The sequence below is a fragment of the Dasypus novemcinctus genome, chromosome 18, assembly GCF_030445035.2.
Source record: "Dasypus novemcinctus isolate mDasNov1 chromosome 18, mDasNov1.1.hap2, whole genome shotgun sequence".
NCBI lineage: Eukaryota > Metazoa > Chordata > Mammalia > Cingulata > Dasypodidae > Dasypus > Dasypus novemcinctus.
Window position 1 is genome coordinate 17,884,453 of NC_080690.1, and position 144,179 is coordinate 18,028,631.

Here is a 144,179-nt window from a genome sequence, read left to right on the forward strand (position 1 = left end):
ACTAGTGTTTCATGTTTAGAAAATGTTTAAATTGCTTCTTCGATTGGCTTTGCTTTTCATAGAATCCACATAATATCATATGCAAACTATCAGGACAAAACCAAAGTATTCTATTTTATCACATGGAAGATGGAGAACTATAACTATAAAAATCTTACATTTTAAGAGGAAGCTGAATAAATGGAAATGACTCTAAGACACTGTAAAACATTACACTTCTATATGTCCTATGGTTTTAATTACTTATATGTTTATGGATTAAAAAAAAACCCAAACTGCTAGCCCAACTGCTCTCCTGAGTTTCAGACTCATCCAACTCAGTAAACTCAGTGTGCTCTAAACAAAATCCATTATCTCCCTTTTCCCCATATTTCTCCAAACTTGCTCATTCTCTCACCTTCCTATCTCATTACCACACATAGTTACCTCAAATCAAAAACTTGGGGGTCATCTTCAACTCTTCCCTAATTTTCATATCCCACATCTAATTAGTCACAAATCTTGTTGTTCCAACATCTAAATATCTCCCAAGCTCATTACTTTTTCTTCATCATTCTTGCCACTATCCTGATCAGTCTCTCATTATTTCTTGTCTGGACTATGGCAGTTATTTCCCAGCTGATCTTCCTGATTCTGGTCTTTCTCCCTCCATTCCATCACTCAGATCCCTGACATAAGCATATAATCAATCTGGATGAAAAGCAACTGTACATGGCAATAGATACCAATGTCTTCAAATCATGTTCTTTAAAATATGTGATGTCATAGGTTAAGACATAATCAGTTAAACATAGTTCTGGAGACAGGTTGACTGCTCGGTACAAGAGTCAAATGAAATATAACAATGAATGATATATCAGTTCACTTGAAATAATACTCATGGAGAGATGACATTTATTGGATTGTGAAGAGACAATGTGAAGGAACACTGGAAAGGCGTTATAGATTACAATGAACTTCTCTAGTGTCTCAAGGACCACATGGTCTTTGTCTGGCAAGAAGAGGATCATTTACTAAAGCCTATAGCTGGACAATTCCAGGAGCCAAAGTCAAAACCAACAGGAATAAACCTTTCTATCCAAAAATGGGAAATAAGTTGTTAAAGTTGCTAAACGGAGGTTTCATCTACTTCAGACCACAGTGAACTCCTATCAGTGGCTTTAAATGAGGGCATTACTACTATGTCAAGTCTTTAACATACCTAATGCCTCCAGGATAAAGAGGGGAAGAAGGCCCAAGGGTAGCATGTCCAGGGAAAACAGCAGTGTGTATAAAACGCAATGAAGTCTGGAGACTGGAATGAAGCCAAATAAGACTAGAAAACAAGTAGATATGAAACATGGTATTTAAGAAGAGTATTTTAAACTACCTGTGTTAAAAAACCAGCTTTTAAAAATATTCCAAATATACTGAATTAATATTTTTATAAAACACAATGAAACTGAATACTAGAAAAATGAAATATAGCAGAAATACAAAATCCAAGGCCCATTTTTTTATGACTAGATTACCTAGACATAAAATTATTCTGTCAAGCTGCCATAACAGTTTCTATTTTTCTTTCTTATAATTTACTTTTTATTTAATTTTATTAGAGAAGTTATAGGTTTACAGAAAAATCATGCAGAAAATGCAGAATTTCCATATACCCCCCTCACATACACAGTTTGTCCAATTAGTAACAGTGATTTGCATTAGTATGGTACATTTCCATAACAGTTTCTAAATGCTCACTCTTAATTTTGTATATTTCTCATCATGAATCAGTAACAAACATTTCATAGACTGGCACTGGTTCAAGAGTCACACTTTGAGTAGCATTGGTTTAAACTTTGTATTCAAGAAAAATGCCAAGTATTTTCCCTCACAAAGATATATTCCTGGGCAAAAACCAAGTGGTTAATTAATGTTCATGTAGCTTTCTTTCAAATACTGAAAGGTTTTGGCTAGTTTGGTCCTTAGAAAACGTCCATCTCTGATCAGGCTAACTGGAGACTATCTTTGTGAGAAAACACCTATAAAACTGGTGTAGCTCAAGTCAACCTCCAGAAAAAGAATGGTTGTTTGGATTAGAAACTCACCAGAGAATATATAAACTGTGACTATAATGTTGCCTGTATTGTTTACTGATGGATTTTTCAGTCAATCAGCCATTAAGAATGTCCCCTTATCGCCACCAGATCTCAATCAATTATTACTATGTCTGATTTGATAGGCTGATAGACACGGTGATAGAAACATTAGTGATAGGACAGGCTCCTTTAGCTTCTATTGAACAATAAATATCCATCAGGCATGAGTTACATGCAGGCTACTTGCTGTCCTTATTCTAAATACAAGGGCAGCTGTCTCTCTTGGGAAAGGACATGCATAGTCTATATTTAAATAGTGGGTGGAGAGCTCAGCTTCTCACATTCACTATTGTTTTGGGTTAAAAGGGCTAGGAAATATAAGCAGGGATAACCAAAAGAATGGATGGCCAGAGATCTTTTTTTCTTACCTTTAAAATCTTATCTGCAGATAAATCTTATTCACAATTTCATAATTGTGGTTTGAAACTCCATGACAAGACACATTTAATGTGACTCTCATGGGTTGCTCCTTATTATGGCCAAAAGCAAAAGGATGGTTAGTGGTAACTTTAGAAATGAGGAAGTGGATATAATGCATGGAGAGGATAAGTATTAACTTACAGATCAAACCGTAATTTGATGGGACTGACATGAGGAACTTGGAGGAGAGAAGAGTTCAGGGTCATAGCCTGCAAGCATTAAAAAACAGAAATACTGTGGAAGTGGGAGTTGTGATTGGCAAATGTGCATCCAATATGTTCTAAGCACTGGGATGCAACGTTAATAAAATGCTGTCTCTGTTTTCATGGTCTGATGTCAGAGGCAAACATGGATACAAATAATTACAAAATGGTGGCAGATGTGCAGGAATAGGAATTTGTACAAGGCACAGATATACAGATGAGGAAGTGATTAACTCTGTCAGATTGAGTTGCAGTGAGAAAATAAAAAAGTAACAAGGCAATTTGTATTGGTATCGTGACACCCAATATGTTAATGTAAATCATTTTTAGAAGTTGCTAAAGAGAATTAAGGTCTAATTCACCTTGAGTCAAGTATGCATATAAACTTCCCACTGGTAAGGAAGGATCTTAGGGTAAAGACTTCACATCAGGATAATTACATTCTTTTTTTTTTTTTTTTTAAGATTTTATTTATTTCTCTCCCCTTCTCCCCTGTTGTCTGCTCTGTGTCCATTTGCTGTGTGTTCTTTTGCATCCATTTGCATTGTCAGGCAGCACTGGAAAACTATATCTCTTTTTGTTGCGTCATCTTGCTGCCTTAGCTCTCTGTGTGTGTGGCACCACTCCTGGGCAGGCTGCACTTTTTTCACATGGGGCAGCTCTCTTTGCGGGGTGCACTCCTTGTGTGTGGGGCACACCTATGCGGGGATGCCCCTGTGTGGCTTGGCACTCCTTGCGCGTGGCAGCACTGCTCATTGGTCAGGTCACCACACTGGTCAGGAGGCCCTGAGTATCAAACCCTGGACCCTCCATAGGGTAGGTGGATGATCTATCAGTTGAGCCACGTCCGCTTTCCAGGATAATTACTTTCCACCAAAAATTATACAAACACACACCAACATCCCTAACCCTGAACCAAAGCCACCCATCAAAACCTCTTATTCAAGTAGAACCAAGTTTCTAGGAGAGAACCATTTTGAGTGAGCACTGGAGGGATTCATAAAAACAAATGATGGCTGGAAAGAATGAGCTCTACTTGATTAAAAACTTCAGGATTTATTCAGTGGTTATTCTGCAGTCAACCTACATCATTGTTGGGTTCTGATACTTTTAGACTCTCTTACATATGCTTTGGATAGATTGGATGGAATATAGGATCTTTATGATCAGTTGGTTTCTAAAAAGAGTGAACACCAATACCCTTCATTATTTCTTGTTTCATTTTAATAACAGCTTTACTGAGATATAATTCATATACCCATCAAATTCACCTTTTTAAAGTGTACAATTAAAGGATTTTAGTATATTTACAGAATTATGTGACTATCACTACTATTTTTAGAATATTTTCATCACCTACAAAAGAAATCTCATACACAGTAGCAGTTACTCTCCATTTCCCTCTTTCCCCCAGCCTCTGGTAACGATGAATCTATTCTCTATCTTTATGGAATTGTCCATTTTGGACATTTAATATAAATGGAATCATACAATATGTGGTCTTATGTAATTGGCTTCTTTCATGTAGCAAAATGTTTTTAAGGTTCTTCCATGTTGTAGTAGGTATTAATACTTCATTCCTTTTTATTGCCAAACAGTATTTCATTGTATGGCTATAGCACATTTATTTATACATTCATCTCATGATGGATATTAGAGTTGTTCTACCTTTTGGCTATTATGAATAATGCTTTAACGAACATTCCTGTAAAAGTTTTTGTGTGGGCATATATTTTCAATTCTCTTGAGTATATACCTGTGAGTAGAACTGCTGGGTCATTAACCTGTGTTTAACATGTTTGAGGAACTGCCACACTGTTTTCCAAAGTGGCTAACCATTTTACAGTCCTACCAGCAATGTATGAGGGTTCTAATTTTTCCATATCATCACCAACATTTGTTAATTTCTGTCTTTTTAAATTGTAGTCATACTGTTGGGTATGAAGTGGGATATCACTGTAGTTATGATTTGCAGTTCACTAATGACATGATGCTGAGCAAATGCACTTCTTGGCCATTTGTATATCTTCATTGGAGAAATTTCTATTCAAATCCTTTAAACTTTTTTAATTGGGTTGTTTGTCTTTTTCATAGTTGGGTTCTAACAGTTTTTCATATATTTTTTGGATACAAGTCCCTTGGCAGTTACATGATTTGCAAATATTTTTTCCCAGTCTGTTGTAATTTTTTCACTTTCTAGATGGTGTCTTGAAGCACAAACACTTTAAATTTTGGTTAAGTTCAATTTGTCTAATTTTTTCTTTTATTACTTGTGCTTTTGGTGTCAAATCTGAGAAACCATTGTTTAACCCAAGGTCACAAAGATTTACTCTTATGTTTTCTTCTAAGAGTTTCATAGTTTTAGCTCTTACATTTAGGTTATGATCCATTATGAGTTAATTTTTGTATACGGTACATCTTCTGCATGTGGATATCCACTTGTTTCAGGACCATTTGTTGGTCCAACTGTCCTTTCCCCCATAAACTGTCTTGATGGCCTTGTTGAAAACCAATTGACCATAAACGTAAGGATATACTTCTGGACTTTCATTTCTATTCCATTTATTTATTCTTGTCTATCTTTATGCCAGTGTCACACTGCCTTGATTACTGTAGCTCAGAAATAGTTTTGAAATAGGGAAGTGTGAGTGTTTTAGCTTTCTTCTTTCTCAAGATTGTTTTGGCTATTCTGGGTCCCTTGCATTTCCATATGCATTTTAGGATCATTTGTCAATTTCTGCAAAAAAAGGCAGCTGGTATTTTGATAGGACTTGTGTTGAATCTGTAGATAAATTTGGGGAGTGTTGTCATCTTAACAATATTAAGTTTTTCAGTCTATGACCATGGGATATCTTTCCATTTATTTAGAACTTTACTTTCTTTTAAAATGTTTCACTGGACTCACAGTATATGAATCCATTTATATAAAATAAAAATATAAATCAATTTATAAAGAGGAAAGGAGATTAGTGGTTATGTAGGTCTAAGGAAGGAATGCTAAGGGGTGTGGAGTCTTTCTTTTTAAAGTAATGAAATTGCTTTAAGATTTTTGAGATTATGAATGTACAACATTGTGACTATACTAAAAGCCAGTGATTATACACTCTGGCTAGAATAGTCAGAAATAACAGCTATGTACAATGGGGAAGCATAGAGAGATTTAGAGATGAGGGATTTTGTTGTTGGTTTGTTTTTTGTTTATTATTATTATTACTGAAATAATGAAAATGCTCTAATGATTGAAGTGATGAACATACAACTCTGTGATTATACAAATGCCATTGATTGTACACTGGATGAATTGTATGCTTTATTAATATGCATCAATAAAATTGATTTGGTTAAAAAATATTTTGTTGGCATTATATCTCTTTCAAAAATGTATTTGGCTTTGTATCTCCTCTATCCTGGTCAACTCCATATGCCAATAATCAATTCCTCAAATCATTTTGAGACATTTCTCCCTTTAGACTTAATTACAGGTATCTTGAGCTCTCAGAATTCTGTGGGAGAGCCAGTCATTAGTCAATCCCTAGGCAACATTAGGAACTATGAAGTGCTTGCTATGTTTTGAACATATCCTTAGACACAAGGACTTTATTGTACAAATAGAGACTGTCTACACAACATGGACAATTTGAGCATGTTTTCTAAAATGAGAGCCAGTCCCTCAACCAGGAGTGACTGTTCTCCAGGCGACATTTAGGAATGTCTGGAGACATTCTGCTGGTCACAACTTTGGGACAGGGTTTGTATACTGGCATCTATCAGGTAGAGGCCAGGGATGCTACTAAACACTCCATAAACATCCCAGGAGAGGCCTCTTCCAACAAAGAATTATCCAGTCCAAAATGTTAATAGTGCTGAGGCTGAGAAACCCTATTTCTATCAGCGCCATTGGAATGGAAATCCTCTTAGCTCTCCTCATGTCACTCAAGGGCAAAAACAAAGATAACATGTGCCCATGTTTACTCCACAGACAGACCAATGTTCTCTAATTTCTTTTTCCCCAGAAAAAGAAAATCAGAGAGTTTGTAAAAGTCCACTCATTCTGATACTTGAAGTAATCACAATATGTTTTTTAAATGCTTCTGTTTTCTATTGAGCACCATGTTTCCATTGTCAATCTTATTTCTTAAGATTTCTTACACAATACCTTATCTTTTGATTCCTTCTTTTATCTACCAAAGAGTCTCTATCATGCTAAAACACACTCTCAATTTGTAGATTTTAATTTTCTTTTAATTCTTAGTGTGGGCCTTTCTTCAGATCCTTTTAGAAGGAAAAACAGAGTTCAGGGAGGCCCTGTTCTGGTTTATGATATTGTGTGGTTTATCATTATTATAATATTACTATCATCTAGTACCTATAAGAATGCTCCTATTGTCATTAAGTTTTTCTGAAGAAAATCCATGAGGTCTAACACTAAAATGGTTAGGGAACAAGGGTCTTAAGCCCAGGACCCTATGGTTCTCAAGTACCAGTGAGGTATTTTAATAAAAATATGCAGAACATTTCAGACAGATACTAGTCCAATAAGAAACAGAGCATAGCAAAAAGAAGCAAAAATTATAGATGCAAAAATACCTACCAGGTCCTGTCTGGTAGACCTTTCCTCAGAAAGCAAGACAGGCTCTACAATCTAAGGATCTAGATTCTAGAAGAAGAGAAGGAGATGCTAGTTTCAGTGGTGCCCCCAATTTATAGAGTCTAGGCAGTACCTTAGTAACTACACTGGGAATCCTTGGTTGAATATAACTGAATTATCCTAATATTTCAGATGACAATATATATAGAGAAAACATTGTGATTTTTACAGTTTTTGCTTTCTCCAAATGTTTCTACTACTTTCCTAAAAAAGGGATAATTCTGTCTTCTAATAGAATTTCCAACTAGGCAGATCATTTTGTCACATGGATGTGCTATTAAAATTTTGCTTTTCTTCATTGCATACCATTTTCTGTTTTATTCCTTTGTATCATGGCTGAAAATGTATATGATTCCCGTCTCTGCCTCTGTTTTTTTTTTTTTTTGTGTGACATCTGTGCTTTAATTACTGTTCGGCCAAGCTGCAGAGACCTGATTCATTTAATGGGAAAGAGAGCATGCCGTAGCAGAAAGCCTGCCAGTGTGGTGGTTAGAGGGCCTGGACGCCGGTCTGGGATCTGTCATTCTCTGGTTGAGTGTTCCAGGATGAGTCACTTCTCTGTTGGTCTCTAGATTTTGTAAATGAGAATATTCTACTAGAAGAACTCTAAGAGGCCACTTCTCTCTCTAATGTTCACTGTTTTCAAATCTTCTTTTATATACATGAAAACCGTAGCTGTATTTTTCTTCCCCTAATTATTTGAAATCGTACGTTAGCTATAGTTTTTGTATGTGTGTGTGATAGCGGTGAAGTTGGAGGCGTGGAATAGGGGAGAGAATGGACTGGTTAACCTTGGTAGACAATAACGAGGTGTAATAAACTATAGAGATAACTTGTGTTGAAGATGCACAGGTATTTAAATATCTCTGTGAGTGGAAATATATAAGCATTCATCATGGTTACAAAATAGCATGCTCATGGAAATGTCATTCTCCTCTCTTCCCCAGGACAGATAAAGCACTGAGGACTCTGACCCACCATTGAAACAGCCGTGAAAAGCCTCGTTCTTTTATAAAGCAGGTCAAAGCTTTGACGCTTCAGCTTTAAATCGCCCCAGCATCTTCCAGCTTGTAATGAGGACAGCATTTCCCTAGTCAAAACATCCTGGTTCTATTTATAGATGTTCACTTCTCGGAATAATAAACAGGAGGAGTAGGCTATTCTCATATCATTTTCCTTTACCCTATTATTTAATATGATATTAAATATAAATAATATTTAATGGAATATTAAGAAAATACTCTAGCACCATATTATATAACTGTGGGCTTAATCTATTACCTTAGAGAAGACAATGACCATCTAATATTTGAATAGTCAAAGCCTTTCCAGAATATTTGACCAGCCGTTGTTTACCTGGCTTTCCAAAATCTATATTTTCAATTCATGGGGTGGGGGTGGGGGGTTTCAGTCCTTTAAATGATTCCAGAAATTTCCAGTCTCCCTAGTTGAAGTGAGGTTGATTCATCCACTATGTAATATCCCTTAGCTGATGTTGCTTTAAATAAGGATTTCAGACAATACAGCATCTATGGAGACAGCCACAATCCACTTCTATTCTTTGTCAAACGTAAGTTTGCACTGGGTTATTTAATGGACCACAATATATTCAGCAGGTACAAAATCCATACCCCCAAATGACTGGTGCATAATTCCATCCCTCTAATCTGTTTTAACTAAGACGTTTTCTCCTGTGCATATACTCTCCATTATCATAGAAGTGATTTTTAATTTATAATTAACAGAGTCTCCTTCTCATTATGCATTCCTTGATCGACTTAGACCCTGTGGACACATCCGGCTCGGTGCTGGCTCTGCCCTGCAGTTCTCCAAATGCGCAGTAGGTGTCTATCTTTGCCTTTTCTTCCTCCTCCCTCCTCCTCTCGTCTCTGACACTGTGATATAGTGCATAATTCCAAAATGGCAGCTTTTTGAAAATTCACCTTGATTATCAGACATTAAAAGTGACTCATCCTGCAGTGACTGTCTGGCAGAAGGGATGGGATCAGACAGCAAGACAATGAGAGGACTGGGCGCATTAGCGCACTAGATTACAGAGCCCATCAAAAATACCTTTGTTCTGTCAAAGAGCCAATCATTTACTAGTTGTGTTCTGCGGAGGAGAAAGAATGAGAGAAAAATCCACCAAACAAACAAACAAAATCCACCCAAGAATTTAAAACCTCCTCAGATCTCTTTATTCTAAGAAGAGAGGGAAGTGTCTGATCAACCATCAAAAAGGGGAGGGAAGAATGGGGATTGTGGTGTTTTAGAATTGGGAATCTATAGACCCATTTCTTTCAGTGGCTATCAAATTTTCTACCCTCAATTCTGTTCTTTGGGGCTCGGTAATAGGGAAGTTGGCAAGTTAAACAGGGTTTGGTCTTGCCTACGACGGCACTCAGCCTTATGTACAGCAGAATATTTTGAAGACAAAGTATTTCATAATTAGGATATTCATTTTTTTATTAAAACCAAAGCTTCTGATTTCTATCTTGCAACATTATAACGGTAATCAAGGCATGTGTGTCAGGTGAAAGAGGAAACATGTGTACAGACTATGATTGATAAACACTTTGTAAGCATCTAAACTGACCCATATAAAAAGGCAGTAGGAATCTTTGAAAAGATGGAGCACATGAATTCTTGCATCGAGGGTGTGTGTGTGTATTTGTGTGCAAAGGAGGAGGGAATTGAAGCAGGGGGAGGAGGGAGGACTGGGGGCATTCAAACCGAGCCCCGTGGGGGGGTGTAATTGGGTGAGATGTGTGCTGAATCGTCAGCAGGACGGCAAGCCCGCCTCGCTTGTCTGATCCTCCAAGGAGAAAAAACACCCAAATGGGAGGTTGGTGCCTGGCTTTCTTCTTTCCTTTTTATTTATTTTTTATTTACTTTTTATCATTTCCATCATTTGCCTATGAACTCAGAGGAGCGGTTTATCAGTCATGGAAAATGCCCCAAAGGGGTCCGGATCAAAGGCAGGCTTTGAATTGTGTACTTAGGTGGAGCTCCCTGCCAAATACATTAATGCAATTAAAACACAAATTCCACAAACAATTATTTTTCCATCTGTTTAGCAATAATAAGGTGATGCTATGTGCCATCGATGGCCTCTTCCTCTTACAAAGATTAAATCATTCAGCAAGTGAATTCAAATGCCCTTCTGCACGTGCACGCTGCAGCAGTTTGGGAGGCCACGGAAAGTCTTATTTACCAGGAGGACAGGAGAGCGGCCGCTGTCACCATGCAGGGATCTCTTGATAAGCATGGCTGTATTTTAACTGACAGTCCTTTAGGAACTAGATGCATTAAAATAACATGGCATTTCACCAGTCGTGCAATATACTTGGGGGTTCGTCATTTCTCTACCCCGCCTCATATTTCCACTCGCAGGTCCAGAAAATGCATCCGTCTTTTGGACCCTCTTAATTACCCCAGAACCAGCGACCTCACTGCTTTGTTGATGGAGGAAGGCAAACGCGGCAGGCCTGCCTGGCCAGGGCGGCTCAGGAGCAGCTACACATTCAGAGACCCATTCCTTTTTGTTTGGATTCCCAGCATACACTCTGAGTAGGGAGAGAGAAAAACTATAATCTTTTAAAAAATCTCTGCCTAAACTTGACCAACAGATTAAAGGGGAGGGCAAAATTTCCACACACCAGCACTCCTAACAGGGGGATGGATTCATGAAAGAGAGACTGGCGTAAGAGTTTGCGTCAGTGGAATTTTAATAAGCCCTAAGGGTTAGCCTCCGACTTCTCTAACAAACAGCTCTAGAGATAATTTCTGATTTTCAGTGTTTATAGAATAGTGGTTTCTCGGTTATAATCAAATGTTGAGGCTGTCCAGAGCCTATTCTGCATGTCCAGCTGATGCTGAAACACAAACCACCAGAAATTATTTGTGGAAGAAATAAAAAGAGGAAGAAATTTTGCAAATTCAAGTGATCACATTAACCTCTTCTGGTGAAATCAGTTCAGTTCAGTGAAAAATACTTGTTAAAAAAAAACTACGCAGATATGTTAGCTATTAGGAGGATAATGATTAACCTAATATTGAAATGGACAGAGACATGAGAGAAAAGAGAAACAATAAACCAAGGAGGAAAGCTTCAGCTAGAGACTGCAGTCCCTGCTACATGTTTTAAAAGCGTAGGAAAGAACACAGAAGCAAATATTGCCAATAATAAAGGATAGTGTGGTTTGCTGGGAATTTGTCCTCTCTTCACCTTTCCTTCACCCTCTCTCTGCTATCCCACCCTTTTACTGAATGCTTGAAGAATTGCTATAATGTGCCAGAAAGGAAACAGATATGGCTGTGGTTACAGCCACATTAAACAAAGACAATAAGTCGTTAAAACAAAGGGCAACATCTGAAGATTTGGCTTCTTATTACACCAAAGCCTCAGGAAAGCAGACCGCTTGCCCTGAATGGTTTATCAATCTCTGTGATGGCACCAGGACCATCAGCAGATGCTTGAGCTAAATATGCTGGAATGAATATTCTTTAGCTTATTTAACAGGATGCCAGTTTTATTTCCTCCAGTGCCATGAATCCCCTTTCATTCCCCAGGCTTACCACTTCCCTTCTTGTTTTGCAGTAGGGGTGGAAGAATGCAAGGGGTTAATAATTGAACTGGTCTGAGGCTCTGTGGCTCCAAAAATGCAAGGAGGTGAAGGAGGGAGGGGGTCTGCTAGGCAGTGCCTTGGTCAGCTTTTAATACATCACAGGGCATGGGATTAGAGGCTGGCTGACCTGAGTTCTAATTCTAATTTTTAATTTTACTGCTTATTTCCTATGTACCCTGGGCTGAGTTAGCCAAATCCTGGAGTTGAGTCTCAGTTTCCTCATAAGAAAAGGGTCAGTAAATTTAGGGAATGGTAGAACTGGGAGGACATTTAGTCAATTTCCCCTATTTTAGAGGCAGAAAATTAAATAACAATAACAGTCACAGTAATGATACTCGTTAATATTTCAAAAGCTCTGAATATGTGCTGGGCACTATTTATAAACACTGTACAGATTTATTCTATTATCACAACAACCCTGTGTAGCAGACAGGATAGTTAATCCCATTTTACAGAGGAGGAAATAGAGGTGCAAGGAAGTTCCATACCCCAGGTACTACAGCTGGTAAACGGTGGAACTGGGTTTCAAGCCCAGATGGTTTGGCTCCAGAACCCATCCTTGCTCTTCAGCATTACACTCTAATAAGCTGGGAAGGACCCATTTCTCACTCCAGCCTAGGAGTGCACTCATTTCGGGGGTGTACCGCCTGAATTAGTGCTGTATGTGGTCTGGAAAACAAATCCTCTGGAGATATGTGTTCCCATCTCTCTCTGGCTGACAATGGCTCCTCTGTTCCCTCCAGCCAGCTTTCATAGTCGGGTGCACGGACCTCCCAGCATGCCCTGACGTACACGGTACCAACCCCAGAGTCAGAGTCCACTCTCTCTCTAGAGGTCTGTTGATCATGACTCCCTCTCTTCAACCATTTCCTTGAAGTTCACTTGAAATGCTATCGCACATGTATTTGAACAATCTGCGTGATACTACTTATTTATTCATTTTTGCATCAGAACCAGCACATGCATACCTTCTGCTAGTCGTTACTTACTAAAACTGCTCCTCAAACAAAAATAAACATCAGAAAGAGAGATCAAGACAGAATAAACAACACCACTGCAAAACACAACCTCTGCTCATGTGATGGAGGCTCATTGGCTATAACTGGTTGCAGAGTGGTACCCTGATGCGCATTGGCAAAGAGAGGAGACTATAGTTTGTCACATTAGCTGTCCTTGGCTAACAGCACTCTGAAAATGGAGACACTATATTACCAGTGTATGGCAATGGATTGTTGCTGAAAGGACAACAGCAGTAACAACAAATCAATAGTGTTTGGGGGAGTTAAATACACAGGTCTGTCCTAAGTCCTGAGGCTAGGTGCCTTGCCTAGAGTTGACAGGTGATAGGGTGGTAAAACCCCACTACAGTCTAGGTCCTCCATTTCTCAGGACATGGTTCCTCACTGGTCTGACACCTGCCTCTTAAGGCTACCATGAAGAACAACTGAGATGAAATAAGGGTGTCCTAAATGACAAATTCAAGACACCCGGGCAAGGCCATATGATCCTTTCTGAGCTGGCCTCACCTGCCATTTCAGCCACATATTCTCACCCTGATGTCTTCACACCTGCCATCCCTTCTGCCTAAGGTGACCACTTTTCCAGGGCCCTTCTATCACTTCTCCTTTTTCAGGTTTAAACACTTGCTCATCTTTCAAGATCTGGCCCCTAAGTTTCTTTTGTATGTGTAGAGTTTCTTGACTTCCCAGCATTTTCTATAGCCTGAGTACACAGGGTTAGTGTACTTATAATTGACTGGAATTAAACCTGATTGGTTATTCATTTGTATCTCCTTCTTAACAAGGGAGATCCTTGAGGGCAGGACTATATTTTATTTATCTTCATATTTTCAGTGCTCAACCCAGGGACCATTTATTTACTCAATGCATATGGAAGAAAGGAAGGGAGGGAAAGAGAGAAATTTAGACCCTTGAAAGTATAACTCATTATAGAAATACAAAGTATTACCAACAAGGGCAAAGATGTGCACTGTTTGATGCCCTGCTACTGTGCAGGAATGAGCTTACTGTTTTCATGGGCCACAACGCTCAGGCACAAAATGGAGGTCAATTTTAAGGTTGGAGGAAAGCAGAGTTCTTTCTCTTCATTTACCTACCTGATGAAGAGGTACACAATTTCTCCTGGATAGAAAGTATGCCCTTAACTAATACCATTGGCTAGCACTAATTTGGTTAGCTGGATAAACACAGAACAAAGAATTATAGAAACTTAAGGAACTTTGTTTAATTCATGGTAATAACATATTTTATCAAGTGGCATGTAGTTAAATGCGTTTAAACATAATCACATGGCATTTTGTTCAGCTGTCTTCATCTGGGGGTGTTAGAAGCACCAGGAGAGAAAATAAGCCTCCCCAAGGATTCTTCCTTACAGTACAATTTTAAAAAAAAGCTGAGTGTACAGCTTGCAAAATAATAAGCTTTGGTGATAATGCAAGCTTCAGCTACAATTATCGCAAAGAGTAAGTCTGCTGCTCAAGCTTCTAACTTATCCTTGTGACTATAGAACAGTCCAAAATGTCACGTTCAAGTTGGAGTGACTGTGGTCAATTAGGTAATTTCCACCAAATTGAGTCCATTAATACTTGGGCATTATCTTGAGGAAGAAATAGAAATCTGTGACAAGGTGCAATGTGGCTGGTGAAATATTAGTTTTGGACAATCACAAATCAAGATCCAAGGGTGCGTTAAATTATTCAGCATTCTTGACCTCATTATTAAATTACTTCATATGGGTTTTTGCTCATACTCATATAATCTTAGAGTCTAGGGAACTTGATTTTGTTTCTTTTCCTCAGCCATTTCCCTTTTTATCTTCTTTTCTCCTCCTCCATTCTTTGTTTCAGAGGTTTTGTGTATATCTATTTTTATTTTGTATCCCTTTTAATTTTATAATTTTAAAGGGCAGTGGCTATGGTTTTCTTGAAGAAGACACAAAGAGAACACATGATAAATACTGATACACCGACACATAATGGAAATACAAATATTAATTACAAATTTGGAACCCATGCCTTTCTTCACTAGCATACAACCTCAAAAAATACACAATCTTCCAACTTAACATCTGCCTTGGTCTACCACGTATAGAGCAGAAAGCTGCAATTTGTAACATATGGCCTTATAAGTGAGTCAGAACTTGTCTAGAAATATTCTAAAAGGATAGCAACAGTATTACCTTCCAAAATAATGAGAGAAAGCCACAAAAATACTCCAGAAAAATCACGTAACAAAGATGCTTAATTGATTCTGCCTTGTACCAAAGATGTTTGGAACAAAGTTGAGTTGATAGGGAAGGGATTTCTACAATTAGGAAATATGTTGGATATTTAAAACTTTAAACTGGTGTTTCCACAGGTTCTAAAGAACTTTAATCCTGGTTAAAGAGCATTACTAGCAAATATTTGAATTTGCAAGCTAAAATGGATCAGTTGGGCAAAGCAATGATGTGAACCTTGAATATAAACATCTACAGGTAACTTGACTGAATCAGTGAACATCTGTCAAAAAAATTTCCTATGCTGATGTTCTTTATGAGATTAACAAAAGAAATCAGGGAATATTAGCCATGTATGGGACAGTTCTTTTTTAGATATGTGTAATTTGTAACTTTGCTCATGATTCAAAACAAAACATAAACACGGTGAAAGCAGAGACAATGAATGCCATCTCATCATGCCCAGGTGGGAAGCAGGCTAGGCATAATCACTTTAAAGTGTTCTCTATATATCAACTCCTGCTTCATTCCAGAGTGGAGCTGTCTACTTTAGGGGCCCAGTGAAGCTGAACATTTTTAGCAAACTAAACATAGGCATTAAAATAATGTTTGAATTAGTTTTAATCACAGTGGCCTAGATTCTCAAGCTCTCCAGCGTCCCACTGTCTCTCTTCCATGTGTGAGATGCATGGCAGGGCTGCCCCTGCAGAAGCCTCGCCAGAGTGCAGAGCAGGAAGGAGAATTTAGGTCAATCACCTTTTGAAGTGTGAGCCCTTAAAACAGTTACTTAAGGTAGTATCTTGCTAACTGAGTTGTAGATAATAAAAGTGACCTGTGCTGTTTCCTGAAATACCATTTTTTGGTTGTAAGCAGTCAACGTATTAAATTTACACAAGGAAAAGAAAAAGAACAAGCAAAGTTTCATCCCTGCTCTTTCTGGAATTTATTAGGAAGGATTAGGGCTTACCTCTCTTAAAGCCTGGGCCTGAAGGTAGGTGCCTCCATTTCAATCTCTTCCAGCTGGGTCTTTGGGTTTTCCATCTGTCAATTGAGGAGAAAAGTAGCTTAGATGTCATCTCAGGACCTTTGGCGAATATGTTAAAAAATCATCAAATAGAAGAATGTATGAGGAGGTTGGGAATGGAGGTGGGAAGTCCTGTATTTGCTATGGACCCATTCCTCAGAGTTTAGAAAGATGCATTGTGTGCATGTGAGGGGCATGGGGCATGTGTTTTCATCAGCTCTTGGAGGAAAAAATAGGTCATGCTCTTTGTAAAACCAGAGAGGAAAACTCTCTCTCTCTCTGTATATATATACACACACAAATAAAACAATTTCTTTTAAACGTGAGATAAGACTATACAGGATTTGTAGATTTTTCTTTTACTTATTTCCATTTCAGCATATATATATATATATATATATTGATCTACCTCATTCTAACGGCTATAGAGTATTCCATTTGATGGATGTACCAAATTTAATCATGAATGATAATTTAGAATGGCATGGAGGTATTAACTAGACTAATTCTGCAATTTTTAAATTTGCTGGTTTTATAAACCTTATCCTGTCATGGATAGGGTCACCAACTTTTCCCAACAGTTCACTGAATAAGTGGTTTCATGATTTTTAAAAAATATTATTTTTTAGCATGGAAAAATCTAAAAATGTCTTTTAATTCGCGAACACATTTGTTGCTTTTAGTTTCATGGCAAGATTTAAGAAAAAAGCAAATAGAATCTAAACAACATAATGAATCTAGGGAAAATCTCCTTTATAACCAAAGAAAATGGTGTAATATTTTAAAAATTACTGATACAATTAATTGCATTTATGGCTTTAAAATAATATACAATTAATTATAGAAAATCTGAAAAAATATGCGGACAGATAAAGGAATAAAAACCACCCTAAATCCTACAATTCAACCAGCCCCATCTTGAAAACAAGGAGTATCTTTAATGGCAAGTAAAACAATTTCATTCCTCTGCCCCATAATATCCACATCCCTTCTCAGTCTGAAGCAGTCAGAGTGGACATTGTCCCAAATCTCTCAAGATTGAGGAATGAACAAAAATAAGGGGTGTGTGTAATCACTGACTGAAGCAGATTTATTCTTTTTTATATCTAAATCCTACAATTCATAAATAACAATTTACTGAATTTCCATCCAGTATATATATGCGTGCACACATATATACCGGAAAAAAAAAAAAAAAAAAAAACTGGAAAAGTATAGATGGATAAGACCTACTTTCAAAAATACATTTATTTATTATTTATTTATTTTACTATTTATAAAGTTTCATATCCAGGTGTTTTTCCTTATTATATAGTGATTTTTTTAAAAAAATGTGTATTTTCTAATAAAGTGGAAAAGGTGAGTTTATTTCAGACCTACAAAGAACTATACCAATGAGAAGATAAGTACCTGCTTCCTCTCATTGCCTTTCTTCCAACAGGATTACAAGTTCTTAGAAAATTTAAGATGACTTAAAGATTGATTAATTCCACACTGAATTTCAACAAATAGTCAACAGTGAGAGCAAGACACAAAATCCATTAAGCCTTGAAATTCTGAATTCACCTAGAAATGTAATCAGATTTTAGAATTTTGTTTTATCCCTCAAGACTGCAAACACCAAATTGAGCAGAGACCTCTTCCCGGGGCCTAGGAAGCTGCAAGAGGGCAGAGGAGGAAAAATCTCCTTTACTTCTCACGGCTCACTCATCCCACTTCGGGGGTTGTTAGCAGACAGAGTTATTGCTTCCCCTTCCTGGGGAATTAGAAAGACAGCAGAACTAGCCCCTTTTACACACAGAACCCCAGGCCATCATCTTTTCATAGCCCCACATAAAACAGAAATGGCCAAAGGTATGGGCCAAATAATTCCTGTTCCCTCTACCCCCAAACATGGAAGCACAAGCCAGGCAGTTATGGGGAGGATTCTGTCCCCACAATTTGGTACAATAGGGAAATTGGGGAGCAGATGGACAGTTTCATACTAAATTAAAAAGAAAATTTTTGGAAGCTCATTACTGGGGTCACTGAGTAAGACTCTGGGCTTTTGGGCCAGTCAAGTCATTTATTCAGTCAAAAAATACTATGTTCTAGGCACAATTCTAGTTGCTGAGAAGCATCAAAGAACAAAACAGAAAAAATCTATGTCTTAGTGGAGCATACATTCTAGCTAGGGGAGCAGACAATAAATAATATAGATAGCATTAGAAGGTGATAAATGCTGTAGGAAGCAAAACAAAGCAAAACACCAGAATATGGTAAGAAGGATTGGGAATGGGGAGTGGGCCACAATTTTAAATAGATCAGGAGAAGCCTCACTGAGGAGGTGATATTTGAGTCAAGATGTAAGAAGGTGAGGAAATGAGCTACGTGTTTCAGGATGAAGAAATAGCCAGTGCAAAGGCCCTGAGGTGGGAGCAGGCTTGCAGGGTTAGAAGAGAGTAAAAGAGAGGAAATAATAGTAAATGAAATCAGAGATGTAAGGGGTGGGGAGGAGTGTATGCAGGGCCTTGAGCAAGGTAAGGATTTTGGCTTTCTACTTGGGTTTGAATCTGTGCCATTATTTGCCAAAGGTCACAAATTGAGTAACTCTCAGAGATTCTACTTCCTTGTCTGTGAAATGGGAATCTTACTGACCAGTTATTTTGAGGATTAAAATGAGATCATGCCTATAAAATACAAAGCACAATGTCTGACATGTGGTATGCTTGCAACAAATGTTGGTTCTCTTATTCATCTGGAAATAGTTTTGTGTATTTTATATGAATTTTATAAATGGAAAAATAAACATAGAAAGGTGATGTAACTGACCAGGTGGGCCTCCAACTAGATTTAACTTTGAGGTGGTACCCCAACTAGATTTAACTTTGCAAGTAGATAACAATTTTTCCCACAAACTATAATAAAAATTGCACTATCACCAATACAAACTGAAAATTTCAAAAGGTAGGTTGGGGATGAAATTTGACAATGGAACTAAATCTTGGGTGTATTAGCCATTAAGGGCTAATATATTAGTAGAAATGTACAGGCAAATCTCATTATCTTCTATTTCCACTGAGTATCTATTTCAATGTTAGGAAAAAAAAAGCTATCTGTCCTTCTGGGGAACATCTGAACATTCAAACAATACCAGATAAAATGGTTGGCTTGCAAACTTTTGAAAACACCATTGCCTGCAGGGTTGAAAGGACTTCTCTTAGATATCAATCTGTTCTGCGTTAACTTTTTTTTATATGATGGTGGCAGTTTTTCCCTTATGTGGTGGTATCATTAGAGTTTCACTTGAGTTCACAGAAATCATTTTCTGGCTAAGTTTCTACTCGAACCCAGTTGCTATAGAAGTTGAAAATCAGTGGGGGAGGCAATTAGTTAGCTAGTTATTATGACTTAGTACATTTTAAGCCAAAGGAAAATGACAAAAACCTAAAATAATTCTATAGAAATATAGTGTCTCCTTTAACCCATAGATCATTAGCACAATGGACAGGATTACAAAGAAGCCACCAACACCTATCACACTCTCTCCTATTGTCTTATAATGCAGTTGTCATCAGTTGATAAGGCCATTTAAATAAAAGTTACAGCACAATTACTGTTGAAGGGCCAAAAACTATGGGAAGAACTGGGCATGGATTCCTCTCTGAACGGAAACAGCAACTATGCAAAGCTTACTGCCAAGACCATTAGTTATACCATCATTAGATGCTATGCTAGTTTAGGAGTTTAAAAACATTTGTCAAAGAATGTCTCCAGGGAACATATGTCTGTGTTGACTCTACTAAAAGAGTTTTCTCTGCTTTTAAGCACTAATGTAACATCTGATGTGTACTTCCTGGTGTGGATTCTGGACTTTCCAAAACTCTGGACTATATTTAACCTGATAAAGGTTTTCCTGACAAATGTGTCTTATGTTTTGTTCCCTATATTAGGAGGCCAATAAATGTTTTTGAAAGAATGAGTAGAACAAAAAAACATATCTATATCCTAATTGTCCTGGGATAAATCAGATTGTACACACACACAAATACACAACACATATTTACTTATTCCAAACTATCCATTTATACCAGTATAGAAATAGATATGTAAAGTGTGACTACTAAAAATAAAACACACAAGGATTTATAGCTCCACATCAGAGCAGTCCTTTTTGAAGTCATACAAAGAGATGTGAGTAAAAAATTTTTCGAATCCTTCTTTGGACATTTCTCTCATCACATCACCTGTTGTCATTATCTTGGGTATTATCCATGGTGACAAATGTTCATCACTTGAGAATAGATTTGATTTTTAAAATCAGCTAAAAGTCATTTGAAACAAACTTCTGAACTAAGTCAACATACTGGCTATTATTTTTTGTCTCAAAATATTAGGTAGGACCATAAAGAAAACTTTGATGTGGCTTTGATGTGGCTTACAACTTGCATTTGAAAGTAGGTCCAAAAGAGGAGACCCAAATATTTTGAGCAACAGCTCTACTGTTGGAACAAATCCATGACCTCCCGGGGTCACTAAGCTGAAGTGTAACACTTTTTTGACCATAAAAATAAAGAATCAGTTAATTCAATCACATTAGTTTAAGGTGATTCTTTGTCTTACATTTAATAGTACCGCATCCACTAGTTCATATAATAAATATTTACACATGGATATGCATTCCATAGACCATATGCTGCTTTGTAAGAGTAGGAACTCACTAAGTAGCTACAGTGGCTATAGAATTCTCACGAGGAAGTATAGAGGCAGCAATCTATTTGGAAGGGAGAATGCCGTGAAGCTGTTTTGGATAGCACTTATGTATGACTGAGAAAATATTAATAGTCTACAGCAAAAAATAAGGGATGACTGAAGGAGATTATGGGCACCTGTGTCTTTAACCAACTGAGAATATGAGAAGCCAATCTGAAAAGGAATCTTCCATTTCCAGGCATACCCATGGCAAGTTACACAAATATAGGCACAAAACTATATTTATGTTGCTCCAAGCTTGGATATATTCAAGCAAGTTGATGGACAGATATGTGAAAGAATGCATCGATTAGTGGTAAGAAGGGTCAGCAAGCAGGTAGGTGGATAGGAGACAGTAGCATCTTCCTGGAGAGAACACACTGATAAGTGGGTAAAAGTATGGGAGGGTAGCAGAGAGGGCTTCTCTTAGTGCCACAACTCAGACTGCTAGCAAATAGTAATCAAATATAAATCTTAATAGTCCAAGAGATTAGAGCTGAACTACAAACCCAGGTTCTGATGGAGTCTGTTCAAAAAACATTCAGTTTCACCCACTGACATTTCTGAAAGTTAAAAATTGCCTTACTGAGCCAAAGTGGCTCTGACTAATTTTCCCCACCCAGTTTTCTCCAGATCTTTGGTGTAGGCCAAGAGCTTGTGAGAAAAATGAGCAAGTGGGTTGCATGTGTTACTGGCAATCAATTACCCAAAGGCTTTAAACTGGGGACACAAAAAAGTGGCAGTTTTTCCCAGCACTGTCCTATGAAGAAATACCAATCTGTGAGAAGACTATAAAAACACATACTGAAAGAAGAGGCAATCTGTGAACCAGGTCAGGGATTTTCCCACTCTTCTCTGGAGTCTGCTGTTAGAAAACAAAATGAAAATTATGAAATACAATTCCTTCCACGTCTTTCTCTTGCTCGGAATTAAAAATCATCCACTGAAGACGTTCTCACTTCAAAATCCAGTCAGGTGCTTTCTACTATCAAGGAAGGTGCCTGAAGAATAAATTGCTCCTATCAGAAATAAAGCATTTCAGTTCTGCCACAAGCGGTGAGATCTGTGTTTATAAGTCTCTCCAAAGGCAGCTCCATTTTTGCTGCTGTCCTCTCATTTTCTTTTGATGCCTAAAACCTGTAGACTGGAGCACTGTGATTGCATTCGGCTCCGGAGCAGTGTAATTGTAAATATTCATTGGAATTCAAGCTAGCTTTCCCAGGTCTCTCCTAGGGCTGTGCAGCTATGCAAACAGCAGCGGTGCTGCCTTAGCTCACAGCCTGGAGGTGCCTATTTCCTCACAGCCCTAAGGACCCTTTCTTTATAGCGATCACATGCAGAGAAACTGGCCCTTAAACATCATTTCAATCTACCATTTCACTTGTTTTTCCCTTTCTCCCCATGACTGCCCATCCTTAGTGATTCTTTCTGTCAGCCCCAAGTGTGCATGAAAAAAGAGAACCATGTCCTTGACTAAAAGCCTATCTTCTGAATACTCTGTGTGCATGTGCTCAGTCTATTGAGGGGATTAATCAGATTCCAGCCAGCCCGTGTGTGTGTGTGTGTGTGTGTGTATATAAAAACTAGGATAGATGCCTACTCTAAGAAGCAAGAGCGTCAATGAGTTACTCCACTGTTTTTCAAGGTAAAACTTGGAGGAATTAAAAATCAATTAATATGGGATTGGGAGTACCATATTAGCTACAAAAATCCTGCAATGAAAATTACTCATGTATTTAACACAAACAAATTAGGCCAGAAGGAAAGTGTGTTTGACTTTGCTGATTCAATTCTCAATGTATTGCCTGTAAGGCTGAAGTTGAAGGTCAGAGTCAGACTCCCTGGACCACTCCCTGATATATCTTCTGAATGCCAGATGATTAGATTCCAACAGCATTCAAGGCAACTGCAATATTAACTTCAAAATAATCTGAGGAAGAAATCGATGCATAGAAAAATGACCTATAGAAAGCAATTTGTTGAGTTTCAAAAATAGATACGTTATTAATGTTGAAATATTTCGATGTAAAAGAAAGTCTAGATTGAAATTCTCTGGACTTGGCCAACATTTAGATTTAATGATGAAAATGAAAAATTACTTTAAGCAACAAAAAATATAGGAGTGATCAAAATTTTTTATCTATAAGAAAATTTATTCAATTTTATTTAATTAGGTGAGTTCACAAGCAAAAGGCACCCTTCCAGGCTTTTTGGGGGATACAAAGATGAATGATATGGTATTTTCTGCATGACTTTTCTATTAAACTTTAACTTCTCTAATAAAAATATTTAAAAATAGTAAAAAAAGATGAATGATATATGGTTTATGTCTTGAGGGCTAAGAATTTAGAAGCAGAGAAAAGATGTGCAGTAATAGCTATGCTATAAAAGGGGCAAAATTCTATGGTACTGTGGGGAGTTACTTCATGGCCAAGGTGAAAATCAATCAGACCCTGAAGCAGTATAAGGATTTTGGCAGATGGATTTGGATGGAGGGGGATGTTCATTTCTGCAAAAAAGGAAGAAGAAATGGTTTAGCAGTGTGATGAGCTGTTTTTGCTTTGAAAAACTGAAGTTTGGCTTGGTTGGAGAGTAGTGTGTGTAAACACCAATAGTGGAAAAATAAGAGGGCCCAGATTGTGGCATTGAGGCCTCTTCCTGTAGTATGAAAATAATCATTAGGAAAGGGAGTGATGGTAGATTCAGGATAAGTTGGAAGAAGAAAGACTACAAGAAATGGGAGCAGTTTGCAGCCTGTTGTGATATTTGAGTCAAGAGGTGTCAACCTGGGCAGTAGCAATGGTCATGCAAAGGAAGTGATGGATTTGACAGAGGTGGAGGTAACCCTGATGGAATCTGGAGACTATTTAAGTGAAGGAGACACAGAAATAATTCAAATTTTTGAGTCTAGTGGATAGGGTGGGAGGATAGAGATGTCATTATCAGAGAGACAGGAAACCTAGGAGGTCGAGTTAGTTTAGGAGAATGTGTTGGGGAAGAGTCTCCCTTTCAGTAAATGGAGTTGTCCAACAAAATGCTGGAAATGTGGAACTACAGTATGGGGGATTTGTTGGGCTAGGACTATAGACCTGGGGGTCATCTGTACTGAGGAGATAATCAAGGGTCTAGAAATGGATTAAGATCACCAAAAATGTGAGCATAAAGGAAAGAATTGAACATTGGGAGAACACCTCTGTTTAGGGGGTAGGAGAAAGAAACAAAAAGGCAAATTAGAGAGGCAAGATGGTAACCAAGATTAACGCAATTCAAGGGTCAACTCATATCAAGGAAGTCAAGGAAGGCATTTCATGGAGGAAAGGGTGATCAACAACATAAAATGCTGCAGAGAGATTGAGGGGGAAATGGACTAAGAAGATGTCACTAGTTATAGGAATTAGAGTGTCAATAGTAACTTACAAGAGGACAATTTCAAAGAGAAGTTACTTCAAAAGGGTTTAGAAATGATTAAGGGGTGAGAGAGGAATATATGTATAAATTATTTTTTGACAGGTTTGGTAAAGTCTAGAAAAAAGGTGAGAAGTTTTAAGTAGAAAAATCCATTTGCATATTAAAAAGTAAAAGAGAAGACAACTAGCAAGATGGTGGCAGAGTAAGGAGCTCCTAGAATCAGCTCATACTACAGGGCAGTTAGTAATCACTCTGAGCTATCTAAAGCACCCGTTTGGGGACTCTAGGACACCAGAAGAGCATCCTGCAACATCCTTGAAAGAATGGAAGTAGGATACTGCCCATCTGCAGAGACAATTTTGTAAGTAGAGCACTCCACGCCACAGAGGCCAGAAGACATTGGATGAGTACAAAGAAAAATTTGAAAGCATACATTGAAAACAGCAGATCTTAAGGGAATGAAAGGTGCAATAAATGAATTTAAAAATATACTGGAATCATATAATAGCAGATTTGAAGAGGCAGAAGAAAGGATTGGTGAGCTTGAAGACATGGCCTCTGAAAGTGAACATACAAAAGAACAGATGAAGAAAAGAAAGGAAAAAATTGAACAAGGTCTCAGGGAACTAAATGTCAGCAAGAGACATGAAAACATATATGTCATGGGTGTCCCAGAAGGAGAAGAGAAGGGAAAAGTGGGAGAAGGAATATTCAGATTGTCAAATGCCATGACAAAGAGAGAAATCTGAGAGCAGCAAGAGAAAAGCAATGCATAACATATAAGGGATACCAATAAGATTAAATGCATTTCTCATCAGAAGCCATGGAGGCAAGAAGAGTGGCATGACATGTTTAAGATACTGCAAGAGAAAAACTTCCAGCCAAGAATCTTGTTTCGGGCAAGATTGTCTTTCAAAAATGAGGGTGACTTTAGATTATTCACAGATAAATAGAAAATGAGGGAGTTTGTAAGCAAGAGACTGGCTTTGCAGGAAATACTAAAGGGTGCATTAAAGTCTGAAAAGAAAAGACAGGAAATAGAGTCTTGGAAGAGAGTCTAGAAATGAAGATTATGTAAAAAAAAGTAACTAAAACTGTTAAAAGAATGGTGAAAATAAAATATGATAGATAAAACAAAATATTCAGGAATAGATAACCAGTGATGTAAAGCACTTATATTCAGAAAACTATGACTCATTTTTAGAAGAAATAAAAAAAGACCTAAATATTTGGAAGAACATTCCATGCTTACAGATTGGAAGATTAAATATCATTTAGATGTCAATTCTACTCAAATTGATTTACATATTCCATGCAATCTTGATAAAAATTCTACTAACATTTTAAAAATAAATAGAAAATATGATTATAAAATTTATTTGGGAGGGTAAGGGGTTCTGAATAGCCAGAAACATCTTAAAAAGGAAAAGTGAAGTTGGAGGACTCTCATTTCTGGACTTTAAATCATATTACCTAGCTACAGTGGTAAAAACAGCAAGGTACTGGCTTAAAGACACATAGACCCAATGGAACTGAACTGATGGTTCAGAAACAGACCCTCATATCTATGGTCAAGTGATTTTTGACTAGCCTGTCAAACCCACCCAGCTCAGGCAAAACAGTCCATTCAACAAATGGTGCTGATAGAACTGCATATCCATAGCCAAAGAAAGAAAGAAGACCCCTATCTCACACCTTATACAAAAATTAAATCAAAATGGATCAAAAACCTAAATATTAAAGTAAGAACCATAAAGTTTCTAGAAGAAAATGTAGGAAAACATCTTCAAGACCTGGTGGTAGTTGTTGGATTCTTAAAGAAGATAAGAGGAAGCCTGAGATGGATTACTGATACTTAAGGTGTATAGAAGTTTTAAGTAACTGTACTGCAAAAGTGTGGAAATGTATAGAGTTGATGGCAACACATTATAGTGGGTAATACTGGTTTATAAATCAGAATGTAGGTGGAAGGGTAGTCTAGGGATGTAAATGTCAATTGAACAAAAGTTAGAGAATAATCTAGGGACTGAATAACACAGTAAATCCAGAGATGCATGAGAATTGTGGTTGATGGTACAGATGCAAGAGTGTCCTTTGTGACTAGAGCAGATGTATGCCACTTTTGTAGGGGGTGGGAATGTGGAGAAGCATGGGAAAAATACAACTGGAGTGACCTATGGCCTGTAGTTAACAGCAATACTGTAATATTCATGCATCTATGCCAAAGATGTACTGTGTTGCTAATAGGTGAGTATGGAAAAAGTGTTCCAAATGTACACTGTGGACCTGGTAATAATTGGACGATATTATCTCATAATCTGTAACAAATGTTTCACCACAGTGTGGTGCGTTGATAGAGGGGTGTTGTTTGGGAATTCTGCACATGTGCATGATTGTTTTGTAAGTTTACAACTTCTGTTATAAAAATATATTCAAAAATAATAATAGGGTGGGTTGGGGGAAAATACACCAAATGTAAGATAAGGACTATAATTATTAGTAAGATTTTGACAATATTCTTTCATAATTTGTAACAAACATCTCACAACAATGCAAGGTGTTGGTGAAGGGATGGGACCTCTGTATGAAGCTATGCATGTTTGCTTTGTAAGTTCACAACTTTTACTATACAATTTTTGTTTATGTATGTTCATATATAAATGATATAAAATTAATAATAATAGGGTGGGTTGGGGGAAAATACTTTGGTTAGTAGTAATATTTTGTGGATGCTCTTTAATCATTAGTTAATATGTTTCACAACAATGCAAGGTGTTGTAGTAGAGTGAGGTATGGGAGCCCTGTATGATGTTATATATGCTTGTTTTGTAAGTTTACAACTATTACTCTATACTTATTGTTTATGTATGAATGATACACTTCAACAAATTTTAAAAAAAGAAAAGAGAGATAATCAGGTTGGGGACAAAAGAGAGGGGATAACTGATGGAGCAGAGTTCTGGAAGAAAAGAGATGGTTTTGGATTAAGGCAGAGAGGGGAATTAGCTTTGGAAAGAAGACCTGGGCACTTTTCCTTCTGAGACAGGCAAGGAGAGAATAGAATGATTATAAATCATTTAGACGTGGAAGGAGGAAGATGAGGGAGTTCATGTCAATGAGTCTCATCTCAGAAGAGAAGAAAGCAAAGACAGCTTCTGAGAGAGAGGTGTGGGTGAGTGGGTTGTGCATTCCAGGGATGGGGAAAAATGATATCTTTGGGGAATATGATAGAGAGTGAATACAAAAATTGCTAACAAGTCTAGTTGAGGTGGGTAGTGCTAATTGACAAGATTATGTGACTCCCTCGCAAGGCCTAACAGGAGGGCAGGCAGCTGGGAAAGCAGATGATGAGAAGAGGCCAGTGTTGGTTACAGACCAGATAAGAGCAAGAGAAATTTAAAAAAAAATCATAGCTGGGTTAGAATAGGCATTTCAAAGACATTCTGACTGGTTGTCAGCATCCCTATGGTTTGAAATATCCAAAAAAAAAAAAAAATGGTGAAGAAATAATCAAGAAAAAAATGAAGGTAAAGGAAAAAATTAATGTGGTTTTCTTCCATTATTCGTTCCTTTGTTCTACCAATTCATTCAACAAATAGTTGCTGACTGACCCTCCATGCCAAGGCATGGGGAAAGAAGGCATCAGATCCTAAAATTAGGCTCCTTGCCCTTGAGATTATGACCCAACAAGAACGATGAACTGCTCTTCAGTATACAGTATCGATCAGGAACTGCTCTAATAGCCCATCCATATATTAACTTACTAAGTCCTCTCCCTAACCCTCGGAGGTAGAACCATTATTGTGCCCTATTTCGCTAGTGAGGATACTGAACCACAGCGAAGTTAAGTGACTTGTCAAGTTCACATAGCCAGGTACAAGCAGAGTCGGGATATGAATTTATTAAGTGTGGTTCCAGAGTCTGTCTTTGCTCTTAACTGCTATGTTATATGAACCAAAAGCATTTAGAAGTGGGTCATAAGTAGGGTGATTATGTATTCCAATCAGCCTGGAACAGTCCCAGGTTATGCCTGCTGTCCCAGAAAAAAATATTCAGTGTGTCCCCTTTCATTCAAAGATGTCCAGGTTTAGAAGACAAATTATATGGTCATCCTAATTATAAAAAAACCTAAACAATTGCTGGGCTTTTCAAACAATTAATTTTTGATTCATGTGATGAACAGAGACAAAGAACTGAAAGCCATTTAAGGACAATAAATGAAATGGCTCTCCCAGTTACGGTAAACAGCATGGAGACCCGTCTTCTTTCATTCCCTTGGTGAGATCACAGCCCTATCCTCATCTCCAGTGGCCTCTGTCCCCCTAATCACTTTAACCCTACTGGTTTCCAGTAAAGGAGAAACACAGAAAGGCACGTTCTCCAAGCTGTCATCAAATGCAGTTCTGCACAACTGTTCTTCATGAAGTAATGGAAATCGAATGCACAAAACCCTACAGCAAATCTGTCCTCTCATCTCTCCTATCCTCATCTCCACCCCAGGCCAGCACTCCACTGCTTACTTGAAACCTCAGGCAAAATAACCACATGTCATACAGAAATGCAGCCTTGGCCAGAGCTGGTATCAGGCTGACACCAGACCATTTGCAGCAATTTTGGCTGTTTTGTGGTTGTAGGTAATGTCTTAATTTCCTGAGCCTCCTCTCTCTATTGTCTTCTGCCTCCAGTGAGAATCAAGAAAATTGGTACCAGCCGACAGGATCTGGCACTCTAGGAAAAAATATTGTGCTCTTGTTGATGCCAAATTAGCTCCCTTGGAAGATTTAGAGCTGTACATTCAACTCCCTGTGGGTGATTTAAAAATATGTATCACTTAGTTTTCTAATGTGCACCGATGGCAGGAACATATACAACATTCGGCTCTTACTCCAGTAATACAATTTAAGATGCTGCAGCATGCAAAAATGATGGTAAAGCCTAGGCCAGGGCAAGCAGAGAACCAACTCAGCAAACTGAGCAGAAGACATCTATCCGAGGGTTTCAATATCTTGCTAAGCAACCATTTTAAATCTCTTGTAATAATCTTGAAGGTTAATATGCTGGTAAATGATGGCCCACAGGATTCTCTTATTTCTTTGATTGCTTTTTCTGTTGTCTTTCTAGTCTCCCCTTTCTGTCCTGGATCCTCTATTTTTCCTTCCCCTAAACTCACTCTTGCAGTGACTTTATGCATTCACAGTGATTTCAAACAGTTCCAATTATACATCTCTAGTTCAGCCCATCTCGTGGTGCCTGAAGGGCATCTTCTCTTTCTCCCTCTCATCCTTGGTAAGCTTGTCCTCTAATATGATCTCAATAATAGCTAACATTTATCATGTGTCAGGCAAAGCCTCAGTGCTTGGAACACTCACTACAACCCTATGAGGTAAGTACTATTATTACCTTTGTTCTGGAGAGAAGGATCTGGTAGTGGTGGAACTAAGATTTGGACCCAGGCAGTCTGGCTTCAGAGCCTGTGTTCTTAACCACAGCACTAAAGTGTCTCTTCACGTTCAACCACCTGGCCTCTCTACCTCATTGCCAGATGATGCCAATAGCTTCCTGATACTCTTTCTTGCATCAGATGAACTTAAAACGATTTATTTTCACATGGAAGGCTTAATGTGCTCTCTATTGATCAAATTTAAAGTCCTCTGTTGGACCGCCGAAGTCTTCCACTAATCTCTCTGTCTCCCGAGCCCACCTAGCCTCGCTGTTCCAGGTAAGGATAACCTCATTCCATGCAAGATGCTCTCCCCACTTCTTTAGGCTATTCTCTCTGCCTAAAACACAGTTCATAAATTCTGTCTGCATGCCTTTTACTTCCTTTTTCAGGATTTACCCCTTTTAGGAATTCTCCTCCAACTAATCCTAAATGTAAGGGTAAATTACATAAAGGTAGGGATACTATCTTCTGTTTTTTTATATGTCCTACAGAGTCTAGTTTAATGTTTATCACCCACTGGATATGTGACAAAGAGTGTTAACCTACTGACATAACTATGCTAACCAACAATGGAAAGAACTCAAGATGACAGCTGAAAAGCACAAATTAATAATTACTATAGACCAAGGCACAGGTCTTCATCTGTTTGGGGGCTTCTGTGCTCTGCTCTGAATGGCTGAGGGCTGGCCCCTACAGGCTGCATTCCTAGACTCCCAAGTCTAGTACTTCCTGCTAGGTTTAGCTAATGGGAGGAGCTGGAGAGAGAATGGAGCATGGGGGGTGGGAGGAGGAGAAACCAAGGCATTTCTCCCCTTCCTCCTCTGCTTCAGATATGACTCTGGCTGAAGTGGAATTTCCTTGTTGCTCTAGCTCCACTACATAGGCCCCTGTGATTCCAGCTTCCAGCAGGTGAGCTGAGCCCTTGGCTCTGGGAGCACTACCTCTTCCCTTCATTTCTACAGCCTAAGGAGGGTAATGGCTTCCTGCTGCTTTAACCTCACCATCCCCTCTGGCTTCTCAGCTCCTTCATGTAATTTCTTCCTTTGTAAATATTTGAAGTGCTCTATTTTCCATGTTATTTCCTGATAGAATAAGTGGCCTGCTTTTTTATTTATTATTATCCCAATAGAATCATAGAAAATCTCTGATAATGTGAAATTCCTGTCAAACTATGATTATTTTCTGTCCTTAGATTGTTTGACTAGGAGTTGAGCTCTGGCCACATGCAGTAGATGAGATGAAGATGACATGGCTGTAAGAATGGCATTAAGCCCTTAAGTTAATACTTATGCAATGTGGATTTTATTGCACCATATAGAAGTTTGGCTAAAATGCCAAAGGTTCTAAAATGCCCAGCTAATCTTAAGAAGGAGAGGGGGTCTTGTTTGGTAGAAGGAATGGTTATTGAGGCGATTAGAGTCTGCCGGCTAGAAGTCATTCCGTTTTCAGTGGGTGTTAGACTAAACCCAAGGTAGGTGATGGAAATTTGTGAGATTTGAGCTTTTTGCACTGATACACAGTATCCTCATTATGCTAGGTGGTTTAGAAGTTTGATAGTGTGTTATTGGGAGTAGGAAAAAGAGAGGTCATCCATAAATTGCAGAAGATGGGAGAGATGACCGTCACAGAGATTGCTGGCTAGGGCTTGTCTGAATAGGTGAGAGCTGTCTCAGAACCCTTGGGGGAGTATGGACCAGGTTAACTGTTGGGTGACATGGGTGTTAGGGTCTCTCCAGGTAAATGCAAATAAGTTCTGGGAGTAGGAGTATAGGGGAATGGTGAAGAAGGTATCTTTTAAGTCAAGTACAGAGTAGTGTGATGTTGTTTGGGATAAGAGAAAGAATAGTGTATGGGTTTGGGACTGAGAGCATTGGGGTAATAATTTGGTTGATGATGTATAAGTGTTGGACTAAGCAGTAGGTTCCATTGGGCTTTTTGACTGGTAAAATAGGGATGTTATAGGGGGATTTGAGGGTTTTTAAGAGGCTGTTTGTAACAGGTGAATAATTGTGGGTTTGATACTTTGCAGGGCACTCAGAGGGACAGGATATTGGGGTTTGAATGGAGTATATGGGTAGGATTTTTTAGTTGAACCATGATTGGTTTGGGGTGGGCAGCAATGATAGGAACTTCAGTGTTCCAGATTCCAGGACTGACAGAGCTTGGCGGGAAAAGGAGAGCAGAGGAGGGAGCTGGGGATAGGTTTGTTAAAGAGAGGAGGAAGATGCCATGAGGGCTTTGAGGAGAGGAATGAGTATTTGTGCTCTAAGCCTGGTTAAAATGTCTCTTCCAAGAATAGGAGTGGGACATCAGGGAAGAAAAATACTTATGCAATGTGTTTCAAACACAATTCTTGAGAATCCCTAATACAAGTAAAATTTGAAGATACACAGCTTTACAATACAATAGCTTTGTACATAGTTAAGTAAAAACACAGGAGAGGTTCCTTTATAATCTCAGGTAGATAAAACTAACTTAAACTAAAGATTATGATCCTATTTTATCAATTGCATTGTTATCTCTAAAGGGACTAGTTTAATATTTATCATCAAGTGGATATGTTCACATTGCTACAGGACATGGTACAAACTCTTTTAACCTTAACACAAATTTCAAGGTAAAGTCTCTCCCCAAGACAAGTCATAAATAAACCCAGTACTAATCCAATTAGAACCATGTGAGTGTGATTTTGAAAATCTTTTATGAATACCCAAAAGGGAAGGATTATGTTTTTTAACTAATCCATTCCTGTGGGTGTGGGGCCTTTTGATTGGACTATGTCAGTGAGGCATGAGTTGACTTGGCTCGCCACCCTTTTGCTGAATTCGATATAAATGGAGACATACAGAGAAGGGCACACACAGAAAAAGGAAGCCACCATAGTGATCCTGCCATGTGAGAGAGAGTACTGCAGGAAAACAGAAAAGCCCTGAGGGCTGAGAGAGGTCCTGGAGTCTGGAACCAGCAGAGCACAAGAGCATAGAAAGATGCCTCTGAAGAGCAGCTCAAGGCCCAGGAGATGAGCCCTGCCATATATCAGAGAGCTGATAGCTGAACCTGGAAAGAAAGCAGAGCAGCCAAGACAAAGAGAGGTGGCCAGAAAGAGACAAGCCCTATGCCTGGTTGTTCGCAGTCTAGCTCCGGGAGCTGGGCTCCGAGAGACCCTGAGCGGGGGTGAAGGCAGAGACCTAGGCAGAAACCACCCGCCATCTTGCTTCACCATGTGTCAGCTGACTTTGGTGAGAAATGATCTTTTTTTTAATTTTTTTTATTTTTTATTTTTTATTGATTTTGTAAAAATATTACATTAAAAAAATATGAGGTCCCATTCAATCCCACCACCCCCACCGCACCCCTCCCCCCCCAGTAACACTCACTCCCATCATCATGACACATCCATTGCATTTGGTAAGTACATCTCTGGGAATCTCTGCACCTCATGGTCATTGGTCCACATCATGGCCCACACTCTCCCCCATTCCATCCAGTGGGCCCTGGGAGGATTTACAATGTCCGGTGATTGCCCCTGAAGCACCATCCAGGGCAACTCCAAGTCCCAAAGGCACCTCCACATCTCATCTCTTCCTGCCATTCCCCATACCCATCAGCCACCATGTCCACTTTTCCCACTCCAATGCCACCGTTTCTCTGTGGACCTTGGATTGGTTGTGTCCGTTGCACCTCTATGTCAAGAGGAGGCTCAGATTCCACATGGTTACTGGATGCAATCCTCCTGCTTTCAGTTGTAGGCACTCTAGGCTCCATGGTGTGGTGGTTGTCCTTCTTCAACTCCATCTTAGCTGAGTGAGGTGAGTCCAATAAATCAGATTGTAGGAGCTGGAGTCTGTTGAGGCTCAGGGCCTGGCTATCATATTGTCAGTAAAAAGATTCAATCCCCTAAATATATCTTAAACCCCAACACCAACTACAATTCCAGTAAAGTAGCATGATAGTCTTATGAAAAGAGATCCCCTCTGAGTCCAGTTTCATCACGCAGAAACACCAGCTCCAAAGAAGGGCCATCTGACATGGCAGTGAACCCTATCTGCCATGACCATAGAACCCATGGGTCCCTTTAGCCCTCAAAGGAACCAATACTTGGGGATTGTATCTAATTTATCTGTCTCTTAGGCTCTGCTCAGTTGTGCATAAGGGCAATCCTTCTGACAGCCTCCAGACTCTTTTTTTTTAGAGACTCATAGCCATATAAACTCAGAGAAATGATCTCTGACAGTGTCTTGATTTGGACATTTCACAGCCTCAGAGCTGTAAATTTTTACCCCAAATAAATCCCCTTTATAAAAGCCAACCCATTTCTGGTACTTTGCATCAGTAGCCCTGTGACAGACTAAGTGCGCGAATAGGACAGGTCTCATCTGTGTTTGAGAACATCTTTGCTCTGCCATTTACCCAGAGTATCTACCTGTCTTATCTCTAGCTCTTTACTCAGCTGTGTCATCTAAGAGATCTTTGCTGGGATCTTTAGATGAGGCTTTGCAGTTCTTATCTGGACACAACTTCTTTGCTAAAAAAGAAAAGAAATAATTCATCCATCTGTATGTGTAGTCGCTTAATAAATATTCATTCATCACCCCTTCTGTGCCTACACACCTATAATGAGAAAAACTGTTTACGAAAGACACTGTTGACTAGTTATCCCAAAGACATTTCCAACATCTCCTCTTCCATAGCCTCCCCATATAGATGTTGGAGAGGTAAATACTTGTTTCCCCAGTTTTTCCGGTAGTGAGGGATGCCCATGTAACTTGTTTGCCTGTGAAATGTAAGTGGACGTCTGCCAAGGGATGGGAGGAGGCTTCTGGGAGAGCTGTTCATTTCCAGATAGAAAGGAATAGGCATAGTAGACCTGATACTTTTCTCTTCTTCCCCTTTCTTCCTTCTTTGAACAAAGCCATGATGGTTGGTGCTCCAGTACCCATATCAGCTTCTTTGGCTCTGACATCATAGATAGAAAGAGCCTACTTCTTTGATGACACCTCTAAGTGCTGAATTAAAGGCCCCCTTCTGCTTCTTATGTGAGGAAAATAAAACTTATTCCTTTAGCTCACTATTTTTGTTGTTTCTATTAATGCAACTGAATGGAGCCCTAACTGACAGAAAAGATATTCTGGATACATTACAAATGTGTTAAGTTCTATTATATTTATAAAATTCTATTATAATTACAAATTGCATTTAGAGGCAATTTGTAATAAATACTTTATTCAGATCTGTGATTTTATTTACGTTTTTTATCTTTTTTCCCTGCTCAGGGCTGATGATCACAGAGGAGTCAGCAAATGTTTTCTGAAAAGTGTCAGATAGTAAATATTTTAGGCTTGTAGGCCAGATGGTCTTGGTTGCAACTACTCAATTCTGACATTGTTGTTTGAAAGAAAGCAGACAGAGTAATACAGAAATGAATGGTGTGGCTGTGTTACAATAAACTTTATTTACCACAACAGGAGGCTGACCCATGAGCTGTATTTTGCCAACTTCTGATCTTAGTAAAGCCCATTTGAAAAAGTAAAAACAATTCTAAATTCCTGCAGGTTCCAATCTCAGTCTAACTCCATCAATGGTGTCAGTCAATTTTCCTTTCTTATTTATATTTTTAATTACAAAGCAACTTTGAACACTTTGGGGTGAATCCCATATGAATAAACAACACTGGGAAGGGGTAACCCGAGGCTAACTGAGGAGAAGGAAGCACAACAAGGACCTACTGTCCCCTTCACCTGAGGGATCCACAGAAAGGACTGATTGCAGTCCCTCTCTAAAACCAAACCAGAGACAATTTAGAGTTCCGTTAGGACATGCCTCCCAGCATATACTGTGTGGTGAGTGGAGAGAATAGTAAGAAGGTTCCCCTTAAATGGGCTTTTTTTTTTAAAAATAGGATAAAGGATGCAGAGTAGGAGAATTAACACTTCCCTTTGTCATTGGTGATGGGCGAAAGACCTGGGATCGTTATTAATCTTGTGAATAGAGTCAACTCTCAGCCATTCGAGCACTATACAAATTGTGAATTTTCTCACTTTCTCTTAATTTTCCTTCCTTTCATCTGCCTTTTGACCCTTTCATGTTTGAGAGATGCCAGGGAAATACAAGGAGATGTAACTCAATATGTCAACTTCACTCATGGTTACAGAAGCTCTGATAAAGAGTAGAGGTTGTGATTATTAACTCAAATCAGGTTTGGGGATTATTTGTGCATTAAAGTTACTATCTTATCCCATCTCCTCTTTCCGAGAATACTGGATAATTTCCTTGTCAGGGGTGGATATGTGAACCAACTATGGTTGAAGTTTCTTCTGATATGGAACAGAGGATGACAAAGTCAGTTAAAAAAATCTTAATGTATTGTGAATAAATTTTTACAATATTCTATTGAGAGACACTTTTGAGCTGAGGAGGTCCTCCTGCTAATATGCTGAGAATCAAATTAATATAGGGCATGCAAAAAATGGCCCCAATTCTTGTGAATTTAATTTTGATGTTCAAGTTGAAAAAAACCCAGAATTTTACTTTGGGTGTGTTCAAAAGCAAACCATTTCCCATGATCAGTGTATGTAACTCTTTTAAGGTGTAAGTCAAATTGTTTTCATTTTCTTACATCTCTGTTTCTGCCATTTGGGGAGTGATTCTGGCTCCATGTATCTCTGTATCTAGAAATACAAAAAGAGTTCAAAGTTTCCATGAAGCTCTGATTCATTGTCATTAAGGAATAAGAAATAAAATGAATGTAATCCCAATTCTAGTGCACATGGATTCATAAGGAGAAAACGTGCTTTGGGGGCTCCAAATAATTGAAAACACTATTTAATTAGTTATAAGTACAAAAAAAGACTTGTAAATTCTTTTTCATCTTGGTCAGTCTTTAAACAAAGGCCAAAGTTATGGACCTTCATACTTCAATATGAGACTCAAGAGAATCAATCTTTGTCATTGCCAATATATGTGAAATTTAGACGGAATTACCTGACCACTTCAATTTTCTGGACAGCAAATAATATTCAATCCAATGAACATTTATTGGGTCCCTACCATTTACCAGGTAGAATAATAGGTACTGGGGAAACAGGTGCTGAAGTGAAGAGGTTCTCATGAAATTCATAGCCTACAGTGAAAAAAGACCCATGAACAAATAAATTACAATGTGAGGTATAAGTACAACTACAGAGATATATTCAAAGTTATAGATGTGGCATGAGGAGGGCATAGTTAAATTTATCTGGGGAAATCAGGAAAGGCGAGTAGAGGATGTGATATCTGAATGAGCTTATAAGCTTTCACTTTTTTGTGGTAGTGGGAGGGTGGGGCTTGGGTATGGGCAAACAAGAGTAAAAAACAGACCTAGCAATAAAGGCTATCTTCTTTCAAGAATGAGCAACAGGGGTGCTGACTTTCTTCTCATTCCTTTGCAACTGTCACTTGGGACTTTCAAGAAAAGATGGGAACTCCATTAGACCATCTCAGAAAAAGTTTGATGCCATAAAGAGCACTGAGTATATGCCAAAGACCTGTATTCAAGTTCTAATTCATCAATTTAAGTGTGTGACTTGTGGGCAAAGTGGTTAACCCTTCTGGCTCAGTTTTCATTTTTGTAAAATGACACAGCTGGACTCTACTGGTGGTGCTCAAATATTTTTTTTTCAATTTTAACCTTTTTATTTTGAAACACTTTCAAACTTATGGGACAGTTACAAAAATAATGTAAACAACATACTGAAATCTCTAATATATTCCTATCCTCAAGATACTCGGAGCCGAGGGTTCAACAGTGAGCCCCTGATACTAATGACTATGCTTGTGAGCTGATAAACCCAAAATAATAACAAGGCCTAGAGCAACTTTGTGCCTGGGAATTTCCTTCTGTCAGCCTTCATGTTACTCAAATGTGGCCAGTCTCGAAGCCAAACTCAGCATGTAAATGCAATGCCTTCCCCCCAGCGTGGGACATGACACCCGGGGATGAGCCTCCCTGGCAACGAGGGACCACTATCAACTACCAACTGATGATGCAACTGGAAAATGACCTTATACGGAAGGTTCAATGCGGATCAGCAGAATATCCATGTCTACATAAAATACCATGACTTTAAAATGCTGTTTGACCTAAAGTAAGGGGGAAATGGAAAGGAGAAATGAGTTTATATGGCTACGAGTTTCTAAAAAAGAGTCTGGAGGCTGGCAGAAGGTTTGCCCTCATGCACAACTGAGCAGAGTCAGAGAGACAGATAAAGCAGATACAACCCCCAGATATTGGTTCCTTTGAGGGCTAAAGAGACCCATGGGAGTTATGGTCATGGCCGATGGGGTTAACTACCAGGGCAGATGGCCCCTCTTTGGAAATGGTGTTTATGTGTGATGAATCTGGACTCAGATGGGATCTCCCTTCATAAGACTTTCATGCTAATGTGCTGGAGGTGCAGTTAATGTTGGGGTTTAAGATATATTTAGGGGATTTGAATCTCTAGACTGACAATGTGATAGCCAGATCCTGAGCCTCAACAGACTCCAGCACCTACAATCTGATTTATTGGACTTACCACACTCAGCTAAGATGGAGGTGAAGAAGGACAACCACCACACCATGGAGCCTAGAGTGATTACAACTGAAAATGGGAGGATTGCATCCAGCATCCAGGTGGAATCTGAGCCTCCTCTTGACATAAAGGTGCAATGGACACAACCAATCCAGTGTCCACATAGAAGAGGTGGCATTGGATTGGGAAAAGTGGACATAATGGACAAAGGGTATGGGGAAAGGCAGGAAGAGATGAGAGGTGGAGGCGTCTTCGGGACATGGAGCTGCCCTGGATGGTGCTTCAGAGGTAATCACCAGACATTGTAAGTCCTCACAGGGCCTACATGATGGAATAGAGGAGAGTATGGGCCATGATGTGAACCAATGTATATGAGGTGCAGAGGTGCCCAAAGATGTACTTACCAAATCCAATGGATGTGTCATGATGATGGGAACGAGTGTTGTTGGGGGGGGGGGAGAGGGGGGGTGGGGGGGTGGGGTTGAATGGGACCTCACATATATATTTTTAATGTAATATTATTACAAAGTCAATAAAAAATAAAAAAATTAAAAAAAAAAAAAAAAAAAAAGATACTCGGAGCCACCAATTTTAACATTTTGCCATCTTTGCCATATTATTCTATCCACCCCTTAATCTATCAATCCATCTACCCATCTAGCTGCTTGTTAGTTGATCCATTTACTGATCTACTTTCTGAACACTTGAGTGTAGGTTGTAGACATCATGCTCCTTGAACACGTAATACAGCTATGCATATTTTCTGAGAACAAACAAGGATATTCACTTTCATGTCCACCTAAAGAGCAGTTATTAGGTCCAAGAAATTTAATATTCATAAAAGATATCAGTCTAAACTCCATATGTCCCAATAATGTCCTTCTGAGGCTTTTCTCCTCCCTCGTTAGATCCCATTTAGGATCATATATAACCTTTAATTGTCATTGTCTCTTTAATCTCTCCCTGCCTCCATCTCTTCCTCTCTCTCTCCTTCCCTCCCTTTCTTTTTCATTGGGGAAAGATATAATTCAACATAAATTTTCCCATCTCCACCACTCCCAAGCACACGATTCAGTGGGAAGAATTTCACGTTCACTATTTTGGGGTAGCCTCACCACCTTCCATTACTAAAACTTTCTCTTCTTCTCAAGCAGAAACCTAACACTCATTTTCCATTAATTCCCCATTCCCACTGGCAACCTATACTCCAACCTCTGTCTCCAAAGCTCATATAGTCTCCATATTTTGTAGTTACCTCGGGGCTTAAAGTTAACATCCTAAATCTGTAACTATTTTGTTTGCTTTGATACCAACTTAACTTCTATATTCTTGACACTATGTTCCTATATGCCTCTGCCCCTCGCCTTTAGTTCTTGTTTCAAGTAATATGTTTTTTACATTGTGATTGCAAAACCACTGCTTTCTTATTACATTTTACGCATTTGCCTTTTAGATTCTGTAGGAAGTGAAAAGTGGAGTTACAAATTTGAAATACAATTGTATGGGTATTATATTTATCCCTGTCATTACCCTTACTGGAAATCCTTTTTTCCTCAAGTAGCTTCAATCTATTGTCTACTGTCCTTTCCTTCTAACCTGCAGAATTCCCTTTAGAATCTCTTGTAGGGCTGGTCTAGTGGTGATGGTCCTCAGACTTTTGTATCTTGTATTGCATCTGTGATTGAACTGTGCTGAATAAAAACCAGTTTCCTTCCCATTCTGATCCCTCCTCCTTCCATCAAAGATGAATAACAGCAAGAAAGCTCCTTTTTCAAGAACAACACTTCCATGAGTAAATTCTATTACCCTTTTTATTATTTATGTTTTTTTTTTTTAGGACTTAAGACATTTTAGAGAGTAAATTTTATCACAACACTTCCATGAGTAAATTCTATTACCCTTTTTATTATTTATGTTTGTTTTTTTTTTAGGACTTAAGACATTTTAGAGAGTAAATTTTATCACGAATGCTTAATAATTGTTTGAAAAATCTTTCAGCCCACTTAATCTATTGGTTTCCTGCTCATTGAGAATCCCTGGATAGTTGCTTTCCAGGGTCCCTTCCAATTGTAAATTTCCCTATTTTTAGTATGTTGCTCCATGGTCCACTTCAACTCTCAATATCAGAGACCTCAAGTCCCATCACCTAAACCTCTTTCAGTTCAGATGGCTCAGGCAAGCAAAGTGTAAAAGGAACAACAGGCACACCAGAACTAATAAAGCAATTGCACTGCTAATTGTAAATACCCAGGACTGAATATGTATGTAGTCATCCAATAGCCTTCCCTATGGGACAGCTGAAGGAGGCAGCAGTCCAGAGCCTTCAGGGCAAAAAGGAACCTGCAAGCCAAGGTCATCTACATTTTGTCTCTGCTCATTTCCTGGGGAAAATAATTCAGGTGCCTGGCACAGCTTCTGGCCCTTATGGGTTCGCAGCAGCTGTTGACTGAGGAACAGATGACTAAAATTAGAAGTCCTGGGTTTGACCCTAAGCTTTACCACTCCCTTAACTTCTTTGCAGCATGGTTGCTTTAAATATAAAAAGTGAAACAATAATTCCTGCTTCACAAGGTTGATGTGAAGATTTTGTGACATTCCATACATGAGAGCACCCACCACGCAGTAGCTACTCTGTGTATGTTGTTTGAATCTGAAACTTGGAAAAATAGTCAAGAAGTGTGATAGGCTGACCACAGCTGCTTTGACAGCTAAGACCATGTTTTCAGTTGTGAGAGATTCTAGGAGTTCTGAGTTCATAGTTTATGTATGTTTATACAACATGGAAATATCATAATTAGATATATGATGATTAATATGATATAATGCAATAAATAAAACATTTTATAAATAATTTGGGGGCAATGCTTTGAAGAAGTCATCAAAGACTTGGAAAAAGGATAGGTAAGAATATACTATTGGATTGAATTAAATTATTCAAAGTCTTCTTAGAACAGCTAAATCAGGAAGCAAGGATAAGTAATAGCTGTTTCTCCTTTTAAGAAAGATAAAATTCTTTATTTAGTTTTCTGAGATTTGGAGACCCCTTCTATGAACTTCTTCTCCACAGCCTCTGCTCCCATTCCCCAAAGCAGTAAGGACAGAGTTCTCCGCCTGTACATTGATGATTTATCCCGGTCACAGAGGGGACAGCCAGCTAACTGAGGTTAACAGCTTTCTCGGTTTCATTTCAAAAAGACATTAGCATGGAAGCTCTATGAAATGCTGATATGCCAAATACTGATTCATTCACCTGCCGAGTTCGCTATAAGGCAGGGACCTATTTGACAGGCAGGGCTGAGCTCCCAGCCTTTTCCTAAAGGGCAATCCCATAATTCATTTTCCAGTGCTAAATTACACCTGACACTTCACTGAAGACTTCAGGTGCACTCACCCAACTGCAATAAACCTAATGCAGAATAAGAGGATTGGAAATGACAAAGATATTCTTTTTGAAAAGAATATAACTAATTCACTTGTGGGCAGAAATATCTGCGATGTAATACCCTCCAAGCAAGGTTGGGCTAAGGGTGGGAATATAGCAGATGAGCCTGTTTGAGTTTGCCTTTGTTTAGAGAGAATGAGAACTGGTGGGGGCCACATTAGGAGAGGGTGGCACTCAGCAGGTCCTTACCCTGGCAATGATCTGGGGTCTTCTCACTGTTATCATTGAATGAGCTACACACCCTTTGGCACGTCCTTAGGTTCCACCTTTTTACCCAAGGAGCTCCAAACTTCTCTATCATCTGGGCTTTCCGTACTCTACTCTCTTCCCAAATTTGGAGGAAAGCAGATTGTCCTAAAGCTGCGAGTACTGAGCCTTTGCTACTTCTCTACAGGGCTTTCTGTGGATAAGACGGGAATGGGCATGGGAAAATCACCATGTCCATCTGCTACTCTTTGGCAAAGGGTGCCCCTAAAAGCCAAGTGCTTTAGCATGTTGGTTAACTTGTTATCAGGGGTGATTTGGTGGAAGAGAAGGGAAAAAAACTGGCTAGTGCATTCATTGTCTAGCTTTCTTATGCCCTTATCCAGAACTTTTCTTCTATCCTTCAGTGTAAGCAAGGGCTCATGGGCCATTTTTTAAATGTGTAAAGCAACTAAGCAGGCATATGTATGAGGTTCCAGCCTGGCCTAAGTTCAGGGGAAACTTGGAAAGGTGAGGCAGGATGTTTTCTCTCTTACTTAGGATGTTTTTATTTGTGCATGTGCTAGATTTTGGGGATACTGCAGTCAACAGGCAGACACAGTTGTCTACTTTCATGGAGCTTCTGGTCTAACTTGGGTGACTGAGCTTACGAAGAAGAACAAAGAGGATTGCTCTGTACAGTTAACAGTGCCCAGCACAGTTAGGTGTTTGATAACTGTTTGCTGAATGAAAAAATTGGAAATAGGGTGAGAAGTAGAGAAAAGGTGCTAAACATAAATTAAGTGCTTTCCATGTCCCAGATTCTATATCCCATCCTTTCCATTATGTTATCTAATTCAGCACAAACAAATAGTCTAAGTCAGGTTCAGAATCTGGTGTATGGCTTCTAAGACAGTCCCATTCATGGCATACACACAAGAAGCAGGGTTGTTTGGCACAAGGCCCCAAGACTAGGTGCTTTAGTACTGGTTCTGCTATTTATTAATATTGTAGTCTTGGGCAAGTCATGCATTTCCCCCCTTAGCCTCAGTTTCCACATCCATGATTTGTGGATGATAATAGCTCCCTCAAAGGGTGGCCAAGATGACTGAATGAAATGGTAAATGTGAAAAGGCTTTGATTATAAATAAGATCCTGCTCTCTGTGAAAGGAAAATTAAATTGTATCCAGCTTAATTTCTAAGAGTTTATTCTGTTTCTGAACAATGAAATTTAATATAATTTCAACCACAACATTACAAACAATTATCAAGTTTGGCCTTGTTTACCTAAATGGTGTTTTGGGACCTTTTTATTAGAAAGATTCCTGGTAATAAGCCAAGGTTGTGATGAATATTTGCCCTGCACTCATCGCACATCTAGGGAAATTACTGATACTCCAATAGTTATCTACTTAGATGGGCATAATTAAGTTCTTTCTCTCTAAATCAATTCCCTTTGCCCCTTCAAAATGTCTACGAATTCTTTGGATGGACTCAAGTTTGTAGCACATAGGAGCATAGAATTTCAGATTCTAACTGAATAAAAATCACCCTATTTAATGATGGTATGGCTTTAAGTGCACTTTCCTTAATTAGTGTTGAGACAATTAAATGCAATAGTGTATGTAACTATTTCCTTAATAATCCTTTGTTCTTCTTTTAGTCATTAAAAAAGATTAAATGTCATCTATACTTAATTTTACTTTCTACTTTTATTTATTTATTTTTAAATTTTAAAAAATTTACTGATCTATATCACTTATACATAAACATACACAAACAATAAGTGTACAATAATAGCTGTGAACCTACAAAACAAACATATACCACCACACAGGACAGGACTTCATAACTCACCCCATCACCAATAACCTGCATCATTGTTAAACCTTTTCGACTAATGATTAAAGAGCATTGTCAAAATACTACTACTAATCAAAGTATTTTTCCCCCAATCAACCCTATTATTATTAACTTTATATCATTTATATATGAAAATAAACAATTAAGTGTACAGTAAAAGTTGTGAACTTACAAAGCAAACATGCATAACATCATACAGGGGTCCCATACATCAACCCTCCACCAACACCTTGCATTGTTGTGAGATGTTTGCTACAAATTATGAAAGAATATTGTAAAAATCTTATTAGTAATCACAGACCTTATCTTACATTTGGTGTGTTTTTCCCCCAACCCACCCTATTATTATTTTTTAAATGTATATTTTTATGACAGAAGTTGTAAACTTATAAAACAATCATGAACATGTGCAGAATTCCCAAACAACACACCACCACACTGTGGTGGAACATTTTCTACAGATAAGATAATACCATCTGATTGTTACCATGTCCATAGTGTACATTTAGCTCACATTTTCCATACTGCCTCATTATCAACACAGTACATCTTTCACATAGATGCAAGAATATTATATTATTACTACCTAACCACAGTCCATAGGTCACTCCATGCTTTTCCCATGCTTCGCCACATTCTCAACACCCTGCAGTAGTGATGTACGTTTGCTCTAGGTTGCAAAGGACACTCTTGCATCTCTCCTGTCAATAATTCTCACCCATCTCTTGGTTTACGGTGCTATTCAGTTCCTAGATTATTCTCTAGCATTCTGCCAATTGGCATTTACATACCTTTTCCGTCACATCCCCATTTATAAACTAGCTTTTATGCACTATGTGTTACCATCCACTCTGTACATTTCCACGCTTTTACAGTAAAGCTAATTAAAACTTCTACATACATTAAACGTCAGTAGTCCATCTCAGTCCTCCTCTTATCTCCTTTAAGAATCCACCACCTACCACCAGGTCTTGAAGATATTTTTCTACAATTTCTTCTGGAAGTTTTATGGTTCTTTCTTTTACTTTTAGGTTTTTGATCCATTTTGAGTTAATTTTTGATAAGGTGTGAGATAGGGGTCCTCTTTCTTTCGGCTATGGATATCCAATTCTTTCAGCACCATTTGTTGAATGGATTGTTCTGACCGAGCTGGGTGGGTTTGATAACTAGTAAAAAATCACTTGATCAAAAATGTGAGGGTCTGTTTCTGAACCATAAATTTGGTTCCATTGTACTATGCGTCTGTCTTTAGGCCAGTACCATGCTGTTTTTACCACTATAACTAGGTAATATGATTTGAAGTCTGGGGATGAGGGTTCACTTTTCCTTTTCATGATGTTTCTGGCTATTCAGGACCCTTTACACTTCCAAATAAATTTGATGATCATGTTTTCTATTTTTTTTCAATGCTGGTGGAATTTTTATCAGGATTGCATTGAATCTGTATATCAATTTGAGTAGAATTGACAACTTAATGATATTTAGTCTTCCAATCCATGAGCATGGAATGTTCTTCCAGTTATTTAGAATTTTTTGATATCTTTTAACATTGGGTTGCATTTTTCTGAATACAAGTGCTTTACATCATAAGTTTATTCCTGACTATTTGAGTTTTATCTGTCATATTTAATTTTCACAACTCTTTTGATATTTTTAGTCACTTTTATTGATACAATCTTCATTTCTAGACTCTCTGCTAGGCCCCTCTCTCCTGTCTTTCCTTTTCAGGCTCTAGCACACCCTTCTGTATTTTCTGAAATTCTGGTCTCTTGCTTAGAAATTCTCTCAGTTTCTGTTTATCCATGAATATTCTAATCTCGCACTCATTTTTGAAAGACAGTCTTGCTGGATATAAGAATCTTGGCTGGAAGATTTTCTCTTGTAGTATCTTGAATATACCAGACTACTGTCTTCCTGCCTCCATGGTTTCTGGTAAGAAATAAGCACTTCATCTTATTGGATATTCTTTATATGTTATGCATCGCTTTTTTCTTGCTGTTCTCAGAATTCTCTCTTGGTCTTTGGCATTTGACATTCTGATGAGTATGTGTCTTGGAGTTGGTCTATTTGGATTTTTTGGGAAGGGAGTATGTTGTGCTTCTTGGACATGGATATCCATGTCCTTCAATAGGGTTGGGAAATTTTCTAACATTATTTCTTCAAATATTCTTTCTGCCCCTTTTCCCTTCTCTTTTCCTTCTGGGACACTCATGATGCATATGTGTGCATGCCTTTTGCTATCATTTAGTTCCCTGAGACCCTGTTCAATTTTTTCCATTCTTTCCTTCATCTCTTCTTTTGTATGTTCACTTTCAGAGACTATTTCTTCAAGCCCACCAATCCTTTCTTCTGCTTCCTCAAATCTGCTATTATATGATTCCAGTGTTTTTTTAAAAATTTCATTTATTGCACCCTTCATTCCCATAAGGTCTGCTATTTTTCTATGTATGCTTTCAAATTCTTCTTTGGGCTCATCCAGCGTCTTCTTAATATCCTTAATCTCTTTAGCCATCTCATTGAATTTATTAAGGAGTTTTGTTTGAACATCTATAATTAGTTGTCTCAACTCCTTTATGTTATCTGGAGGCTTATCTTGTTCCTTTAACTGGGCCATAGCTTCCTGTTTCTTGGTGTGGGTTGTGATTTTTTGTTGATGTATTAGTTAGCCAAAGGGGTGCTGATGCAAAATACCAGAAACTGGTTGGTTTTTATAAAGGGTATTTATTTAGGGTAGGAGCTTACAGATACCAGGTCATAAAGCATAAATTACTTCCCTCACCAAAGTCAATTTGGAGCAAGATGGCTGACGACGTCTGTGAGGGTTCAGGCTTCCTGAGTTCCTATGTTCCTGGGGTTTGCTTTTCTCCGGGTTCAAGGTTCCTTCCCTCCTGGTGTTGGCTTCTCTTTCCTCTGGGTGCTGACTTCCTGGGTCTTCAGCATCAAACTCTAACATCAGAAATCCCCGCATCAAAATCTCCAACTCTGTCCTTTACCATGCCTTTTATATGTTAGTCTCCAGCCACCAAAGGGTGGGGACTGGGTGGGGACGCCACACCTTAATGATAACTCAATCATGCCCAGGTACCGATCAGATTACAAACATAATCCAGTATTTTTTTTTGGAATTCATCAATTATATCAAACTGCTACAGTTGGTATCGTGGCATCTGGCTTGCTAGAATATTTATTCTGGGTGCAGTTTTTCTCTCTAATATAGGGTTTCCTGCCCTTTCTTCATTGCTGGTTGTGCAGTAGAAGCCAAGCATTAGTTGGTGCTGTAAACTGTGGAGGCTGAAGCTGCCCTCTTTGCACCAGGGACCAATGAAACTTCTTTTAACTTTCTCTTTTGCCAGGGGTAGGGACAGAGTCACAGCTGTGTGTAATAATCCAAGTTGTGTAGGCCTAGACTGTAGTTGCCCAGAGAGACTGATGAAGCATCACATCCCTTTCTCCCCTGCCTGGGGCAGGGATGGAGCTGCAGGTGTGGGCAGCAATCTATGCAGTGCGGGCTAATATGACCGCACTTGCTAGGTAGAATTCCGATTTTCAGTCTGTGCCAGACAAAGTTATCTGCAGTTACCTGGATAGGCTGGTGCAGGGCCCATCAGCCTCCTCCCTGCCATAGGCAGAACTGAAACCTAGGCTAGGGCTGCAAGCCAATCTGGGTGAAAGAAACTAGTTCCTATAGCCACTGTGATTTTCGGTCAGCCTGACTTGCTATCAGGCGGGGGGCAGAGTCAAAACGGCAGCCACCACCCTCTTTCTGACTTGGGTTGATTCACACCCCAGCTATTCCCAGGGTTATATCTTAGCTAGCCAAGTCTACCAATCAGTAGCCAAAATTGGCAGCCAACCATTTCCTCCTTCCCTGTTTTTGGAAAATGGAGCTTCCAATTCCAGTGACAGAATAGCTCCTGGGGTGGTTTGTGCCACCAGGGTAGGATAATCACCAGCCTCTGCATCTTGGCCAGTAATTTCCTGGAGAAGCTGGTGCAGGTCCCTGCAGCTTCCTCCCTGCCAGAGGTGGCATTGGGGCCTAGGCTAGAGCTGCAATCTGATCTGGATGGAAAGAAGTCAGTCCCTACCAGCACTGTGATTTTCAGTCTGCCCTGCTTCCCCTTGTGCCAGGTGCAGAGTTAAGATGGCAGCTCCCTGCCTCTTTCTGGCTTGGACAGGTTCAAACTTTAGCTGGTTTCAGGATTACACTTTATCCCACTGAATTTACTCATCAGTATCTGAAGTTGGTGCCCAACCATCTCTTCCTCCCCTGTTTTGGGGAAGTGGAGCTTTCTTTTTTTTTTTTTTTTTTTTTTTCTTTTTTTATTGATTTTGTAAAAATATTACATTAAAAAAAAAATATGAGGTCCCGTTCAACCCCACCACCCCCACCCCACCACTCCCCCTCGAGCAACATTCACTCCCATCATCATGACACATGCATTGCATTTGGTAAGTACATCTCTGGGCATCTCTGCACCTCATGGTCATTGGTCCACATCATGGCCCATATTCTCCCCCACTCCATCCAGTGGGCCCTGGGTGGATTTACAATGTCCGGTGATTGCCCCTGAAGCACCGTCCAGGGCAACTCCAAGTCCCAAAGGCACCTCCACATCTCATCTCTTCCTGCCATTCCCCATACCCATCAGCTACCATGTCCACTTTTTCCACTCCAATGCCACCTTTTCTCTGTGGACCTTGGATTGGTTGTGTCCGTTGCACCTCTATGTCAAGAGGAGGCTCAGATTCCACATGGATACTGGATGCAATCCTACTGCTTTCAGTTGTAGGCTCTCTAGGCTTCATGGTGTGGTGGTTGTCCTTCTTCAACTCCATCTTAGCTGAGTGAGGTGAGTCCAATAAATCCAATTGTAGGAGCTGGAGTCTGTTGAGGCTCAGGGCCTGGCTATCATATTGTCAGTCCAGAGATTCAAATCCCCTAATTATATCTTAAACCCCAACACCAACTACAATTCCAGTAAAGTAGCATGAAAGTCTTATGAAAAGAGGTCCCATCTGAGTCCAGTTTCATCACGCAGAAACACCAGCTCCAAGAAGGGCCATCTGACATGGCAGTGAACCCCTTCTGTCATGACCATAGAACCCGTGGGTCTCTTTAGCCCTCCAAGGAACCAATACCTGGGGATTGTATCTACTTTATCTGTCTCTTAGACTCTGCTCAGTTGTGCATAAGGGCAGTCCTTCTGACAGCCTCCAGACTCCTTTTTAGAGACTCGTAGCCATATAAACTAATTTCTCCTTTCCTTTTCCCCCTTACATTAGGTCAAACAGCATTTTAAAGTCATGTTATTATATGTAGACAGGGACATTCTGCTGATCCGCATCAAACGGGAAGTGGAGCTTTCAATTCCAGCTGTGGAACAGCTCCTGAGATGGCTTGTGCCTCCAGTGGAGGATGGGCACCAGTCTCCATGGCATGGAGTGCTCTACTTATGAATCATCTCTGCAGATGGGCAGTCTTCTCCTTCCATTCCTTCAATGATGTTGCAGGATGCTCTTCTGGTCTCTTGGAGCCCCCTAACAGGTGCTTCAGCTAGCTCTAGATAGCTCTGGGTATTTACTAAATGTCCTGTAGCAGGAGCTGACTCTAGGAGCCCCTTATTCTACCACCATCTTGCTGGTTTCGCCTCTACTTTTATTTTTAACTCAATTGTGCCTTGGTTTGTGTTATCTCCAAGACATGTCTCCACAAGTTGTGAATTCAATAATTTCTTTCCCCTTACCCAGATCATCAGTGAGTTGGTTATATGATACCAAAGTGTGCATCAGTCCTCATGGATCTGTTGGATACTGTCTCCTACCTAAATGTGAGGGACCACCATTTGTCATTACTCTTTGTTTATGGCCCTTCAGCCATAAACAAATCTATGTGACCATGCACATACTCTACCCAATTTGAATTAATTTTACAAGTGAAACTTCACTGAGCAGTTTTTGTAAAATACACACAAATATATATATAACCTCTAGTGTATTCCCTTCATCCATTAATCTAGCAGTGTGATTTTTAAAAGAGTAATCACATTCGTCTAGTATGACTTGTCCTTTATCCATCCTTAGAGCTCCCAAACAAGAGAGCAGAGTGAGAAGTTTCAGGGCTCTGTTCCCCCATTGAAGCTTCAAACAACTAGCAAGAACTGGCAGAAACATCTTTCTTAAAGCTCAAGAAAACAGTTAAAGCACTATAGTAACAGGGTGAGCAACGAATCAAGAAAAAGGCTATTTAAAGATGGTAGGATCTCGGGAAGCAGATTTGGCTCAATGGATAGAGTGGCCACCTATCACATGGAACATCCAGGGTTCAAACCCAGGGCCTCCTGACCCATGTGGTGAGCTGGCCCACACGCAGTGCTGATGTGCACAAGGAGTGCTGTGCCACGCAAGGGTGTCCCCTGCATAGGGGAGCCCCACACGCAAGGAATGTGCCCTGTAAAGAGAGCTGCCCCATGCAAAAAAAGTGCAGCCTGCCCAGGAGTGGTGCCGCACACACAGAGAGCTGATGCAGCAAGATGACACAACAAAAAGAGACACAGATTTCCAGTGCCACTGACAAGAATACAAGCAGACACAGAAGAACACACAATGAATGGACACAGAGAGAAGACAACTGGGGGTGGGGGGGTGGGGAGGTGGGGGGAGGGGAGAGAAATAAATAAAATAAAAATAAACCTTTAAAAAAGAAAGATGGTAGGATCTCATGTCATCTGGCTTGTTCCTCCCTGACCCCTCATTAGTTCAATGTGAAGCCAGCCCATACTCCCAGTGTGGATCCCTGTTCCTGGCACTGGAAGGAGCAGAGTAACTTTTATATACATACTAGGACCATGCATGTCTGTCCTAATCTGTTTGGTAGTGAACTGAGGGATTCGTTGTCCCAGAACTTGCCCTGCAAATAGAAGGCAACTCACAGAGCTGTCTTACAGAATACTGTGGGAGAGCAGTCAAGTCAAGCTGCCTGGGCAAGGAATTGTTGGCAGTAGGACATACAGTGCAGTGTCCAGGACCATGACCACTCTGTTTTCTAGGTAAGAAGGATGTTAATACCTGCACAAACAGGGTAATTCTTAACCTGCATGCCCAAGATAAGATATATGTGCCAAAAAGACCAGGGAGGCTGCTATGATTTAACCTCAAGCTATTCTTTAAACTCATTGTAGCAATAAACTCTGAAAGAGAACAATAGCACAGGTCAACGTGCAAAGACTAAGAAGGGTGTTTTCTATTCTTTTTTGTTGTTGTTTTTAGCTCCTAGCATTCAAGGAAACCTCTGTCATATTACTAGCTGGACAGAAACTTAAGGAGAAGATGCCTCAAAGTATAAATTCCAGCAATAATATATTAAAATATCAAAATGTTCAGATTTCTCAACAAAACATTACAAAGCATACAAATAAACAGGAAGCTATGGCCCAGACAAAGGAGAAGATTAAAGCATTAGAAACCATCAATGAGGAAGACAAGACCTGGGACATACCAGACGAAGACTTAAAAATAAATGGCCCCAATTATGCTCAACCTGCTAAAGGAAAACATGGACACATAACTAAAGGAAATCGGAAAACTATAAATGAACACAAAGAGAATATCACTAGAGATATAGAACCTGAAGGGTTCCACACCAGTTTGAACCTGGCAGAAGAAAGAATTAGTGAACCTGAAGATAAAACAATTGAAATAATCTAGACTGAGAAGCAGAAGGAATAAAGAATAAAGAGTGAACAGAGCCTGAGAAACTTGTGGGACACAGCTGTACCAAAATGTGCACTGTGGGAATTCCAGAAGGAGAAAAAAGAAAATGGAGTAAAGAGAATATTCAAATAAATAATGGTTGAAAACTTACCAAATTTACCAAAAGATACAAATAAACTCATCCAAGATGCTCAATGAACTCCAAACAAGATTAACCCAAATAGATCCACACCATAGCATAAAATAACAAAACTGTCCAATGCTAAAGATTAAGAGAGTATTCTGAAACCTGCAAGAGAGAAGCAATGTATCACATACAAGGGAACGTCAATAAGATTAAGTGCCATTTTCTCATCAGAAACCGTGAAGGCAAGAAATTAGTGGGAAGACATAATTAAAATACTGAAAACAAAACAAAAAAACCTGCCAACTTTTTTGTCTTTCAAAAATGAGAGTGGAATTAAGACATTCCCAGATAAAACAGAGCTGAGGGACTTTGTGACCGCTAGACCAGCCCTACAAAAATGTTAAAAGACGTTCTGCAGGTTGAATGGAAAGGACACTAGACAACTGACCAAAGGCATGTGAAGAAATAAAGATCTCTGGTAAAGATAATGACCTGGGTAAATATAAATATCAGTACTATTTTATTTTTGGTTTGTAATTCTACTTTTCCCTTCCTATAGGATCTAAAAGTCAAATGTACAAATTGTAATAATAAATCTGGTTTTAGACAAAAATCAACTTTTACCCTAGAATTATGCAGCCTCACATTGATATGGAAATATTCATTCATTTGGGTAGGAATGGCAAGTATTTATTACTGGAAAGGAAGAGGTACATGGAAATTTGTCAATATACATGAATAAGCAATGCTTTTTATGCATCATTGATATTAAGAAGTTGAGTACATATATGAAAGTGCACCATCCTGAATGTAGCATGTTTATCCTATGCAAAGAATTTATGCTAATGACTTAAAAGGCTTTTATTATTGGCTGTATTCTATTTTTCAAGGAAATCTGAATGATCATTTTCAAGCATATAGACTTTTAAGGAGAGCTTTAACATTTGCTTATGTGCCTTAAAGTCAGTAATTTTTCTTGACAAATTATGGCTTTTCAAACTTGATTTATAAAGCCCCAAACTCAAGATATTATGAAAGCCTTTTATTTTTATGTTCCTAGTGCCTTTTTCTCTTATCTTTACTAATGAGAACCTAAAAGAAAAGAAACAGTTCCGAAAGTGTGATATTACTATTATCAGATTCTTCAGATGGCATTATGATTTTGGGGGAAGTCTATAGATTGAGTTGCACTGAAAGGGAAGAAGAACAGGGTTCACATGGTCATTTTTATTTCCTGGAGTATGAAGGTGCCATGTATTCACAATTTGACTCAAATGAATATTCAAATTATTTTCTACTTTAAAAATCATATTCCGTGATCTATGGTTCTCTCATCTGTGAATTTTTATTCCTCCTTCCTTTCAATATCCATTGAGACTTTGTACTATGCCTGATATTGTACTAGGTGGTGGTAATATTAAGTCTTATAAGAGATAACCCATGCCCTTAAGGAATGTGTACTCTCTTAGGAGGGACAGACAAATAAACTGATGCAGACCCTGTGATGTGTTTAGTGCAATGAACTCCACCTGGGTGAAGGCTGATCAAGTTCCTTAGAAGAAAGGATGCATCAGTTGAGTTTTGAAAAATGAGTAGGAATAACTAGAGTAGAGGTTCTTAACCTGGGATCCACTGATTGCCAAGGAGTCCATGGATAGAATTCAGGGGTCTATGAGCTTGGATGGGAAAAAACAATTATATCATTATTTCCACTACATTAAATCACATTTACCAGTTTCTTAAATTATAAATGTAGAAAATAAATCACAGTAATATTAATGGTGTCTGTGATAATGATTCCAATAGAAATAACTGATATTATTTTTATCATAAACATATCACATATTGGTGCAGATATCACCAAATATTCCTTATGCTCATTATTACCTTAAAATTACAGTAGAAGAAAAAGTGCTTTTAGGTCTCTCTTTAGACCCACAACTGGAAAAAATCTGTGCCCCATTAGTGAGTCCCTGGCCTGATTTTGATAATTTTTTTTCTTTTTAATTTATTTTTTAATTGTCTTTTTAAAAATTGATATATATATACACAAAAAATGTTACATTAAAAAATATGAGGGAAACGGACTTGGCCCAGTGGTTAGGGCATCCGTCTACCACATGGGAGGTCCGTGGGTCAAACCCCAGGCCTCCTTGACCTGTGTGGAGCTGGCCCATGCGCAGTGCTGATTTGCGCAAGGAGTGCCCTGCTACGCAGGGGTGTCCCCCGCGTAGGGGAGCCCCATGCGCAAGGAGTGCGCCCGTAAGGAGAGCTGCCCAGCGTGAAAGAAAGTGAAGCCTGCCCAGGAATGCTGCCGCCCACACTTCCCGTGCCGCTGACAACAACAGAAGCGGACAAAGAAACAAGACGCAGCAAATGGACACAGAGAACAGACAACTGGGGGAGGGGGGCGGGAATTAAATAAATAAATAAATCTTCAAAAAAAAAAAATGAGGTTCCCATATATGATTTTAAAAAATTTTTATTTTATTGAAGTATGTCATTCATACATGAACACAGATAAACGAAAAGTGTATAGTAAAGATTGTGAACTTACAAAATAAACATACATAACATCACACAGGGGTCTCATACATCACCCCTCCACCAACTCTTTGCATTGGCATAAAATGTTTGTAACAAACTATCCAAGAGCATTGTCAAAATATTACTACCAACTATATTCCTTATCTTACATTTGGTGTATTTTTCCCCCAAACCATACTCTTTTTTAAAATGTATTTTTGTTACAGATATTGTGAACTTGCAAAACAATCATACAGATGTGTAGGTTTCCCATTCAACTCTACACCCTGGTGGAACATTTGTTAGAGATTATGAGATATCATTAGACTATTACCACCAATCATAGTCCATAGCATACATTTGCACACTTTTTCCATACACCTATATTATCAACTCAGTATAGCTTGGCATTAATGCAAGAATATTATAGTATTGCTATTAACCACAGTCTATAGGTCACACCAATTGTAGTTTTCCCATGTTTCTCCATATTCCCATCACCCTGCAATGGTGATGTACATCTTCTCTAGCTCACAGAAGGACTCTTGTATTTGTACCCTTAACCACAGTTCTCAACCACCTCTGGGTTTACTGTGTTTTTCAGTCCCTAGATTATTCTTTAGCTTACTTTCTATTGACATTTACTTCCCCAGACTACCTTTTTCAGTCACAATCCCATTTATAAACTAGTTGTTACTCACTATAATGTGTTACTATCAACTCTATCCATCTCCACACTTCTATAGTCAAGTTAATTAAAATTTCTTCATACATAAAAGCATTCATAGTTCTTCTCATCCTTCCTCTTTTTTTTTTTAAAGATTTATTTATTTATTTATTTCTCTCCCCTTCCCCCCCACCCTGGTTGTCTGTTCTCTGTATCTATTTGCTGCATGTTCTTTGTCCGCTTCTGTTGTTGTCAGTGGCATGAGAATCTGTGTTTCTTTTCATTGTGTCATCTTGTTGTGTCAGCTCTCCATGTGTGCAGCACCATTCCAGGGCAGGTTGCACTCTCCTCCATGCTGGGTGGCTCTCCTTATGGGGCACACTCCTTGCGCATGGGGCTCCCCTACACGGGGGACACCCCTAAGTGGCAGGGCACTCCTTGTGTGCATCAGCACTGCACATGGGCCAGCTCCACACAGGTCAAGGAGGCCCAGGGTTTGAACTGCAGACCTCCCATGTGGTCGACCGACACCCTAACCACTGGGCCAAGTCCGCCACCTCATCCCTCCTCTTATCTCCTTATAACCTATACTCTAGGTTTTAATTCCATGTGTTTATTATTTGTATTTAGTTCATATTAATGAGACTATGCAATATTTGTCCTTTTGTGTTTGGCTTACTTTGCTTAGTATAATGCAGCCATATATGATTTTGATAAAATAAGAAGGGCAATTTTAAATACTTAGAATAATTTTAACCAATAATCAAAGAAGAGTTGTGGAAAAAAAAAAACACTAGACAAGAGAAAGAAATTGACCATTGGAGTAAACTCACCAACATATTCAGATGCATAGACATCATCAAAAAATTACAAGCCATACTACGAAACAGGAAGAGATGGCCCAGCCAAAGAAACAAACCAAATAGTCTAAGGAGATACATGATTAAAGACAACTAATCAAATCTATCAATTCAAAGACTTGAAGGAAAATATGAAAAAATATAAAGGATTTTAAGAAGATACTGAGGTGGGCAGGTGTAGTTCAGTGGTTTCAGTGCCTGCTTCCCTTGAATGAGGTCCCAGTTTCAATCCCTGGTACCTCCTAAAAAAAAAAAAAAAAAGAAGAGGACACTGGGTGAGCATAAAGAACAATTTTTTAAAAGCCTGCAAGAAAAGTAACAGAGCATATGGTAATGAAAGACATGATGGATGAGATTAAAAATACTTTAGAGGCAAATAACAGCAGATTTGAATTGCTCAAAGACAGAATTAGTGATTTTGAAGACAGAACATCCAAACTGAAAAGACAGGAGAACAGAAAGAAAAGAATGGAAAAATGGAATAGGGTCTCAGGCAATTGAATAACAATGCAAACAGCATGAACATATGTGTTATCAGTGATCTAGGAGAAGAGAATGGAGAAGGGGAAGAAAGAATATTTAAGGAAATAATGACTGAAAACTTCCCAACTCTTAATTAAAGACATAAATATTAATATCCAAAAAGGGGTAGCAGATGTAGCTCAAGCAATTGAGTGCCTGCTTCCTACCTGGGAGGTCCTGGGTTTGATTCCTGGTGCCTCCTAAAAACAAAAGCAAAACAACAAGCAAACAAATGAAACAACCAACTCAGGGGATTGACATGGCTCAGTGGTTAAATGCTGGCTTCCCACATATGAGGTCCTGGGTTCAATCCTGGGCCTGGTACCTCAAAAAAAAAATTCCAAGAAGAACAATGTACCCCAAACAGAATAAATCTGAACAGAGCTACTCTAAGACACCTACTATTCAGAATGACAAATATTAGAGAAAGAGAGGATTATGAAAGCAACAAGGGAAAAGCAAAGCATCACCTACAAGGGAACCTCAATAAGATTGAGTTCCAACCTCTTATCAGAAACCATGGAAATGAGAAAAAAAATGGTATGGTGTATTTAAGGTACTGAAAGAGAAAAACTGCCAGTCAAAAATTCTGTATCTGGCAAAATTGTCCTTCAAAAAGGAGGGTGAGTTCAAGTCTTCACAGAGAAACACAAAATGATAGAATGTGTTACCAAAAGACCAGAATTACAAGAGATACTAAAGGGAGTGATGCAGCCTGAAAGGAAAACAAAACAAACAAACAAACAAAACAATGGCAAAAGACTTGGAGAAAAGCATAAAAATGAAGATTATTAGGAAGGGTTAATTAAGAGTAAAAAGACAGGCAATAGTAAGATATGACAACGGAAAGACAAAGGACAAACTGGATGACGCGAGTAATGCCATTACAGTAAAAACATTGAATGTTAATGGCTTGAAATACCCAATTGAAAGACATAGACTGAAGAATGGATTAAAAATAAAAGAGCCATCTATATGCTCTCAACAAGAGACTCACATCAGATGTAAGGACACAACCAGGCTGAAAGTGAAAGGTTGGAAATAGATATTCCACACATAGTAATAACCAAAAAAGAGCTGGAATAGTGATACTAATATTGGACGAAATAGATTTCAAATGCAAAACTGTTATAATGGATGAAGAAGGTCACTATATTTTAATAAAAGGGGCAATTCAACAAGAAGAAATAATTATACTAAATATTTATGCACCTAACCCGGGCACCCCAAGATACATGAGACAAGCACTGGCAAAACTGAAGGGAGAAATAGATGTCTCTACAATAATAGTTGGAGAGTTCAATACAACACTTCAGTATTGAATAGAACATCTGGACAGAGGATAAATAAAGAAATACAGAGATTGAAAAATATGATAAATAAACTATACCTAACATATTTATATAGCGTTACACCTTGAAACAGTAGGATATACATTCTTTTCAATTGCTCATGGATCCTTCTCCAGGATAGACTATATTTGGGTCAGTCACAACACAGTCTCAGTAAATTTTAAAAGATGGAAATTATACAAAACACTCTCTGATCATAATGAAATGAAAATGGAAATCAATAATGGATGGAAAAAGGGAAAATTCATAAATATATGGAGATTAAACAACACACTCAAATAATCTGTGGGTCAAAGAAGAAATTATAAGAGAATTAAGTAAATATCTTGAGACAAAGGAAAATGAGAATATAACATATCAAAATAAATGGGACACAAAGGTAGTGATGAGAGGGAAATTCATAGCTATCAATGCCAACATTGAAAAAGAAGAAAGAGCCAATATTGAAGATCTAACTGCACATAAGGAGGGACTAGAAAAAGAAGAGTAAAGTAATTCTAAACCAAGCTGAAGGAAAGAAATAGTAAAGATCAGAGCAGAAATAAATGAAATTGAGAACAACAACAACAAAAAAGCCCCACATATAAAACACACACACACACACACAAAGCCAACAACAGAGAGAATCAACAAAAAGTTGATTTTTTTGTGAAGATCAACAAAATTGACAAACCCTTAGGTAGATTGTTAAAAAAAGAGAGAAGATGCAAATAAATGAAGGGGAGACATTACCACTGGCCCCACAGAAATTATTTAGATCATAAGAGGATACTATGAACTACTGTACACCAAAAAAGTAGACAATGTAGAAAAGATGGACAAACACTGACCCTAGAAGAAATAGAAAACCCCAACAAACCAATCCCAAGTACAGAGATTGAAACAGTTATCAAAATCCTTTAAATGATGAAAAGCCAAGGACCAGATGGCTTCACAGGTGAATTCAACCAACCACTCCAAAGATGATCTGATACCAATCTTGCCCAACTTCTTCCAAAAATTATATTTAAAGCTCTTTAAAAAATTGACCAGCCACTAAATAAAATCAGAAATGAGAGGGAAGACATTACTACTGACCCTGCAGAAATAAGAGATATGACAAGTGGATACTATGAACAACTATATGCCATAAAAGTAGACAATGTAGACAAGATGGACAAATTCTTAGAAACACACAAACAACCTATACTGACTGTCCCCTGCTCCCACCCTGCCTTTCGCTTCCTTATACTTTGCCCGCCTGTTCCTCGTAACCTCCCTGTATTATGGCCCTTCTCAGCAGCAGTTTGTGCTGCTGCCTCCCTCCGCCCCTCCTCCCAGCCACTGTTATCTTCCCCCTCCCAGCCGATCGCTGTTCTCCCCGCCTCATTTCAACCGCCCTCATCCCGTATCTGCCCCGGCACAACCTCGGAAACAACCCCCTCTGCCATCAATGGCTTACGTCATAAACCGCAGGTCCGCCCTTGCCTCTGCAGCCAATCCTCAGCTGCCCCGCGGACATGCCCCTCCCACAACCTCCCCGCCTCCATGATACTATAAAACCCCATGTACTTCCCGAATAAAATTAGACCTGCGCATAGACCTCGTCTCCGTGGTTCTTCTTCCATCGAACCGCGCGTCCCCCAAGCCTTGAGCCGCCCGCTGCCGCCCCGGTCCGGCCGTGGCGTAGGCCCGATCCCCGGCAGCGACTCGCCTGCAGCAACCTGCCTGCAGTGCCGCAGCGGAGGCCAACAGGTGGCGCCCGGACAGGGACCCCAGCTACGGCCCCTTGTCTGGCCAGCCCGCTGCTGACCCCTCGCACGGGACCCATCGCTGTCCTCCCGTGCCACCGCTCAAGGTAGGGACTCTCCGGCGTTGCTCCCTTCACCCCCCTCCTGAGCCCTCTGCCGCGATGGGGGCCTCCCTCTCATCCCGTCAGGTTCCTCAAGTCCGCCTGCTCGCTGCCCTCTTAGAGACTCACCACGTGAAGGTCTCTCTCCGTCAGCTACAGCGGTATTGGGACCTTCTCCTACCCTTTAACCCTTGGCTCGTCACCTGTGCTCTCTGGAGCCCAGAGACCTACGAACGTTTAATTCAGCGGGTGACGTCCGCTATGGAGCACGATCGCAAGCAGTTTCCCCCTGGCCTTATCCCGACCCTCGTCGCTATCCGCGCCTGTCTCCAAGGTGTGCCCTCCCCTGCCTCCGCTCTCGCCTGTGAGCCTAGCCACCCTCTCACCTGCGATCCTGATGGAGACGACGCTGCTGTTCTCTGTCCGCCCAGCTAGAGGCCGTGCTCGAACTGGATCCCCCCACAGCCTCCGATCCGGACCCCAACCAACATGGCGACCCCCCGCCTTCTCCCCCCCCCACCGCGTCCTGCAAACAATGCCAACATGGCGCACCTCCTCCTTCTTCTTCCTTGGCGCCCTCTTCCCGCCTTTACCCACCTCTTCCTGTCTCGTCGCCATCCGGTCCCGTCCCGGATGCCTGCCGATCGCCATTTTCGGCTAAACCGGCAGAGCCTCCGGTGCCATCTTGGCCTGTACCTGGAAATGACGTGGCCACTCCTCCATCTTGGCCCGAGGCCAGAAGTGATGTCAGGCGTGACGTCACCGTGCCGCCATCTTGGCCAATCAGGAACACCGTTGCCGCCGCGCCCTCCTGGCCGGCGCCCGGTGGCACCGCCAATGCCTCACCTCCATGGCCCGCTTCACCTCCCGCCTGCCCCAGCAATAGCGGGAGCATCGGGAATCCTCCTCCACCAGCGTATGACACTGCCTTTCTCACCTCCCCCACTCCGCCTCTGGCTCAGATGTTCCCCCTCAATCCCGCTCGCACTCCGCAGAGCCCACAAGCGTGGGTCCCCTTTTCCCCCAAAGACATCCAAATGCTCCGCAACGCGATAAAAGAGGATGGCCTTGCCAGCCCTCATGCCCAAGACCTTCTCGAGCGTATGACCATCCCTCGCTGCATCCCTTACGACTGGATCTCTCTAGCCCGAGCGGTTCTCTCCCCCGGGCAATTCATTGACTGGCGAGCCCATCTCAGTGTCCTGATCGACAATCAGATTGCCGACAATGCTCGTCAGGGTGTGCATTACCCTGCAAACGCATTTCTCGGGTTCGGCCCTTACGGCGATCCCAGCGCCTACACTGCCACCCCGCCTGGGTTTTTCATCCAGCTCCGTGACTGTGTTTTTCGAGCCTTCCGTTCGTGCGCCGCGGCCGCCCCAGAGCCCCTCGTGAAGCTTTTCCAAAAACCCGAGGAGCCATTTAATGAGTTCGTAGCTCGTGTGCAGGCCGCTGCAGAGAGGCGAGTCGTCGGCAATGCAGCCCGCGAGTCCTTCGTTAAGGACATCCTGCAGGAGGGGGCTAACCCAGCTTGCAAAGCCATCATTCGTCCCCTTCGTGACAAGCCGCTCCAAGACTGGGTCCTCGCATGCTCCGGAGTTTCTGGGCAAGCATCTGCGCTTGCAGCGGCTATTGTCGTGGCAGTCCAAACAACCAACACCTGCTTCCGCTGCGGCGAATTGGGCCACTTCGCTCGGGAGTGCCCCAACCTTCCGGCTCTGCCGCAACCCGTAGTCCAGCCTATGGTGCCACCACCGCGCCCTGTTCCTGCCGCCCGGCCGCCCTCCACCCCCTGCCCGCGCTGTGGAAAAGGGTATCATTGGGCTCGCGATTGCCGTGTTCCGAGACAGCCTTTAAACGGGCAGCGGGGCAAGCCTCAGCCCCGCCATCAAGAGGCTCCAATCGCCCCGCGCCAGCCCCGCCCGTAGGCATCCACTGGTCCGTTCCCATGTCGCCCGCTTCGCAGCCGCGCCTCACCATCAAGGTCAATGGAAAGTGGATGGACGGCCTTCTTGACACCGGCGCCGAAATCTCCTGCATCCCACTCTCCCAAGCTCGTGACTTCCCACTCACAGCCGGACCCGTCATCGTAGGCGCCACAGGCCAGTCCTCCTCGCAACAGGCGGCTGAAGATCTTGCCTGGCATGACACCGATGGACGGTCAGGGTTCTTCCGTCCCCTGGTTCTCAGGGATATCAAGCAAGTCCTTTGGGGGCGCGACATTCTTCACCAGTCAGGCGCCGTTCTTTTTACTTCGCAGCCATCGCTGCCCCCCCAATAGTTTTGGCCGTTGCTCGCGTTCGACCTCCAGCACCCGTTCCTCTGCAATGGGACACAGAGGAACCCATTTGGGTGGAGCAATGGCCTATGACTGCCCCGAAACTAGCTATTCTTCAGGACCTCGTGGAAGAGCAGCTCCGTGCTGGCCATGTTGAGCCCTCCACCAGTCCATACAATACTCCCATTTTTTTCATCATCAAAAAATCTGGCAAGCCACGCCTCCTCCACGACCTGTGAGAGGTTAACAAGCACATCAAACCCATGGGCTCTCCTCAGCCCGGCATGCCTCACCCGTCAGCCTTTCTGCGAGATTGGTATGTGGCAGTCCTCGACATCAAGGACTGCTTCTTCTCTATCCCCCTGCATCCGGATGACCGCCCACGGTTCGCCTTTACTGTTCCCCAGCCCAACCACCACCGGCCTGCCAAACGGTATCAGTGGAAAGTCCTCCCCCAAGGCATGAAGAACAGCCCTGCCATCTGCCAGCTGTTTGTGGCTACTGCTATTGAGCCCTTCACCTCCGAGGCCACTATCGTGCATTACATGGATGACATCCTTGTAGCCCATCCGAGCAGCCAAAACTACAAGCTATAGTTGCCAGTCTTCTCTCCAATCTGAAAGATATCGGTCTTCAGATCAACATAGAGAAAGCCGTTTTCCACCCACCGTTTCAATTCTTGGGCTTTGAAATCTCGGAAACGGTCACGTCCATGGCGCCGCTTATAAACGTCCCCAAAACCATGACGCTCCATGATCTCCAACAGCTTTGTGGCCAGCTCAACTGGCTGCGCCCGTCGCTGCCATTCACCACACATCAGCTGCAGCCTCTGTTCCAGCTCCTTCAGACCACTGGCCCACCATCACAGGCACCCACAAAGAGGGTCACCCTGTCGTATGAAGCAGAGTACGCCCTGAGCTGTGTCAACTCTGCCCTAATGGACTGCTTGCTCCAGCGAATAGACCCAGACAAGCCATTCGCAGGACTTGTCCTTCCCACCCGTGGGACCCCCACTGGCCTCATCTGGCAGGACGGTCCACTCCTGTGGGTCCATTTAGCCAAAAGCAAGCTTCGCAAAATCACCCCCCAATCCGTCCTGTTCGCGCAGCTCGCCATCGCCCTGTTGAGCGCTCCACCCACCATTACGGGCGTCATCCAGATGTCATCATTTGGCCCCTTACAACTCAGCAGGTCACTCACTTGCTAAAGGACTCCATAGATATGCAGGCACTGTTCCTCCTATTCTCCGGCCCATTCGATAATCACTTCCCCCAGCACCGCCTCATACAAGGCCTCAGCACGCTCCCTGTCGCAGCTCCTGACCATTTCCCGTTCCCGTCCTCCAAGCCACTCCCCAACGCCGCCATCGCCTTCACTGACGCCTCCAAGCACTGCCTTGCTATAGTCCTCTACAAGCCAAACTCCACACAACCCCTCTGCCACACCCGCCGACATAGCAGCTCTGTCCAAGTGGCCGAATTGAAAGCCGTCACTCTGGCTCTCCAATACCTCCAGGACCAGCCAGTAAATATCTTCACGGACAGTCTCTACTGCCTGCAGGTCTCTCGTATCCTTGCCTTTGCGGCCTTCCTGCCGCCTGCTAGCATCGGCAACCGGGACATCAACCTGGCCTTAGCTGACCTTCAACTCCTCTTAGAGAGGCGGCGACAACCCTGGTTCATTGCCCATGTTAGGAGCCACTCAGGCCTCCCAGGCCCCTTGGCTCACGGCAACCATCTCGCTGACCAAGCGGCCCAAGGTGCTTCCATCAATGCCCTCAGCCCCGCAGCTGCCGTAGGAGACATTATCAACCAGGCAAAGACCTTGCATGCGCGCTTCCATCTTGGTGCGCCCGCCCTCCATCGACTCCTCCCAGAACTTCCCATCGAGACATGCAAACATCTGGTGCGTGCGTGCTGCTCCTGCGCACCTTTGCTGCCCCTGGGGCCACTCCAGCCCCAGGGTGTCAACCCGCGCGGATTGCGGCCCAACTCTAGATGGCAATTAGATGTCACACATGTCGCTTCCTTTGGCCGATGGAAGTTCCTTCATGTTGCCATCGATACGTTTTCGCACCTCTGCTACGCCGTCGCCCTCCCGGGAGAGTCTGCCAAGTATGCCACTCAAGCGCTCCGGGAAGCCATCCTCTTCATGGGAGTCCCTTGGGACATAAAGACAGATAATGGCCCCGCCTACCGCAGCGCCGCCTTTGCCGAGTTTGTGAAGCTCTACAACATCACCCACCACTTCGGCATCGCATACAACCCGCAAGGCCAAGGACTTGTTGAAAGAATTCACCAAACCCTCAAGATCCTCGTCCAGAAGACTAGAGAGACTCAACCCCGCCTCACCCCACGTGAAACAGTCACGCAAGTGCTCATCCAGCACAACCTGATGACCTTTGACTCTGAGGGGCTTTCGCCCGTCCACAAGCACTGGGGGCCCTCTTACCGGCCCACTCCGGCCCCTCTCGTCCTCTGGCGCGACCCGCTCACTAGCAAGTGGACCGGACCAGCGCCCCTTCTCACCCAAGGGCGAGGATTTGCCTGCGTCTTCCTGGAATCCGCACCCCAGCCTGTCTGGATCCCTGCTCGTCTTGTTAAGCCCTTCACTCCACACGGCCCTGCCGACCTTCCACCTCCCGACCCCCTTCCCCCTGATGATTCCCCCCTGCCATAATGATGGCCCCTCTCCGCACCTCACCCCCCCCCGTGAGGTTTTTCTCCTCTTGTCATTGCAGATGACGCCTCCAGTCGCCCAGTCGAGCCCGCCTGAGTCTGCCCCTCCTGCGCCATCACCCGCAGGGACCACGCCAGCTCTCTCCCGCCGCGAGCGACGTCGACGTCGTCTTCTTGTCCGCCGCTTGAGCCGTCTCTCCCTCGAAGATGCCTCCATCGAGCAGCAAATTCTCCAGCTTCTCCGTTGTGCTCGCGCCTCCCCTGCCCCGCGCCCTCCTACCACCCCCCCCCCTCCTACCACCCCCCCCCTACACCTTCTCATCATTATGCTCTCCTTAGCCTCCTCAGCCCAGGCCACGCCCCTTTGGGCCGCCCTTCTTCAACCGCCTGGTTTCCTCTTTCTCTCCCCTCACTCCCCCACCTTCCCCACCATGTACTCCCCCAACTGCGACTTCCTCCCAGAAAGCTGCGACCCCCTCGCCCTTCCTGTCTCCTCGTCATTGCCAAATGTCTCCATCCCTATTCCCCTCGACGCCTTGCAGTTCGTCACCAACCTTTCCACAGCTGTCCTAGTCCTCTCCCAAAGCCATCCCCTTCCCGAGGAGGCCCGGCACGCCCAGGTGTGGCTCACGGAGGTGGCAGGAGGCGGCCATCGATAGGGCCCATCGTGGTCGCCTCGAGCTGCGGGTACGGGTTCTCTGCCCTCCGCATGGGGAATCGGGCATTTCAGCCGCCCTCCCCTCTGCTCACGCCCCCCTCGTGCCCCCACGCCCCCTGCCGGTAGCCCCTCCTCGTTCCTTTCTCTCCTATTTCCCCTCCTCTCACCCCCCTCATCTTTCCTCCCCACAAAATGTCAATCCCACAAAACCTGTGCGTTCTTATTTTCGAAAGAGGGAGCAATTGTCCCCTGCTCCCACCCTGCCTTTCGCTTCCTTATACTTTGCCCGCCTGTTCCTCGTAACCTCCCTGTATTATGGCCCTTCTCAGCAGCAGTTTGTGCTGCTGCCTCCCTCCGCCCCTCCTCCCAGCCACTGTTATCTTCCCCCTCCCAGCCGATCGCTGTTCTCCCCGCCTCATTTCAACCGCCCTCATCCCGTATCTGCCCCGGCACAACCTCGGAAACAACCCCCTCTGCCATCAATGGCTTACGTCATAAACCGCAGGTCCGCCCTTGCCTCTGCAGCCAATCCTCAGCTGCCCCGCGGACATGCCCCTCCCACAACCTCCCTGCCTCCATGACACTATAAAACCCCATGTACTTCCCGAATAAAATCAGACCTGCGCATAGACCTCGTCTCCGTGGTTCTTCTTCCATCGAACCGCGCGTCCCCCAAGCCTTGAGCCGCCCGCTGCCGCCCCGGTCCAGCCGTGGCATAGGCCCGATCCCCGGCAGCGACTCGCCTGCAGCAACCTGCCTGCAGTGCCGCAGCGGAGGCCAACAACTGACCCTTGAAGAAATAGGAGACCTCAGCAAACCAATCATAAATAAAGAGATAGAAACAGTCATCAAAATCCTTCCAAAGATGAAAAGCCCAGGACCAGATGGTTTCACAGGTAATTTGCACAAATCATTAAAAGACAATCTGATAGCAATCTTGCTCAAGCTCTTCCAAAAATTGAACAGGAAAGAACACTAACAAACCACTTCTCACTGTAATATCAAAATCAGGTAAAGATAATACAAGAAAAGAAAATTAAGACCACTAACCCTAATGAATATAGAAGTAAAAATCATCAACAAAATATTTGCAAATTGAATCCGAAAGCAAATTTAAAGAATTATACACCACAATTAAGTGGATTTTATCCAAGTATGCAAGGGTGGTTCAACACAAGAAAATCAATTAGTGTAATATACCACATTAATAAATTAAAGAAGAAAAATCACATGATCCTTTTGATTGTTGTAGAAAAGGCATTTGATATAATACAACATTCTTTCTTGATAAAAGCACTGCAAATGACAGAAATAGAAGGAGGCTTCCTCAGTATAGTAAAGTGCATATATGAAAAACCTACAGCTAGCATTGTACTCAATGGTAAAAGACTGAAAGCTTTCGTGATGAGGTCAAGAGCAAGACAAGGATGCCTGCTGTCACCACTGTTACTCAATATTTTGCTAGAAGTTCTAGTTAGAACAATTAGGCCAGAAAAAGAAACAATAGGCACTCAAATAGGAAAGGAAGAAGTAAAACCTTCACTATTCGCTGATGATGTGGTCCTAAATCTAGAAAATTCTGAAAAATCCAAAACAAAGCCATTAGAACTAATAGATGAGTTCAGCAAAGTGGCAGATTAAAAGATTAATATACAAAAATCAGATAGTGTTTCTATACACTACTGATGAGCAATCTGAGGAGGAAATCAGAAAAAAATCCATATATAATGGAGACTAAAAGAATCAAATATTTAGGAATAAACTTAACCAAGGATATAAAGGACATGTATTCAAAAAACTACAAAACATTGCTAAGAGAAACTAAAGAAGAACTAAATAAATGCAAGGACATTCTGCATTCATGGATTAGAAGACTAAATATCACTAAGATGGCAAATTTACCCAAGCTGATTTACAAATTCAATGCAATCCCAATAAAAACTGTAACAGCCTTTTTGCAGAAATGGAAAAACCAATTACCAAATTTACTTGGAAGGGAAAGGGTGCCAAATAGTCAAAGAAGAATGAAGTTGGAGAATTCTCACTTCCTGATTTACTTACTTAAATACATATATATTTTAAAAGATTTATTTATTTATTTCTCTCCCCTGCCCCAGTTGTCTGTTCTCTGTGTCTATTCGCTGCATGTTTTTTGTCCGCTTCTGTTGCTGTCAGCAGCACGGGAATCTGTGTTTCTTTTTTTCGTTGTTGTTGTGTCATCTTGCTGCGTCAGCTCTCTGTGTGTGCAGTGCCATTCCTGGGCAGACTGCACTTTCTTTCGCGCTGGGCGGCTCCCCTTACAGGGCGCATTCCTTGCATGTGGGGCTCCCCTATGTGGCACGGCACTCGTTGGGCGCGTCAGCACTGTGAATAGGCCAGCTCCACACTGGTCAAGGAGGCCCGGGGTTTGAACCGTGGACGTCCCATGTGGTAGGTGGACTCCCTAACCATTGGGCCAAGTCCGCTTCCCTACATATTTTTTAACTGCATTGGTAAAAAAAGACAGCATGGTACTGGATACAGAGAGACAGACTGACCAATGGAACCGAAAGGAGAACTCAGAAATAGACCCTTACTTCTATGGTTAAGTGATTTTTGACAATCTGTCAAGCCCTTCCAGTTGGGCCAGAGAATTCTATTCAACAAATGGTGCTGGGAAAACTGGATACCCATATACAAAGGAAAGAAAGAGGACCCTATCTCATACATTTATACAAAAATTTACTCAAAATGGATCAAGGGCCTAAATATAAAGGTGACAACCATAAAATTTCTAGAAAAAAAAAATAGGAAAACATCTTCAAGACCTTGTGGTAGGCAGTTGTTTCTTAAACCTGACACCCAAAGCACAAGCAAAAAAGAAAAACATAGATGAATGATACGTCCTCAAAATTAAACCCTTCTACCTCAAAGGACTTTGTCAAAAAGGTGAAAAGGCAGCCAATTTAATGGGAGAAAATATTTGGAAATCACATATCCAATAATGGTTTAATATCCATAACATATAAAGAGATACTACAACTAAACAATAAAAAGACAAACGAACTGATTAAAAAATTGGCAAAAGACTTGAATAGACAATTATCCAAAGAAGAAATATAAATGGCAAAAAAGCACAAGAAAAAATGTTCAACATCATTATCGATTAGGGGAATGCAAATCAAAACTACAATGAGATATTATTTCATGCCTATTAGAATGGTCACTATTAAAAAGTTGGAAAACTACAAATGTTGGAGAGGATGTGGAGAAATAGGAACACTTTTTCACTGTTGATGGAAATATAGAATGGTGCAGTCACTATGGAGGACTGTTTGGCAATTCCTAAGGAATTTGAATATAGACTTCCCATGTGACCTGGCAATCCCACTACTAGGTATATACCCAGAAGAACTGTCTGTTACACGAATAGACAACTGCACACCTATGTTCAAAGTGGTATTATTCACAATTGCCAAAAGATGGAAACAACTCAGGTGTCCACCAACAGCTGAATGGACAAACAAATTGTGATGCATACACATGATAGAATATTATGCACCTATAGGAAGAAATGAAGCCATGAAACATATAAAAACATGGATAAACCTGGAGGACAATTTGTTGAGTGAAGCAAGCCAGACACAAAAGGACAATACGGTATGATTGTGCTATTATGAACTAAATATATTGTTTAAACTCATGGAGTTAATAATTAGAATATAGTTTCCTGGAAATAGAATGAGGTTAGAGAATGGAAAGCTGAGGGCTAATTTGTGCAGAACTGGTAAAAAAAAAGCTTTTTGTTAATCTTTGGAAATGAATAGAAATGGTGAAAGCACATAATAGTGTTTGTAACTGGTGGAATCATTATATGGTATGACAGTGGTTGAGAGGGAAAGTCTAAGGACATGTATGTTACTACAAGGAAAGCTAAAAAATTTAACATAGGACTGTATGACATAGTGAAACCTTAGGTGAAATACGAATACGGGTAATATTATATATATAAGGCTGTTATTTACAAAATATAAATACAAATAAGCTAGAGAGACATAAACAGAATAGCAGCTACATTTGGCAGGGGAAGCATGCAGAGATTGAGAGGTGATGAGTTTTTTGTTTGCCTGTTTTTTGTTTTTAATTATCATTATTGGAATAATGAAAATGCTCTAATAAAGATTGAAGTGATGAATGCACAACTATGTAATTATACCAAATATCATTGATTGTACCTTCTGGATGGATTTATGCTTTATTAGTATGGATCAATAAAATTGATTTGTTAAAAGAAAAAACAAAAACAAAAAGTACACATATTATCATATCAGAAATTGTTATTTAAAATATTTTGAAAACAGAATTTCATTATAAATTTGTTTCCTTTGTATTTTCTATGTATTTTGTTTTATAGATTTAAGAACAGTATTCTGAAAATAAGGTACAAGGGTTTCACCAGACTGGCGATGGGGTTCATGGAGCAGAAAATGTTCAGAGTTCTGAAATGGTGAGAAACTTGGAGAAGGACAGTGGTTGTTTCAGGAAGAAGAAAAGCTTATGCTTGACTTTAAGCACTTCATCTTGATGCTTCACGTTATATATAACATTTCTTTAAAAGCAAAGTTAGGTGGGTATGAAGACTATGTGCACAATGGTTTTGTGAAATTATTTAATACATACTCACTATGTTTCCCCACGGACATGTTCCTGGGGAGCAAACTGATTGACTAATCATATCAATAGCTCACAGAAATTCTGAGCCAAATAAAAAAATATCCATCTTGTCATCAGACTTTGCAGCCTGCTCTGGTGTAATAAAGGCCAATGAAAGATACTTGAGATACTTATTTGCTACCTTTCCTTGCTTGAGTAGAATGTGTAACATATTGTATGATTCCCCCCCTCTCCCAAAAATGTATAGGTATCCAGTAAAAAAAAAAGTTCTATCAACAACTGCCTTGCATGCATTTCAATGGTTGTGATAAGTATTGGAAATTTGAAATATGCTAAAATCCTATCAAATGCTAATGGAAGCATTTGGGAGCTGGGGAAAGAGCACTTGACCAGGAGACCATAGCCTCTGGTTATCACCCTAAGTCTGACACAAGTATCTGTGTCACCTTGTGCGTATTTTATGATTGGTAAAATGGAGATGATGATTCTTGCTCTAACTTACAAATCTACTCTAAGGATAAAATAAGTAGAGTTAAAATGTTTAGAAAGGTTTGGAACATTAAACATGTATTATTCATATGGAAATAGTGAAATATTAATATTATTACCTTTTATGTTATGAATATAGCATATAATGAAAGATTTCTATCTTTTCATTAGAGAAAATGTTCAGTGTAAAAACCTTTAGGACAAATGGAATTGAAAAATATATCTATATGTATAAAAATATAAAATGTGAAAGATAATATAAATATTATCTACCACATAAATTCCTACAAATCCAAAGACATTGAAGCTTATTATCCTAAGTCACTAGATGACTCCATAATAAAATAATTTTTCTATGACTAGCAACAAGCTTTCAAATATGACCCATAGGAACAGCATCAGACAACACTGAATTTATGTATGTGCTGTTTAGATTTAGTGGCACTCAGATCACAAGGGCACATGCATTTAATCAGTGAAGTACATTCAATTCTAAAATTTTGATCACTTTCTCCAAATAATTTTGTTTTTCAGAGGAATCATGCAAGCAAGCAAATGTTGATAAATACTGCAGACAATGGGAGGAAAAACTCCAACATCAGGACTTTTCTTCCTAAACAAATCTCTTCTTAATAATTATGTTTTTCATTGTGACCTGGCAGAGCAGGATTTCAGTACCAACCTGGGTCTTCCATTCTCTAGGTCAATGATGAAAGTTTATTTCTTCAGTAAAATATACCTTTCATATCTGGGACTCACCATATAAATCAAACAAAGAACTGCATTCTAATTCTCTCTGTTACCACAGAAGCATGCAAGTTACTAACCAGAACGTTCTTCCATTTTCAGCTTGAAGTGTTTTCCAACCTCAAGTATGCCTAGAAACATTCTTAAGCCAAGGCTACTGTGATTATATCTGTTAGACTTTTATTCTATATAAATGATCTAAACCAAATGGGGTCCAAAATACTGACACTTATTGCCAATTAGAGTCCCTAACACTCAATAACTTACTACAGGAGACATGAGCTAGAGTTGAGCTCTGAAACTACCACTGCTGAATAAAAAGAAACAACAAAAGAGCAGAGTAAAAGATCCAGAAGTCCTTAAACAATTTTGTAGGCATAAATTACAAATTAATGAAACATGCTGAGGGCAGACACAAAGACACCTAGTTCAAGATATTAGCACCAAGGCAAGACAAAAACCTGGTAAAAATAGTCAGAAGTTCCAAAATGGGTAAGATTATATCCTGGATATCAAAGCAGATGATGCATTTAGGGAGTGCCATTTTTCAGAGTGAGATTTCAAAGACCATTTTCCCTACCTTCCAAATTTCAACCCAGATCTAAAACTTAAAGCCAAATGATTCTAATCCTTTATAAGGTACTCCTTGGCAGTGGGCAAAGCTTTGGTCAATAAACTCAGATTTACCAGCTGGCTTCAAGGGCTCTGCCCCTCAGTGGGCCCTTAGCCTCCTTTCTTTTTCCATTCTCTTGGGTAAAGGATGCTCTATTTGCTTATTGTGAACAGATACATGCTTAGATTTATGAGGTGCTGAACCACAGCAGTGTGGGGCCCTTCCAATTGTTCTCCTAGATTTAACACTGCAAGTGAGCCAAAGCAGGGTCTCAACACTGGTTAACACATTTGTGCTACAAAACCTGTTTGTTATATTTCAAACTGATGCCCCACTAAAAGCAAGAACAGAACAACAATTAAAAAAAGTCTTTACACCCACATGCTACACACACACACAGAGCCCATTCCTTTCCCAGGCCAGGCCCCTGAATATATGAAACCTTCTCTGGGGGGAAGCAGCACTCCCTCCTCAGCTGGAGTCTGCATCTGCAAAGAATGGATTTTTCCTGGCTTCTGATAGTCCGAGAAACTGTGTCTGTTCCTCAGAGGGCTAGTAAATGGGGTTCAAAGCAGAGAACAGAGATGTATAAACAAATGCAAGAGAATGAGAAGAGGGGAAGAAATAAGGAGAGGGAAACTACTAATATCAAACCTTATCCTAGGTGGGCCACTCTCCCTGTGCCTGTCAGAGGCTCCTGAGCTATTTTCATTATAAATATTCATATCCACAGAAGCAAATTCAGAAGCATTTATATCCCAGAGGAGCACAGATCAGTAGATCTGGCAAACCTCATCTCCAGGCTGACCACTTAACACTGTTATCACCGATTAAGGCTGCTTGGCCCTCTGGGAGGGTGTCAGCTCTCCTCTTGTCCTCCATAGGTCCACCCCGTGCTTGGCCCCAAGAGGAAATCAATAATAGGATGCAGGAATCAATACCCAGAACATCTGTCTGGCTGCAGTGGCTCACCTTAGGATCGGAGTTTGGTTAGCCCCATCTATCCTGCAAACCCCCATTCTTCCTCCAACTCTCCACCCCACCAGATCCGCTGGGGGCATCCCAATTTTGATCTGTAGCTCCTGAACTGAAATTAGCCAAAATGCTGCTGACTCTTTTGAGTAAGGAAAGAAAGACTTGGTTATCATTTGCCTCGCTTTCCAAGACTGAGGAAACTTACCAGACCTCAAGGATTGGGTCAGAATCGGTTCCTGCCTCATGGCCCGTGGCGTGCTTCCTGTCGCCAACCGTCCGGCCACCACGTATCGTGGGAGCAGCTGGAGCGGGCTGGGTTTCTGTTCCAGGTCTGCCTGCGTCTCCCTAGGCTTGGTCTGCCGTTGATAGATCCTCTGCTCCTGAGGCATCCAGCTATTGACCCGCCCAGGGAAAGAAAGGAAAAAAAAGGGGGGAAAAATCAATTAACACTAAACAGCTAAACAAAACCCTGCATAGCACAGGCCTGATGCTTACAGGGTAGGAGTTGGGGTGGTCTCAGTGGCAACGGTGGTTCTGGGGGACTGGCTCAGCCAGCTAGAAAAGCTGATGTTCCAGGGACAGGAAGCCAATATGGTAGGCGTGATCACACAGACACACACGCACGCGCGCGCACACAGGGCTGCTCCATCTGACATGCCCTAGTCTGGGAGCAAAGAGGACAGTACAGGTACATATTCATTGTGCACTGGTGGAGGATGACAGATTCACCAAACAAGAAGAAAGGCTGCAACCAAACTCATAGAAGGGGTGGGTGCTTTTCTGTTTATTTTTTTTAGGGGGGGACGCAGAGGGAGAGGAGATATTGTTTTGTTCTTAAAAGGGAATACCATTTATGTGTTGCAGGAGAGTCACCCCAGGCATTTCTTCATGCATCTCCCTATCACACCATCACATGCAGACACACAGGAACCTTTTTAAAGGGGGGGGGGGGGGGGAGGGAAGAAAATGGGGGAATAGTACCTCGGCTGCCAGGCCCTCTCTCTTCTGCAGGAGAAGACCCGGGATTTTTGCATCTCGCTGATTCCAGCTGTAAAGAGTTTACATAGGGAGGGAGCAAGGAAGGATCATGAATGTCAACCAATGAGCAATTAGCATGACAAGACTAAAGTATTGATCCACTAAAGCTCACTGCACTGCTGTAGCCCCAGAGGTGGAATGGCTCCCCTGTCACTAACTCCAACAGTACATTTCAGAAGCCCATATTGTAGGGCTGGCTACTTTTTGTAGCCTCAACCCTTTCTCAGGGTTGGGGAGGGTGACACCCCCAACCTACTCATCTGCAGGTACCAGGATGGATACCATCCTTGGGCTGAAAGCTGCAGAGAGGAGCATAGAAAATGTAAACATTTTGGCTGTTCTCCCATGTCATTGATTTTTTTTTTTTTCCAGCTCCTGATGGCACTGTGCAGTTTTAAGCTTTGTTTGGAGAAAGGCTGGGGTAAAATTCTGCCCTGAAATCTGGGGCTGGAACCAGCATTGTTTGCCATTCTGCATGGTTAGTGACAAAGTGCCTTCTGTAGTACCGACTTCTGGTCAATCCAAATACTCAATTTCCTGTGTATTTACTCATTTTAAACGAGGGTCACGATGGGAGGGGAGAGGTGCTATTTCGCTAAAGAGACACCCTACTCCTAGGTGCAAGACTATAATACATAAAAAAAAAATGGTGGAGCTTACTACTCAGCACGTTTAGAGTTTAGGTGACACTAGTCAAGTGAGGTATGCCCACTGCGAAACTCCTTTCTCTCCATTTACTCCTTCTGTTGTTATTCTTAACCATACTCATACTAACCTTCTTCATACTTTCTTCTAATTTTTTCCCTAGCCATTCCATGCCTCTACAAACTCACTCCTTAAGTATCTCACCATATCTTTCTTTAAAGAACCACTAGCAGTCCATCCTCTCCATGAAATATACTATGCAGTAACAGAAGTGTGGTGACCATTTATTCTTGCTTAAGTTCTACTATTCGCCCAAAACTTCTCCAGCAGTAAGGATATCATGGCAAGCAACACAGATATGTTCCCTATACTCAAATGGCTTCAGAAGAGTTGAATTGATGAGCTACTCGTTGAACACAAGACCCATCTATCCATCCATCCATCCATCCATTTGTTGATTCATTCAGTTAGCGCTTATTGAGAATGTCCTTTCATCAGGAACTGATCTTTTCTAAAAACGCATGGTATAGCAGATGTGGCAAATGAATGCTCACTGATAATAATTTTCTCTTTTTTTTCCCTGGGCACATAGGTAATTATATTTCCCAACCCTCTTGCCGTGGGACCTTGTGACTGAGCTCTGGCCAATGGAATGTGGGTAGAAGTGATGCTTGCCTGGACTGGCTCATAAAAACCCTCCTATAAGAGCTTTCATTCTCTTTTCCTTCCACTGTGATCCTTATGGCAACATATCAAAGTTGGTGGTGCAATTTGGATTCCTGGGTATCTAATTAGAGAAGAGTCACCTGACCCACAATGGACTATGGGATGCAAAATAAATTTTTATTGTGTTAAACTACTGAGATTTTAGGGCTGTTTGTGTTGGTGTAAGTGTAGTTGCTAGCATTACTTTTATTGACTAATAAAAATAGAAAAATAGACATGGTCCCTGGCTTCACAGAGCTTGCAGTCCAGTGGGAGAAAGAGATACTAATAAAATAATTACAAAAATAGCTGCAAAAGCTCAATTGTGATAAGTGCAATAGAAGAGAGGAATATGGGGAAAGAAACACAAATACCAGAGGAAACTGACCTAGATAAATGCCACTGTTACAATTAGTTGTGATCTGAAGGGTGAGTAGGAGTAACCTGGAGGGTGTCCCAAGAAGAAGAACAGATTGTACAAAGTAAGGAGTAAGGAGAAATCAGACACATTCTAGAAATGTGAAGAACCCTAGTGTGAGTAGAACACAGAGAATGAGAAGAGCATAGTGCAACATAAGGCTGAGGAAGAAAGTAAGGGTCAGTCCATGCAGAAACTTCTGGGTTATGGATTTCAGTCTTCATCTTAAAGTCACTGGAAAACTATTGGTATTAGTCAGGGTCCTCCAGAGAAATATAACTGCAAGGCTAGAAACATAGATGTAAATATTTTGAGTTTTATTATAGGAATTGGCTCATGTGACTGTGGGGCTTGGCAAGTCTGAATTTCATAGGGCAGGCTGCAAGTTAGGAACCCTAAAGATTTTTTTTTTTTTTTGTTCTGTTGTTGTTGTTGTTGTCATTGTTGTTTTTTACTTTTTAAAATTGTCTTTTTTTTTTTTAAAGATACATACATCACATAAAATGCTTCTTTTTTTAGATAGTTTTATTCACACTCTGAAGGTTCTGATGAATTCCCCAGGAGAAACTAGCTGTCTGAAGTAGAAACAGAAATTCTTTCTGACTGCTGAAATCAGCAGTCCCCTTTAAGGACTTCGTTGTTCGGTTGAGACTTCTCTCATTGTGGAAGGCAATCTCTTTTGTTGATTGTAGATGCAATCAACTGACTAATAATTTAAATCCACAAAATGCCCTCACAGTAACAATCAGACTTGCTTGACCAAACAACTGAACGCCATAACCTAGCCAAGTTGACACAGGAACTTAACCGTCACACTATTGAAGTGTTTTAAGCAAGGGTCATACCAGAATCAAAGATGTATTTTGAAAAGGTCTGTCTGGCTGCAGCAAGAAGAATGAACAGATAATTTCATTTCCAGCTCTATTGTAGGCCAGATACCCAAAAATCCTTCCACCAAATACACTGAGATAGTCTATATAAAAAAATATAATAAACATTATTTTAGATGAATAGCTAGTCTGCAAAGAGGGAATTCCTCAAGAGCCAGGTACAAAGAGAGAACTGAAATGAGAGCACTGCCCAGTCTCAGTGACTGCGGGGATTGTGTTTTACCACTCACGTGGGACAAATGCTAATGCAAGTTAGGAGGTTGGAACTGAGATCCCTACACAAAACTGGACCCATGAAAGTAAGTTATTCATTGTCACAAGGATTCCTGTCTTTTCCTTGCAACTCCCTGAGAAATTGTGACTCTGTTTTACAAAGTTTGGGGATTAATATTTACTACCCACTAAGCTGAAAAATGAGAATCAAAGTTGGTCTCAGGCCAGCAATATCCCTGTGCCATTTGGCAAGTACAAACTCAAAAGTACTTGGAGGGCTGCACCCTCATATAGGCCACTTGGGATTCTTGCAGCTAAAGCCTTGCTGAGGATGCGCCCACATATTACAAAACTGAGACCCATGACCAAGATTAGCGGACCAAAATAAACAGCAGGTAGATATCTGAGAACCTAAGGTGACAGAACCACTTGGTAGAGACTGAAAAATAAGTATGTTTAAAATGATTAAAGATAAAAAAGCTATACAAAAATAGTAAGGGCTTGTGAATAAAGAACATGAACTAGAACAATGTACTTGAGATCAAGAATGCAACTCTCCTTCCAAATGCGCAGGATGCTTGGTACATGTCAGGATGTGGAGACATCATTTTTATCTTTTCCTTTTCTCTCCCTAGGTTAAATTTGTTATTTATATAGGACAAACCTCTCACTTGCTTTGTTAGTAGCATCTAATATATAGGGCCTAATGACTATCTCAAAGCCAGGGAACATTTTCCATATTTAAAATTGATGGTCAGCTCATAAGACATTCTCTCTATTATGATTGTTCAAATGTCTCATAAAGGAAAATATCATCTCAGTGTGATTTCTTTACTTCTTTGCACTCTTCAGTGCAATGTTCTCTTTCCAGCTGGGCACAAATTGAGGATACTGGACTTTTCAATGGTGGACAAAGAGTCATAATGGGACAGAGGTGGCAAGCATCAAAAGAAAGGGGGAAAGGAAAGCTCAAAATAAGGAAGGCTCATTATTTTATCAGAAACTTTTTTTCCCCCTTGCTACTATTTCAATAAGTATTCCTATGCTTCACAAAAGAATTAGGAATAAGTAATGTAGTAACATTAAGGGTTTACCCTGTCAGCCTAAACAAGTGCTCTAGATGAACCAATGCTGCTTCAAAATCCCAGGGTATTCCTTTATGGATCCGGGCTCTGAGAGGCAGTGAGGGTTTCTGGTAGTGGAGAGACTTAGAAGAAACTAGATGATTCCAAGCTTAGATGGATCAGGTCAAATTCACTCACTTCTGTTTTGTAAGACACTCATCATCATCACTATCATCATTCCCTTTTATTGAAGTTTAACTATCAGTCAGACCATGTATCATTTCATTTCATTGACAGAAAAGCTCTGCAGAGTGGACATTAATATCCCCATTTCTCATCTAATCCTTTAGGTATTGGCTCAGATATCACCTTTTCAGATACCAACCACTCAGAGGCTATTACCCATCACGTTATCCTGTTTCTTACCTTCTTTTTTTTTTTTTTTTAGTAATTTTTAATTGGTCATTTTACCCATTTAGATAGTATTCAGTGGCATTAGTTACATTTACAACATTGTTTTACTATAACCACTATCCATTACCAAAATGTTTTCATCATTCAAAGTTATCTTACTTTCAAATACTAGAATCTCAATTAGTAAACACAGTGCCTGGCACATGCACACTCAATAATATTTACAAAAATGAATAAATGAATTCCATGTCTTCTTTGACAAGTATGGCCTTCTAAGACAGAGGAAATATGATACCTGTTGATAAAGAAAAATAATTAGTAATATGTCAGCCTAATTTTTCAAGGTACATAATTTACATAGGAAAGTCAGAAGAAATGATATATATATTTAGATTTATTTTTTTATTTTTTTCCACCCCCCCACACCCATTGTTTGCACTCGCTCTCTGCTCTCTGTGTCATTTGCTATGTGCTCTCTGTGTCTGCTTGTCTTCTCTTTAGGAGGTACCAGGAACTGAACCTGGGTCCTCCCATGTGGGAAAGAGGCACTCAATCACCTGAGCCACCTCCTCTCCCTGCTTTGTTGTGTCTCTCATTGTGCCTCCTCCCTGTGTCTCCTCATTGTGTCAGCTCACCACGCCAGCCTGTCGTGCCAGCCTGTCGAGCCAGCCCGTCATGCTTCTCTTTTCTAGGAGGCACTAGGAACCGAACCTGAGAGCTCCCATGTGGTAGGTGGGAGCCCAATTGCTTGAATCACATCTGCTCCCCAAGAAATGATATTTTTTAATAGTTATATATTGTGACCAAGTATAACTATGGCCACAATAAGGCTGATAAAAATAAAAGTCTGGGTTAGTGACTATTAGGGCTATTTACAAAGTTGCAGTAATAATCATTTGTTTACATTTATAATGTATTTTCTAGTTCAAAAAGCACTTTGACATGTACTAACTCGTATTTTTTTAATAACAATTTTATGAAGGAGATAGGTATTATTCTCTGCATTTTACAGATAAGAAAATTGCTAAATGCACTAGAGCCAGACAATAGCAGGTCTCAACAAGGCCTTGTAAACCTGACAACCCCAAATTCCACCCAAGAGGATATTTTCATTTATGTCATACTTGGACAGGGGCAGATGGGAACAGAGAGGAAAAACTTTGGCTTAGGATAGGCAGTATCAAACTTTGAACACCTCTCCTTCCTTGTTCATCCTCAGTTTCTACATGCTTTTTTAAAAGAGCATGGGTCTTGCATATTTGATCTTGAATATTTGCTCCTTGCATTCTCTCTTCTCCTTGGGAGTCATACCCACTGGTTTTTATACTTGTCTCTTCCCCACCAGGAATATTTCTTTAACATTCTATATGGATGAATCACACATGCAAGTACACATTATGAATCTGTGTAATGTAGACTACAACTTGGTTTTCATTAGAACATTTTCTAGAGTATAGATGCTAATGATGTTTCAAAAGTCAGGCAATTAGTAGATTATGGCTATTAATTCAGAGCTACTGAGTCCAGGTTATAGGAAAGTTTGAAGGCAAAGTTTATCAATAACTGTAACAAATCATAGAATTCCATTTAATAGTTATATAACTAAGCTTGTTTTAATACGATCTTCTTTCTTGTAACAAAACAAGATATAATTAAAAGATGATACCTTATTTTAGAGTCTCTAGCACTGGTCGATTTTGAGATCCCACGTCCCATTCCAAGTGAAGATTTACATAGTGTCTCCTGTCATGCTCTTTATGTAGCAATAGCTCATGGTCATAGATGTTGCAGTATTTTTCTCCAGTCAACAATTTCATTTTCTTGCATTGGTTACAGAGGACCCATACCTACAAAGAATCATTTGTGTTTTCTTTGCCTGCAGCTTTGACTAGCTCACTGTCTCACTGAATGTGGTTACAGTCACTTCCTCCTGACACTGAGAGACTTTTTATTGCTGAAGAATTTTTTGTCTACTAAAAGAAGTTTTTGGATCTCAGACCTTAAAAATCTGCCCCCAACTATTCTTGAAGGAAAAATTAGAAAGAAATATTTTGATATTATGCCCTGCACATAGGGGTTTTTAAATCAATATAGATTTGATTTGAAAATTCAAAGCAATATTTTGATTCAAGTTATCCTGGAAGAAGAAACACAAGTGACATTTGTTTAGTGAGGGAAAAATGGTGTTGGCATAACCAAACCAAAATAAATTCCAGATGAATTAAAAATGTACAAATAAAACCATAAAATTACTGGAAGAAATAATGAAAGAATTAAAAATATAGTCTCAATGTGAGAGAAGTGGTTTCTAAATATGACACAAAATCCAGAAGTCATAACAAAGATTCACAAATTCATAATAAAAATAAAACAATATGGCAAAAATTATCATAAGTAAAGGAAAAAGAGAAATGACAAACTGGGAAAATTTATAATTCATAGACAAAGGGCTAATTTACATAATATATAAGATGCTCTTATAAATCAATGTGTAAAAGTCCAGTAACCAGTTCTATAAATTTATCCTAGAGTTATACTTGCACACATATGAAATGGCACATATAAATGAATATGCATTGTAGTTGTATAAATAGTAAAGAATTTGCAACTACCTAACTGCCCATAAGTACAAGACTGATTAAAAAAAACAACAGTCTATCCATACAATGAAATATCATGAAACTAGAGAAATGACTGAGTACTCTCTTACATAGATATTCCTTCTCTGTAACCATTGTAGGAAAGTGAAACAGATGACAGAAGAGGTCCAGAAAGATGAAAATATCTACGAACAAGATATACTGTACTATTAAATTGTGTTCGGCAGTATTTCAAAGAATCTCAGATAATATACCATTGCATGTATTTTGAAAAAAAAAGATATACTGTAAAATGAAAAAACAAAAAGGTGCAGAGCAGGGTGTATAGTGTGCTATTTGTGTAAAAAATGGAGAGGGGAATGTATGTATATATATATATGTACTTGGTTATGCATGAAATATCTCTGAAGGGATACACCAAAACTAATAATATGGGTTATCATTGGGAAAGGGAACTGGGTGGGTGGGAGACATGGAGAGAGAACTTTCACGGTGTACCTTTTGTATTTTGCGTTCTGAACTCTGAGAACGCATTCTCTATTAAATATATAAATTTTAAAAAATCTTTCACTAAGACACACCCATAACCCCACACAGACACAGACGGAACTTCATTTGCTATTAGAAGTCAGACCTGGAAAACTAAGTAAATCCCCAGGACAGGTTCTTGGCAATATTATCAGGCTACTGGGTTTGGGAAATTAATGACACTTGCTGTAATTAGGGAAAGTGGAACTCACTAATCAAACACATCTACCTTCTGAATTTCTAGCCAGGCATATTTGTTGAATGCAAAAATATAAAATGAAGTATACACTACAGGTTAAACATCAAATGGACTTTGTGTATGATCCTAACCTATTAATGAAGTAAAAATAAACATAGCTGTTATGCACAATAAATCTGGAGACTTGTTTTCCACACTTGTCTCTTCCATTACACAGCTGTGAGCTGGTAAAGGCACATAAACTGGGTGTGCTTGCGGCCTCAGTAGCAAACAGGGAGTAGACTAGATCATTTTCAAGTTCCCTACCAGTTACATTGCTCTCTGAAGAGAGAGAAATGTAAATGCAACATTCTTTACCCGAGAGACAATCAAGTTCCCTACCATAGGGTTAAGTCTTATGTCTCCAGCTTCCCAGATCTGGGAAGACCCAAGAAGATTCCCTAGCATTTCACTCTCACTCTTTTCCTCTTTGCCTTCACATGTACAAAGATCTTTCTGTTATCCAAAAAAACCCTTTCTGGAACCAATGATTCAACTAGCTCTTCCCCTATCCCACCTCCATTTCTCTTTTCTCTGTCAAACTTCTCAAGTTTATACCTGCTTCTCTTATGATTGAAAGTGATTGACACTTTTGTTAGCTAAGGCTCAGGATGCAGACCTTCATTATAGGCTCTACTCATTCATTCAACAAACATTTATTAAGTACTTACTAAGGAATCAACTCTTTGCTCAGGCACTGGGGGATTCAAAGATGAGTAAGACAGTCTCATGGTCTGGCAAAAAAAGGAAGACAGGGCATAAATAAATAAAGCATAAACTGGATCACATCTTCCCAACAATTAAAACTCTCTAGAGAATGGGGAGCAGTTGCTTAAATTGTGTAGAATTGGTAATAAGTTTGATTGTAAATGCTTGGAATTAGATAGAAGTGATGACAACATATTAGATTGAATGTAATTAGCAGTGCCAATATGGGGTATGATTGTGGTTGAAACGGAAAGTTTAGGATTGTGTATGTCACTAGAAGAAAAGGTAAGGATGAAACATGGGACTGTACAACACAGTGAGCCCTGTTGCAGACAATAATGTGGTTAATAGTACAAATAGAAGAATGTTCTTCCATGAATCAGAACAAATGTACATTAATATTACAAGGCATTAATAATAGGGTGAAATCTAAGCTAAAATGCACCTAAAGCAAACTATGGACTATATAGTGAATAGTAATATATTAATATTTTAAAATCGATTGTAAAAAAAGACAATTATCATAAGTGACAGAAACCAGACATAAAGTACTACATATTGTTTGATTCCATTTATATAAATTGTAAATATGAATACATTTATAGAGATGAAATTAGATTAGCAGATATGTATGGCAGGGGATGGATAGAGGGATTGAGAGGTAACTTCCAAGGGGTGGAGTGTTTTTCCTTTTGGAGTCATGAAAATGCTTTAATATTGATTGTGGTGATGAATGCACAAATCTGTGATTATACCAAAAACTACTGAATGTACACTTTGGATGGATTATATGGTATATGAATATACCTCTATAAAATTGCTTAAAAAACTCTCTACCACCATTTTCCAGAATAAATTTGTATTTTCTCATATAAGTTTCATGTGGGAGAAAACCCTGCCAGTTTTCCATGGAACCCCAATACCTTAAAAGTAGGCCTTTAGTAAATACTTGTGAAATAAATGAATAGAAAAATGCATGACGATCTGTCTTTCCCTTTGGAATAGCTGCTCCAGCCTTTGTTATCAGTCATCATTATGAAATAACAAACATAGGGAAACCAACATAGTAAAGATAGTAGAACAGGGGGACAAAAAGGTTTTGGGTCCATGATAACACTGTTGAGTCTCTAGAAATACCAACCTCCAGACATCTTATTATGTGAGATTAAATGTCTTAATTACATATGCTACAAATAGAAGTTGAGTTTTCTGTTATTTGCTGCCAAAAGCATTCTCAAAAGATAGAAAATTGCTCTGTTCACATACAGAAATATCTTTAGCCTGTGAATATCCCTGTGGTAAAAGAAAAGCCTTGTCTATGTTTTTAATTGCATTTTCAGAGGTTGGTGAAATGATGGAATTGCCACAGGGGAGATATACCACATAAGAATGTGGTAGGGAGTGGATAATGGGATGAGTAAGAACAAGCTGTCTATTCATTCACTAAATATTCATTGAATGCCTACTATGTGCATTTCACATTGTATAGATTTAAAGATGAAAATTACAGGGTTCTAGACCTCCAGAAGCTTACAATCAAGAAGGAGAGATAAGAGACACATAAATGGATGACGGAAAAAGTATAATATTCACCCCATACATACACAAAGAACAATGAAAGTTCAGTGTTAGGAGAGAGATCATCATGGAAAAGATGAGATTTGGCAGGTTTCTCCAGGTTAGTAGGAAGATCTCTGTAGAAATCAGATGTCAACTGCTGAAGAGAGCCATAATAATACATTCTCTTATCTTCTTTGGGCTGCCTTCTCTCCAAATTGACTCTCCTACTGAAAATGATCAGCTGATCAACTTAGTCATGGATCTGGGGCAAAGTTTTAAGCCTGATTTTACTGATGAAAAGGAATTCATAATTGCCTGGGAGAAAAGTTTCACATTTATGCAGGGTATTACCTCTTTGGTCCAATATATTATTATTTAGGAATAATGTATTTTAAGTTACCCTTCAACTAAGAAGGGTAATTAACTAACACCTTGTGTTACTACACTTCCAAAATGTAAAGTCCCTATGTACTTATGCCATCAGATGCATCATTAGTACTGTTGTGGAAGCAGAAAGGTTTATTGATTGCATATTGAGGACCAGGACTCAGGAATATTTTTGAGAAGGAAAAAGATTTATTATGGCCAGCCAGGCTTGGTGACTCCTGTTCAAAACCCAAGCCTCGAATAGGATTTTTGGGTCTCTTTTATACAGAAGATGGAGGAGTGGGGAGTCAAACGGTACTTTTATGCAAATGGACTTTTTAGTTTGTTTCTTAGAGTTTTAGGTGTTTGAGTACCAGATAAGCTTGAATTAACACATATCCCCCACATTCCAGGTAAGCTTGAATTAACACATTTAGCTTGCATCCTCCCTGAATATCCAAAGCCTTGAGAGCCTATATCACTTAATTGGCTTTCCGGGAACTAGGCAGACTGGAGTGGTTGGCATGGTTACGAAAGACAGGGCTGCAGTTCTTATTGTTTGCATGTACATATGGCTTACACTGGAATCTTAAGTTTTAGCAAGTTTACACACACAGCCCAGGTTATTCATGAAGAAACACACAGCCCCCACACATAGCCCTGGTCAGTACCATTGACTCTGGAAGACTTTGGTACTTCTGCCTTTAAAGTCTTGTTGGGAAAGCTGCTGGAATTATGATGGCCAAAAATTTATTTGACCCTTTAAAGAAAGTTAAAGGGAATTTAAGCCATTCTAGATTATATAATCTCTTTCCAACTTTTGTTTATCTCTACTATATGCACCAATGCTACCTCAACTGCTGGCCCCTGACATTTGCAGAACTTGGGGCAAGAGCTCATATGAAAGTGTACATACCATATATCTAAATATCTCACTTACAAATCAAATGGTTACATAAAACTTGTTCTAACTTTCTACTTTGACAAATATATACTGTCATAACAACCTGAAAGGCCAAGTTCTAGTTCAGAATTCTTAGACTTAGACCATGCAGTGTGGGGAGTTAGTTCACTGCTCCCAGATGCTGATGCACTGCCTTCTCTTTCCACCCTTGTCTTTGTCTTTCATGCACATGTGTGTGGACATTCTGCCTGCATACCCAAAATTAAATCCCACTCCTGCAAACAGTCACTTCTTGGCCACTTCTTAGCCCCAGTGGCATAGACCAAAGCAAGGAGGAGGCCTGTACAGGTCTTAGAAATGGGCCTGGAATTCAAGAGTCCGGGGTGGTGGAGTGTGGTCTAGATTAGGAGAGGGCAGGTAAGTGATGAGTGAACACATACCCTTGGCACCCATGGACACATTACCCGATGGGAAGGGATTAGATGCAGCAAGAGGAGAGCTAGAGCAGAGCCCTGAAATATGGAGCCTAGGACTGGGTTCCTTTTTGCTGCATTTCAGGGCTCCCTGCTCTACTGCTTGTCAGCAGTGGGAACTTGAGCAAGTTCCTTAAATTCTATGACCCTCAGTTTCCTGATCTGTATTAGGGGCCAGAAACCTGCTAATACTACACATGGTTGTTGAAAGGTCTAAATAAATTTGACAATACATGTGAGAGTGCTTTGTAAACTCTCAGGTGCAATACACTCTGATATTGTTACTATGAAATCTTGCTTTAAAATTTTTTCTTTTTTTCCATTTACCATGTCCTAAATCAAGGGGCAAAGTAACTGCCTGTGCACATGCACGTGCTTCCATATTATTAGCACATAACCAAAAAAGCAAGTCATAAAGGAGGCAAAGGTTGTTAAACACCTTTTCGGCTTTATTTTTTCCTAAACCTGCTGCCTGATTCCTTGAGGTCCAGATTGATTCCTTTAAGGTCCCACGATGGTGGACATATGCTAATTTGCACGGTTGATCTAGACACACAGATGGGCATCGGGTAACGGACATTACTCTTCAGCTGTAAGGCAGAGTAACTCCTGCATTAAGCAGGAAGCAGACTGATATCTTGCTGGTTCAGCTGACTGAGAATCAGCGTGCCTTTGTGGCCAAGGCAGAAGCCTGAACAAGCGGGGTGTGCCAGGGAATGAATTACACTGTGAGTTTCTGCATCCATAAAAATGAGGCCGCTCTCGGGTCAGGCGGGTGAGTGATGTGTCGTGGAGGCAGGTTAAACTGATTTGACCCTCCAGCTTGCAGGTCTGAAGCTGACAAAAGGGGCTGTGCTGTGGTTTTAGGTTCAGAAGTCTTCCTATTGTCTCTGGCTGTTTTGAACCAGGAAAACCCCTGGAGTTTTCTCTCTTAGGATTGTATTTTCTTCCTTCCTTCCTTCTCTTGCTTGTCTTTTCTTTCCCTCCCTCCTTCCTTTCTCCCTCCTTTCTTCTTTTTAAAAACCATTACTATTTGCACAGAAATCCCAGTCAGTTTTATTCTTGGGGTAAGGATTTTGATATGTTTGGGCAAAATCCCTATTTCTTCCTCCCCTTTAAGCATCTTGTTAAACAGAACAAATTGTACAATTTCTATTTTTGCTTTCCAAAAGCAATTACTTCCCTGTCATTTGTAGACATTCAGGCAGAAGAGTCTTCCGTGATTACCCATCCTTCCACCCCCTCCCCCTTTCAAATCCTCAGGCTTTTGCACTGCTAGGGAAGGATTCAATTAAATGAGGTGTCAATGGAGCTACAATGATTTCAGGTCAGAGACGTCAGTAAAAAGCTGTAAGCTGTGGGCAGCCTCTACGTATGTAAATGTATATATTTATACCGAGGATGTCAACTTGCAGGACTCTCTTCCTCTGCTCTTCCCTGATCAAAGATGATTGCGGAGGCAATTACTGCAAAGGAAAAGAAAATCAGGGCCTCCCCTTCATCCTTGTGCTGTTGGAGTTTAATTGCTTGGAACAACGAAGCAGGAATCCTTTTCCTTTCCACACAGCCACATTTTGACACACAAACTTTCATGCATGGCTGTTTTAGGACACAAAAGCACAAGGATGGCAAGGCAGGAAAATATTCATGTGTCCCTTAGTCCTTATTCATGTACATGCACACAGATCTGCCTGTGACACAAAGAAAAAAATACTGTTTTCTCTGACTAATTCCATAAAAGAGATGCAAAGTATCTGGCTCACATTAAAAACAATGCTTTTGTTTTCCTTTATAAAACAAAGATTTTTTAGTCCCCTACCAAATGAGATAAAGTTAGGGGAAAAAAAAAAGGGGGGGGGGGAATGCAAAGAGAAGTCATAGCAACAAAACACATAAGTTCTTTAAATGGCCTTTGTTATGTGTTTGATTCTTTTGTACATACAGTCTACAGAAGCCCTAGCTATCTCACAAACACTTCACAAGTTAAAATCCACCCCCCTTCTCCCTTTTTGCTTTGTATAGACAGTTACAAGGACAAGCCAAGTATTTAGTGCTATTCATTGTGTTCTGGGTTTATTCTGTTTTTGTTCTCCTATGACATGGGCCATGAAGAAGGATTCCAACCTGCATTGACAAATATGAGTGACATTTAGATGCAGAAATCCAAGCTCTCTCTATAATTAAGTTTTGTTCTGTCCAGGCACCAGCAGTGCACACAGCTTCAGGCTGGGGTGAGTCCCTGGTCATGCGTATAACACACGCTCTAAGCAGTCACATGGCAGATTTAGGTTTTATTTCAGGCTCTGGAGGGCTGTTAGATTTTAAATATTATTATTTGACTTAATTGGTTCCTCCTTTGATGACAAGAGAGTAAAGACAGGGAACAAATCCTCACTAACCCATCATCGGTACAAAGACATGCTACAGACACTTGGCTTTATATTAAAACCACTAGAAATTTTCCTTTTTCTTTTTGTGGATTAAGTAGGTAAGGTTGTGGGATGAAGCACATGCCCCTCCTTTCTAGGAGAGTTAAGAATTAACATAGCTTTTTGGAAAAAGGAAATTAGATATTTTTCCACTGTGGTGATTTTGAAAATTTTTCCTGAGAAATGGTGGTGGTGGTAAGTGACAAAGTGCAAACAAAAAACAACCCAAAAGCAAATGTCTTATTTTAGAGATTGGGAGCTCAATGTGGATATGTGGCTCCACAAATATGTCAAAATGATGTGACCGAACCCTTGATAATGTCTCTGTTTTGTTGTTGTTGTTGTTTGCTTATTCTGGTTTCTAACCTAACTCTGCCCTTGGATTTTATATTTCGGACTCCCTTCTCTAATGGCCCTCAGTGCCCCCATAAAATCTGTCTCACTCCAGCTACTCTGATGTCAATGGGCTTGGACTCTGTCCTGCCCTGAAGGGTCAGTCTAATAGAAGAGGCAGAAAAAGAAACATTTCAGAACCACTAAAGTATTTATTATTATAATAGTAAATACTCAACCGTTTGTGGTACAGGTAAATTTTGTACAAAGCTAAGAACAGCAGTGTGACTAGAAGAGATGCCCTGTTTGAATCGCTCCTGATCTATTGCTAGTGGAGCCAAAGACATTGGTTGTGTGTGTATGTGTCCAATTTTCCTCTCTCTGTGTCCCCTGCCAGTGAGAAAATACCTTCTCAAGGGAAGGTCACCAGAAACTCATGTAGAATTCTCCTATAGGTAACGAAGAGAAGGGAATTACAGGTGTCTGGTCTGTTTCTTTGTAGTAAAGTTGAAGTTTGTCTATTTCTTCTTTATACCATGTAATTAATACTTATTTTATATAGGTGTAGATATATACACAGAAATAAATATTAATACCTAATACAGGTGAAAATGTGAGAAAGTAAAAGGAAAAAGTGGAAAGACAGAGCTGACTACTGGAATGGAAGAGTGTTCAAAGGAAGAGGTGGAATATGCCAACAGGGCTCAATAAAGAGAATAGAGTTCACTGAGTTGTTAATACATTTCAAAAATGAAACAAACTGTTTTGCCTTATAAATTTTTGCTCGTTATGAAGTCACCATCATATTTGCTGTGGAACTTTGATTTCCTTTTTTTTTTTTTAAAGAAACTATTCACTTGCTTTGCATGTCTTTAATTTGTATTATGCTTTGTGCTAATCAAATGGCATATCAAACAATGCTTTCATTATGAAGATGTGGTTGAAACAGTCTTATAAAAAGGATATCATTTGTATACAATAAGGAAAAAAAATCTTCTGGTTAACTCTCTTAGTTGCCTGAGGGCTGTCAATGCATAATCCCAGAAATGAGGTGGCTTTTAAAATGGGGTAAAAGCTTACAGTTCCAAGGTTGTGAAAATGTCCAAATCAAGGCATCATTTGAGATGCTTTCTCACCAAAGACAGCTACTGGTAATCCTGGCATCCTGCCATATGCCAAGGCAAGATGTTAGTCAATCTCTGCCAATGTTCTTGCCTTCCTTTCAAGGCTCACCATCTTCTATAGCTGAGCTGTGGGCAAGCAGGCATATGGCTTGTCACTTTCCAGGTTTCATCTCTCAGCCTTGATGGCTTCACTTTCTCCCCAAATTCAGCTGTGGGTGATCAGTCTTATGGCAGGGCTTATCTTCTCAGCCTTGAGCTACTCCATGGGCACAGGCCCTCAGGGGGAATTTTCTGTGCCTCAGCTTCCACTGCTAGCAATCCTTGAGTCCTCTCTCTCTTATGACTGGGTCAAAATGGCAGAGCTCCCTTTTCTGTGTGTCTTCTTTCTCTCTTATGTCTCCATTCACGTTAAGGCTCTAGTAAGAGGGCAGAGACCCAACCTGAGTCATGCCTCACTTATGTAGTCCAAACAAAAGCGATCTAATCAAGTGAACTAATCAAGGTCCCTTAACAGAATCTAATGAAATCAAAGGGTCTCACATCCACAGGAATGGATTAGATAAAAAACATAATCTGTTTTTGGGATTCACCAAATTCAAATGGTCACAGAAACATTTCTCAACCATATAGATGATGACTTCTACAGAGGTATTTAAGACTTTCTAGCAACAGTTTTCAGGTTATCTGGGAGGCTGACCTCTATGGATGGCATCAACTGACCCTCTTCTCTCTGACTTCCAGTTGGCTTAGCTAAAGAGGATCAGTGGGAGGGAGGAGATTTGCTCTCTCCCTGTGGATTACTCCAGGGCACCTGTGTGGGTTTTTTTTATTGAAAGTCACAGCTTTGCTCAAAGTATTCTTTCTATACAACTCTCTCTGCTTCCTTGCCTTCAGGCCTAGGGGTGGTAATAGCTTCCCTGCTACCAGCTCCAGAGTACTGCACTATCCCTTGTTGTTTCCTTGCACCCCTGCCCATACCTTTGTAAGTAGTTGCTTGAATTCTTACTCTGAATATGACAGCTGTTTCTTGCTGAGACCCTGACTGATATCTGTAAGTATTTATCTATTCTTAATTCTTAATTCTTATTACTTTCCACGTGGTTCTGCTGTTCCAACAGATGAACTTTACTGATTGTATATGCAAGTCAACTTATACTATTTTATTTTTTAATGCCTTCATATTTCTCTCTTCCAACCGTGGTTTATAAATATCCTACAACCCAGCTCAGAAGTAACCTCTAACCCTATTACTTAATCCCCATGCAAAATAACTAAACTCCCCTCATGCTACTCTAAGTAATTGGCACCTATATCATAATTTGTTTAATGGATGGATGGGTGCTTGCATTTGTTCTCCCTATGGAGATTGTAAGCTCATAGAAGAAGATTCTTTCACTTTTGAATTTATTAATTCATTCTTTAAGGAGTTTTTGTATCAACTATATGTCTGGCACTGTTCTAGGCTTCAGATATAGAACAATGAATAAAACAGACAACAATCCTTGCCCTATTGGAGTTTACATTCTAAAGGTGGTGACAGATGATGTAAAAATAAGTAACTAAAATTTATCTTATGTTAGATAATGATAAAAGCTAAGGAGCAAAAAAAAAAAAGACCAACCAGCAAGATGGTGGCAGAGTAAGGAGCACATAGAGTCAGCTTGTGCTACAAGGCAGTTAGTAATCACCCAGAACTATCTAAGGCCCCTGTTTGGAGATTCCAGGAGACAAGAAGAGCATCCTGCAACAGCCTTGAAAGAATGGAAGGAGGAGACTGCACATCTGCAGAGAAGATTTGTAAGTAGAGTATTGCAAGCCATGTGGGCCAGTGCCCATTCTCCACTGGCAGTACAAGCTGCCTTGGGGGTTATTCCTTGGCTGTAATTGAAAGCTCCATTCCCCAAAAATGGGGAAGGAAGAGACGGTTGGGCACCAACCTCAGCTACTCTTAGTAAATTTGATGGGCTAAAGTATAATCCTAACAACAGCTAAAGTTTGAAACTGTTCAAGTTGAAAAGAGGCTGGTAGCTGCCATTTTGACTCTGCCCCAGCATGAGGGGAAGCTGGGATGCCTGAAAATAACAGTGACGGTAGAGATTGGTTTCTTTCACCCAGATCATCCTGCAGCCCTAGCCTAAGCTTCAGTCCTATCTCTAGCAGGGAGGAAGCAGCCCCTCTGGGTAACTGCAGGTACATTCAGCTGGCACAGACTGCATAATCGGAAGTTTACCAGGACAACTGCACTCACCTTGGACCTACACAGCATAAACTGCTGCCCACACCTTCAGCTTCATCCCTGCCCCAGGAAGGGGAGAAAGGGGCGTGAAGTTTCATCAGTCTCTCTGGGCAACTACAGTCTAGGCCTATATGACTTGGCTTATAACACACAGCTGTGGCTTGGTCCCTGCTTCTGGCAAAGGAGAAAGTTGGGAAAAGCTTCACGGGTCCTTGGGGAAATATGGGCAGCTTGAGTCTCCACAGGTTATAGCACCCACTATACCCTTGGCTCCTATTACACAAACAGTAAGGGAGAAAGGGTAAGAAAGCTCTAAACAAAAGAGAGAAACTGCACCCAAAATAAATACATCTAGTAAGACAGATGCCAAGACATCAACAAAGATCACAATCCATGTCAAGAAACAGGAAGACATGGACCAATTAAAGGAACAAGATAAGCCTCCAGATGACATGAAGGAATTGAGACAACAAATTATAAATGTTCAAAAAATCTTTTATAATTCAATGAGATGGTTTAAAGAGATTAAGGATATTAAGAAGACATTGAATGGACACAAAGAAGAATTTGAATGCAAACAGAAAAATAGCAAGTCTTATGAGAATGAAAGGTGCAATAAATGAAATAAAAAATACCCTGGAATCATATAATAGCAGATTTGGTGAGCTTGAAGAAATGATCTCTGAAAGTGAACATACAAAAGAACAGAGAAAAGAATGGAAAAAATTGAACAATGTCTCAGAGAATTAAACAATAGCAAGAGACATGCAAACATACATGCCATGGGTGTCCCAGAAGGAGAAGAGAAGGGAAAGGGGAAGAAAGAATATTTGATGAAATAATGGTAGAAAATTTTCCAACCCTATTGAAAGACATGGATATCCATGTCCAAGAAGCACAACATACTCCCATGTGAATAAATCCAAATAGACCAACTTCAAGACACATACTAATCAGAATTTCAAATGCCAAAGACAAAGAGAGAATTCTGAGAGCAGGAAGAAAAAAGCAAATGCATAACATATAAAGGATACCCAATAAGGTTAAGTGCCATATTCTCATCAGAAACCATGAAGGTAAGAAGACAGTGGAATGATATATTTAAGATATTGCAAGAGAAAATTTTCCAGCCAAGAATCTTATATCCAGCAAGACTGTTTTTCAAAAATGAGGGTGAGTTTAGAATATTCACAGATAAACAGAAACTGAGAGTTTGTAACCAAGAGACCAGATTTGCAGGAAATATTATAGGATGTGCTACAATCTGAAAAGACAGGAGAGTCTTGGAAAAGAGTCTAGAAATGAAGATTATATTAGTAAAATTAACCTTAGCAGTCTCAATGTGTGGTGAAAATAAAATAAAATATGACAGATAAAACCTAAAGGTCAAAATGGGTGAAATAAACACTGCCTTTATAGTAATAACATTGGATGTTAATGAATTCAAATGCCCAATCAAAAGACACAGTATGGCAGAATGGATAAGAAAATATGAGCTGTCTTCAAGAGACTCACCTTAAGCACAAGGATACAAATAGATTGAAAGTGAAAGGTTGGAAAAGATATTTCACATATGCAGGAACAATAACAACAACAACAGCAAGCTGGTGTAGCCGTACTTGTATCAGATAAAATAGACTTTAAAAGACACTAGTAATATGCAATCTGAGGAGGAAGTCAGGAAAAAATTCCATTTACAGTAGTGACTGAAAGAATCAAATATTTAGGAATAAACTTAACCAACAATGTAAAGCAGTTGTATTCAGAAAACTACAATGCATTGTTAAAAGAAATTTTAAAAGTCCTAAATAACAGGAAGCACATTCTATGCTCATGGATTAGAAGACTAAACATCATTACAATGCCAGTTCTACACAAATTGATATATAGATTCAATGTAATCCTGATAAAAATATCCACTGGCATTTTTTAAATAAATGGAAAACATGATTATCAAAGTTATTTGGAAGGGTAAGGAGTCCTGCATAGCCAGAACATCTTAAAAAGGAAAATCAAAGTTGGAGGACTCTCAGTTTCAGTCTTTAAATCATATTACCTGTGGTAAAAATCATATTACAGTGGTAAAAACAGCATGGTACTGGCAATAAGACAGACACATAGACCAATGGAACAAAATTGATAATTCAGAAACACTCCCTTACATCTATGGCCAACTGATTTTGACAAGCCTGTCAAACTCATCCAGCTGGGGCAGAACAGTCCATTCAGCAAATAGTGCCAGAAAAAGGAAGAAGGACCCTGTATTAGTCAGCCAAAGGTGTATTGATGCAAAATACCAGAAATTGGTTGGTTTTATAAAGGGTATTTATTTGGGGTAGGAGCTTACAGATACCAGGCTGTAAAGCATAAGTTACTTCCCTCACCAAAGTCTATTTTCACGTGTTGGAGCAAGATGGCTGCCGGCATCTGTGAGGGTTCAGGCTTCCTGGGTTCCTCTGGGCTCAGCTCCTCTGTTTTCTGCACAAGGTCAGCTGTAGACTGAGAGGCTCTCTAGGCTTTGCCTCTCTCCACAAGGTTAGCGATAGACTTCAGGCAAATGGCTCTCTCTCTCTCCTTGGAGCTCCAGCTTCAGCATCAAACTCCAACATCAATACTCCAACATTAAAAGCCCCCAACTCTGTCCTTTGCCAATGCCCTAATGACATGGCTCTATGAACGCCCTAATCATGGTGGACTTGGCCCAGTGGTTAGAGTGTCTGTCTACCACATGGGAGGTCTGCGGTTCAGACCCCAGGCCTCCTTGACCCGTGTGGAGCTGGCCCATGTGCAGTGCTGATGCATGCAAGGAGTGCCCTGCCACGCAGGCGTGTCCCCCATGTGGGGGAGCCCCATGCGCAAGGAGTGCGCCCCGTCAGGAGAGCCGCCCAGCACGGAGGAGAGTGCAGCCTGCCCAGGAATGGTGCTGCACACATGGAGAGCTGACACAACAAGATGACGCAACAAAAAGAAACACAGATTCCCGTGCTGCTGACAACAACAGAAGCAGACAAAGAAGACGCAGCAAACAGACACAGAAAACAGACAACCGGGGTGGGGGTGGGGGGGTAGAGGAGAGAAATAAATAAATAAATAAATCTTAAAAAAAATAAAATAAAATAAAGCCCTACTCATAACTCAATCAGGCCCAGGCACAGATCAGATTACAAACATAATCCAGTATCTATTCTTGGAATTTATCTCCATATCAAACTGCTACTGATCCCTATCTCATACCTTACAGAAAAATTAACTCAAAATGGATCAAAAACCTAAATATAAAAACACAAACCATAAAGCTTTTAGAAGAAAATGTTGGAAAACATATTTAAGACTTGGTGGTAGGTGGTGAATTCCTAAAGGAGATAAGAGAAGTACTGAGATGGACTACTGATGCTTAATGTATGTAGACATTTTAATTAACTTTACTGTACAAATGTGGAAATGTATAGAGTTGATGGTAACACATTACAGTGGGTAGCCACTGGTTTATAAATGGGAACATGGGTGGAAAGGGTAGTCTAGGGATGTAAATGTCAGTTGAACAAAAGCAAGAGAGTAATCTAGGGACTGAATAATACAGTAAACCCAGAAGTGGGTGAGAATTGTAGTTGATGTTACAGATGCAAGAGTGTCCTTTGTGATTAGAGCAGATGTATGTCACTTTTGCAGGGTGGGGGGAATGTGGAGAAGCATGGGAAAAATACAACTGGAGTGATCTATGGACTGTGGCTAACAGCAATACTGTAGTATTCATGCATCTATGCCAAAGATGCACTGTGTTGATAATGAGGGAGTACAGAAATAGTGTGCCAGTGTATATTATGGGCCATGGTTAGTGTTAATAATTTGATGACATTATCTCATAATCTGTAACAAATGTTCTACCATGGTGTGGTGTGTTGATAGAGGGGTATTGTATGGGAATGCTGCACATGTGCATGATAGATTTGTAAATTTACAATTTCTGTAATAAAATATATATTTTAAAAAACAATAATAGGGTAGGTTGAGGGGAAAATACACCAAATATAAGATATGGACTATAGTTAGTAATAAGAGTTTGATGATATTCTTTCATAATTTCTAACAACTGTGTCATAACAAAGCAAGGTATTGGGGATGGGTTGATGTATGGGACCCCAGTACGATGTTATTCTTGTTTGCTTTGTAAGTTCACAACGTTTACTATACACTTACTGTTTATGTATGTACATGTATAAATGATATAATGATAATAATAATAATAATAATAATAATGGGCTGGGTTAGGGGAAAAATACACCAAATGTAAGATACTCTGATTAGTAGTGATATTTTGAGGATGCTCTTTCATTTTAGTTAAAAATGTTTCACAACAATGGAAGGTATTGGTGGTGGAGTGAGGTGTGGGAGCCCTGTATGATTTTTTTATGTTTGTTTTATAAGTTCACAACTGTTTTATGTATGAGTGATATACTTCAATAAATTAAAAAGAAATAAGCATGAAAAGGAAATAGAAACCTTTGGTGAGGAAGTGCTGGAATTTTAGATGGCTCTGAGAAGATGACTAAAGTTGGTGGTGGTGGTGGTGGGGACAGTGTATCCATGTAGTTAGCTTGGGAAGAGCTTTCAAGGCGCGGGGTTAAAGCAAATGCAAAGATCCTGTGGCAGGACCATTCTGTTCAATGAACAAAAGGAGGTCAGTTGTGGCTGGAGTAGAGATGATGACAGAGTAGTAGAATATGAGGTCAGAGAGGAGTCGATTTCTAGTGGTATGCATACAACAGTTGTTTAACAAGTTCAAAACAGTTTAGAATTGGGAGGGAAAATTGTTTTTAAGAATGGTCAGGATAAGGAAAGCTAAGGTGGTACAAAAATCACAGAAGAGATATAAAACAATAATTGAGACAGAGATCTCTTCTCTTCCTCCTGTAAAGCTTCATCTGCTTTGAACACCTGCACCTCCCACAGTCTCCTTTCCTCTCCAGTGTTAGAAGTGAAAGCATGACAGAGTGTGGATTATTAGTAGACCCCCCATGATATTTATTTTAGAAATAATAGCTTCAATTTAAATACAGTACTCAGAAGAAAAATACCAACAATCCAATTAAAAAAACAGGTAAAGTATATGACAGACTAATACATGTTGGTTTCTTAAGTATAGGAAAAGCTGTTCAACTTCACTAATAATAAGAGAAATCTAATTAAAACTCTACCTAGATAACATTTTTACCTATCAGATTGGCAAAAATCCAAATATTTGACAATACATTTTGTTCAGGCTGTGAGGGGAATAGCCACTCATATGTTGCTGGTGGAATGTAACAGAGTACAGCTCCCATAGAGGGGATTCTGGCAATATCTATTAAATAAAAGATCCCTTTTTCTCAGGATGGAAATTAGACTGCTCAGTATATGCATTTTTAGTGTTTTATTTTTGTACCATGTAAATGTATTATGTTTTAATAATTAAAATTCAAAGTAAATAGTGTTGCTGAAAACTCCAATCAAAAGCAAGCACACAACACATATCCATAAGCAGTAAAATCTCAATTGGTACAAATTGCAAAAATTGCCACTGGATATCACCCAGAAAGCCCCTTTTTTTTTTTTTTTTTTAAAGATTTATTTATTTATTTAATTCCCCCCCCCTCCCCTGGTTGTCTGTTCTTGGTGTTTATTTGCTGCGTCTTGTTTCTTTGTCCGCTTCTGTTGTCGTCAGCGGCTCGGGAAGTGTGGGCGGCGCCATTCCTGGGCAGGCTGCTCTCTCTTTTCACGCTGGGCGGCTTTTCTCATGGGTGCACTCCTTGTGCGTGGGGCTCCCCCACACGGGGGACACCCCATGTAGCACGGCACTCCTTGCGCGCATCAGCGCTGCGCATGGCCAGCTCCACACAGGTCAAGGAGGCCCGGGATTTGAACCGCGGACCTCCCATGTGGTAGACGGACGCCCTAACCACTGGGCCAAAGTCCGTTTCCCCAGAAAGCCCCTTGATGTTGGTTATTTTGGTGGTTTCATTTTTGCTCTTGGGAATCTAGTAGTAATGGCAGACTGGGAGAAGAAGCAATGCCTTAGCAGAAACTAGGTTTTCATCATTTGGTTATCACAGGATGGACACATCTAACTGAAATGATGCTTACTGCTCTCACAGGCAACCACTTGACGTTTCTTCCATATCTTCATCTTAGAGCTAACCAAAATATTTACTTTTGGCATTCAAGACTGGAAATATCTAATGACCAATCACAGTGGAGCTACTATAGTTTACATATAAATTAGTACCCTATTCCTCTGGCATTCAGTTTTCTTTCTACCACTCGAGATACATTTTCTTTTTCAGTTTCCTAGTTAACTCTTCTGCCATTTGGTCATTAAGTGTCTCTCAAAGTTCAGTCTTAGACCTTCTTCTCTTCCATAACTTCACTTACCACCTTTACCCAGGAAAGTCTCAAATTGTCTCTCTCTAGCCCCAACCTCCTTCTGAGGTCCTGTGCAAACATTCAGGTCCAAAGGGTCATCTCCACTTAGATGTTTCAAAAGCACCTTAAACTCACCATGTACAAAACTAAATTCAGCACCTTCACCCTCTCCCATTCCTTCCACCTGGTCTTCCTTTGGTGCTTCTTGTCTTGGTTAAAGGCACAACCATTTGCCTTGTTCCATAAGCCAGAGTCCCCCATCATCTTGACTTCTCTTTCCTTCACTCCCCACATATCCAATTTATCACGAGCTCTGCTTATTTCATTTCCAAACCACATCCAGAATTTGTCCCCTTCCCTCTTCCACTGCTGCCATGCTTGTCCCAACAGTCATCTCTTTCTCCTGGACTACTGCAATACTCCTATGGGTCTGGCCCTGGTACTCATTCAGATTGTTCTCCATACATGAATCAGAATAATCTTTTTGATACACAAATCTTTTTTTCTTTCTGGTGAGTTATCTCTCATTTTTTTGCTAGTGACTCTTTCTTAACAAATCAATTTTATTGATAAACATTAATAAAGCCTAAATCCATCCAAAGCATACAATAAATGGTATTTGGTATAATCACATAGTTGTGCATTCATAACTTCAATCATTATAGTATTTTCGTTATTCCAATAATAAAACAATAATAATAAACAAAACCCAGAACACAAACAAAACCTCACTACCTCTCAATCTCTTTATGCTTCCCACCATATATAGCTGCTGTTGTTTCCATCTCTCTAGTTTATTTGTATTTGTATTTTGTAAAAACAGCCTTATATATGCATTATCATTTATATTTGTATTCCACATGAGATTTCACTATGGTATTCAGTCCCACATTACATTTTTTAACTTTCCTTCTAATAATATCCATGACCTTAAACTTTCCCTTTCAACCACTGTCATATTCATATTAAAGCTCTGCTAGTCACAAACATTGTGATGTGCTTTCAGCATTTCTATTCATTTCCAAAGATGGACAAACAACTTTTTTTTTTTTACCAATTCTGCACTGATTAATCTCAGCTTTCTATTCTCTACCCTCATTCTATAATCTTTTCTCATGACCTATATTCTAATTATCAACACCGTGAGTTTACACAATATATTTAGTACGTAATAGCACAATTATACATACTTGTCCTTTTTGTTTCTGGCTTACTTCACTTAACATAATGCCCTCCAGGTTCATACATGTTATCATATGCTGCACAACTTCATTTCTTCTTACAGCTGTATAGTTCATTGTGTATGTATACCACAAATTGTTTATTCATTCATTGGTTGATGGATACCTGGGCTGTTTCTATGTTTTGGCAATTGTGAATTACACCTCTATGAACATTGGTGTGCAGATATCTGTTTGTGTCACTGCTCTCAGTTCTTCTGGGTAATATATCTATTAGTGGTATTGCTGGGTCATGCAGCAAGTCTATTTCCAACTTGCTTAGGAACTGCCAAACAGTCCTCCACAGTGGCTATACGATTCTACGTTCCCACCAACTGTGAATAAGAATTTTTCTCTCTCCACATGCTCTCCAACACTTGTAGATTTTTTTGACTTTTTAATAGTGGCCCTTCAGATAGGTATGAAATGATATCTGATAGCAGTTTTGAGTTGCATTTCCCTAATGATTATTATTATTTATATATATATATATATATTTTATTTCTCTCCCCTTCCCTCCCCTCCCGCCCCAGTTGTCTGTTCTCTGTGTCCATTTGCTGCGTGTTCTTCTTTTTGTCCGCTTCTGTTGTTATCAGCAGCATGGGAATCTGTGTCTCTTTGATGTTGCGTCATCTTGCTGCATCAGCTCTCTTTGTGTGCGGCACCATTCCTGGGCAGGCTGAACTTCTTTTGTGCTGGGCAGCTCTCCTTACAGGGCGCACTCCTTGCGCATGAGGCTCCCCTACACAGGGGACACCCCCGTGTGGCACGGCACTCCTTGTGCGCATCAGCACTGTGCACGGGCCAGTTCATCACGGGTCAAGGAGGCCCAGGGTTTGAACTGCGGACCTCCCATGTGATAGGTGGATGCCCTATCCATTGGGCCAAGCCTGCTTCCCAGTATTGGCATCTCAATGATATTTAATGATCTCAATGATATTTAATATCCATGAGCATGGAATGTTCTTCCAATTATTTAGGTCTTTTAAAAATTTATTTTAACAATGAGTTGTCGTTTTCTGAATAGAAGGGCTTTACATTATTGGTTAAGTTTATTCCTGAATATTTGTTTTTTTCTCTCATATTTTATTTTCACCACTGTTGACACTTTTAGTTACTTTTATTGATATAATCTTCATTTCTAGTCTCTCTTCCACCTCTCTCTCCTGTCTTTTCTTTTTAGGCTGTGATACACCCTTTAGTATTTCCTGCACAAAGCTAGTTTCTTGGTTACAAACTCTCTCAGTTTCTGTTTATCTGTGAATATTCTAAACTCACCCTCATTTTTGAAAGACAATCTTGCTGGATATAAAATTCTTGGTTGGAAATTTTTCTTTTGCAGTATTTAAAATATATCTTCTTTTCCCCATGGTTTCTGATGAGAATATGGCACTTAATCTTATTGGGTATCCCTTATATGTGATGCATTTGCTTTTCTCTTGCTGTTTTCAGAATTCTCTTTGTTTTTGGCATTTGAAATTCTGATTAGTATGTGTCTTGGAGTTGGTCTATTCAGATTCATGTGGATGGGAGTATGTCGTGCTTCTTGAACATGGATATCTATGTCCTTCAGTAGGGTTGGAATGTTTTCTACCATTATTTCTTCAGATGTTCCTTCTGCCCCTTTTCCCTTCTCTTCTCTTTCTGGGACACCCAAGAATTATATGTTTGCACATATCTTAATGTCTTTTTAGTTCCCTGAGACCTTGTTCAATTTTTTCCATTCTTTTCTCCATTGGTTCTTTTGTATGTTCCCTTTTAGAGGCCTTTTCTTCAAGCTCACCAATCTTTTCTTCTGCCTCTCAAATCTGCTATCGTATGATTCCAGTGTATTTTTAATTTCATTTATTGTGCCTTTCATTCCCATAAGACCTGCTATTTTTCTATGTATCCTTTCAAATTCTTCTTTGTGCTCATCCAATGTCTTCTTAATGTCCTTAATCTCCTTAGCCATCTCATTGAACTTATTAAGGAGATATGTTTGAACAGCTGTAATTAGTTGTCTCAACTCCTTTATGTCATCTGGAGGCTTATCTTGTTCCTTTAACTGGGCCATATCTTCCTTTTTCTTGGTGTGGATTGTGATTTTTTTGTTTCTGTCTCAGCATTTGACATTCTAGAGTATTTATTCTGGGAGCAGTTTCCCTCCTTAGTTTAGAGCTTTCTTGACCTTTCTCCCTTGCTTTTTGTATCATAGGAGCTAAGAATGTAGCTGGTGCTGTAAGCTGTGGAGGCTCAAGCTGCCCTCATTGAATGAAGCTTCTCCCAACTTTCTCCTTTGCCAGGGTGGGGACAGAGCCACAGCTGTGTATTATAATCCAAGTTCTGCAGGCCTAGACTGTGGTTGCCCAGAGACTGATGAAGCATCACACCCCTTTCTCCCCTGCCTGGGGTGGGTATGGAGATGCAGGTGTTGGCAGAAATCTATGCTGTGTGGGCCCAAAATTATTGTGGTTGCCCCGGTAGGCTTCCAACTATTCAGCTATGCCAGCCAAATGCACCTTCAGTTAGCTGGATAGGCTGGTGCAGGGACTGCCAGCCTCCTATTTGCCATAGATGGGGCTGAAGCCTAGGCTAGGACTGCAGGCTGATCTGGGTGAAAGAAGCCAGTCTCTACAGTTACTATGATTTTCAGTCAATCCAGCTTCCCCTCATTCTGTGGGTAGAGTCAAAATAGTGTCTACTGGCGTCTTTCTGACTTGGATAGGTTCAAACTTCAGCTGTTCTTAGGGTTATACTTTAGTCAGCTGAATTTACTAATCAGTAGCTGAAATTGGTGGTCAACCATCTCTTGCTCCCATTTTTTGGAACTGGAGCTTCTAACTCTAGCCACAGAATAGCTCCTGAGGCGGCTTGTGTCACCAGAGTAGGATGATCACCAGCCTCCACAGTGTGGCCTGTATTTTCCTGGGGAGGCTGGCGTAGGTTCTCCTAGCTTCCTCCCTGTCAAAGATGGGTATGGGGCTTATGCTAGAGCTGCAATCCAATCTGGATGGAAAGAAACTGGTCTTTACCAGGACTATGATTTTCAGTCTGCCCTACTTTCCTTCATGTCAGAGCAGAGTTAAAATGGCAGCTACTGGCCTCTTTCTGACTTGGACAGGTTGAAACTTCAGCTGTTCTTAGGATTAAACTTTAGTCTGCTGAATTTACTAACCAGTAGCTGAAGTTGGTGCCCAGCCATCTCTCCCCCCCACATTTATGGGAAGTGGAGGTTCCAATTCCAGCAGAGGAATAGCACCCGAGGCAGCTTGTGCTGCCAGTGAAAGATGGGCACTGGCCCCTGGTGCATGGCGGGCTTTACTTACAAATCTTCTTAACAGATGGGCTGCCTCCTTCCATTCTTTTCAAGGACAATGCAGGATCCTCTTCTATTCTTCTGGAGCCCCAAAATAGTTAGCTCTGGGTGATCACTAAATGCCCTTGCAGCAGTTTGATATGGCTATGTATTCCAAAAATAGATATTGGATTGTTTGTGATCTGGTCTGTACCTGGGTGTGACTGAGTTATGAATGGGACTTTGATTGGGCCATGTCATTAGGCATTGAATCCTTACCCCTAGGTGGGTGGGGATTCACAGATAAAAGGCATGGCAAAGGATAGAGTTGAGTGTTTCTGATGTTGGAGTTTTGATGTTGGAATTTGATACTGAAGGCTTAAGCTGGAGCTCTGGGAAATAAGCTTACAGAGGAAAGAGAGGCAAGCCCCAGGAAGAGAGAACCTGAGCCAAAAGAACAACACAGAGGAATAGAGATGCATCCTTAGACATGGCAGAAACCCAGCGAGAGAGACAGAGCCATTCACCTGATAGTCTACAGCTGACCTTGTGGAGAAAACAGAGGAGCTGAGCCCAGAGGAACCCAGGAAGTCTGAACCCTTACAGATTTCAGCAGCCATCTTGCTCCAAGACGTGGAAATAGATTTGGTGAGGAAAGTAACTTATGCTTTATGACCTGATAACTGTAAGCTCCTACCCCAAATAAATACTCTTTATAAAAATCAACCAATTTCTGCTATATTGCATCAGCACCCCTTTGGCTGACTAATAAAGCCCTGTAACATGAGCGAACTCTAGGAGCTCCTTACTCTGCTGCCATCTTGCTGGTTGTCTCTCTAATGTATTTTTAATCCTATCCATGATGTCTTTCGTTTCCATAAGCTCTATTACTCTTCTTTCCTGGCTTTCACATTGGTCTTTATGCTTACCCAGTGTCTTAATATCATTTATCTGCTTAGTTATATTTTCCTTCAATTCTTTTAATTGATTTAGAAAATTTGTGTGATTATCACTGATAATTTGTTATAAATCCTGTATCTTATCAGGATATTTGGTTTGTTCCTTTGGCTGGGTCATCTCTTCCTGTTTCCTAGTATGGCTTGTAATTTTTTACTGATGTCTATGCATCTGAATATGTTGGTAAATTTATTTTAATGGTCAATTTCTCTTGCCTAGTGCTTAGTGATTTTTTTTTTCTAAGCTCTTCTTTTGATTTTTGCTTCATCTTATTCTAAGTCTTTAAAATTGCCTAGCCTAAGTTATCAATATTGTACCAGGGACTCCCAATGTGGCACAGAATTTCTCCCAAGGGTGGGGTAAATAGAGATGTAAAAGCAGTTTTTTTCTCTTTCCAATTTCCTGACCAGCCAGCAGATGGCATTCATTGGCAAACCATTCTTCAACCTTCCTTTTCCAGTGTTTCTGGTCTGGCCAGAGCTAAGATTCAAAGCAGGCTCTGCTGGTTGACATTAAAGAGAAGCCCTCTGCCTCACCCACCCTCTTCCCTTGTAACAGCTGACAGAGAAGAAGATATCTGTTCTTCTCTTAGCTGGGTGCAGTGAGGCAGGGGTTTTATCCAGGCTAATGTCTTGAGGGTGGGGGATGGGAGCCTTTTCTGGCCAATGCAGGGGTTTGGTAACTCATGTTTGTTCTTTCTGGTTCTTCATCTCTCTGTCTCTCACCCTCTTGGGAGTTGTATAGCACTGTCCTGGTCTGAGGACCCCCAAAACAGTTCCCTTGGACAGCTTTTAGCCCTTTATCCATTGTTTTTGAGAAAGAGTTGAGCCCTGCCTGCTTACTTCATTTCCATCTGTATTAGTAAGCCAAAGGGGTGCTGATGCAAAATATCAGAAATTGCTTGGTTTTTATAAAAGGTATTTATTTGGGGTAGGAGCTTACCGATACCAGGCCATAAAGCATAAGTTACTTCCCTCACCAAAGTCTATTTTCACATGCTGGAGCAAGATGGCTGCCGACATCTGTGAGGGTTCAGGCTTCCTGGGCTCCTCTGGGTTCAGCGCCTCTGTTTTCTCCACAAGGTCAGCTGTAGACTATCAGGCGAACAGCTCTGTCTCTTTTCCGGGGGCTCCAGCTTAAGCCTTTAGCATCAAACTTGAACATCAAAACTCTAACGTTAAGAACCCTCAACTCTGTCCTTTGCCACCAAGGGGTGGGGACTCAAAACCCTAATGACGTGGCCCAATCAAAGCCCTAATTGTAACTTAATCATGCCCGGGTTCACACCAGTTTACAAACATAATCCAATATCTACTTTTGGAATTCACAACTATGTTAAACAGCTATACAATCTTCCTGGATCTCCTTGATACAGAAATTGTATTATATTACTGTCTGCTTAAATAACTTCACTTATTTCTTGTGATTTTTAAAACTAGTCATGATTACCTTTTTAGGTACCATGTTCCCATCTGTCATGAGTCCTCTGTCTTGACCCTCTGTCTAGAAGACTACCATCCACCTCCCTCTCTCCCCACCCCCACCATACTAAAGTAACCCCCCTTACCTAGTCAAGTTACAGGCTTCTTCAAAAATGCTCTCTGACAAGGTCAGTTCTTTCTCGTAGTATTAGACTCTTCATCGTTTGAAACTATTCAAGCACCTACAAAGTTCTAGCCACTGTTCTTTGCCCTGAGGATGTTCTCTCTCTAGGTCTCTAGGGCCTTAGAAGTCAATGAACAAAATAGTCTAAGTCCTTGCCTTAAGAGAGTTTACATTCCATTGTGGGAGAGAGACATGAGCAAATAAATTAATGAACATATACTGTAATGACAAGTAGCAGCAAGTGCTATGCAGAAAAATAAAACAGGGCTATAGAGGACAGAGTGAGGGAGTTGCAATTTTAGGCAGGATGGTTAGGGAAGGCTTCTCTGAGGAGGTGACATTTGAGCATATAAATATTTGAAGTGGAGTGAGCTTTTGAATGTTCTTGGCTAAAAGAAGAGAAAGTACAAAGCCCAAAGATGGGAGTGTGTTTGGCATACTAAAGAACAGCAAGGAGGTCAGTGTGGCAGAATTGCAGTGGGCACAGGCAAAACTAGTAGAAAATAAGTTGAAAGAAGTAGCTAAACCACATTGGGCCATGTAGGGCCATGCAGGCCATGTAAAGCTTTTATATTTTATTCTAAGAGTAATGAGGCATCATTGGAGGATTTTGAACAGAGAATGACATTATCTGGTCTACATTATAGAAGGCTAATTTTGGCTACTGAGTGGAGAAAAGAGCATAGACAAGGCAAAAATGGAAATAGAGATGCCAGTTAAAAAGTTCTTACAATATCCAGGTGAGAAATAATGGTGCCTTGATCTAGGGTGGTAGAAGTGGAGGCGGTGAAAAGGATCAGAATCAGGAGACGTTTTGTTGGTAAATAAGAACTTGCTGATGAATTAGGTATGAGTATGAAAGAAAGAGGGAAGCGAAGGATGATTTCAAGATTTATGGCCCAAGCCACTGAGTGATGCTATTTACTTAGATGGGGAGTACTTATTACACTTGAATTTGACAACAATTTCTGTGATTCTCTGATTCAGTAGTTCTCAAATGGGAGTTGATATTGCCCTCAGCCAAGGTCTGTAGATATTTTTGGTTATCACAATTGAAGGGGGTGGGGTGGGTGCACTGCTATTGCTATCTAGTAGCTAAAGGTCAGGGATGCTGCTAAAACCTTCAATGTATAGGACAACTCCCCTCTTTAAAGAATTATGTAGTCCAAAATGTCAGTATTGTTACTGTTGAGAAACCCTGCTTAGATTAAAGATTGATGTTCAATGTTACATCATTTCTATTATGGCAGGGACCTTGGGGGGTGCCTATCATTGTACTCATAGTTTCTGACATGTAGGGAAAAGTAAAAAAAAATCTGTTAAATTAAAATATTTACACAAATAAACACAACAAATATGTTCTTAAGAGAAATAGAAGGTTAAAAAGGAGGTAAATTTTAAAAATCAAAAAGAAATGAAGAGTCAAAAAGGACTAAATATTATCTAACATCAAACTTTTCAAAGTCTGGCAGTGTTTTATGCCAGAAGAAAAGAGTGAAACATACTTAAGATATGCAAGGAAAGAAAATGTGAACCAAACATTTTATATCCAGCAAAACTGACCTTCAAGTAAAAAGGGTATAGACAAATTGCTATCAACATTTAAATCTCAGAGAAATTGTTCCCATGAGTCCTTCCTAAGGAATCTACAAGATAAGAAACTTTAGACACCAAAAAGACTACAGAGACATTGAGCATTAAATATGTGCTTACTTGTAGAACTAAGACTAAATGGGGATTAAAAAGAGAAATTATAGTTTATGATAACTATTTGATCTGAAAATGTAAAAATAGTAAGTAAATCATTGAAAACCAAGGGAGGTGGAGAAATGGGAATAAAATATGCCAAAATATGTTTAACATTTTTAATAATAAAAAATGATTGTCATAGTTTTAGATAATCTGAAACTCATATGTATGTAAGGTAGGATAAAGTCAATTAATAATATTGGGATATTCTACTACTATCATCCCTTATGTCTTGAGACCAAAAGTTTTTGATGTGGAAGAAAGAAGATATATTTGTAATAGGAACATTTTAATTCAGGAATGAATTGAATTAAAGATATAAATATGAATTTATGAAGTATTTTATCTCTCTCTATAGGAAATAAATATAGAAAAAATAAAGGATATCTCTATATAAAACATATATAATAAAATAATATAATTATATAGAATTAAATAGGTAAATATACATATAAAGATAGGATATATATGCTATATTTCACACATATATATAAAATCACATACATTAACACACACACACACACACACACATACATGTACATATATATTTCCTAACTCAATCCATTGAAAAGGCCTAGAACAGTGACCAATCCAGTAGCCTTAAGAATCATTAGTGCCCAGATTGTGGTTTTGAAAAAAACATTTTCCATGAAAGTAATCCAGTTTATTGGAGAAATGGTTGAGTCCAGATCAGTGTCAGAAAAATACAGGATGAGCTGGAATATCTTAACATACTATATAGCACAATATATCACTATTTTGCAACACCCAATGGATTATGGACGTAGGAACTAAGCATTAATGATTATTAACATAATACTAAAAAAGAACAAAAACAAGTTATTATGTGCCTCCTGATGGAAGAAAACACCTATGGTCTTTTTTTCCCCCCACTTTTTAATTTTTAAAAGATACTTTGATTACATAAATGTTACAGAGAATATATAGAGGATTCCAACATGCCCTGTTTCCCACACCTCCCACATTAGCAGCATCTTTTATCAGTGTGGTATAGTCACTGCAATTGAATAAACACACTTTAAGGCATTGCCACTAAGCGTGGATTACAGTTTACATTGTAGTTTACACTCTCTCCCATTTGACTCTGTAGGTTATGGCCAGATATATAATTGCCTGTATCTGTCACTGTAATGTCATTCAGGATGATTCCCAAGTCCTGAAAATGCCCCCCTATTATGCCTGTCTTTCCCTCTCCCTAACAACACCTATGGTCTTTTCAAAGAGTTTGAACTTCCAGAGGTCAAACCTCTGGATCTAGCTGCTAAGTTGCAGAAAATACAGAGAAGAGAGGAACACATTGAACCACACCATGGATCTGCAATCAGCAAAATACAGACTAAGAGAAACTCTTTGGCAACATAGCCTGGATTCTTCAACAAATAAATTGTAAGGCAAAGAGAGGAATGGAGGGGGAAGCTAGAGACTTCATGATATATCGAGTTACAAAAATGGACAAGACTAATCTATAAAGTCTAAGGATATATGCTTGGGCAATAAAAACATAAAGATCACGGTCAGGGAGAAAGATGGTTGATTGTTATGGGGAACATGAGGGACTTCTTGGGTAGCTGTTAAAGTACTATTTCTTGATTCAGGTGATAGTTACTAAAGCGTTTACCTTATAATAATTCACTAAACTATACATTTGTTTTGTAGTTTTCTGTATCTATGTTTTATTTTATAATAAAAGGTGCTAAAAAGTTAATAGCTATAGAATACTGATAGGCTGGTAGGTAGGTAGGTAGATAGACAAGAAAGATATTGACAAATGATAGATAAGTAGGAAGGTCGGTAAGTATTTAGGTAGTTAGGTAGTAGATAAGCTCAGACTGGCAGGAATCAGAGCAGAGGAAACAATAGTCCCTAAGTCTCAGAGGTAAGTGAGATTCTTCCTAACAATTATAAACAGCAGGAATGGGATATTTATTAAAGAACAGTATTCTGAGTTTGGTGGGCCACTCTTTTTTTTCCCGTGTAAGCACAACATTTGTTAGCAAAAGTTTTAGTCTCTGATCAATGAGATATGCTCTATGAAGAAAGTGACTGGTCTGTCCAGGGAGGCCTCCATGGTGGGCGCTGGAGTCTAAGAGAGAAGCAGAGCAAAGCTTGAGCCCCTTTGTACTACCAAGAAAGACCAGGAAGGGAGAAAAAAAAGGAAAGGCAGTTCCATCCAGGAACTGGGTTGATATGTGCAAAAGTGCTTACCCTCCTAAGTAAAGGCTCCCTGACAGTCTTCGCAGTCATTTACCTGGAACTGGAAATCATTCTTTCTTTTCATGAGTGAGACCTACTGGGGGAATGGACATACTGACTACAGAGGAAACCATGGTCCTGATTCATAATTACATCTGGGTAATAAAGGAACATTAGCTATTTAAGGAAAACCAACATAAAGAGAAAGTCCCAAATGTATAAACAGAACAACTTACCCTGGAGGAAGTAGAGGTATTTGAGAAAACAGAAAAGAACTTTATACAAATTCTAATTTGTATCCTTAGAGAAATCTGACAGACTATTTTATTTATTAAACAAGATGGGATGTTATAAGAAGGGCAATAAGAAACAACAGCAAAAAATCTTTTGAAATAAAAAAATAAAATTTCAAAAATAAAGAACTCAGCTGTTGACTAATGAAATGAACAGAGTTGGATTGCATTGGTGAAATGAAGATAAAGTCAAGAAAATCTCCCAGAATGTAGAACAAAAAGACAAAGAGAGAAAACATGAAAGAATAGTTAAAATACATGGAGGATAGAACCAGGAGGTCTATGATATGTTTAACAGAAATAATAGAAATTCCCAAAGGAGAAAATAAATATAATGGAAAGGAATAAACAATCATACAAATAATAAACTATAATGAACAAAATTTCCTTGAGGGAAGCGACTGTGGCTCAATCAGTTTGAATCCTATCTACCATATGGGAGGCCCTGGGTTCGCATCCCAGGGCCTCCTTGTGAAGGCAGGGTTGCCAGCACACTGCAGAGAGCCACCCGGCCCACAAGTGCTAGAGTGCCGCCCTGCCTGCAAGTGCCATGGAGTGCCGACTCAGCACAGTGACACAACTAAAAAAGAAGACAAGCAAAAACAAAAAAACAAAAACAAAAAAAATTACAGAAGAGCACAGCAAAGGACACAGAGAATAGCAAGCAAGTTGCAAGGGGCGGGGAGAGGGGAAATAAATAAAAATAAATACAGACAGAGAAGAATGCACAGGGAATGAACACAGAGAGCAGACAATATGCAAAAAAGCTGCAAGGGAGAAGGCTTAAAAAAAAAATTTCCTTGACCTGAAAGGGACAGAATCTTTAGATTGAAGAGAGTATGGAATACCAAAGAGAATGAGTGAATAATGGATCACACCTAGACATATCCTTGTAACATTTCAGAACTCCAAGTTAAGAGAAAATTCTAATAGTTTTCAGTGAAAGGGGAAAAATTATCTGTAACAGAATGAGGTCCAAACTGATAACACATTAGCAACACCGAATGTCTAGAAGATGTTGAAGCAATGTCTTCAAAGTCCTTAGGAGAAATATCTACATTTAGCCAAACTATCAACTAAATATGAATATAAAATTAACAAATTTTTGGACATGTAAGATCTCAGAAAGTTTACCATTCATATATTCAATAGGAAAAAATTAATTAAGTAGATACTAGAGTAAATGACAAAGGAATCCAGAGAAGAGGAATACAAGAGACAGTGGTGGGCAAGTATGATTCTGTAAAAGTAAAGGAAGTTAGAAAGATATTTAAAGAGAATTGAGGGAAGCAGACATAGCTCAACGCCTTTGGTGCCTGCCTATCACATGGGAGGTCCCAGGTTCATGTCCCGGTGCCTCCTCAAAAAGAAGACAAGCAGATGCCGCCTCCTGCAGCAACAAGCTTAGGCACCACCTCCTCCTGCAACAAGTAGATGCCACAAGCCAGCAGATGCACAGCCCACAGGGAGCAGATGTGGCTCAGGATGTTGGCCACTCCCCTCTCATGTGGGAGGTCCCAGGTTTGGTTCCTGGTGCCTCCTGGAGAAGGTAAGCAAACAATGAGGAGATAGTTGAGAGAACTATCTGGGGGAGGGGGAGGATCAATAAAGAAAAATAAAATAAATCTTTAAAATAAAAAAAAAGAATTGAGTAGAGATCTTGGTGTTTGGAACATTCTCCTTCAAGAGGCAACATTCCAACAATCAAGGATTACATTTACTTCTCTCTTGGCCCAATAACTTTACATGGAGACTATACAATCATAATGTATAAACTGTATTTTACCTTGAATCATTAGAATCAAACTATGAATAGTGTGTGGAAGATTTAATAGTTACAGAACAGATTATAAATGCTATAAACATTGACAAAATATCTCAAATTTGGAGAGAGGGTAGAGAGATGGAAGGCACAATGTTTTCATAATCCTTTCAAAGAATAGTAATTCAAGGATTATATACACACAAAGGATAATAAATAAAAATGTACTTTAAAATATATCATTTAAAATCATAAGGAAAATCTTCAGAAGAATTAAAGATATATAACTAACTAAAGTTGTCGGTAGGGAAGGAAGTATGTGTAAGGTGGAAAGTAGCATAAGTATACAAAGAATCTTAGACTTCAGTAGAATGGAATCCAATATATACTGCCTAAATTTGAAACATTAATACAGAGGTATAAGAAAGGACAAATGAGTTTATATGGCTATGAGTCTCCAAAAAGAGCTGGAAGGTTATCAGAGGAGTTTCCCTTATGCACACCTGAGCAGAGTCCCAGAGACAGATAAAGTAGATACAACTCCAGATATTGGTTCTTCTGAGGGCTACAGGTTCTATGGTCATGGCAAATGGAGTTCAGTGCCATGTCAGTTGGCCCTACTTTGGAGTTTGTGTTTCTGTGTGATGGAGCTGGACTCAGATGTGATCTTTGTCCACAAGTCTCTCCTGATACTTTTACTGGAACTGTAGTTGGTGCTGGGGTTTAATGTATATCCAGGGGACCTGAATCTCTGGACTGACCATGTGATAGCCAGGCCCTGAGCCTCAATAGATTTGCAACTTCTACACTCTGGTTTATTGGACTTACGCCACTCATCTAACATGGAGGTGAAGAAGGTCAACCACCACACCAGGGAGCCAAGAGTGCCTACAACTGAAAGCAGGAGAATTGCATCCAGCATCCATGTGGAATCTAAGCCCCCTCTTGATATAGATGTGGAGTGGACACAACCATTCTAAGGTCTACAGGATGGAGGAATAGAGTATGGATTAGAGTGGACTTACTGATATTCTATTCATGAACTACTGAGATTAGTGACAGAAGAAAATATGGCATTGGTGTGGAAAAAATGGCCATGGTGGCTGCTGGGGGTAGGGAGTGGGAGGAAGAGATGTGATGTGGGGGCATTTTCGGGGGTTGGAGTTGTCCTGGGTGGTGCAACAGGGACAGTTACCAGACATTGTATGTCCTCCCATGGTCCACTAGGTGGACCGTGGGAGAGTGTGGGCTATGATGTGTACCATTGACTATGAGGTACAGCAGTGCTCAGAGATGTATTCACCAAGTGCAATGAATGTCTCATGATGATGGAGGAGGTTGTTGTTATGGGGGGAGGAGTAGGGTGAGGGGGGTGGGGGGGTATATGGGGACCTCATATTTTTTGAATGTAACATTAAAAAATAAAGACAAACAATTTTTAATTAAAAAAAGAATACTATTAATAACTATGATGTCTGATTGATCAAGTTTAACTGGAGAGAGACTTGGAAAATGAGTGTATCGTGTCTTCTATAAGACATAAAGAAAGGAATTCCCCATTTAGAGAGTTTAGATGTTAGTAAGTTAAAAGTAAAATAACCATTAAGCAAAATAAATCTTAACGCCTACTATTCTCATTAACCTGGCAAGTACAGTGATTCTTTTTACCCCATCTGACTATATAGGAAGGGTGGGAACTAACACCAATTAAGCACCTACCTTATGCCTTTATTAGGCATTATCTCATTTAATCTTCTCAATAACTTCATGAATTATTACTATCCTTATTTTTCAGGTGAGGAAAGCAAAACTCTAAGAAATTAAGAAACTTGCTCATGGTAATTAGTGGGCAGGCAGTAGAACCAATATTTAAAATTAAGGCTGTATGGCTTTGAGGTTCATGCTTCTCCCAGTTTTCCATGTTATGTCTCCATGTTAGTCTGTTTTTCTGCACAAGGCATTAACTATGTACACCTTTGTACCATGTATGTCATCTCCCTGACTAAATCATCAGCAAATTGATGAAAGGTTGGCTCCCTGTCTTGAACAATTCTTTTATCTCTTACAGCATATAATGCAATATCTTTTGTATAGAATGAGCTTAATCAATATTTATTATTTGACTTAAGCATCTGCATCAATGAAAAGGAAAATCATATTTTAAGGTAAATTAGGTATAATAAAGGATCAGTGTTCTGACCCTTTACAATCTTTGAACTCACAAGTCTTTGTTTCCTCATTTTCCTAATGAAGCCATTTTCTGAGGCAAATGAGGGCAATAAGTTTGTATCCACTTTTCCTATTTAATTACTAGTTTTCCTTCAATACAATTTTCTCTTCTCTTTTCTAGTATTTGACTTACCCTTCAGCCATGAAATTTGTTGAAAAGACTTTTGATGGGTAGCCCATGATGCTTGGTATCATCTGTAACAGCATTTTTAAGGAAAACTGGCTGCATATGGCTTTAAAATGGCGTTTGGGATATCACAACTTTGTAAACAAGAGGGTTCCTGTACACACTCCATATGTCACAGTGCCTAGCTCGATGCAAATGTGAATGCTGATTGACTTGAATGCAAAATAAAGAGCAAATGTTTATAGAGACATTCATTCTTAGTAAGAGTGCATGTGAAATATGGCTATTCCTAAATCATTCCTGTGTTAGGCAGGACGCAGACGCTGCTGTGCTTCCTCTTATCCGCAGTCCCCTATACAGCTCCTCCTTGCTGGAGGCGCACGAACCCAGTGATCACACTACTCTGCCGGTGTAGACGGACTTCAGGATGTGTTTGGTTTTGCCCTGGCAGCATCTTGATTTGATAAAGGCTGGCTTTCATGTTTCCTGTGTTTTTTATTCCAAGTTAAGGATGCACACTTACAAGCTACCTGTCTCTCCACGTTTAGCTGAAAGTGTTCCTAGCCCTTCCCCCAACCATCCTTTTTCCTGTTTCTGCTACCACTTTTATTCAATTCAACACTTGAGAGAACTGCAGATGAAATGCCTCTGCATCTAAATTGCCAGCAATGGAAATAGCAACCTATTTTCTGACCTCCCATTCCCCTACCCCCACTTTTCAAATCTGAGTCTAGTAGTACACAACGGTTTGATCTCTGTCTCTTGGGTTTAGGGGTATAGTGGCTTTTCTGGGCTAGAAAAAAAGTACATCCTCAAATAAAAATCCATTAGGAAAAGTATTTGGTAAGAGAAAGAAGGAAGTGGGTATGTATAAGCTTTTACACAAATGCTAGGAAATACAGAGTGTAGACCAGGAAATCAGAACTTATATACCACACGGTGAGGTTGTCACCCTGGGAGATTACACACTAACTCCATCAGCACTAATCACTGCTAAAGCATTTTTGAAATTTCTCTTACAGAACTGCTCCCAGTATTTGCACACAAGATACATGAGAAAACAAGCCTTTTAACATCTCATTGTAAAAAATCTTAGACAATATTACTTAATCACTCACCATGTTACAAGACTTCTATGAATGAATTTCATTAATTAAAATATACCAACTTCTTTCTCAATGAAGAAAAACTTATTGTTGTTGAGATTTGAAATGTGATACCGGTTCTAATGAGAAGCCAGTGCACAGTAATAAGTGTAGCAGTACTATTCCCATTTTAGAGATATGAAAACTGGCTCATTAGAGCCATTAGTAACTTGTACAAGATCACTCAGCCTTTCAGTGGATCAGGGGATCTGAAACTCAGGGCTGGCTTTAAAGACTGCACTCTGTTTCAAGGTAAGTCCTGAGGGATGTTTGTGATGATCTGGCATGTTGAACCCAGAGGGATGGCATGGAGCACAAGAAAGGGAGAGCACAGAAATTGATAAAATACAAATAAAACTAACCATTGACCATTTAATGTTTTTGTGTATATTTTTTAAAAAGTAAAACCTGAAACAAGCTGTAGAAGACTTCCCCCTTAACTATTTATTGAATATACTTAAAAAATTGAAAAAAAATTTTTTAGGAGGTACCTGGCATTGAACCTGGGAACTCATACATGTGAAACAGGTGCTCAGCCACTGAGCTACACCCACTCCCCTTGAATACACTTTTTGAATATATACAGAGTTATTTTTCATGGTTAAAAGCTGTATTATTTTGTTTGAGGTAGGACAGAAATACTGAGAAACTGTTAATCTTGTATGAAAAATTTATAGAGCTTTTCGTTACCATAGTCTCACATGCTTGTTTTGATATCCCACAGAAATCATGCAACTGAAGTGTACTTTCTCAGTAGGCCACCAGTGGACACAGAAATGCACAGAGATGTTAGCCCTATCATATAGCATAGAGTTTGTTGTTATTTGTAACACCATTTACTAAATTACACAGGGTTCTTTTAATGAAACTTGGAGAAAAAAATGATCTTGCAGTGCCAAGAACAATTATATTTCTTTGGGGGAATTAGCTCCCTCCCCGCCTTTTGAAGACTGAATTGAGACATATATTACACATGTTGATGGCAAAGGTGTCTTTCACCTAATATTATGTTTGTGAGGTTCATCCAAGTTGTGTAAAATTATAGCTCATTTATTTCACTGTATACATACATCAGACTAAAAAATCCATTTTATTGTTGATGGACACCTGTAATCTTTCCAGTTTTGGGCTCTTACAGTGATATGATGACCATTCTTGTAAATGCCTTTTAGTTCCTATAGTTACACATTTTTGTTAGGTATGTGATGGTATGAGATGGTTAGGCTAATGTGTCAACTCGGCCAGGTCATGGTGCCCAATTGTTTGGTAAAGCAAGCACTAGGCTAATTGTAATACAATGGCACTTCATGGACTTTAATCATCAGTGAGTTGATTGTATATATGGCTGACTACATATACAATTAACTGAGAAGATTGCCATCAGCAATGAGTGACATATCCAATCATTTGAAGGCCTTAAAAGGAGAAATGATTTAAGCATTCAGAGAGGGAATCCCCATCTCTACTTCAGATAACCAGCATCTCCTGGGGAATTCACAAAGACCTTAATCTGAGTCCCTGACTTGCAGGCTGCCCTAAAGATTTTTGGACTTGTGCTTCCCTATGGTTGCATGAGAGAATTTTGTAAAATCTCATGCTATTTAGAGATATCTCCTGTTGGTTGTTTCCCTAGAAAACCCTGACTAATACAATACCAAGAGTAGAATTACTGAGTCATAGGGTATGCATATATTTAGCTTTTGTAGATACTGCCAAACAGTTTTCCAGAGTGTTTGAACCAATTTACACTTGTACCAGAAGTTGCATGTTCTCTGTCAATATTTGGAGTTGTCTTTTTTATCACACTGGTGGGGATGTAGTAGTATTTTAAAGACTTTGTCCAACTAGTTTATTAAATCAACGTCATTTAGAATTAAGTCACATTCTGATAGAATTTTTTTGCTATTTTTCTTGTCATCTGGTTTATGTTTTTGAACTTTGGTTTGCAAGGTCTTTTGAGTGGGAGTCTTCTTGCTGTTGTTTGTTTTTAACTTTTCCTTTTCCTCTCTCTCTCCCCACTCTCCTTCTGGTTTAATGGTTTATAGTTGACTTCAGGCTAACCCTTCAGTGGCCCAAGTCCCAAACAAAAACTTATATTTGGGATTGAGGTCTCTCTACCACAATGCTATTGGGGATATCATCATATTAGTCACTGAGCCAGTGAGATTACTTTGTTTTCTGGTACTGAGACTGTCTACTCTTTCCTCCTTCCTTTGGTCTTCAGTGTTGCAGAACGTGCAGCCCCAGGCAAGATTTGGCAGCAGGTCTTCCTTCAGGCACATTTTGGGTTGTGGAGAATCCCCATTCCTGGATTCAGAAAATGAGCTTGGCTCCTGTTCTCATCCCCATTCCCACATGGAAAAACTATTTTGGTCCCTAATATTCTTAAGGACTGGCTTCTCAGTCATCACTATTTCTGGATGGAGAGACTTTCAGATCCATGGTTTCAATTTTTTTCACCAATCACTAATTAAAGATTTTTGTTACATTTCTTGGGTGTTTATCTCACTTTTTAGTACAAATATATTTCTTAAATTTCCTTTTATAGTGAATTGTTGCTTTTGTGTGGGGATAGAAAGGGGTCTCAAAGTGTGGGCCTATAGAGTTGTGTTGAACAGAATTCTCCCCATTGAACTTTTCTTCAGAGATTTTCTTCAGGTGTCTTAAATTTAACATGCCCATGACTATATTCATTATCTTCTTTCACTAAAACCTGCTCTTTTTCTCTTACTTTATCTTGGTGAATGGCATAAAAATAGACCTGACCTCCAAAACTAGAAACATCAACTTCATTCTCAATTCATCTCTCTTCGTCCTCATTTTTTCAAATTTGTCACCAAATCAAATAGACTCTATTTCAAGAATAACACCTGAACCTGGCTGTAGTGCTCTATCTTTTCTGACCTCACTTTAATTTATATATTCATCATCTCTTTTGCCTGAGTGTCAACAATATTCTCCCTTCCACCGGTATTTCCCAATCACGTTCATCTTCATCTTCCAACTGTTTCCCAACTTATTTTACTAAAAAGTAAAATAAAAACAAAACCCCAAAATTATATCTCCTTAAGGACTTCAACTGCCCACTGAAACTAAAGTTCAAAATTGTTAACAGGGGCGATGCTGGAAGGGTAGAATTTATGATGATGGAATGTACTGTGTGGCTGAAGTGTAGTGTTTAGAATGAATGATAAATGGTATTTAAGCTTATCATATATGATATTAGTGATGACCCTTGGAATGAAATATATGGATGGATGGTCACAACTGTCAATAGACGGCATGCTGGGTATTTTTCACAGATCATTCTTTGCTCTTCTCTAGGTCTATGTCTGGGAAGGTTGACCTCAACGGACCACATCATCTGGACTTCTTGTACTCTGGAGGCAACAGCAGGAGATGGAAGGATAGAAGGAGAAAGAGGTCTGGGTATTTATTCTTCCTACTCTATCCCTACTTTGCTGTTGTTCTGATATCCTGGCAGAGACTAGATCCCCATGACTAAAGCTTGCATCTAACAGCCTCTGTCTATGGTTCTCAAGGGTCTCTGGTAAATATCATTCCTTTTGTTGTCCCTTCATGCTCAGACATGGCTGGCAATGGCTTCCACTGTAACCAGTCTCTGTATGCCTCACCATTCCTTCATGCTTCCTTTAACTCTCTCATACCTCTGTATCTAGCCCATTCATTACATTATTTTAGACAAACTCTTGTTTCCTGCTGTGCTCTGAAATGAATTGTGAGTTTAAGTTCATTGAAACAAAAATCTCAAAGACCTGATATCCTATCTTTTCAGGAGTAGAGATTATTTTCTATTTTAATGAATATTGGGACATGAGAGTCCAAGAGGAAGAATATGGATTTATTCCTCTGAATTCAGCTCTGAAAGAATTAGTGGATTTACTACTGAAATAATCTGACATCTCTTACATTCTTGTTGCATCTCCAATTGTTGGTTATAAAATCTGAGGAGATATGTGAAAGTATTCAATTTTAGACACAATGTAATTGGGCTAGTTTAACTGATCAGACTTCAGAATTTTTAATTGACAAAATGCCCATCCATGAGCCAAAATTAATAAATCCATAGGGCTGAGAGTATGACACAACACACCAGACTGCTATGAAAGAAACCAGTTTGTGCTGATTTTTAAAAATCTAGCTGTAGAAGGTACTTTTGACACATGCTCTTTCTTCTCCAACCTCTCTTCCAAAGCCAGAAGTACATTTTGTTTCCCCCTATAGTGGCTGAAAGTGACACACTGGCATATGTCTACAGGCTGAAGTATGAGCCAATTTCTAAGAATTGGAAACCAAGAATATGCAGGGAGCAGTAACTCTACAAATTCAAATAGTCTCTGAATATTGTCACTAAAAAATATTGTCTTGCATTCTGCTCAGCAACCAAGAAGCAATGTTATGTCTCTTTCCCACAGTCACCAACCCTCACACCCCCTCCCTCCAATGATCCAAATGTCATTCATACCCATTGCTGGAAAAAGTAGGGGGTGACGAGACAAGGAGTTGGGGTAAGTACTGGAATCATGTCCTTTGTTGGGGAAATCTGCAAGCTCTAGCTATTTCCATTTGAATAGCATTTCATTTTGTCCAGTTCAATGTTTGCTGATTGTTCATGCTATCTAGGAAAGCTTTGACTAAACCTTCTACTTTCAGCTAAGCTTTTTATTTTCTGCAGGGCAAGCCCTTGACCTGAAAGTATAGAAATATAAAAATATGGTCAAAACGAAAACAAGAAACTAGAAGAATTTAAGGGAAGGGGTTAGGAAACTTGAAGAAATTACAGGTTTGGTGAATTTAAGCAAGATAATGTTATATTAATCAGGCATTGCTTTCAGATACTTGTTTTAGTAATTTTTTACACTTCAAGATTTTGATATATAAAAACTCAAATTGGGTGGCAGACTTGGCCCAGTGGTTAGGGAGTCTGTCTACCACATGGGAGGTCCACGGTTCAAACCTCAGTCTTCCTTGTCCTGTGTGCAGCTGGCCCATGCGCAGTGCTGATGTGCACAGGGAGGGCCGTGCCACGCGGGGGTATCCCCCGCATGGGGGAGTCACACGCCCAAGGAGTGCGCCCCATAGGGAGAGCTGCCCAGCGTGAAAGAAAGTGCAGCCTGCCCAGGAATGGCGCCACACACAAGGAGAGCTGACACAACAAGATGACGCAACAAAAAGTAACACAGAGTCCTGTGCCGCTGACAAAAACAGAAGCGGACAAAGAAGACGCAGCAAATAGACACAGAGAACAGACAACCGGGGTGGGGGGGGAGGGGAGAGAAATAAGTAAATAAAATAAATCTATTAAAAAAACCCTCAAATCTTTACCTATAAAACCCTTTTCCACTTCATCTACATTTTTCCCAATAGAGATGATGCAAAGATATTCCTTGTTGGCTCAAAACATGGATGCCATTTCTTCCAGAGTGTTTTTATTCTGTTGATATGGGTACATAAAGAGAAATTACTTATGTATTCAGCATAGAATTTCTGATTTTGCTTCTAATGTGGTACTTGTTCAGCCAGATCCTCCTATTTCATTAACTATTACTGCCTGATTTTAAATAATTATGAGAATTCTGTTCTGAAAAAACAACTATTTTAGAGGCACACATATGTGTGTGTATGTGTGTCTAGCTATTTATATTCAAAATATTTAAAACCTGGATATAGTGTATCTTTAAATGCATATATATAAAATATTTATATGTGTGTATCTAAAATACACATATATAAAAATGATCATTTTTCACTATGAAAAAAATAGAAAATAATATAACAGAACATCTTTGTACTTATTTTTTTTAAAGATTTATTTTATTTATTTCTTTCCCATTCCCCGCCCCCACCCCTGCCCCAATTGTCTGTTTTCTGTGTCCGTTTGCTGTGTGTTCTTCTTTTTTGTCTGCTTTCTGCTATCGTCAGTGGCAGGGAATCTGTGTCTCTTTTTGTTGCACCATCTTGCAGCGTCAGCTCTCCGTGTGTGCGGCATCACTCCTGGCAGGCTGCACTTTTTTTTTGCTCTGGGCGGCTCTCCTTACGGGGTACATTGCTTGTGTGTGGGGCTCCCCTACACGGGGGACACCCCTGTGTGGCAGGGCACTTCTTGTGCGCATCAGCACTGCACATGGGCCAGCTCCACATGGGTCAAGAAGGCCCGGAGTTTGAACCACAGACCTCCCATTTGGTAGACGGATGCCCTATCCACTTATCCAAGTCCGCTTCCCTCTTTGCACTTATTGTTGAAATTTGAGGGGGTCACTAAATTACATCTTAAACCTCCCTTCCCAAGTTTTGATTCAATTGAGAGACAAGGAGGTCAGACAGCTCAAAATGAAAGAAAATCTGCTGTGTAATCGATAAAGTCTATGTTGGACGATATGGCTTAGATGTGTGCAGCAATATCCAATACAGCTTCCCTTCCAAGTTCTAAAATCCAAATAAGGGAGATAAACACAGGGAGATAAAGACCTAAATTACCTCTGGTAAGTTTGAAAACATTGGGTGTGGAGCAACAATGAGTTTCTTAACCCTTCACTCCAAAATTAGGCAAACATACACTCCTGTACAGTTTTCCCAGCTTCTTATGCTTACCTCATAGCCAGACTTCTGTCACAGGGGAGATCCCAGAGGGAAAGGAGAAGGGTGGGGTCAAATTAGGAGCACCCAGTTCCTTTCCAAACATACCAATCATGTAATTTCCTCTGCCTCTGAGGATGAAGAAAGGGGTATGACTAAAAGTTAGGACCGTTCATGGAAAAATACCTCCAAGAAAACAGAGCAGTAGAGGGAAAGTGTTCTCCACTCACCAGTGAGCTTTAACAAATCTGAACATTTTTCAATATTTCATTCATAATTTTTAAATACAATTTTTACATAACTAAAGTCCCTTGTGTTCCTTTTATTTTAATTTACCTGGGCTGCTCAAAGCAAATACCATGAAATGGCTCAGCTTAAACAATGGGAATTTATTTGCACACAGTTTTCAGGTCAGGAAAATGTCCAAATCAAGATATCATCAAGGTGATGCTTTTTCCCCCCAAATTGGCTGTGGGTTATCCTTGACTCCTCTGCCTCATGGCAAGGCACATGGTGGCATCTGCTGGTCTCTTCCTTCTCTTCCAGGTTTTGTTTATTTCAGCCTCTTGCTTCCATAGCTTTCTTCTCTCTGTGTCTTCACTCCATTTATAAAGGATTCCAGTAATAGGATTAAGACCTATCCTGAGTGAGGTGGGTCATGCCTTACTGAAGTAGCCTCATCAAAAGAACTTACACCCACAGGAATGGATTAACTTTTAAGAACATATTTTTTTTTGGTACACATAGTTCCAAAACACCACACCTTTCATGATCCCATTTGACATCTCTACCTCCCTCTCCACTGATGACCACTATCCTGAGATTGGTATCATTCAATGCATGCTTTTATACTTTTACACATTTATGTGTGTATGTGTGTGTGTGTGTGTGTAGGGCTGCTATGCATTTTATAAAGTTAAAATGTCATCACAGTGAATAATTTGTAACTTGTTTCCTTTATACAACATGAGATTTATCCATATTGATACTTGTAGCTGTAAGTTTTTTTGTTTTTATTTTTACTATATGACTAAACCACACTTTATATCCCATATAAAGTGATTGGCATTTAGCTGTGATTTTATTCCCCAATTTTTTTTTTTACTATTATAAAGAGTGCCAATACAAACAGTCCTATAAATGTTCTCATCTGCATATAAGCAAGTTTTTCTGGAATAGCGATTCTCAACTAGGGTGAGGTACTGCTCTCCTCCCACTCAAGAAGGTGCTTGGAAATGTCTAGGAAGATTCTGGGATTGTCAAATGACTGGGAGGGATACTATCAGCTTTGGTGCTGGGGACCAGGGAAGCTCAATGTCCTTCAATGTGTTTGATGTTAATACATAGAAAGAATTATCCCACACATAGGCAAATAAGTCCACCATTAGAGACACTACTTTAAACACATCCCAATGTGTGTCATAGATTATGAAAATCATCAACTTATTAGTATTGCAGATGGCTTTTCCACATGTTTTTACCAATTTGTAACTCCACTACTTCTTGTTAAATACATATCCTTGCCAATAATTATGATCATCAAACTTTATAATCATTTTGAAAATCTAATAAAAACTAAATGGTTTCTCATTATTTGCTTAGTTTGCATTTCTGGGGGTACTAGCTGAGACTGAACATGTCTTCATGTGATTATTAAGTCCAATCTTTTGTTGACTCTGGATTTATGTAAAATGGCTGTTTCTATCCTTTATTTTTCTGTTTAGTTATTTGTCTCTTTCTTATTTATTTATAGGGATAAAAGTTTCATTACATATTTTGGACATATTGTGGCTATGAATCCTTTAGTGTATATTGTGACTATCAATCAGTGATATCTATTTTCTCTATTTCAAGTTCATGATTTTATATCTTCCTGAGTAATGTTTCTTTTATTATGCTTTGTCCTTCTTAAGGCTCTTTATCTAAAATTCTATTTTGTTTGCTATTAATACTGCAAAACCAGCTTTATTTATTTATTTATTTCTAAAGATTTATTTATTTATTTAATTCCCCTCCCTCCCCCGGTTGTCTGTTCTCTGTGTCTATTTGCTGCATCTTGTTTCTTTGTCCGTTTCTGTTGTCGTCAGCGGCACGGGAAGTGTGGGCGGCGCCATTCCTGGGCAGGCCGCACTTTCTTTGGCGCTGGGCGGCTCTCCTTAGGGGCGCACTCCTTGCGCGTGGGGCTCCCCTACACGGGGGACACCCCTGTGTGGCAGGGCACTCCTTGCGCGTATCAGCACTGCCCATGGGCCAGCTCCACACGGGTCAAGGAGGCCCGGGGTTTGAACCGGGGACCTCGCATGTGGTAGACGGACGCCCTAACCACTGGGCAAGTCTGTTTTCCCCAAAACCAGTTTTAGAATTTGCCTGCTACAGCATTCTCCATCCCTTTTTTCTTGGCGTTTTTCTGTGGTTTTGCTTTAGATATGCATTTTGTAAGCAGTAAATAGGTTTTGTAATTTTATCTGACAGGAACACCTCTATTCTTAAAATGTGAATTAATCCATTTACATTTGTAATAAGATACTAACTGAATATTTCTTTTTATATCAGCAATGGGTAAAAAGTACTCCCATCTTAAAGAAGCTAGACTTATCTGCCAGACTTGCTTAGAGATAGCAAAACTAATTCTGCGCATACAGCATGTACACATGTGTGTACACACACACACACACAAAACACTAAAAAACAGAAAGCAATAAATTGGTTCTGCAACCTTACCCCATTATCTATCTCCTACATATTTATAAGATAGAATGGTGGAAGAAAGAATAATACATTAGAAAAACGTGACTGGCCAACAAGGAGGGAGTGCTGTGCTGAACTTACCCTATCCCAGAAGCCAAATGAAAATAAAAGTGGGGTCCTTGCCAGAGAAGAAATAGACATTTCACAGGCATCATACCCATGTGGATGCTATGTAAAGACATTTAGCAGGCTTGATACACCTTGGGATAGAACAGTGTAGGCAGTGGTGGTGGTGTTTCCAAGGAACCCACCAACGCAGTCCATGACAAAGAACCAACTTTCAGACATCCTGAATGGCAATGGGCATATGAAAGCTCTAATGGAATTCCCTTTTACCTTTCCCTGTACTTCTCATTCCAACCTTGGAGGAATTGAACCAGCCCAGTGAACAAGGAAGGGGGCAAGGCCAGGAAGAAATCATTAAAGAACAAACAATGACTACTTCCCAATTTTAAGTTCTCATGTCTTGGTCAGGCCTGAGCTCTAGGAGGGACATGAGCAAGGTAGAAATTTTAAATTGGATGGGATTTTGAAGTTTGGGTTTAGAGTGGATTAGACTTTTTCCTATCTGAAAATGAAGCTTGTTTATTAATATTTGAAGGTCACAAAAAGCCATGGGATCTATCTTAGGTCTTATCCAGTGTGGTAGAAAGCAGATTAGTCAGAAGTCTGAAGGGGAGTAGTGGAAGGAAAACAAGGCTATTTCCTGATTGCATCCTACTGAGTTCAACGTGTTACATATTTATTTGATGACTGATGTTCTTGGACATATTTCTAAATTATTTTATGTTTTCTATTAACTTTGTTTTTCCTTTTTAAATCTGCCTATATATGTATAAAAATTCCATTTTTTTTCATTTTAGATTTGAAAACTATGGATTATTTATTCATAGATAATTTTTCTTAAAGTCTAAACTATAAAATTATTAGATATGTTTATCTTCCTCCAAAATATGGCAAGGATCTTTGTGTGCTTTAATTATCAATTAAACAACACAATTCATCACCTTATTTTCTGTACTTTTGGGTTCATCTTTTGAAAATGAAAAATTTACTAAGCTTTGCTGTAATTGGTCCTTTCAAATAGAGATAATGGCCATAAATTTTTTATGCTGCTGCACTTTCTTATACACTATGCCTTCCTATTGGTTGACTTTGTTTCTTAAATCCTTGCATCTATTTTTGCTTGTATCAGTGAGGTTCCATAGCTTTACTCTCTTCCTTGAATGCTAGTATAGCTGAGTATAAAATTCTAAATGACAATCATTTCTCCTCAACCATTGTCTTCTGGCATTTATTGTTTCTTTTTGTTTTTTAATGAAGGTAATTAACCTCTTTTTTAAAAAAATTTCTCTCCTCTTCTTTCCCTGCCCCCCACCCGCCCCAGTTGTCTGTTCTCTGTGTCTATTTGCTGCGTGTTCTTTGTCTGCTTCTGTTGTTGTCAGCGGCATGGAAATCTGTGTTTCTTTTTTTGTTGTTGTTGCGTCATCTTGCTGTGTCAGCTGTCCACGTGTGTGGTGCTGTTCCTGGGCAGGCTGAACTTTCTTTCACGCTGGGTGGCTCTCCTTACAGGGCGCACTCCTTGCTCATGGGGCTCCCCTACGCGGGGACACCCCTGCATGGCACGGCACTCCTTGCACATGGGCCGGCTCCACACGGGTCAAGGAGGCCCGGGGTTTGAACTGCAGACCTCCCATGTGGTAGATGGATGCCCTAACCACTGGGCCAAGTCCACTTCCCAATCCTCTATATTTTAATTGCTTTTATTTCTATGTTATTTCTTTGTCTCTCTGTGAATTTCCCAGCACTGTCCTCTACTTCACTAATTATTTCTTTATGTATAACTTAGATTTTAGTCCATCTAGTGAGTTTTTAAAAATTTTCACCTATGAATTTGAAGATCTAATGTAGAATAGATTTTATTTATTTATTTATTTATTTATTTATTTATTTATTATTTTTTTATTCCCCTCCCCCGCCTTGAGGCTTGTTTGCTGTCTGCTCTCTGTGTCCATTCACTGTGTGTTCTTCTGTGTCTGTTTGTCTCCTTTTGTTGAGTCATCTTGATGCACCAGCTCTCCACGGGTGCGTGGGCTGTCAGCTCTCTGTGGGCGTGCAGGCCAGCCTGCCTTAACAAGGAGGCCCTGGGACGTGAACCCATGGCCTCCCATGTGGTAGATGGGTGCCCAGTGGGTTGAGCCACAGCTGCTTCCATGCAGGATAGATTTTTAAAAGGTCATTACTATAGAGTTACTATTCTGAATTTGAGGAGAAACATGCATTCTGGAAGAGACCATTTCCTATAATGTATCAGTTATGAGACACAATTGGGTGGTTATGGTATATTTTACTTAATAAAGCTTTCTATTGTTTATTCTTATAATACACTTTATTTAAAAGGCTAAAAACTTTGAACTTTGGTTATTTTTTTCCTTTAATGGTCTGAGTTCATAACTCTCTAAGGAGATGAGGTATTTTGTGATTAAGAACAGCAACAAAGCAATTGTAATTTAAAAGTAATATATGCAAGGATATTTTATACATGCAAGGAGTCAGTTTTCATAATTCAATACATTAAGGAGGGCTGGATAACGAGTCATTTAAAATATTTCAAATGCAAATAAAAGACAGCTAGACAGGTTCTCTGTTGAATTTTTCCCAAATAAATGACTTCAGAACCCATCCAAAATATATAATGCTTTTGTCTAAAAGGGAAAATGTACAGGAAATGCTAGGAGATTAGAAGCAGAGCTTTTAATAGAGAATATCTGGCAGTTGTAATAGAGGTTAGTATGAAAGTTACAATGGTAAATTTCAAGTAAGCTTAAATGAATGGTTATTCCACACTAAATGATTGAAGGCAGTTTGCATTGTGAAAGCTTACGATTAGCTCATTTTAATGTATTAACTATTTTTCATCTAACTTGGTCAGCTATGAAAATGTTTTCCTTTCTCCTGAAGGGTATATGAACATTTATTAAAAGGGAACAAAAAACCAATGTCTAATAAACCCAATTAATATAGCATCTCTCCTACCTCTTCAAATACAATATTCCACAATCATAATTATAAAATGGGTAATTAAAACAGAAATTTCCTCTGGATCCTTGAAGACCAGAAACTTCCTTGATCTTTAGCATTTCACATTATTGATCAGCAATGAAGAGCTCACTTTTTTTTTTTAAGGAAGTACCAAGGATTGAACCCAGGACCTCATACATGGGAAGCAGGCACTCAACTACTGAGTTGCAGGCACTCAACCACTGAGCTGTATCCACTCTCCCAATAAGAGTTGGTATTTTTTTGTTTAGGAGGTACCAGGGGATCAAACCTAGAACCTCATATGTGAGAAGCAGGTGCTCAACCATTTCAGCTATATCTGCTCCCAAGATCTCACTTTTTGAAACCTGCTTCTATGTTTTTCTTCCTTTGCCCCTTAGCGTTTCCCTTAGCGCTCAGTTCTAATTAGTTTGCTGTCTCTTCCAAACTGTTATCCAAATAATTAACCTGTTTTCAGGATTTCAAATATTGTTTCTGATATTCAGAATCTACTTCTACAGCCTGATATTATTCTAAAATGTCCATTGTACATTTCCCATTGCTTACTAAAGAGTCATACTTGGCTAGTCAGTCAGCACTTTGATATTAGGATTACAGTTTATTCCAAGTGAATGTTCATGGAGGACTTAACTATGTCCAGAGCACTTTCCTTGATGCTAGGCCTGTATAAATCATAAGGCATAGGAGCTCAGAACTGACAGGAGAAGAGAGGCCCATAAATAATTACAGATACAATGTGGTGAGGGCTGGGGACAGAGAAGTGTGCAGTGTGCTCTGTGCATCCAGAGAAGCTGGCCATTCCCTTAAGATATTCCATCCCTACTCATCCTTCTCATTTGAGATGAAACACAAGAGTCAGTTGGGGTGGGAATTTGGCCGATGGGTTAGTCAGATAAGGCTCAGCTCTCACTGAAACAACAGAGAAAGAGCCAGAGGCTGCCTTGGGGACCTGCTCTGGGATACAGGAAATCGGGACACTCCCTCACAACTCCCAGAAGAGTGAGGGTCTGAGAGAAGAAGAAACCAAAACAAGTAATCATGAGTTACTAAACCTCCTGGCTGCCAGGAAGGGCTCTCCTCCCCCACCAGTGAGATATTAAGTGAGGGTAAAACCCCTAGAGAATTCTATCTACCTGAAAGGAGGACAGAAGTCTTTCTCCTTTGGAAATATATAGAACCGGAAGGTGCTTTGCCTCATCTAGGAGGTTACTGGACAGATAGGGAAGCAAGGGGACTTCCTGCGTTGCTTGCCTCAATGGCTGGAAGCGGCACATACACCCAGCCTTCAGGGCAGAGATTAGACCCCTGCTCTAAAGGGGAGTGTGATGGCAGAGTCCCTGCGAGGAAGAGGGCTCTGGGAGGGTGGAGAGTGATTTCTTTGCCGTGAGTTTAACCAGCTGGGTCCCCCTTGAATAGTGGAAGGGACCCTGACTGGACAGGGAGAGGAGAAGGCGATCTCCTCCAACTGGCTGTCATGCCCAGCAACCTAGGTAAAGAGAGGAATTACATCAGAAAGGAGGCAGAGATAGGGGGTTGATCAGCACAACTCCCAGGGGACTGCAGGGAATCTAATCTGCCTGTGGGCGGGGAGAGGGTATAGTCTTCTGAAAGGCTAATCTTAAGGAGGCAGGATAGCTCAGTGGGAATATTCCTGCCTAGCAAACACAAGGTCTCTGGTTCCATTCCTGGCTCCTCTTTGAGAAGTAATTCACCTGATCATCAAGCATCCAGATGAAACCTAATGACAGGGAACATATAAACATTCTCTTTGTATTGGCTTTTCTTGGATCTCTTATTTAAAAAAAAAGTTAAAAAAAATTATTTCATTTATTTTACTCACTAAAACCCCATTCAAAACCTGCAGAGGGAAGGCTGTCTGAGAAGAACCTTAGGGGTCTAAGAGAGAAGGCTGTTTTTCCGTGTTTATTTTTGTTTTTGTTTTAAATTTTTCTTCCGTCTTTTTTTAAAAATAAGTCACTGCTGTCTTGTTTCTTGCTTGTTGTTTATTTCCTTCCTTTGTTTCCCTGCTTGTTTTTCCTTTTTTTTTTTGCTTACTGATTTACTCTACTATGCTATTTCTTTTCTCTCCTTCATCTTTATACCTTTTGTTTTCTGTTGTTGTTCTTTCATTCCACCTCTTTTATTTGGTCTTCAATTTTTAAAAAAAATTTCGCTCTCACACTCCTTTTTTCTCTGTTTAGTTTCCTTTTTAAAAACTTTTTTTCTTGCCCTCTTTTCTCTGTTCATTTCCCCTCTTCTCACCATTCCAACCCATTAATTCATTTTATATATTTTTCTCTATTCTGTTTTTGTTTCATTGTTTCCATTCCACTTTTCTAATCTTACTCCTCTGTGCTTCTTACTTGTGTTAATTTTTCAGTTTCTTAGATCTTGTATAGCTCCTCTCCTACCTTTCACTCTTATTATTACTATTATTCTTTTTCTCTTCCTAACTCTTTCCTTTTCTCTGGTCCTGATTTTTTTCTTTCAAAGGAACATAGACAACAATAAGTAAATAGAATAAGAAGAACAAAGTGTCAAAGTGAAACCTTACCATACACACAGAAAGAAAAACAAAATAAAACCACAGAATATAGAGAGTAGCTAATCAACTGAATAAACCCATCAAGATAAACAGATGCCTGGACACCAACAAAAAATTACAAGACATACTAAGAAACAGGAAAACAAGGCCCAGAAGAACAAACTAAAAACCATGAGGAGATACAGAACATAGAGCAACTCATCAGAGATGTCCAAACAAATATTATTATCAACTTAATGAAGTGCAGGAAGAGATTAAGGATATTAAGAAGACATTGGAAGAACATACTGAAGAAATTGTAAACATACATAAAAAGATAATGGATATGATGGTGATGAATGGCACAATCCAAGAAATCAGAAATATACTGGAAGCACACGACAGCAGATTTGAACACGCAGAGGAAAGAATAAGTGATGTGGAAGACAGTACATCTGATCAAACTGATAGTAGAACAGATAGGTAAAAAGATAGAAAAAATTCAGCAGGGACTTAGGGATTTGAATGACAACATGAAATGCACAAACATACACATTATAAGCATCCTAGAGGAAGAAGAGAAGGGAAAGGGTACAGAAGGAGTGTTGGAGGAAACAATGGCTGAAAACTTCCCAACCCTAAAGAGGGAGATGGATGTACATGTCCAGGAAGCAGAGTGTATCCCAAACAGAATAAATCCTAACAGTCCTACTCCAAGACATATGCTTGTCAAATTGTCCAATGCACAGGACAAAGAGAGAATATGGAAAACAGCTAGAGAAAAGAGAACCATCACACACAAAAGAAGCTTGATAAGATTAAGTGCTGACTTTTCATCTGAAGCCATGGAAGCAAGAAGGCAGTGATATGATATAGTTAAGGTACTAAAAGAAAAAGTGTCCAACCAAGATTTCTCTATCCAGCAAAGCTGGCATTCAAAAATGAGGGAGAATTCAAAATATTCACAGATAAACAGAAATTAAGAGAATATGTCAATATGAAATCTGCACCTCAAGAAATACTAAAAGAGTTTTGGCAGTTTAAAGGAAAAAGCAGGAGAGAAAAAAATTGGAGCAGAGTGTAAGAACTAAAAAGATAAAGAGAGAAATAAAAACAACATATAGCATATGTAAACCTAAAGAAAATATTGCTAATGTAAGTAATTCCTTGATAGTAATAACATTGAATGTTAATGGATTAAACTCACCAGTCAAGAGACACAGATTGGCAGAATGGATAAGGAAATATGACCCATCTATAGGATGTCTACAAGAAACCCACCTTAAACCCAGGGATGCAAGGAGGCTGAAAGTGGATGGTTGGAAAACAACTTTACAAGCAAAAAAAAAAAAAAAAAAGTGTGGGAGTAGATAAAGTAATATCAGATAAAAATAGACTTTAAATGCAAAACTATTTTAAGGGACAAAGAAGGACACTATATATTAATAAAAGGGGGTAATCTACCAAGAAGAAAGAATAATCATGATCATACACCTAAACAGGGCACCTCAAAATACACAAGGCAAACACTGGATAAACTAAGTGGATAAATAAATGCCTCTACAATTATAGAGGACTTTAATACATCATTATCACCATTAGACAGAATATCTTGACAAAGAATCAATAAAGAAACAAACACTTTGAATAATACCTTAGAAGGCCTGGACCTAATAGACATATACAGAACACTGCACCCAAATACAGTGTAATATACATTCTTCTGAGTGCACATGGATCATTCTCTAGGATAGATCACATGCCAGGCCACAAAACAACTCTCAATCAATTCAGAAAGATTGAAATTATACAAAGTAATTTTTCTGACCACAGTGGAATGAAGTTGGAAATCAGTAAGGGGCAGAGAACCAGATTAGGCACAAAGATATGGAAATTAAGCAACACACTCTTAGACAAACAGTGGATCAAAAAGGAAATGTCAAAAGAAATCAGTAACTACCTTGACATGAATGAAAATGACAACAATAATGTACCAAAACCTAGGGGATGCAGCAAAAGAAGTACTGAGAGGGAAATTCATAGCCATAAATGCCTATATTAAAAAATAAGAAAGAGCTAAAATCAAACACCTAACTGCACACCTGGAGGAATTAGAAAAAGAACAAACTAGCACCAAAGGAAGTAGAATAAAAGAAATAACAAAGATTGGAGAAAACTAAATTAAAAAAAAAGACAGAAGTTGTAAATACATAAAATAAGAAATGAGGAAGCGGTTGTCACCACTGATCCCACAGAAATAAAGAGTATAATAAGAGGATACTTTGAAAAATATATGCCAACAAGATGGATGATTTAGAGGAAATGGACAAATCCCTAGAAACACACAAGCAGCCCACATTGTCAAAAAAAAAAAAAAAAAAAAGAAAAAGAAATTGATAAACTCAACAAACAAATCACCAGTAACAAGATAGAATTGGTCATCAAAAGCCTCCCAACTAAGAAAAGCTCAGGACAGACGGCTTCACAGGAGAATTCTACCAAACATTCAGGAAAGAACTAACACCAATCCAGCTTAAATTCTTCCAAAAAAAAGAAAGTAGAGGGAACATTGCCTAACTCATTCTATGATGCCAGCATCACCCTAATACAAAAGCCAAAGATGCCACAAGAAAGGAAAACTATAGGCCAATCTCTCTAATGAACCTAGATACTAAAATCCTTAACAAAATACTTGCTAACTGTATTCCACAACATATCAAATGAATTATACAACTTGACCAAGTGGGTTTCATCACTGGTATGCAAGGATGGTTCAACATAAGCAAATCAATCAATGTAATACATCACATAAGCAGATCAAAAGAAAGAAAACACACGATCATCTCTATAGATGCAGAAAAAGCATTAGACAAAATACAGCTACTTTTCCTGATAAAAACACTACAAAAGATAGGAATAGAAGGAAACTTCCTCAACATGATAAAGGGAATATATGAAAACCCATAGCTAACATTATTTTCAGTGGTGAAATCCTAAAAGCTTTCCATCTAAGATCATGAACAAGAGAAGGATGGCCACTTTCACTGCTTCTATTTAACATTGTGTTAGAAGTACTTGCTTAAGCACTTAGGCAAGAAAAATATATAAAATGCATCCAAATTGGAAAGGAAGAAGTAAAAATTTCACTATTTGCAAACAACATGATCCTATACATAGAAAGCTCTGAGAAATCTACAACAAAGCTTCTAGAGCTTATGAATGAGTTCAGTAAAGTCGCAGGTTATGAGATCAACATGCAAAAATCAGTAGCATATCTGTACGCCAATAATGAGCAATCTGAGGAGGAAATCAAGAAAAAAATCCTATTCACAATAGCAACTAAAAGAATCAAATACCTAGGAATAAATTTAACCAAAGATGTAAATGACTTGTATGTAGAAAACTGCACAACACCGTTAAAAGAAATCAAAGAAGACTTAAATAAATGGAAGAATATTCCTTGTTCATGGGCAGGAAGACTAAGCATCATTAAGATGTCTATCCTATCCAAACTGATCTACAGATTTAATGCAATCCCAATAAAAATCACCATAGCACTTTTTACTGAATGGGAAAACTAACTATGAAATTTATTTGGAAGGGCAAGAGGTCCTGAATAGCCAAAGACATATTGAAAAAGAAAAATGAAATTGGAGGTATGATACTACCTGACTTTAAAACATACTACAAAGCTACAGTGGTCAAAACTGCATGGTTTTGGCATAAGTATAGACATACTGACCAATGGAACTGAATTGAGAGTTCTGATATAGATCCTCACATATACAGCCAACTGATATTCAGCAAGGCCATCAAGCCCATTCAACTAGGCAAGAATTGCCTCTTCAACAGATGGTGCTTGGAAGACTGGATATCCATATGTAAAAGAATCAGAGAGGAACCCCATCTCATGCCTTATACAAAAATTAACTCAAGATGGATTAAAGATCTAAATATAAAAGCCAAGATCATAAGGACATTGGAAAACAATGTAGGGAAGCATCTATAGGTTCTTGTATTAGGAAATGGGGGTTTCATGAACTTTACATTCAAAGCCCAAGCAATGAAAGAAAAAATAGATAAATGGAACCTCCTCAAAATTAAAAACTTTTGCACCTCAAAGAAATTTGTCAAAAAAGTGAAAAGGCAGCCTACTCAATGGGGGAAAATATTTGGTAACCATATATCTGATAGGGGCTTAATATCTAGCATATATAAAGAAATTCTACACCTTAAAAATAAGAAGACAACCCATTTAAAAAATGGGCAAGTGATTTGAACAAACACTTCTCCAAAGAAGAAATAGAAATGACTAAAAAGCACATTACTAGCTATTCAGGTCAAAATTACAATGAGGTATCACCTTACACTCATTAGACTGGCAGCTATTAAAAAAAACAGGACTACAAATGTTGGAGAGGATGTAGAGGTATGGGATCCCTCATCCACTTCTGGTGGGAATGTAGGATGGTGCAGTCACTGTGGAGGACAGTTTGGCATTTCCTCAGAAAACTAACTGTAGAACTGCCATATGATCCAGTAATTCCACTGCTGGATATATACTCAGAAGAACTGAAAGCAAGGACATGAACAGATACATGCACACTAATGTTTGTAGTGGCTTTATTCACTATTACCAAAACTTGGAATTAGCCCAAATGCCCTTCAACAGATGAATGGATAAATAATTTGTGGTACATACATTCAATCGAACATTACTTAGCTATAAGGGGAATACAGTATTAATACAGGGGATAATATAGATGAATCTTGAGAACTTTATGTTGAGCAAAGCAAGCCAGGCACTGAAAGACAAATATTAACATGACCTCACTGATATGAATTAAGTAAACTGAGCAGACTCACAGAGTTAGAGACTGGAAGATAGGTTTACGGGAAATAGAAAGGACAAAGAAGGTTGTGAGTCAACGCCCATAGAGGCAAAATCTATGATAAGAGGGAAGTGTGTAGTTGTACAGTGGAGGAGCATGACAGTAGTGTAATGATACTTTTAGGTTAGGCAGTGCTGGTTTGTCACAGAGGTGGGGTGCGGAGGGTGAATTGGACTGTCCATGGAACTGGGGGGATGGTTAGGGGAGGGAGCAGGTGAACACTGGGGACTGGTGGGTACATGGTTAAAACTACAATGTTGGAAATGCTCTTTTGGCAAAATGGCAAGTGAGGGTTGCTGGTTTTGGAAGTTGGAATTGGGGGCATTTGGAACAGGGCACACTTGGAGCAGGTTTCTAGGCAGTGTGTGAGTGTTCATCTTGCATAGTGTCATATCAGTGGGTAGAGACCCACATTATGAGTGGCAAGGTGGTGGACTCCAATCCTGTGGATCCATAGTGGAGGCCCACTATGTTCTCAAATAGAGGGGCAGGAGTCCCTTGAAAGCATGGGCGTGGTGCCTAATAGGGGAGGGCAGACTAGTGTATCAAGCCCTCAGTGTTGTTGCAAGTAACTATGAGTTTTTTCCTTCAAGGGGTGTTTGCTATGGGTCCTGAGGGGAGTGGGAGGTAGGAATAGAATAGAAAGAATGGGGGCATTTTGGGAGAGAGGAAAATGTTCTATACGATCTTGCTATGATGGATACAGGCCATGTTGAATTGCATCAAAATCTATAAAACTGTATGGTCCAAAATGTAAATCATAATGTAAACCATTTGCCATGGTTGGTAGCTAAGTTTCATCAGTTGTAACAAATGTACTATCCACATATAAAATGTTATTAATAGGGGAAGGGGGGAAAAGGGAAGGATATTGGGTATATGGGAGTCCACTGTATTTGGTATGTGACTTTTCTATAACTAAAACTTCTTTGAGGAAAAATGAAAAAAAAAAAAAAGTCAGACACTGGGGGAATAAATAGAAGACAATGTTACCGTACACATAGGGCAACAGATCTTACAGTGATGAAAGGGGAAATGTCAAAAAAATTTAAATATTCATTATTTTTATTGTGCCAAATTTTAATTTATTTTAAAATTTTTTGTATTTTATTTCTTATTTTTAAAACTATAATTATTATCTCATTTTCTTATTAATCATATTTGGATATTTTATTGGCTTCATCTTAAAGAATTTTTGGATCACAGAAGGGCTATAACTGTGGTAGGGGAGGTTCATTGGTGTGGGTTGTCAGAGATAGAAGATACATGGGAGGAGGCTCAACTGGGCATACATATAAGTCATATAAATGTGTTCAAATGTTCATGGGACATTATCATGGTGGGTGGAGATTCACACAAGAAATGAAGGAAGATCAAATTCCCATCCTGGGGAGCTCTGCCATGTTCTCTAATAAATTAGCAAGAATATTCCGAGTACAGGGGCAATGACCAATGAAGGAGGATGGTCCATTGATGAGTCCTTGATATTGATGACAGTGAATGTGAATTTTACTCTTGAAATTGAAACTTAACCTAATATTATATTGGCTTCATGGGAGCCTCCTTGTTGCTCAAATGTGGCCTCTCTCTCAGCTGAACTCAGCATATAAATACCTACCTTCCCCCAGCTTGGGACATGACTCCTGAGGATAAGCCTCCCCAGCACTTAGTGATTACTACCAAGCACCAACTAGCAATGCAACTGGAAAAAGACCTTGACCAAAAGGGGAAAAGGTAAAGACAAATGAGTTTATATGGCTAAGAGACTTCAAAGTGAGTCGGGAGGTCATTCCAGAGGTAATGCTTATGCACATTCTCTTTGCCTGCCAAAGTAGATATTACCCCAAATATCAGGGCTCCTGAGGGCTCTGGAGACATCCAGGCACTATAGTCAGGGAAGATAGCTCAGGAGTTTGATGCTTTGCCAGTGGGCCCTACTTTGGAATTTATGCTTCCCAGAATAACAAAGTTGGACTCAGTTGTGATTTCCCCACTCATGGCTCTTCTGTCCTTCTATTTGAACCTATAATTAATACTAGATTGGTAGATGTATGTCCAAGAGACTTAAATCTTTGGGCTATCCGTGTACCAGCTGGGTCCTGAATCTCAAAAGAGTTGTAACATCTACTCTCCAGTTCATTGGTCTTACCTATGACAACTAACATGGAGGTGATGAGGAACAACTACCATCCCAAGGAATTGTGAGAGTCTACAACTGCAAGCAAGAGAGTCCTATCCATCAGCCCCATGGGATTGCAGCCCCCTCTCAATTAGAGGAGAGTGGATATCACCATCCAAGAATCCTCATGATTGGGGAAGGAACTATGGACTAAAGTAGACTTATTAGTATTCTACTATAGATTTATTGTGATAGAAGAAATTATATCATTGATATGGAGGTAGTGGCCAATGCAGGTTCTGAGAGCAGGGAGAGGGAAAAGTAGGTATAATACAGGGGCTTTTGGGACTTGGGAATTGTCCTGAATGACATTGCAATGACAGATACAGGCCATTATAAATCTTGCCATACCTACATAATTGGGTGAGAAAGAGTGTAAACTACAATGTAAACTTTAATCCATGCTTAGCAGCAATGTGTTCATCAATTGCAATGAAAGTACCTCACTAATGAAGGATATTGCTAATGTGGGAAAATGTGGGACTGTGGAGAGTGAGGCATATGGGAATCCCTTATTTTTTTATGTGACATTTGTATAATCTAAGTATCTTTAAATTTTTTTAAATAAAATTTAAAACACAACAACAACAGCGACAAAACATTTCTATGATAGCAGCTCACTACTTTCATATCCTATTCCATCTGTGGACATTTCTGACTGAGAGAAAGTACTTCCTTTTTATTAAACTATAATCTAAATGGTAAAAACAAAAATAACAAAAAACACTACAGTCAACCTTGACTCTCTTTTCCTATATTTCATATTATCAAATTAGTTATCAAGTCCCATTAGTGATTCTTCCTTTCAAAACTCTCTTAAAAATCTTGTCCTCCTCCATCTTGTTGTGCTCCTGTTGCAGTATCTCTTAGTTTCCCATTAATAGTTTCAATATTCCATTAACTGGACTCTGCCTAAATCTTTCCCAATCCAATCTTCCCAGTGCTTTGATACACTTTCATTATTTTATTGCCTTTCTTATTAAACCCAAATCTACCACCTAAGAGGTGTGTAACCTTGAATATCAGCTTCTAGATGCAAGTATCTAGATTTGACTTGCCCAAACTAACATATTTGTGCCACTTTTTACTCATCAAAACAATGAATTGTATCTTAAAGGTTTTTTATAAGTATAAAAAATGTCTAGCATATACGTAAATATAATTATATAATAATAATAATATTTTTATTATCCATTCTGTCCAACTATTATGGTATTTTTGCCTCACTAAATTTGTGACATTTTTACTTTGTTGCATAGTTTTCTATGTACATTCTTTCTATGAAGCCATATGTTCCTTGAAGGCAGGGATTGACTCTTACTTGTCTTTGGGATGACTTGTGGACCAATTTTTCCTTGGCCTCTGATTTGTTATCCAATAGAATTTGACAGTCTCCTGTTTGAGTCACAGTTGATGGGGCACAAAAAGCACCAGAGCTCAATTAAAATGATACATGAAGGATACCTGACATCAGTAAAATCTATGGAATTACATATTAGATGGTCCCCAAAGAATCAGCTCTTTCAAAAATTAAAAATTATTACAAAGAGCTGGATACATATATATCATATATAATATACCACAAAAATGTCAGAAGAGCTTTATTCCACATTATTGTATTTCTTGATGGTGATCTATCTGGACAAATAAGGCTTGCTGAATTTCAACATGAATAATGAAGCTCTAACTCTAAGAAAATGTTTAAAATATGAAAAAGAACCAGGGACGATGGTGGAGAAGTCCTTGGAAAAATGTAGTTAGGAGACTTTTGCGTCTCAATAGCTTGCAATTCTTTTCACAACACATAAATGATTTAACAATAACAGAGAATGGCCGGAGTAAATTATTTCCATTTCTATTATGTTACTGTAGAAGCTATACTAAGCAACCAGATGAGATGCTGAATGATTATGTTGTTATGATTTATGCTGATCTGAGTTTTTTCTTTTCACTTTTGTTTTGATTTTCGATGCCTTGGATCCTTACTAAGTTATTAAGCAAGTCAGATCCAGCTGAAATAGCTTGAATAGCCTCAGTGTAACTTGCAAAGGCCAGTTCATCAAAACACTTAGGATCACACAAATAAGGGAAAAATACCAAGAGGCCTCATCTATTTGTTTTCCTGGCTCTCTGTGTTCCATGGATAGGAAAGAAAATAACATGAACAGGATTTAAATGCTCTGTTTCAACAGGTTATTAAGATTCCAGTCACAACCTGCCTACTCTCCCTGATCTAACCAAGTCCAGAAAGGCAGTAAAATGTTTCTAAAAGCAGTGACACACACATATAAAACAAAAGCATACCAGAACAGAAGGAAGAGTGGAAAAATTAGGCCAACATGAATAATTTGGTGGAGTTGTTTGTGTATGTGTAGGGGGGGAGGGTTACAACCAAAAAACATGCTAGAATGTCAGGGTATATCCATGTGGTTGACTGGCACAGATTTCCCTGCACTGAATTTAGATACTGGTGGCTCAAATGCTGTCCATCTCATCTGTTCTATCATGTTATCAATAGTTCCAACTGAGACCTCAATGGGAGGCCAGATTCTTATCCCCTGAAATTAGAGCCTACCCTCAGTATGAGATTTCCTACCACAAGGTTGCCTCTGATAGAGACAGTGAGGTGCCAACACTGACTTCTTTAAGACCCTTTATAAAACTCCTTTGACACAACTTCCACCATGATGGGCAAAGGCTTGGACCCTTGGCTCACACCCCTCTCTAAGACCGTGTTATGTAAGGCATGGAGCGTCCATGGGTGAGGGACTTCAATTCTAGGGAGACAAGGGAGATTTTAGGAATTACAGGAGACAGAACAGCAAATAAGCTCAGGCCTTAGAAACTACATAGACTGAACTATGCAAAAAATGACTGCTTTTAATATAGAGCAAGGGTTGGCCAAACTATGGCCTATGGGTCAAACTTGACCTATGATCTATTTTGTAAATTAATTTTTATTGGAACATAGCCACAGCTGCCCATTGTTTATATATTGGCTATGTGTGGCAGAGGTGAGTGGTGACAGCAAAGACTATATGGTCCCAAAAGCTTAAAATATTTATTATCTGGTCTCTTACAGCAAAAGTGTGCTGACCCTTGATATAGAGTAACCAAGCAAAATGTCCTAGCTTCAGTTCTTTGTAAATTGGGTTTATTTTGGTGGGAAATAATGTATATACATGAAGATCTGACAGGCCTAGGAGAATGGTTTCATAAAGATCATGTACTAACAATATCCTTCAGGAAGGCATTTATTGGGATACTTGTTATGAAAGGCAGTATGTAAAGTGGAAAGAATATCAGCTTTGCATCTAGATTTGACACATATTTCTTCTATTGATTGGACTTAAGATAACTTGAGAGTTATCAGGATTAAATGGTTTGATCTAGCACCTACTAAACTGCTGTTTTGCTTCCTTCCAGTCCCCTTGTCTTTACAGTTGCTTGCATAGATCTGAATACATCATTGCCACCTGACTTTTGAATAAGGGATGGCAATTGTCTGTGATTACATCCTATCACTGGTCCTTTTTCTTTGGTTGCTGCACAGCCTTGAAGTCCTTTAGGGAGATGCCATTTTGAATGTATAAGATAGTCTTTTTCCTAAAGTAAGGGGGAAATGGAAAGGAGAAATGAGTTTATATGGCTACGAGTTTCTAAAAAAGAGTCTGGAGGCTGGCAGAAGGTTTGCCCTCATGCACAACTGAGCAGAGTCAGAGAGACAGATAAAGCAGATACAACCCCCAGATATTGGTTCCTTTGAGGGCTAAAGAGACCCATGGGAGTTATGGTCATGGCCGATGGGGTTAACTACCAGGGCAGATGGCCCCTCTTTGGAAATGGTGTTTATGTGTGATGAATCTGGACTCAGATGGGATCTCCCTTCATAAGACTTTCATGCCAATGTGCTGGAGGTGCAGTTAATGTTGGGGTTTAAGATATATTTAGGGGATTTGAATCTCTGGACTGACAATGTGATAGCCAGATCCTGAGCCTCAACAGACTCCAGCACCTACAATCTGATTTATTGGACTTACCACACTCAGCTAAGATGGAGTTGAAGAAGGACAACCACCACACCATGGAGCCTAGAGTGATTACAACTGAAAATGGGAGGATTGCATCCAGCATCCAGGTGGAATCTGACCCTCCTCTTGACATAGAGGTGCAATGGACACAACCAATCCAATGTCCACATAGAAGAGGTGGCATTGGAATGGGAAAAGTGGACATAGTGGACGAAGGGTATGGGGAAAGGCAGGAAGAGATGAGAGGTGGAGGCGTCTTTGGGACATGGAGCTGCCCTGGATGGTACTTCAGAGGCAATCACCGGACATTGTAAATCCTCACAGGGCCCACTGGATGGAATGGAGGAGAGTATGGGCTATGATGTGAACCAATGTATATGAGGTGCAGAGGTGCCCAAAGATGTACTTACCAAATCCAATGGATGTGTCATGATGATGGGAACGAGCGTTGTTGGGGGGGGGAGAGGGGGGGTGGGGGGATGGGGTTGAATGGGACCTCACATATATATTTTTAATGTAATATTATTACAAAGTCAATAAAAAATAAAAAAATTAAAAAAAAAAAAGATAGTCTTTTTGAGGCTTCAAAAATCTTTGCCTCTTTTCTAGAACCTAGAAATCACAGAAAAGAGGCCCATACACAAATGAGAAGCAGAAATTATTGATCCATAATAAGGTACAGGTTAAAATATCTACTCAGTATGCATAACAATAAGTTATTATGAGGATAGATCACATGATTAGATCAATATCTAACATAAAAAATACTTGGGATTACTTCTTTGATATCACCATCAACCAAAATAACTGACTTTTACTAGTCAATATAGTAAGTACAAATGAGCTCAACTAAAAATTGCAGATATTGTCCATAGCAACTTGGCATAAATTAAGAAAAATCATTTTTGTTTGTTGAAAATACAAAAATAATTTTTTAAAATTTAAAACAAAGGCTTATAGTTGATTGAGTGGAGGATTGTGGGAAGATGGCTGAGTAGGAACTCCAGGAATCAGCCACTATACCAGAACAACTACTAAACAGGCAGGAACTGTCTTAATCATCTATTTTAAAGTTCTGGAGTCTAGCAGAACACTGTACAGCATCCAGGAAAGAATAGGAGGAAGGGGCTGGTAAATTGCAGTAAGTACCAGTAAATTGCTCTTTCTGCAGGGCATTTACCGGTGCCCATCTCCCATTCTCATTGCAGGTTGCAGTGGGATCTGGCGCCTGGCATGGCTTGCTGCGGCCAGCAAGGGATGTAAAAATCTACTTCCCCAGGATCCAGGATGGGAATGGACTGATTGATGATCATGGCTTTTGATTAGCAAATTTGGGTCACTGGGGATCCAGTTCTGAGAGCAGCCATTGTTCCAACCCACTCTGTTTAAAGGTGGTGGAGACAAAGATGCTATGTTTCCTTGGAGCTGTAGAGGACAGCTGAAGGACTATCTTTGCTGGATAGGTCAAGAAAGCACAGTTTTGGGGAATCATTCTCCTAGCACCCTTCCTAGCTCCTCCTTCATGCCTTTCCAGGGAATTTTGCAGACAGCCTGTACTCCTTTTGTGAGTGCTTCGTCTTGTTCCAGCTGAGAAAGACTGACTTGGGAAAGTACCCTCTGGCATGTCCTCTCCCAGAATTTGTCCTCCTGGCAAGAGCAGTTTGAGACAAAGAAAGCAGTGTAAGAAAAAAATTGAGGTAGATGTCTTGGTGCAGAGACTTACTTGCTTGAAATCCAGCAGTGGAGCACCCAGAGGAGGAAAATTTCTGTCTCTTAGAAAGTAGAGAGTGAAGTCCGAACTCCTAAGCAACTAGTGAGCACATGCCCAGGCCAAGATGGAGGACCTTGCACTTTGCATTTGCCTTGGGTGGACCTTCCTGATAGGAGGGCTGACACTCAGGAAAATCACTGTCAAATCACCAGACCTCTCAGGGAATAAATCCCAGAGTTAACATTTTAAAATCTTAAAATGTACAATGTGCAACAAAAGAGTATAAAACAAACAAAGAAACAAGAAATGATAGTCCATCCAAAGGAAGAGGATAAAGATCCAGAGAACACCAACAAAGAAGACCAGACTATGGACATAATGGACAAAGACTTTAAAAAAATGATGTTAAAGATGTTAAAAAAGATGAAGAAAAGTACAGAGAAAGTACTTATCAGGAAAACAATGAATGAATAATATGAAAATCTCAATATAGAGGTAAGAAATTTTTAAAAAGGAACCAAAGAGAACTACTGGAGTTGAAGACTACATTAACAGAACTGTAAAAACATTCCTATGAGGGTTTCAACAGCAGATTGGAACTGGAAGAAAAAAGAATCAACAACCTCAGACAAGGCAATTGAAATGATCAGAAAGAAAAAAGAATTATAAAAAGCAAAAATAGCTTAAAGGACCTCTAGAACACTGTCAAATGTACCAATATACACATTGTGGGAGTCCCAGAAGGTAAAGACAGAGTAAGGGACAGAAAGAATATTCAAAAAATAACAGAAAACTTCTCAAAATTAGCAAAAGATGTGAATATGCACTTAAATATACTAAAGTGTTGAAAGAAAACAACTGCCAACCAAGACTTTTATATCCAGTAAGACTTTCACAAATGAGGGAGAGATTAAAACATACCCATATAAACAAAAACTGAGGGAGTTCATTACCACTACATATGCTCTACAAGCAATGTTAAAGGGAGTTCTTCAGAGTAAAAGGAAAGGACACTAGACATTGGTTCAAAGTAAAGATAACCATTTGGGTAATTATAAATGCCAGTATTATTGTAATATATTTTTGGTATGTACTCCACTTCTTACTTTCTACAGATGCTAAAATGCAAATGCATAAAAAGTAATAATAAATCTATGGCTTCAAACATACAATGTACAAAAAAGTAATTGGTAACAAATACAAAAAAGGCAGGGGGATTGAGGGGGATAAGAAAAGTGTATATGTATGCTATTGAAGTCAAGTTGGTATCAAATCACATATGAATTTTAACCCCATAGTAAGCACAAAGAAAACATATGAAAAATATATCCAGATAGAAGAGAAGACACTCAAAATGGTACAAAACAAAAGATCAAATAAATATAAAAGTAGGCATAAATGGAAGAATTGAGGTATAAAAAAGGTATAAAACTTATAATGACTAAATATTAAAATGGCAGAAGAAAGTCTTGCATTATCAGTAGTAACTTTAAATGTAAACAGATTAAACTCACCAGTCAAAAGGCAGAGATTGGTAGATTGGATAAAAAACATGACCCACTATATGCTGTCTGCAATAAATGCACCTTAAGTGCAAAGACATAAGTAGGTTGAAAGTGAAAGGATGGAGAAAAATATACCATGCAAGTAGTAACTAAAAGATAATACCAGATAAAATAGACTAAGTAAAAAATAGTTATGAGAGGCAAAAATAGTCATTAATATTGATAAAGGGGTCATTTCAACATGCATTTAACAGCAGAGCCCCCAAACAGATGAATCAAATACTGACATATTCGAAAGGAGAAATTGACAGTTCTATACTAATAGTAGGAGAATTTAATATACAACTTTCGATAATGGATAGGACATCTAGACAGAGGATTAATAAGGAAATGGAAGACTTGAATGATACTTTAAACCAGCTAGACCTAAAAGACATATACAGAACATTTTATCCAATACCAAAGAATACA

General features: G+C 39.6%; 1 long non-coding RNA gene across 1 annotated transcript; it reads right to left on the reverse strand.

Annotated features, from left to right (window-relative positions):
* Positions 1–1,238: 1,238 nt before the first annotated feature.
* On the reverse strand, positions 1,239–73,646 carry LOC131274309 (uncharacterized). The gene is made up of 4 exons (XR_009181523.2): positions 73,580–73,646; positions 72,804–72,991; positions 16,236–16,309; positions 1,239–1,315 (listed from the first exon to the last, which is right to left on the reverse strand). It is a non-coding gene; the product is annotated as an uncharacterized lncRNA (long non-coding RNA).
* Between the last annotated feature and the right edge of the window lie 70,533 nt (positions 73,647–144,179).